Source organism: Mytilus galloprovincialis, chromosome 8 (genome assembly GCF_965363235.1).
Source record: "Mytilus galloprovincialis chromosome 8, xbMytGall1.hap1.1, whole genome shotgun sequence".
NCBI classification, from domain to species: Eukaryota; Metazoa; Mollusca; class Bivalvia; order Mytilida; family Mytilidae; genus Mytilus; species Mytilus galloprovincialis.
Window position 1 is genome coordinate 16765262 of NC_134845.1, and position 144179 is coordinate 16909440.

Genomic DNA, 144179 nt, shown 5'->3' on the forward strand with positions numbered 1-144179 from the left:
AATACTATAAATATTGCTATAACCAGTTTAAATATATTTAAATCTGCATGTGATGATCTATTTATAACAAATCACTTCCGTATCATAATAGGGTGTTATATACAGTCTGCACGCAATTGAAGTGAGTATTTCTTTAAATGACTATGTATTTGTGTTTGTGTTTGCATTGATTGATTCGAATATCATCCTCCATCAACAAAATGAATGATTTCTTTTGATGAATGTGCTCCAGTATAGTTACCGTTGTATCGGATAAACAGGTAAGGATAATCTGAAAATGATCAACCTCAGTTTGCAGATTTTATGATTTCAGATTAGGTATATCAAATATCAATGAAGAAAAATAATATTTGTTTTACTATTTTTAAGTATTATTACGAATTATTAAGAATTATCAAATTGTAGTTCTGTTTTATCATAAAGAGAAAATAGGTTTTACACGGTACAATATTTATTACATGTAGTTCAATTCTACAGTGTTCCAAATTTGCATGATAGTGAAGTATGATTAACCTTTTAATGCATGGTTTTACTAAAAGTTTAAATCAAGGGACGTTCAAAATATGCTACATATGGGAGATTATATATTAAACTTTTCTTTTTTCTATGTCAGTATTATGAATTATTTTCAATGATCGCATATACGTTAATGGAGATGATACATGATAACTTTTAAATATATATATATAAAGTTTCAACAGATCTTATTGAATCTAATAATAACGATACTAGACATTTTTCAGAGATTTAAAATTCTTATTCGATTGAGTGGTTTTGTTTGCTTAGCTGTTCTAAATTGAGAAAGATAAACATCAAAACGGATAGCGTATGATTGTCTATGTTATATAAAAAGAAACCAATATTCATTTGTTGTATGTACTCTCAAGGACACTTGTGGGTTTGAGTTTAAAACAATGATTATAAATTCATTTAAATAGCAAATAGTATTTAACTTTTTTACCTTGTTTAAAGATAAATATCTAGAATAGGTATTAGTCGAAAGTTACTATAGAAATAATATATTAAAAATTGTTTTATCCAATCATGCAGGACAAATCTCCAAGTCAGTAGCTGATGATACAAAAACATATCTCCCTGTAGTTTTACGTACCACCTGAAATGCGATTATATTATTGAATTGTCCTCGTAGTTCGGTATATTTGTTATTTTAATTTTTGTTAATTTACTTTTTTCTAAAGTATGTATATTTTCTAGCTATAATTTATCCCAAAAGTACATATATTAAGAGGCTCGTATATTTGAAAAAGAAAAAAAAAACAAAATAAAAATCACAGAAATAAGGAATTTTCCCAACCGCATTACAAACACAAAATAAAATACAAAGATACAATTAAATGACTTTCTTAAATCATACATTACACAGGATTTTTTTAATGACATTTGTACAAACACCTGAGGAATGAGGAATTATATAGGCAAACCTACAAATATACATAGTATTATTGTGTTTGTTTAGGTCTTTCCACTTTTCCGTGGAAAGACCTATTGGTTTTCTTCTGGTTATTTTTTTTTCTTCCGCCTAATTTTTTTCCTGCGCTGTTTTTTCTGTTTAGCAAGATGTTGCTAAGATATTTAGAATATGATATCAAACAGTTTATACGCTTTTGAAACTGACTCTGCTTAACCTAATACTTTCCAATATAAGAGTTATCTCCCAGAACACTATTTTGCTTGTGATCTCTTAGGCTTCGCAACCGTATAAGAAACCGACAAATTTATTTTTCCAAATTGCTCGTTATATCCTCAGGATGTTCTGTTTTATTTTGACCGAAGCCGTATATAGATTCCATATGAAAGTCCCCCCCTTTTTATTTTTGATATAAGTAATATGCAGTTCTAACTGGGAAACCATAAGTGATAGAGACCTAGGGTCTTTTGATTTGAGATCCTTGGTCCATAAAAATGAAAATAAGTTCAAGGTCAAAGGCCAGGTCAAGGTCATATTCTAAATTTTTGATTTTGGCTTATTTTCACTTATTTTCATAAACTATTTAACATATCTACAAATTATTTGTACTAATTAGTTAGTTGCGACATGTCGTAAATTATTAATTTGAGGTGAAAGGGTGCGTAGACAATAATTATAGCTTCAAACTTTACAATTCTCATGATGCATACATGCAATTTATCTTTGTAAATCATCCAATGCCCACAACCACCCATCTAGCCCCTCCCACCCCCACCCCTCCCCCTTTTGTTTTTTAGGAATCCCATTTCTATTTTATTATTTTAAAAATGCTAATTCTTCTCTATTTATGAATCAATTTCTTTTTGAAATACAAATCTATTGCTGCAAAATAAAATCTGCTCCAAAATATGTACATGTATTTCTGAAAATTAATCGATACACGTTTTGTTAAAGTACTATAGCACCAGCATTATTTTTATGTGCATGCAATGAATGAGTCGACCAGTGGTCATTGATTGGACAAAAGTTTACCTGCCAAATAAATAGAGAATATATATTTTCCGTTAGCAGGTATAAATCACGTGCAGTCTGCCTGACGTTCCAATCTGGATTGAGAAATTAAAATCTATGACGTAGAATTCCCTCCAAAGTTCGTAAATAGTAGTAAAATCCTACAATCAAATTTCTAAACATGCATTTAAATTAAATCTGTCGTGTGTTCCTGTAAATGTGTGTACGAAAAAAGCATGCATGATCGACATCAATGACCTGTAAATGAAAGAAAATTAAATCCGTTTGCACATTCTTTATACATAGGTGTGGTCAGGACCCCGTCTCTCTCTGCAAAGGATTAAAATAAAATCTTTCTGAGTATATCTGCTTGGTGCACGTGACGTCACAATCACTGCATCCGGTACTATCTTAAATGAAATAGGGGTTTTCCCTTTTTCGAAAAATAATAAAATGTGCACGTACGTATAAAACCATGCAGGTCAGGTCCGATTTCCTTTAAATACAAAATTTAATATAATGCACACACAAAAAGTAAATAAGACACGACACACATTCTGGGAAACCCTATAAAAAAACAACATTTTATATGAAGGAAGATGAAAGGATTTTTTTTGTAGGCCTGAATATATGAATATATCCTTGCATGTTCCTACAAATATCATAATTTCAATAGAGCTCAAATATTGCACGGACCCGTTTTCGCGTGCTCCTACAGCCTAGGTTCCAAGTGTTTAAACACGGCCATTAGGCTCTCAATTCCTTTTTCGCGTATTCCTAGAGTCAAGGTTTCACGTGTTTAAACACGGCCACTAGGCTCTCAGTGCCTTTTTCACGTGTTCCTAGAGGCTAGATCTCCAGTGTTTGAACACGAGCATTAGGCACTCAATGCCTCTTTCACGGGTTTTTAGAGGCTAGGTCTCCAGTGTTTAAACACGGGCACTAGGCTCTCAATGCCTTTTTTACGTGTTCCTAGTGGCTAGGTCTCCAGTGTTTAAACACGGGCACTAGGCTCTATGCCTTTTTCACGTGTTCCTAGAGGCTAGGTATCCGGTGTTTAAACACAGGCACTAGGCTCTCAATGCTTCTTTCATGTGTTCCTAGATGCTAGGTCTTCAGTGTTTAAACACAGGCAATAGGCTCTCAATGCCTTTTTCACGTGTTCCTAGTGGCTAGGTCTCCAGTGTTTAAACACGGGCATAAGGCTCTCGATGCCTCTTTCACGAGTTTCTAGAGGCTTGGTCTCACGTGTTTAAACACGACCACTAGGCTCTCAATGCCTCTTTCACGTGTTCCTAGAGGCTAGGTCTCCAGAGTTTAAACACGACCACTAGGCTCTCAATGCATTTTTTACGTGTTCCGTGTTTAAACACTGGCACTTGACTCTGAATTCCCTTTCGAGTTATCCATGTGTTTAACCAACAACCAACCAACCAACCAACCAACCAACCAACCAACCAACAAACCAATCAACCAATAAACAAACAAACTAAACCAACCAACCAACCATTACATGCATGTTGTGGTCACTTGTTTTTAATACCGGTCCAAGATCTTATTTGTTTCGTGTTTGCTTGTTTCAAGCTATCCTATCTCACGTGTGTAATAAGTCAATCAACCAACCAATCAATCAATCAATCAATCAGTTCATCCAACTATCTATCAATCAATCAATCAATCAATCATGTTTCTGAGGGGAAAGACCGTTTTTACAATTGTTTTTGAAACAATTGATTTATATTTATTTTTTTTTTCTTCTTCCGCCATTTTATTACTTGCATAAAAATGTTGTTTCGCAAAGTGTCGCTTAGTGTCGCTTATAAAATTGAACAGTTTGAAATTCACCCTGCGTAAACAAATAGTTTTCTTTGTAGGAGAACACTGTTTTCTTTGTGACTACATCTCCTCCGTAACCGTAAAAGAAAGCGACAAATTTATTTTATAAAAATGCTCGTTATATCCTTTGCATGATCATCAAGTTGTCTTATTTTGACCGAAGCGATACGAACACTCCATATGATAGTTATTTCCTCTTATGCATTAGATATAACCCTTGTCCCTTCCACAAAAAAAAATAGGTCAAAGTCAAAGGTCAAGGTCATATTCAAAATTTCTGATTTTGGCTCGTTTTCACTTATTTCCAAAAGCCGTATTAGATATCGACAAACTATTTTTACTGAAGTTTTAGTTGCGACATGTCGTAACATGTAAATTTTGATTGCAAGATTACATTGAAGGTAAACGTGATTTTCTCCCCTCTTGTATTTAAAAATTCGCGTATGGTGATATAACTCATTAACCAAATATAGTTAAGAACTATGGTCTTTGATTTTAGGTCCTTGGTTTATGACCTTGAAAATAATCTCAAGGTCATAGCTTAATTTGACATTCTAGATTTTGGCCTTTGCTTTTATCTCATATGTATACATGATAAAGCCATGAGACTTTTTGCAATAGGTTTCAATCCATTTAAACTTGGAAAAAAAAAACGGAAGTGACCTTGTTTAAACCGGAAGTAGCTATTTTTTGTACTTTATCAATATAAAAGTATTTAGAACCAGATATTTTTGGAATCAGTGTCAACTTAATATTCAAAAAGTTTCGGAAGCAACATTTTTAAAACCAGAAGTAACAAATTATCTCCCTTATTTAAAAAATATTTAATAGAAACGATATATTTTTGAATTCGGCGAACAATTAGTTATCATTTGACGATTGTAATGACATTTTAAACCTTATTTTACTACTTTCATATTAAAATACATGGTTTTGGGTGGAAAGACCTTCAGAGAAAAAATGGTTTTTAATTGTTCCTATTTTTATAATAAAAGCAAAAAGATCAGTTTTGATCCAAATGAATGATTTTCATATCAAAACCATTATTTTATTCAAATTCTCAAATTTGATTTCCCGCAACTTTTGTATTTCAAAAATTATCTGTTAACCCTGAAAGAATAAACAAAATGATACTTCAACTTCAAACTTAAACATGGTCTGCTTAAAACTTTGAACACCTTTTTGGATATTTAAATACTTGATTTTTAGCTTCTTTTTATTCTAGTTTCGCTGGTGAGTCTTTTATAGACGAAACGCCTGTCCGGCGCAAATATAAAATATCAATTGTGATATCTATGATGGGCTTAATCATATCTGATTTCAAATTAACTGCCGACATTAATCATCATTTTCCACAACATTAATTTTACTTTACAATTTTGTCCGATCCTTTTAATTATGCATTTATTTTGAAAATGAATGTTTTTCATTAGATAATTTAACAGTTTTGACTATTAATTATATCTTATGTTTATAATTACTTGTTGACTAGTATAGATTTTTCACTTTCTTTATGTTGTTATATTTTACATTTGAAGAAAATGGCAACACTCGGTCGTTCAAAAAAACATAGATATCAAAGAAACAGAAATAAATTAACTTATGCTGCACAATATTTGATGCAAGAGATTTTACAAGAATTGCTGCATATTAAGGAACCTTGCCATATGATAGCTGATCATTTAAAAAATGATGGGAGGCTTTGGAGTCGTTTAACAAAAAAAGAAAGGGACATCATTCTAAAGGCTACTACAGAAGGTTATTCAGATTTTGACGTATCTTTAATATATAAAGCACTGCGAAGTTTAAACATAATTCCTCATCCTACAAAGGGATGGGGGCATGAAACAGATCCAGAAAGTTCTGAAACAACTGTTGGGGATGATATTGAACGAATACGACGATATAGGAATGTTATTGCTCATCCTGGTGAAGGGAACTTTAAAATAACAGACGGTGAATTGACACAGTGGTTTTCTGCATTCAAAGATGTTGCCAAAAGAATGGAAATCTATCTTGGCAAATGTAATGGTGATTTCACTGACAAATTCGATAATCTCGAAACAGATGAATTAAATGATGATATAAAGGACTCTTTTCTGAAAACGATCAAATGTTTGACAGATGAGGTTGATCAATTACGACAGTACATTGAGAACGTTCATATAAGTGGTAAGTACGGTCTCTTTTATAATAATTAAAATAAATTGATATGAGACAAGACATCGCACGACCTTCGACAGTGAGTAAAATAGCATACGGCAATGTAAGCTATATGTCGTTGTCAGTTTATTTTAGATTTATGAGTTTGACTGTCCCTTTGGTATCTTTCGTCCCTCTCCTATACTAATTCCATAGTATACAAAATATGACAGAATCAAAAGAAGAAACTCAGACTGATTTATAGTGACTTGACTGTTAGTGTTGCTCTCGAACTATTGCAAATCTTTCAAAAACAAGAATGTGTCCATAGTACACGGATGCCCCACTCCCACTATCATTTTCTATGTTCAGTGGACCGTGAAATTGGGGTCAAAACTTTAATTTGGAATTAAAATTAGAAAGATCATATCATAGGGAACATGTGTACTAAGTTTCAAGTTGATGTAACTTTAACTTCATCAAAAACTACCTTGACCAAAAACTTTAACCTGAACTTTGCACTATCATTTTCTATGTTCAGTGGACCATGAAATTGGGGTCAAAACTATAATTTGGCATTAAAATTAGAAAGATCATATCATGGGAAACATGTGTATTAAGTTTCAAGTTGATTGGACTTCAGCTTCATCAAAAACTACCTCGACCAAAAACTTTAACCGGAAGGACGAACGGAGGCACAGACCAGAAAACATAATGCCCCTCTACTATCGTAGGTGGGGCATAAAAATGTGCAAACTAGGCTTTCAAATAGCTTTCCTATCGAAAAGTCTATATGAAAGCTCAGTTTGGACATTTTTATAGAATGTCAAAATTACAGCATTTCACCTTAAGCATGACAATGACTAAACAATATCTATACAAACTGTTAGACTGATTTTTCACATCATCCTTAAATTTGAATTAAAGTCTTAAAGGATTGTAAGTATGTTTTATTATATCACCTTGCACTTTCATGACTTGGCTATGGAAGCTTCTGAACAATCAAAATAATATTTTTTTTCAAACTACTATATACATGTATTCAATAAAAATTTCCGATAAAGTGTGTGGTTCAAGATCTTTGAAACTTTATATTTTTTAAAGTTTCAAAGTAAATATTTTGCCAACATTTAATGAACATAAAACGAGTCAAATTAATTTTAATCAAGGTGTGTGTTCTCACCTTAATATACAACAGATTCCTCTCTAAATAATTATATATAGGCGATCGCATTTAACAGTTTTTGGTTGCTTTTATATTTTGGCAGATTCGATGCTAGTTCAAATTGAGGAATGGGAAAAGATCAATAAACACTTTGTACCTACAGATCTTTGTGCAGAATTGCTGAATTCTTTACAAGAAAAAAAATGTAGCGACTGTTTACGGAATTTCTGGAATAGGTAAATCAGCAACAATACATCATGTGGCGCTACTTTTGCGGAAACAAAGTCAGTATGAAATCCTTCCATGTCACAGTCCTGAAGATATAATAAACAAATTTAAGAAGAATAAAAACCAAGTATTTGTGTTTGATGACGTGTGTGGCAGATATTCAGCAATACAAAATGAAATTAACTCCTGGATAAAGCATGAGCCCCTCTTAAAACGTATTACAAGAGAAGGGAACGTCAAAGTTATAACTTCGTGTCGCTTACAGGTTTTTAAGGAAGAACAGTTTCAGCGAATAAGGTTTCTTAAGGAATGTTCAATTGAATTCACAAACAATTTGATAACTCAAGACCAAAAACGGTCAATATCTAAACAATATCTTGATGATAGTTTAATACCTGCTATTGAAAATGTCATTAACAAATACGATTTCTTTCCTTTAATGTGTTCCTTGTATAACAATCATATAAAAAAAGATGTTGTTGAATTTTTTGAAAACCCTCTAGATATTTATATGTCTGAATTTGACAACATTAAACAAGAACCTCAGAAAGTGAAATATTTTACTATTGTTTTAACTGTTCTTTGTAATGGGGAACTACGTTTTCCTGTAAAAAAAGACAGTGAAACTCAATTAGTTCAGCATAAGATATATCTAGAGAAACTTTACGAAGAGTGTGGTATCTTAAGTGGAACGTCTAAAAGCGATATAATAAGGCAAATAGAATTATTTGAAGGCACATTCTTCAACATTGAACACTATAGCAACAAAGTTGGAAAAGAAATAGTGATTTATCGACCGATTCATGCTAAACTATTTGACTACATGTGTCATCACTGTGGGTTAAGACAAAATTTCCAAAATGTGATTATTAAATATGCTTGTAGTTCTTTATTAAGTCAACGTACTCGTCTAGAATCATTAACGGGATCAGAGGAAGCACCCATAGTGATCAGTACAGAAAATGAAGAGTTTTTTTTCGGTCGGATGATAGAGGACATTTTAGATGTCAATTCAGAAGATGTACTCAGAAGTCCTCAAATGAAATGTCCAGAGTACAGACAAAAGCTGATTCGATTTATTTCAGGAAAAGCGCATTTGATGCAAAAGGCATTTGAAGATGAGCACATTAGAAAAAAATTATTAAGTAGGATTTTCGCTTCAAATTATTCTGATCTTTTTGCATCCATACTATATACCATAATGGATATAGAGAGTTATTTAATTGATATTTTAGATCTGGCCTATAGTACTGACAAACAGTTCATATCAAGGCCCGCTGAAACAGTCTGCCTAATTAATACAGCATTTATTTCTGTACACGAACAGTGCTATACGCCTCTGGTATGTGCTTGTTTTAATGGCCACGCTGAAATTGTTAATTATCTTATATATTGCGGTGCTAGCGTAAACTGCAATGCTTCACATAAGAAGTGCTCTCCACTGATAGCGGCAGTGATGGGAAACAACTCCTACGTTGTCGACATAATTTTAAAGAATCGTGATGTGGACGTTAATAAAGCAGACAATAAAAAAGTAACCCCATTAATGGTGGCATGCAATATGGGAAATCACGAAGTGGTGTGTTCTCTTGTTATGAAAGGCGCTAAACTTGATGTTATTGATAAATGCGGACAAACAGCTCTAATGTTTGCAAGTAGGCATGGATATTCTGATATTGTGGAATTTCTTTGTGAACAAAATGCTAACATATACCTCAAAAGCAGAAAAAAATGGACAGCTTTAATGTTTGCATGTAAAGGAGGTCATAAACATATTGTAGGTACCTTAATTAATAAAGGCTCGGGTGATGTTAGAATAGGTAAACAAATAACATCGTCACTACATATCGCTGCAAAGGAACAATTTAATGATTTGTGTAGGTTTCTTATTAAAAAGGGGGCACGGGTTGACAATAAAGATAACTTTATAGTGTTAGCTATTCAAAACATAGAAACAGAAAACAAAATCTCTATTGACAGCTGTATGCAGTCAGAAGAAAACTCTGTGAATAACACTGAGGATATCGCTAAGCCTGAGAATAAAGATTTACGCAGAGAGGAGGAAATTGAACTCTCAGATTTAGTTACTACGTTGTAAATTGACAATTTTTCTGTTCTCTGGTTTATGTATAGTTATCTACAGGACAACCTGGATTATAAATAAAATTCTATAAATAAACCAACATTTTACACGGGTTGTCATTTATGAGCTGCTTTAAATAATAGCTATAGCCTTTTCACATCGATATTTATTGTCAAAATACAACCCAGAATAAAACAAACAAAAAATTGGTTTAACAGCTAAATATAGATATAACCTGTCGGTTAGTTAACAGTAGAGTTTAACAAAGATTTATTAGAAAACTATGGAAAAAAGTAAAATCATAAAAATACTGAACTACTAGGAAAATACAAAAATGAAAGTCCTTTATCAAAAGGCAAAATCAAATGATTAAACACAATAAACGAATGAACTGACATATTCCTGACTTGGTACAGGCATTTTCAAATGGTTTTATAGCGCTAGACCTCTCATTTGTATGACAGTTCATCAAATTTCATTATATTTAAAACGATGCGTGAACAAAACAGATATAATAGGAAAAATTGTCAAAATTTGGGTACAACATTCATCAGCGTGTCACAGTCTAAATCAGAACAAAAACAAACATATATTTAACAAAGAAGCATATAAAAGCATTATGTCAAATTTAACAATCACATTCATTACTTACTTGTTTAGTTTTTTTTTTAAATCAACACATAAATGATTGAAATATTTGAAGCCCTGTGGATGAATGGCTAGGTTCACACCAACTCTAGTGAAGAGTCGTCTTTTTGAATGTAAACGTCACACAGGAACAGAAATACAATAATGTTTTCGTTCAAAGTATTTTCAAAATTATTATAGAAAATAACATAATGGCATCATAATAGAACATAACATATATATCAAAGAGTCACAGTACAAAGCACACCAGAAATAATGAAAGATAACGCAAATACCACATTGACAGGATGAAGAAGTACCGAGTGACGTCAAATGGATAGCACCGAAGGTAGACCAAAAAGTAAAAATAAAATTAACATTAGAACAAAGACAAATAAAAGAACAATATAACACGTTATTAAGATGATAAACAACGTCAGTACGCATAATCTATACACCTATACCATCATGTATTTATTATTTGTGAAGTTGATACCGAATAGTTATCAACAAGGTCTTGGTACCTTCCGATTCACTTTTTAAGAAATAGGACGAGACGTTCTTTGACATACCCCTGGTTCATCAAAGTTCTTCTCAGACACTGATAACGTTTTACAAAGTCTTAATAGATGCTGCAAGCTCTTGAATACAGCAGGTATTAGTTCATTATATTGCACCTTTGATTCGTAGGTCAGGAAAATATTTTTAAGATTCGATTGAGCTGAAGACATGCAGTTATTTCTAAGATATAATCGTATGTGGGGAAACTTAATTTTTAGTCATGACAGTGACATTTTCAAAACTTGTAACGCTTTGGTATTGTTGCAGGATTTTGACGCTGTGTTGAAGATACCATTTATGACCTTGGAATGCTCTCTGATCGAACAGGCGTCTGGTGTATCTACTAAATTTAGTCCTGGGTATCTATGATGAGTTTATTTACAGCCACTGGGTCGATGCCACTGCTGGTGGAGATTTATTTCCCCGAGGGTATCACAAGCCCAGTAGTCAGCACTTTGTTGGGCTGACATGAATTATCATTGATATGGTTATATTCATAAATTAACTGTTCACAATATTTAGAATTTTTGAAATACTAAGGCTTTTCTACCTAAGGCATATATTACCTTAGCTGGATTTGGCAAAACTTTTAGGAATGTTGGTCCTCAATGCTCTTCAACTTCGTACTTTATTTGGCCTTTTTAACTTTTTTGGATTCGAGCGTTACTGATGTGTCTTTTGTAGGCGAAACGCGCGTATGTTGTATATACTAAATTTAGTCCTGGGTATCTATGATGAGTTTATCTATGTCTGCGTTGTTGTCTCTTTTAATGAATTAACGTGACCCCGAATCAATTCCGGTAACTTACCTATACCATTGTTTATTGAAGATTTTATTTCTAGTCCTTATATACTTCAAAAGAGGGGCTAAAGATACCAAAGGCACAGTCAAGCTCACTTTATTTTGTTAATGCACGATAAGGTTATCCATATATGTAGTATGTTTTGTTTTATGTATATTTATAAACATTAAATGATAGAGACATGATTTGATCTTTCTTTGGTACATTGTTCTGTGATAAATTTTAAAATTGTACAAATCTTTATTTTTGAAAGGATTTTCCCGAATGATCTGTTGTAATCAAACACATAGTCTACTAGATTTAATGACATTACACCTGATGTTCGAGATATTATTTAGGTCATATTCGACCAAGGCCGTACATCCTCATAAAGTATCCTAGCCTAATTTCATATTCAATTATAATTACTATTTATTTATAATCAATATATTTTTTTAAACTAAATCTATCGGTCATTATGTTGAGCATTTTCTTCTATTTCTAATATAAAAAAAAAATAATTGTACTTATATGTTTTCACATCAGGTCATTGACCAACCAAAACATTTAGTAATTATCTCAACGGTAAATTGTCTAAAATACAAGAAATGTTATGATGGTGATGCATTGTTAATTGTTTTTTGTGGTACTTTGCGAATTTGATTTCTGTTTTAGTATGTTAAAAAATCATGTACAAGAATTTGATTTGAATCGATACTAGAATTTGACCGAGAATGTTACTTGATAAAAAATCTTACATTACCATTTTGAACTCGTCGTGTCAATTTTGAGATTTGAAAAAAATAGATATATACTTTTTTTCTTTTCCGTTATCACATTAGGGACCATGCAGTTTATTTATTAAGTTATCCTTTTTATGTGTAGATATATTTTGGATGGGGCTGGGTTTGTATAATATCATCCTGATTCGCATTTTTTTTTAATACTACAAGGGAAACAATATCTTCTGAATAATCCGTTTACAAGTGTTGAACAAGATATTTTGTGTTTAAAGTTGTTTTGTCACGAAACATGAGAAAACAAATAAAATCTTTTAAAGTTTCAATGGAATGATAAGTTACTTACCAAGTGGCTTGCAATTTTCATACACCTTAGCAATTCATTTATTCTTTGATTCATGTATCGAAGGTTACATTTTTGATATAACTGAACAGGGATTACTTACGCCTATATCTAGAGGAATGAGTATTATTTTAAGCCATTTGCGAAGTTATACCAAATTTTTAGTTAATGCCTAAGAGACAACGATATGTAACTATCCACTACTTCACTTTACCATTTGACAATGATATTTAGTCATCATTAGTAGTATATAGATAAAGTAAGATGTGGTATGAGTGCCAATGAGACAACTCTCCATCTAAAAAACAATTCATAAAAGTAAACCATTATAGGTCAAGGTATGGTCTTCAACACAGAGCCTTGGCTCACACCGAATAGCGAGCAAGGGTCCAAAAAATTAGTAATGTAAAACCATTCAAACGGGAAAAGCAACGGTGTAATCTTTATTTTATTAAAACGAGAAACGAGAAACACGTATGAACTACATAAACAGACGACAACTACTGTAATCAGATTCCTGACTTAGGACAGGTGCAAACATTTGAAACGAGATTAAAAGTTTTAATGGTACCAAACTTTCTCCCTGTATAACATATTGTTAGCAATAAATTCCATTTAATTGTATGCATACAATATAAAAGAATAAAGGTGTCAGAAAACTCAGGCAATAAACTGACCACACTAGGGCTGTATTTTGTTCCATGACCAACAACATTACTGAAAAGGAGAACCCTTGCACTGAGTTTTAAAAACGGTATTGATTTAAAACCTAATAGACATGATGAAATTATGACCCAGTGTTCATTGTTACTTCCAATGGCAGCACAAAGATGCGTGTAAATCTTGAAACTTAAATTAACACGTGTACACACTTGGTCATTTATGGTACTCCCCTACCGACCTTTATCTAATACGATTCATAACTTCCATATGCCTCACTTATCTATACATACAAATCAAATTACTATCCTATTAACGATATCACAGCTTTAAAGTAGATACATATACTACAAAGAGTACATAAGTATGTAAACATAACAAGATTCATTAAATTGATCTTGTTATAAGATATACTAAACATGAGTGATATAAGTTTGTGTTTTGCAGGATTCATTTCCCGCCATGGCTAAAAAAGAACGAAACCAACTGACACATAATAATGTAAAAAACACAACAAAGAAACATAAAAACTAAGCCACACGAACCCCATCATAAACCGTGGGTGATCTCGGGTGCTCCAGAGGTGTAAGCAGATTCTGGTCCACATATTCCACCCTTCGTGTTGCTTATGTTAGTACAAACCTGGTAATAAGTCTATTTTTGTAGGTCACATTCGTGAAAAGGTGAAAATATTGTGGTTACGAAATTAGAAACATATCCGCTTTCATATATGAAACGGACATTTCAACCAACCTGTGATGGCGTGCGTAAAATATACGAAGGAATGATTACAACTTTGCTATTTGGAACTCTTTAATAGCTTCTTTGTTTTCAGCAACCATCTATTAAGTAAATCATGATAGGAAATACAAGCCCGGGAATATTTTACAAATTGGCAGATATATACCCCGTATGCAGGCTTTGATTGATACTACATAGAAATGGAAAGTTCACAATTGGGAAGCTGAAATCATCTCCTTTCCTGTAAAGTTTTTTGTTCAACCGACTCTAATTTTCAATTGCTAGATGTAGGTTCAGATATGAGTCAGACTTACCTGTATATGTTCTATCCTTTAATTAACGTTTGAGGGGATAGACGCGTTCGGCAATTGTCACCAGAATATAGCAGAAAGTAAAATTAAAGGATACTGCTTACTTCTTTTCAATCTTACTTAGAAGCTTCTGTATGAAGTCAGTCTCATATTTATAAAACAACAAGCCGACAAGAAGAGGGCACAGTTGGTTCCATCAGAATGCAGATTGTTTCTGAAAAAAAAACACGTCCTCGTATTGTAACAAATAAGTTGTCAAATCAAGAAACCAAGTATCTTGATAGTGTCAGTTTCAAAGAATATATTTTTTAATCAGATCAGCTTTTTAATTAGTAGGATTTATACCTCTCTGACACAGGGTACTGGTATCTATGTTGGCCATTCGTTTTCTTTTTTTCTGAATATGCAATTAGAAAGCTAATATAAGATCGTGAAGAACTGGCTTTCTAGCTATAAGTAACATCTATAAATTCTTTAACATTTCTTTTTAACAAGAGTTATACACCTTAGTATGGCTATAATAAACAAAACAATGATATTTGTTAAAATGGTCTACATAATGCCATAAATTCGATTATTTTTTATTTGATTAGATAAAGCTGAAAGGTCGCACACATTAATATTGTAAATAGTTCTCAAAGCCTGTAAATAGAAGCAAAGAAATAGACCGATTTAGTACTATAAATTAAATTACAATCCAATGTGGTGGTATTCAATGAACCTACCATATCTTCGCATTTGGTTGTTTTTAGAAAAAACAACGACGTTTTACTTCTATTATATGATATGCAGTTTTTTTTATTCATATTGAGTCGTTTCAGGGTGAAGTAAAAAAATATGAAAAATGATATAAAAGAGCAGATTGCATGATGCATAGAAAAATAATATTATCTTTTTTTTTTTAATTTCTATTCTTGGTATTATTTTATTAGTTTTGGTTGGTATAGATTACAAGCCATTCTAGATGAAAATGATAATAAATTGGTTTACATTTATTGTAATAGAATGGAAGTTATGAGTTTGTATTATATTTTTTTTTTACTTTTGTTATATATACATTTATCGTCTTGGATCCTTTTTTTTAAGGTTGCAGTAAATCACGATCTGTCGTATTTGGTTTGACATCTATGACATCAGTAAGAGTACCTAAAAGAGGGGCGATACATGTAGATACCAGAGAGACAATCCAACTCATAAATCAAAAATAAACTGACAACGACATAGATAAAATAAAAAGAAAAGAAAATAGATAAATATTAGTACACAAGAAACAACATAGAAAACTAAAAACTTAGCAACACGGACATTCCTCTCGCCACAAAAGAAAATTGGGGTAGGAGTGATCTCAGTACTTCGGAAAGACAATCCGATCGTGCTTCACATGTGACAACCGTTGTGTTGCTCATATTATGACAAAACCGGTAACTAGTCTTATAAGGTAGGTCATATTCATAGAAAAGGGAACGGGATTGTAGTTACGACATACGTAACTTATCCGATATCTTCTGTGAAACGAACTGTCAACCAACTCGCGATGGCGTCCGTAAAATTTACTTCAGATTCCCAAGCTGTTTACCTACCATTGTCAGAGAGTCTGTCTTTTAACTGTGAGAATTGTGTAGAGTACACCGACAACCAACTTCCGCAATTGATTTGCTGGGTTACAAACATTATACATTCGTGAAAAGGGAACGGGATTGTAGTTACGACTTAAGGCCGTACTGTGACCTATAGTTGTTGGTGTCTGTGTCATTTTGATATCTTGTGGACAGTTGTCTCATTAGCAATCATACCACATCTTCTTTTTAAGGAACATGTCCGATATCATCTGTTAAACAGATATTCCATAACGGTCAACCAACATGTGATGGCGTCCGTAAAAAAATATGAAGAGGTGATTTCAACTTTACTATTTGGAACTTTTCGTTTAATAGCTTCCTTGTGAGCATCAATCCTCTATCGAGGAAATCATCCTAGGAAGTACAAGCCCGGGAATATGTTATCAATTGGGAGTTATATACTCCAAATACAGGCGTTGCTGGAATGTTTCTACATAGAAATGGATAATTCACAATTGGGTAGCTGAAATCAGTTTTGTTTTCAACCGAACCTCATTGTCAATTTCTAGATATGAGGCAGACTTAATTGTATCGTTTGTATCAGTTATCTCTAGTTCGAGGGGATAGATGCGTTCAACATAGTAGCCAAATTTTGAATTATTTAGTGAGAGAAAATCATTCACACGTAAATAGCAAAAAGTAAAGTTAAAGGATATTGTTTACTTCTTATCATTTCTTTATAAGAAGTTCCTGTATGAAGTCAGCTTCATAATAATAAAGGAAAAAGTCGGCGAGAAGAGGGACACGATTGGTTCTAATGGGAATGTCGATAGTTTATAGAAAAATACGTCCTCCCAATGTAAGAACTATGTTTTCATTCAAGAAATCAAGCATCTTGATAATGTCAGTGTCAGAGAAGGTTTTGTTTGAATCGGAGTCATTCTTTACTAAGTAGGATTTATTCCTAACTAAGGCAAAATACTTGTTTCTACGTTGACCATTCTTTTTCTTGAAACAAAACAATACCAACACTTTTAACGCGTTAGTATACAAATTTTAAATAGTATCATGTTTTTGTAAAATCTGTACTGAGAAACCTCTAAATCAAAGTAAATAAACTTATATTAGAAAAAGAAGGTTTTCAATTATCTAAAATGGTGGTCGCACATGTTTTTGATAGAAAGTTTGTAAACATCTTCAAACGATTATAACACTTATGAACTTCAGTAGTCCTAATTTTTTTTATCTTCTAAAGGTAGGCTGAAACCTAAATATTTGAATGCCTTGGATGTAAAAATACATGATCCAAATAGATGTAAACTCTCCCCAGAAAAACTTAAGATTGCGCTAGCAGCAAACATCATCATTTGATAATTGTGTTTATAACTTGATAATATAAAGTAGGTATATAAAAGGTTTGATATCTTGGAATTTAGTAATAATTGCAATGTTATATCAGTTCGACATCCGAATATTGAAATAAACATCCTTTCTGTCTACAAAAAAAATAATGAATGCCACCTAAAAGAGGGACGAAAGATACCAAAGGAACAGTAAAACTCATAAATCGAAAATAAACTGACAACGCCATGACTAAAAAACAAAACAAACAAAAAACAGACAAACAATAATATACAAGACACAACATAAAAAACTAAAGAATAAACAACCCCAACCCCAATAGACATTCCACTTAAATGCTCGCTTAAATGTAGTTTGAAATTATGTCCTAGTACAATAATTTAATACAATATATGTTTTTGTTAATGATTCAAACTTCACTAAAATTGCAGAAATTGGCATAATTTAATTCTAGTCATCAACCTAAGTATAATTTATTGTACAATTACCGACATTTACAATGAACTGATTTTTGCCATTTAAAAATATAAACAAAATGTCTCGGATAAGCGTGTATATTTTCCGTTTAGGTAAGTCATTCCCAGTTTGAAACTTAAAAACAGTTTTAAACAGACATTTAAATTCAAAATAAACAACAACACCGCATGCGAGCAAAAACCTTTACATGAATAAGAGCAATGTGTAACGTTTCTTTATAAGACTATTTTCACCGTAAAGTATGTAACAAAAATGTTGTTACATAACTTCAATAGCATATTATAGACAAGGTATCAGATAAAGAAACTGATCCCAGATTTGTATTAGCTTGTCATCTTAAATTAAATTTTCGGTCTATGATTCAGTTATACATTTAATATAAGTATATCCATTTAATGAAATATAAACATGAACTGAGCCTATCATAATTCAGGAACCTGTAATTCAGTGGTTGTCTTCTGTTGCTGTATTTCATATTTTTTTTTGTTCATTTTACTGTATATAACTCAGTCCGTTAGTTCTCTCCTTATAATTATTTTACAGGTCATATCGGACATTGTATAGCACACAATATGGTATAAGTTTTATTCATTGTTAAAGGCTATGGGGACTTGAAGTTTACTTCCGAGTCCTTTGGTCTCTTTTAAAGAGTTGTCTCGTTGGCATTCAAACAACAGTTTCTTATTTTTATATTTGAATACAAATTCACGCAACGAGCTGAATTGGTATGGCTCCATCGCTAGGCGATAGAAGCGTTATAGGGTCCAACTTAGTTTCTGCTGCCGCAGCTCTAACGTAATGTTTTCTTACGAAAATGTTATGAACATGCAAAATGCTAAGAACCATAACTTCCTGACTGAGATCGGATTTTGCCAATGAGTCACTTATCGTTAAAGAGTTATGCCCATTTATAACTTAAATAATTGCAAATTTTTTCGTTTTTGAACTCTTGATTAAGTTGGCTTCATGCAAAATTTGTAAAATACAAAATCAATAGATAAGTTCCTAATAGACTAGCAGTGACATCGTATGTTCTCAAATGTATTTTCACGTATTTAAACAAAGCCTTGGCAGATGCATTCATATCCAAAGAAATGTTCTTCCCTAATTTTTATCCAAATAACCCTATCCACAGAAACACATTTTGAGAAACCAGGAAACATTATTGTTAGTCTTAATTGTGCGTGATTAAAAATTAAGAGTTCATTTCCCTTTTTCGGAAAATAAGTGTAATTTTTCTCACCGGAAAACATTTTTTCTCAACATTACTGTAAAATGCATTGCAATAAGTGTACTGGAAGGATATTGGTAAAAAATATACTGATTGATGATATTTCGTATTATTGATGTATATATATATATATATATATATATATATATATATATATATATATATATATATATATATATATATATATATATATATATAATGGCATCTATGGTACATGAGTACGCCTTAAAGTTATGGTAGTGTACTATAATAGTTGCTTAAACTTTTGAGTTGATTGAAAGTTTATTATTTAAAAGTTAAATAAAAGCTACCCATTAATAAATCATACAATACTTTAACTGTTTTATCGACAAACATGTTTAAATCGTGTGAAAGTTTATCTACCTTTGAAGTTAAATATTATTCCACCATTCGATTTTTTTATACATAAAAATGTCAAAAAATCATATCATATTGTTAATATGTTTCGTATTTCATTGATATGTCCCTTCCTAATTTATTTATGAAAGTTTGTGGCCACAAGTTAATTTTTTTTTTCTGTTTAGTATTTAATTCATAATAAGATCCATTTTGTTACATCTTGTGATCAATTTTATCTGGCAATCGCCAATGACAGTCAGCAGGGTTAAAGAACATCAGTTGTTCGACCTGTTAGTCAAATGCGTTTTGTTTAAATATACTTTTTCACTTTTTTGGTCTTTTGGAAAATGTTGTTTGTGCTGTTTTTAGACCCTTCTACAACGAAGAATCTAACATTGTTGGGTTGATGTTTAGACGAGTTGTATATATATATATATATATATATATATAACTCGTCTAAACATCAACATCAACCCAACAATGTTAGATCTGTAAATTTGCTTTCGCAAATTTTTGGTTCTTCCCTCGCCGGGATTCGAACCCATGCTACTGTGATATCGTGACACCAAATCGCCTGCACTGCAGCCGTCCCACTAGACCACACGACCACCTGGGCTCTAAAAAAAAAGAGCTTTCGCTGGCCGTGTGTTACCTTTCCTCGTCAGTTTTAATCTAGCGGCGTACTACAGTACATGATATATAAGGCATGTAGATGTTATATATATGTAGAGAAAACATAGAAACCTATTATTAAATAATAAAATTATCTTATATTGGAAGCAGAAGAGATTTTGCTGTCTAGTTTTTTTATTACCAGCACTACGATGCAATGGCATTGGATGATTAATGACATTTTATTGTTTCATTGTTATAAATTATGAAGATAAAAAAAAACAACAACAGTACATTTATTTTGTTTTTGGTTATCTCCTTAACAAACAGTCCTTAGACCATTGAATATGATTGTATTTTCTGATATGTGTGAGAGAAAAATCCTTGTAACGTGTACAATTATGCTATGCTTTCCGATAAATTCTGTTTCTTCCAGTTTATGATAGTAAGTTTCGAGAGTTATAACTATAATATAACACCTCAATCCAAAATAGGTTCAAAATGCCAAACTACCAAAGCCAACGGAACGACTAAAAACATCAGATATTTCTAGTGTTATCACTAGCAAAACCTCAAAAGTGAATGGCAGGTTTGTATAGTTAACATTTATCACTCAAATTGTGCGAGCATCCCAAACAGACCTAATTATTTAACATGACAATATGTATGATTTCACAGCAAAACATGTGTATTTATATATATTAGATGTACAACAAAATTAAATTGAAACATCCATACAAAAAGGCAAATGAATCTATCAAAGACGTCAATAAAAATGTTTTTGTAGTTAAAATAAGTTCAATGTAGTATTATACAGTAAAACACAATGACATATGCTATAAAGCAGAGAAATAAGTGTTTATATACGTGTATGCGTTATATAAAGTATATTGCTGAAGAATATGTACGAGACTAACAAAAATGATGGAGTAAACATCCTCAATATGTTTTTATATGAAATTAAATACAAGAGATTTGGACTGCAATTTAGTAATAATTGGTTGACATAGCATAATTCTACAGATTTCATTGACAAACTGAACTTGTTGAAAATAAGATGAAACTAGGTCTAAACTTATCATCTTTCTGTGATTTAGTGGTATTGATAATTTTTTTGGTTTATACAATATTTGTTAAAGACAGGTATTTGTAAGTTTTAAACCATATTTTTAAACGATGTAATTGAATCCTAGTACATTAGAATAGTATATGGCCACGTAATCAAGCTAGTGGCGATATATTACAAAAAAAAATCTGCTGAATATAGCATGATATTGCCTTTTTATAAATTAATTTCAATAACTTTAAAATTGATATATGATATTGCACTTTTACAAGTGACTTCTTTGATAAAAATGGCTATTTATATTTATATTTGAATAGTTCCTTTCAGATAATGTCTGTTTTAAATGCAAATGTATTTACAATTAAGATCGGTCTGAATATTGAACGCAGTAATTACAACTTTATTTAAAAGGGTTATTGAATAACTGAAAATACACGTGGTTTAAATGGAAATTCAAAACGTTTAAATTTTAGTGGAGTATTTTTTTTTTCTTCATATTATTATGAATAAGATTGGTTATCATTATTGTGATTAATATGTAGTTAAGGACAACAACGTACTATCCTTCAAATACACAGCCCCCAACTTGACGTCTCACTGTAACTGAACAAATTACGAATTCAACTAGACCAATGTTTACTCCTACTCCTAAATAACTTGTTTGGTAGGAAAAGAAACAAATAGTAGACGTTAAATGACAACAGGGAGAGGGGTTTATACCATCTGATCTGATGAAGCATCTATCATCACTGTCATCGACCCTGGTGGTATTAAAATCTTATTAAATCCAGGTCGAAAACAGTACGTCATACTCACGTTGCATCTATTTAAGATAATGCCCTCATAGCATAACAAATATACAAAACCGAACAATCAATTACAACCAATATCGAAGTTGAAAGTTCAAATAAACATTCCGACGAACGTCATCACAAATTGTAGAAAATTGAATAGAAAATATGTGTGATATATGACCACTGCTTTGTATTGGTTGTCACATTACCGAACGACACTTATTATCAGGACTGTACATGCACGAGGAACATGAAGGCTGTCACATCTTCAGCAGTTACTATTTACCCATCCAGAGAACTTATGTGTAACTTCTGTGGTTCGTTAGGCTCAGTTTGTAATTTGAATGATGTGTTTTGGTGACTTTTTTCTGAATGACATGACAACTGCGTCATTTTAATGCATACTATAAGAACACATATTGGTCGATGGTTTTGCATTTAAGCATAATAAACAGCAGATACGAGTTCAATACCTTTTTGTATTTCATCTTATGATTGTTTTGCTACATTTTGAATATTGTTCTGTGGTAGTTATTAACAAACACAATTAGACAAACGTTAATTATAAAAACTTCGATCAAATCAATGATCATTTATATTAACAAGTTATTATTCGGACTCAACAGTTTCTAGCCTGATACATGACTTTTTTGTTTAACGTTGCTAGATCCTCGCCTCATTAAAAACGTTAAACATATATATTATATGACTTATATTTAATTGTTGTAGAAGAAACGACAATTGATGATGGCAATAATTTAACTAAAGTGAAATAAATTTAATTATAACAATTTTTAAATAAAGGCAACAGTAGTATACCGCTGTTCAAACTCATAAATCCATGGACAAAAAACAAAATCGGGGTAACAAACTAAAACTGACGGAAACGCATAAATATAAGAGGAGAACAACGACACAACACTACAATGTAACTAACACACTAAATTATTTTTACCGTACGGCTATCAAAAATATTTGGAATATTAGAAAATTACCTTTATTTGAAAGGTTTAAAAATTGTTAACATTATTAAAAGGGACATAAGCTTTCAAAAATAAAGTCGTGATCACCAAATTTGTGACTTAAATTCTCATATTTGATTAATGCCATAGTGAAATGAATACACCAGTTAAGAAAAGTACAAAAGAAACAGTTAATCTGACGTTGTTAAACTTGTTTCGATATTCCGATTTTTAAAATGTTTGAAACAGAAAAAAAGTAATCTATTGTTTTGTCTAAATCGCGCTGGTTTCTCTATAGGCACACAAGTAGTTTTTAATGTTGAATGATACTTTTTTTACATAAATTCAGAGATGGACAAAGCTATACAGTACCTGAAATGTATTTGATACTGTCAACTCATACGGGAATATGTATCGACGAATTGGAGTTCGGGTAAACAATAATACAATAGCAGTACATTTATTATGCTTGTTGTATTATTAAAGATTTTCTTTATAGCCAAACTTAAACATCAAGATATATAAAACATATGAAACTTTTTTTTAAATTTGAACTTTCATATGACTTAAAGATAAACTTTACATGAATTATGCCGTTAGTCTTCTCATTTGAATTGCTTTACATTTATCTTTTGGGGCCTTTTATAGCTGACTACGCGGTATGGGCTTTGCTCATTGTTGAAGACCGTACGATGACTTATAGTTGCTAATGTGTGTGTCATTTGGCTTCATGTGGAGAGTTGTCTCATAAGCAATCATACCATATCTTCTTTTTCATATTGTTATCCATTCGTTTGATGTGTTATTAGAATTTTTATTTTGCATCCATAGTGTCTGTAGTATACGGATGATCTATGCGCCGTTTGAGCTTACAACATGAGCAGCACGACGGGTGCCACATATGGAGCAGAATCTGCTTACCCTTCCGGAGCATCTGAGATCACCCCAAGTTTTTGGTGGGGTTCGTGTTGCTTAGTCTTTAGTGTTCTATGTTGTGTCTTCTGTATTATTATTTGTCTGTTTGTCTTTTTATTTTTAGCCATGGCGTTGTCAGTTTATTTTTTATCTATGAGTTTGACTTTCCCTCTGGGATCTTTCGTCTCTTGAATATCATTTTTATATATTTCGTCTTTGTTACGAAAACAGACATATAACCAATTTTTCAGCCTTATGATATAAATAATACATTCAAGCAACATTAAAATCATGCAAGCAAAAGTATAATATTATATCCTAGCAGATACATTTTATAAATCAATGTATGCCAAATGGGGAAATTATGTCATTATACAAAAGTATTACATGCATACACATTGTTTATCAAATAGTATTTTTAAAGTATTTAAACCTAACCATATTGGCCTTAGCAATCCTAGTTAGAAACATAATTGAATTATGTTCAGATAAATATCGTGCAAAGTTGAATATGCTTTCAAGCATGAAACATTCCAAATATATCGATTTTCGTCGTTCAATATTATAGGAAAATATTCTTGTGGTAAACTTGTACATGTTCGTGATGGTGAATCATTATCCATTTTGCAACTAATAAACAGATTAAAAACAAACAATGAGCATTTTAAATATTCACAGAGGAGCCTAACATCGATACATGAATCGGAGTTACATGTACGTGTTATATTTCCTAATAAAACTATCTTTTTAATTCGAAATATTCAAACATATTTTCCATAACAATCTTATGTATATATCATGGCTAAGGTATTTTGGACAGAAATCAAGACAAAATATGTTTTGGCTTGTCCTATCGTAATAATGTCCATTATAAGTCGTATTTGGATCAAATTTATAAGAACTTTCGGTTTGCGATGATCTTCATGAGAACTGTTTTGACACAAGTGCCTCTGAGTCTGACAGAGACGAGACGTACGTATGGTGTAACAAATCATAAGCCTGATATGATTGATAGCTTACAATTAATTTTTTAATTGATTTACTACTAAGGAAAACATATCAACAAATCAAGTGATATGCAGAAAAGAGTTTTTTTAAATGCTTCAGCATATCGACGACACAAATGTCCAAATTTCGACAACAGCGTTTTTAGAAATAGAAAATATCTGTTCCTGTTTACAAGAAAAAAAATCAATATTCACAGACAGACAGTAAAGTTACAGTTACCATAAACTTGTAAACTAATCGGGGTAGGGTTGGGGAAGTAGATTTGGAAACATTCAATGTAACTAATGACGTACTAGAAGAATCTTGAAATTGGTGTTAAAATAGACTTCTCGCTGCATTGAAGACCCATTGGTGGACTTCAACTGCTATCTGCTCTTTGGTCGGGTTGTGGTCTCTTTGACACATTCCCCATTTCCATTCTCAATTTTATATTAATTTTTTAAACTAGCATTCATGATTATTTCAAATTTTCAACATGCATCAAGATAAAACTTAAAAAAAAAAAAAAAGAGTGTAACGCAACTCCAATGGGAATATATATCTTTAATAAACGTTCATGATTTTTCTTAATTTTCAATGTACAGCCAGATGAACTTTAAACAAGAATGTGTCCAAAGTACACGGATGCCCCACTCACACTATCATTTTTCATGTTCAATGGCCCGTAAAATTGGATAAAAAATTTAATTTGACATTAAAATTAGAAAGATCAAACCATAGGAAACATGTGTACCAAGTTTCAAATTGATTGAACTTCAACTTCTTCAAAAACTACCTTGACCAAAATGTTTGCGCGTGTGTTAAGTGCCTTAAAACAATATGCTAGTAGAAACAATGATCCAGGTTAGAACACGAGGAAATTTATTAAAAAAACATTATTTCAAAGCAAAGAAAATCGAAACACGCAGTACAACTGAACTGTAACAATTTATAGAACCTCTCTTTAGATTTAAATCTTTAATTGGAAATGCATTGCTAACAGTATTTAAATATATAGATCGTATCTAATCTGAATGGCGTGATAGCAAATTTTACAAACAACGTTTATATTTATTTGATTTTAAATAAAATCATTCACCAATCAAATCAAAGCTAAGATCTCTAGGTAGTTATATAATAAATTTACCGTTGTTTCTACGTTTATACTGTGGGGAAATTATCAACCTCTTTTGGCAGATACAATTCGACCAGACGATTTATTGATTTGTAAATGACTGTAATTCTATGTAAGTAACTATCATTATATAATCATTTTATATTAAACTGAAAATGGCGAAATAGTTGCATGTCTTTTATATAAGTTTGAATAATTCTGCAATGTTTTTACTTGGTATGATTATAAAAATATGATACATTCGGTTATGTTATCGTTAAGTTAAGCAAGTTGGTAGTAGTTTCCTTCATAATCATTCAATCATCAAACAATCCTTTAAACATTCATATATTATGAATTAAAATACGCGCGTCTGGCGTACTAAATTATAATTCTGGTACTTTTGATAACTATTCCAATTCTTTCTCGATATTGAGAGATGATGTGGAAGTTGAGTTTTGATGCAAACCTTCGGGCATGTGAACTTGTTTCGGACATATTAATTTGTTATTTAAGAGTGAGTTACCTGTTTTAGTGTGAGTGATTTTGCAGCTATGTTTTGAGTGAAATCTGCCTTATTTTCATAATTTTGTTAAGCTGTAAAAATTTTAATATGTAGGATGGTAGTCGGAGAGTCGTTCAGTAAGTATGTTCATTATTGTATTGTAACAAAATGAACAGTTCCATAACCATAAACTCAATTTAAGTGTATCTTTTACATGCCAACTATTGGACATGCCACTTCAATATATTTTTTCTAAAGTGTGGAATCTGCATTTAAATGTTTTCGTTATAACTACGTTACTTTTTCGTATTATTTGTTACATAATTTAGAGTGATTACAGTGTGTTCACGTATGTATATTTTGTCTCATTCATTTGTTCAGTTTCGATAATTTGGAGACTTAAACGGGTCACTTTGGTCTCGTAATGATACCACAAAGATATCTTTAACGTTATATTTGGCCTACAATAATTGACCAGAAGGAATGTATTTCCTTGTGCCAAAATGAGTATCATCATATACTGAGCCAAAAACATTAAGCAACACTTTTTTTTATTATTTTTTTTTCTTTCTGGAAAAAAATTATTTAAACATCATTGATATAATTCTTAGTTTTATCTGTAATTTAAAACAGTCGTACTTTTCCCCTAATGATTGATGTCGCACCATTTCAGCTTTGCACGTGTAATTGATGTTTTACCTTCTGTACCTATACTTTTAAAACGATATTGAAAATTTCTTTTTCACTCACGTTAAGAAACACACCATTGGTAAGAAAAACACATACACCTTTGAAAAAATTGCATGGGGCGTCAACCAGGCCTCCCCGAAAATGACCGTCTGAATGGCTGATGAATGATGGCTCTTGGAATGATGGTTAATGACATCGTGGCTCGATTTAATGTGCATAAGGCAACAGCTTAGAGACTAACAGATATTGAACAATTGCATATAGTTGCACAGAATAGGTCAATATCTCGTAGACCAAAAAAACTATTGTCAAGGGAGGAGCGCTATCTTCGCTTTACGTCAACACGTGACAAGTTTTTTGTCCGGCTACAAAAGTAGTGCATTGACTAAGGGCAGCTGCTGTTGTACCTGCCAATCCTTCATTGGTACACTTAGGGTATGGCTGAGAAATTGATTTTGAATAACACTCTACTCATTTCCGCATTTTGACCCTCCCGCGCTCCATACAAAGAAAATCCTCATGTATGTGAATGATAAACATTCATGTTGCTTCTGACATGTCATAATTTCACTTTGTTAGTATCAAAATTATATGTTGATATGATTTTGTATTAAAACAAAATTTCACATTTTTGTTGCTAAACTTTTTAGGCTGAGTATATATATCTTTATACATGGTTTTGAAATACATCTCGTAGCAAACTTAATGTTTCTGAAAAGCCTAAGCTTATGTTTCTACAAAAGATCTTAAGATAGAATATTTAGAATGTCTTTGCAATTTTGCATTAATTATAAAAAGTTTGAATCCCAGATGATAATGTTAAAACTGAAAGATACTGATGATTGGCAGTCTAGCGACTTGCGATCTCCAGAAATGTGTTACTGTAAACCAACTGATTGTCGCGAGCAAATTATTTTCGCAACTTTCGCGAGTAGAAATATATCGCGAATATAAATCGTGCCAAATATGTAAAACTTTGATTATTTCTTACATAACTACATCAAGTAAATTTGAGAATCGCTAAATTAAATCGCCGCGGATGGACTAAAAATGACTAAACGCGAAAGAAAGTATCTGAGAAAATAAGTTGGTTTACAGTAATTGGCAGCTGCACAATACGTTTTTGGTTTTAGAATTTAGGAGTCAGAAATGTGGCTTTTATTATCACAAACAAATGAAACAATCGTACTTGAAAAACTTTTCTTTATTCTAGATTCATAGTTCTAAAGATTGGCACTGCAATATAAATGAAATATTTTGAAATACCGCGGCTCTAGGAATCTAATTGACAATGTGTTAGCCTTACATACGTTATAATTCAGGGTTTTCTTTATATATAAAACATAAATTTACTTTCAAAATAAAGCAACAGAAAAAAACATAGTCCCTGCACCACGCTCTAACTTAAAAAAAATATTTTGATGTTAATATTTTCCTTTTATAGTTCATTTATTATTGTTTTACAGAAAAGCTTGATAACCTTTTTAAACCAAGTTTTAAAATTCCGATATTTGGGAGATGTTTATACAATAAAGAATGCGTTAGTACATTAAGTTGATAATGAAAAAGTTGTGTTATATTTAAAAAATATATAAAGCCATGCTATAAAGTTCGTAATATCTACTATATGGTTAACATAACGAAATGCAATAAGGGCCACAAGTAGTATATCGCTGTTCGAAATTCATAAATCGCTTGAGAAAAAAAAATTCGGGTTACGAACTAAAACTAAGGAAAACATCAAATATAAGAGGAGAACTACGACACAACAAAAACACAACATTAAAATGTAACACACACAAAACTAACAATAATATAATAATGGCCATTTTCCTGACTTGGTACAGGACATTTTAATAAAACAAAATGATGGGTTGAGTCTGGTTTTGTGGCGTGCCAAATCTCGCGATTTTATGGCAATTTTAAATATAACATTAAAATGACAACATTACATGACAGGACTACAATATAAATAGGTGGGAGATCATATAGGACAGAGATACACACGGATAATAGATAACAAAAGGTTTTAGGTTTTAAATTTGATACGCCAGATGTGCGTTTCGTCCACACAAGACTAACTAGTAACGCTCGGATGAAAAAAGTTAGAAAGCCAAAACAAGTACAAAGTCGAAGAACACTGAGAACCAAAAGTTGCGAAAAGTTGTATCTATACTGCTAGGGTTTTGTGCCTGGGATAAGAAATATCCTTATTATTTAGAATAATACATACTTTTGCAAACAGTACATTTTTGTTAAAATGACTATATAATAGATATACATGGTAAATCCGAAGTGGTGACTAACTACAGAGTAAAAACGGATACATAAAACAACATAAACCAGCACATAAAAATTCACAGCCGAGTTAGCAAAAACCTCAAAGTACAAAGTGACGTCACATTTGAATTGCTAAATATTTCCCAAAAATTAGATAGAATAGAATAGAATTCAAGATTAGATTTGTAATACTGATATAACATTTATCAATAACAATAAAAATTGCAATACTAATTATTTATAATAACATTATATAGAGTACATTTTATGTAATTTAAAAATATAATACTAAGACTTTGTCATTTAATTCAGATACAACAAGTATCTGATAAAATAACAAAAGACGTTTCTATTTGTATCAATGTTTCCATAGTTCATATTAAAAAAATCTGATTTCATCACAAAACTTTCAGGAACTTTTATGTGGTTACTACAACTTAACCATATCAGGTTATTGAATCACTTAACATAAATGTTGTTTAAATATAAAATAAAAAAAATTGTTGGGATATTCATATAAAAGATTGACTAGTTTTGAATCAATCAGGAAGTTAACAATTTAAAAGCCATTAGTCTGTTAATGTATAAAAAGTACAATTATTTAATTTATTTTATTCAGACACAAACGTGTACAAACAAATCGTAGATATATATCTGACTTATCATTTGATACCCCAGACGCGTGATTTGTCGACATGACCGGTCACACTGAGGCGTTCGATTGAAACCCAAATTAAAGACGCAATTAAAGGGCATTGCAACTTAATTAAAAATTAGACACCTGGGTTGAACCACCTTTGTTGTGTTTATCAACTCATAAACAGTATGTCAAAAATGTAACAAAAATACCGAACTCAATGGCGATGATGATGTAATTTCGAGATTGAGTATTTATTTACTTAGCAAAGTAAACAAAACAAATATATATGTAAATATACCTTTAAACTCTAAATTTTAAAAGTATTTTCTCTTGCATTGAAAATATTCTGAACACATTAACCTTGATTTATCTATGTAAACATAGGTTTAAGACTACAATAATAGAGCTTGATATTTGTCTTTTGAATACTTTAAAACATTGCCTTGTTAGAACACTCCAACCTTAAAAACGTTATCAAATATATTAACCAACATTTATTATTTCTTTTGTTGTTTATTCTATTTTTGGTGATCTACATTATTGTACTCGTTAATGATATTGACATTTGCTTAGAAAAGGCAACAGTAGTATACTGCTATACAAAATTCATAAATTGATAGAGAAAAAAACAAATCCAGGTTGCAAACTAAAACTGAGGGAAACGTATCAAATATAAGGGAACTACGACACATCAGAGACCAGAGACACAACACCGAAATGTAACACACACAGAAACGAACTATAATGTAACAATGGCAATTTTCCTGACTTGGTGCAGGGCATTGTATGAAAAATGGTGGGTTGAACCTTGTTTTGCGGCATGCCAAACCTCCCGTTTTAATGGCAATGTTAATTATAACATTAAAATGACAACATTACATGACAGGACTACAATACAAATAAATGAGAGAAAAATATAAGATAGAGAAACAAACGATTAATAGCCAACAAAAGGTAACAGAAATTTTGAAAAAAAAAACTTCCTTTAAGACCTAACAAATGACAGAAGTATAGGTTAGGTCTGTGGACATTTTCCCCGTTTAGATTTTGGGACTTTCCGTTTAGATTTTCCTCGGAGTTCGGTATTTGTGTTACATAACTTTATAGTTGTTGCAGCAGTGTACGAAACAACAAAACTGAAATATATCAATAATTTATTACAGGTTTATTTTTTATTCAGTTGAGTCGCTCAAACGTCTACAGTTGTAATTAATTTCAAGTTTTATAGTTTGTCGAAATATTTTAAAACCAGAAACAAAATAATTTGAAAAAAAGAACAGATTCGACAACTTTTTCTCATGCTTTACTTTAATCAGATCTTAAATATATCTGACGATATCGTAAGGATTAGGTTATATGTTCAAAAATAGGCTTATTACATGATTATTTATCAAGCATTCACTGAACGACTTAACTCTGTGAAGTTATCATTACAGATCGTAAATAAGTTTTCATTTCTTTTTCTTTTCTTCATTTTGACATTAAGAGTTTGTAATAGCGACGTTTTGATTTACGAAGGCATTTATTCCTAAAGTTTTTTTTTTAATATTTAATTTCGTTTTAAATCAAATAAAGTTATGATTCATCTCCTGATCACGGGTTTGAAGGATGCAAAGCATATTATTTTGAAATACATTTGTACTTTAAAAATTAAATGACATCTACAAAATATCTATTATATATAAAAGTTTGATAAATTGATTTAATGTAACGATGCAAGAACTATAAAAATTAAGAAATCTAAAACCATTACTGTAAATCTACATATTAATGTATGCAGTACAAATGAAATCAAATTCAAATGTAATACTTCTTAGAAAAATAGAAGCAAAGGAAATGTATTTGCCTACTTTAAAAAAAACTTCGATACAACTCTTAAACATAAACCATTCCTGGGGGGTTATTACTGTCTATAAACTGTAATAAATTAGAAGTTAGTTTTACTTTATAGGAATAAATGTATAGTTTTGGATCAGGTAAAATATTTTCAAATCGACCATGAAAATATATTTGACGAGCTCTCCGGCACTTTAATATCAATGAATATTAAATACTCTATATTCTGGTGCATTCTATATTAAACGACTGATCCTGTTAAATTCATAGACATCTTTTTAGACTGATGCACGTACACTTGTATTTTCATCGCAAACATAGTTTTTTTTAATTATTTAAAACGAAATATTTAAAAACAAATAAAAATAAAATACATGAACGAGGACAGCCTACTGATGGTTTATACAATACTTTGATAAAATTCTGACCATTTTCTTCTACTTCGATGTACACATGGTTTGTGTTTGTTCATTCTACATTGGATGTATAGGGAATGGTTAATATCTTACAAAACTTATTATGTGTGTCCCCGTCCCAAGTCAGCAGCCTCTGGCCTTTTTTAGTCTTGTATAATTTTAAATTTTATTTCATTTTTTTGTTATGGAGTTGAGTATGACCTCAATTATTACTGGACTAGGACATATTTTTCTATAAGGGTCAGCTAAATCACGCCATCGGGTGCGCAATTTTCTCGCTGTGTTGAATACCTATTGGAAGCCGTCGGTTGTTTTTGCTTTTTGGTCCAGTTATTGTCTCTTTAACACATTTCCCATTTCCATTCTCAATGTTACTTTGCATATATATATGTTAAATTTATTATTATTGGCGAAGCCTATGAAAATTTGTTTTTAATGCAAACGTTTATTAACAATGTCAACGGTTAAGAAAGTTATCAATACTTATGATGTATATTAACTGTTAAAGTTCTAGTTTGATACGATTTGATTTTATAATTTTAACAAATAAAATATTGGCACTGGTATTGTTCTGTTCTCGAATGAAACTCATAGAACTGTAAACACCCATGTGAATTGGCAACAATTTTTCTATCTGGCCCCTGATTAGATTGATTGGCCCTTCTTCTATTTGAATTTGGATATTTCGTCAAGACAATGTTGAGTAGCTTTCTACTATAAAATTATTCTTTGGTGTATATGATCAATTTCAATGTTATTTTCTTGTGTGATTAGGTACACAACTATTGGCATTATTAATTCAAGATAGGTGTTTTAAACTTATGGTTTACCCAGGTAAATAAGGTATACTGTATAGTTGTATATGCATTTTCAAATATGTTCGATTTAGACATTTATTCATCATTTCCATAAGTTTATTTGATGTGTTTCAAATTTTGTTTTAACCGTTTAAAAAGGGAATTTCTGTTTTGAAGTGAAGTGCGGTATTTTTGTTACTTTACAATTCATAAGTAACTTTTTAAGTTATACAAAACACCGTTGTATTTTAGTTTTTTTAAAAGGGCACTTGCTACGAGATATATAATAAAATAGGATTTTCGTTTTGTGCAATCATTCATGAAAGTGAAATAATGAAATAATAATTCACTTGCAAGTGAATAATTCAACTTCATTGAGTCCGTATTCATGTGAAATTAAGTGAGCCTGAGATGGATGACGCATGAATCGTGCTTGTTCGGTTATTCAAAAGGAAAAGAATGTTAACATTCAAAGTGAAACAAAGGTAAATCATTTGATTGACTGATTCGATTCTCCAAAAAAATCATTCTTGTACAGGTACAAACGATGATAAACATACATTTTTAAAGCCGATTTCATTGAGCGTGTAGGCAAATGTAATATCTTTGGTTAGCTTGCTTGCTTGCTGAACCGTGAAGTCATCATTTGGTAAGGTATACTACCCTCTTTTCGACGTAGCCTTGTCCTAAAAACAGATAAATTGATTATTTGTCGGACTAGTCTACTCCTAAAACAGTGTAGTTTACCTAACCTAATAATGATTTCACGTTTCAGCTAACAACCAAGCTAACCAAAGATATAAGCTTTCCCTACACACTCAATGAAATCGGCTGTAATCTATAATTTGAAATTAAACAGACCTAGAAAAATACAAGTACACGAGTTTCGCTTTCTATTTAAATCTATATTTATGTTTATATTGCGTAAATCGCTTATATGACCACCGGAGGTCCTTCGGAGGGTAATAAGATAGAATTAAGACCAAAATACACACACAAAAGCTACAAATTATTGAGCCTATGCCTTTTAATTTGTTTATTTTAGACTTTTTTAAATTTGGAAAAATGGTTAACATGGTTATAAATCAAATATTGAAATATGAGTCAAATCGGTGATCATGAATTTGACAGCTAGTGCCCCTTTAATATGGTTAAATCTATCTGTTTAATTGATATAAAAAAAAACACCACATGTTCTAGTACCAGTTTCTCATGATGAAACACTGGTAATTGCTAATTAAGCAAGAATATTTCTGAATTTGTTAACAAAACAATATTTTTACCAGATAACATTACATGACAATGAATGTTCATAAAGTGTTATTTTGAATAAAATGTATTTACTGAATTTCTATACCCGAATAGGCCATTTGAGATTAGAAAAGAACATCCGCAATATCTATATACGTACATATCTTTTTTTTTAAATGTAAATTATAAGCTAAACGAAAACAATAGAAGAAGCCTATACTTAATCTGTCCGTTTTGCTGTTTTAGATTATAGCTTATAAATGATATTTACAAGTTACAGATACAACCTTTTGTTTTAAAGAAAATAGATTGTAAGTAAACGTCAATGAGATGGGATAGTAATCACAAATATATCCGTATACAAAGTTTCGTCTTGAGTAGTTGTAATCAAAGGATAAGTTACACTATTTTGAAATATTATATTTCGTCACCTTCAGAATGTCATTCCTGGTTTTGATAAAATCAATTTGAATTTTGCAGGTTATAAAAAGAAGAAATATGAAAACGATGAGTTAAGGAAGAGAAATAATATAGAATACACATATCGGAAGACAAAGCGATCTGCACACAGGTATTAAATGTTGTTTTAATGACTTTTTAGCAAACTATTTAATTGATGACGCGTTTGGCTCATACACTTACTGAATGTTACATCTGTAATTGTCAATATCTGACGCCATCTAATTGCAAGCTTAGTCAAAGTGAGTCCAAGGCAAAATTTAATCATTACATTTTCGTTTTTGAATAGTTTTATCACAATGAATGATGATACATATAGATTCTACCATTGCATCGAGTGTGATACGATATTTATCCACTCGAGACTCTTGAATTTTCGAATTATAAAATGTCGAGAAGTGATTAATATCGTATTACTCAAGATTTGGTGGTGGAATATGTTTCTCTAATGCATTTTAAACCAAAGCCAGTCAAACTAATTCCTTTTTTAAAAATGATATGCCAAAAGATGTGTTCTTAAATTTTCTATGTGGAATGGTCGCCTTGTTTATGCCGTCACAATAAGAAATATAAGAAATACAGAGGAAAGCCAGAAAATTCGACGTCATAATAGAATTGTAACGAATGAAGAACTGAGATCAAACGAACCACGCGTTGAAAAGATAAAAATGATCAACAGGTTGGAAAAAGGATAAATCATGTAAGAATTAGAGAAATATGAGTATACAAATTTTGATCTAAGTGAATTTATAGAAATATATAAGACCCAAAATGTATAGTGTCCTTCGACACCCGCAAAAAAAACCCGACTTTAGATTTGCACATACATATCGGGTTAATATCAAAACATTTATAAGCCTGGTATCTTTGGCGTGTTCCAACTAGATCTTTTTTTTTGTTGATTTTAGGACAGGTGATTAGACAATTTGAAGAAAATGGCTTCAAACAAAAGTAAAAACTTGAATAATACTGCAAAACTAACATATGCTGCACAACACCTGATGCCAGAGGTTTTACAAGAACTATTGCGCATTAAAGAACCCTGTCACGTGATAGTGGGTCATGTGAGAAACAATAGGAAGCTTTGGAGTAGTTTAAGCAAATCTGAAAGAGCCTTTATTTTAAAAGCACCTACAGAAGATTATACACATTTTGACACACCTTTAATTTATAAAATATTGAGAAGTTTAAACACAGTGGACCATCCTACCAAGGGTTGGGGACACCAGGAAGATCCAGAAAATTCTGAAACATCTGTTGGGGATGATGTTGAACGGATACTCAGGTATACGAATGAGATCGCTCATACAATTGTATGGAACTGTAAAGTCACAGACAGCGAATTGACCAAATGGTTGTCTGCATTCAAAGATGTTGCTAAAAGAATGGAAGTCTATCTCGGCACAAGTAATGGTCATTTCACACACAAATTGGAGAACCTGGAAATGCTGGCTTTGAATGATGATATGAAGGACGCTATTTTGAGTACCGTCAGATGTTTGAAAGAGGACGTTGGTAAATTAAAGCAGGACATTGGCAACAGTAATATCAATGGTAATTAATGTCAGTTTCAGTTTTGAATTAGACAATATTTGTTCAAATCTAATTTATATACTTTTGATTAGGAATATACAAATAATTGAGGGAATCACATAAACTTCAAGCATCTCTTTGAACACTCTGAGACATTTTCTGACGTGTAAATGCCAGAAGGACTTAATAATTAATATATTCTTTGATAAGTTTTAAGGAATAAATGTGCATGGAAGGGTGAAAGGCAGTGACATTACAATTATGTCTAGGTTTTAAGTAAGGAGATGATAACAATGGACAAATTATAAAATCATAAGTGGAACAAAGATATATAATGATGTTATTAAAGTTATCATTATGACTAATAGAAAACCGACGAGTTGCCAAAAAAATCCACAAAGAATACAAGCTTGCTGTCGAGAAGCACAAACTCTTATAAACCCATTATTGGTCGTAAATATAAAAACGAAGATATGGTGTGCTTGCAATGAGACAACTATTCACATGAGACAAAATGGCACATATTTTACAACTATCGGTCTATATATAGATCACCGTACGGCCTTCAACAATGAACAAAGCCCATAATTATACCTTGGTTTATATTATTTTTTTTCAGATGCAATTGCAGTTCAAATTGAGGAATGGAAAAAGATCGACGAAAAGTTTGTACCAACAGGTCTTTGTGCAAAATTGGTTCATAACTTAAAAGAAAACAATGTAACAACTGTTTACGGAATTTCCGGAATTGGAAAATCAGCAACAATACGTCATGTAGCTTTATTATTACGGGAACAAAGCCAATATGAAATCATTCCATGTCATAGTCCTGAAGACATTGAGCGGAATTTTAGGAAAAATGAAAACCAAGCTTTTGTCTTTGACGATGTGTGTGGCAGATATTCAGCCATACAAAATGAAGTTAATTCGTGGTTGAAGTATGAACCCGTCTTAAAGAGTATTATTAGGGAAGGGAACACCAAAATTATTGCCTCGTGTCGCACGCAGGTTTTTAAGGAAGAGCAGTTTCAGCGAATAGGTTTTCTTACGGAATGTTCAATTGAATTTACGAACAGTTTATTAACCAAAAACCAGAAACGGTCAATAGCTGAAAAGTACCTGGATTTAAATTTGATACTCGCGATTGAAAACGTCATCAACACAAACGATTTCCTTCCTTTAATGTGTTCCTTGTATAGAAATCATACAGAAAAAGATGTTGTTGAGTTTTTTGAAAACCCGTTTGATATCTACATGTCTGAATTTGATAACATGAAAGAAGAACCAAACAAACTGAAATATTTTGCAATTCTTCTAATTGTTCTTTGTAATGGGGAATTGTGTTTTCCCGTTAAAGAAAACAATATAAGCCATTTCTATCAGTGTTTTCCAGTTAAAGGAAACAATGGTAACAATGCAGCACGACATGATATAAATATACAGAATCTTCTAGAAGATTTCGGCATCTCTGGTGGAGCACCCAAAACCGATATCTTAATGCAGCTGGATTCATTGGTAGGAACTTTTTTAAAGACAGAATATTACCACAACAATGTCGGAAAAGAGATGGTGATTTATCGACCGATGCATGCCAAACTGTTTGACTATATGTGTTATCATTGTGGGTTACAACAAAATTTCCAAAATTTGATTATTAAATATGCTTGTCGTTCGTTATTAAATCAGCAAACCTGCATAGATTCACCAGCGAAATCAAAGGAAAGACCAATAGTAATCAGTACAGAAAACGAAGAAGAGTTTTTTTGTCGGATGATCAGAGACATCTTAGAGGTAAAATCAGACGAAGTATTCAGAAGTCCTCAGATGCAATCTCCAGAGTACAGACAAAAACTGATTCGATTTCTCAACTGTAATGCTGATTTATTGAAAGCGTCATTTAACGATATCAAAATCGGAAGAAAAGTTTTGCGTGGGATTCTCGCGTCGAATTATTCAGATGTAATTGCAGTTGTCATAAATATAGCAGGTTCTTTAGTTTCGGTTGCGGATCGGGCATACTGTACTAACAAGTCTGTCATCGGAATGCTTAGAAAAACATCCCGAAACGTAAATATAGCTTCCATTAAGATTCACAAACATCACTATACACCTCTTGTATGCGCTTGTTTCCATGGTCACATTGAAATCGTAAAATTACTTTTATCAGAAGGAACAAGTGTTAACTGCAATGTGTCTCATCGAAAATTGACTCCGCTTTTAGCAGCTATCATTGGAAACAACACCGATATCGTTGAAAAACTTTTGGAAAATGATGAACTCGACGTTAATATGTCTGATAGCAATAACGTTAGTCCATTAATGGTGGCCTGCAAAACTGGTAATTTTCCTGAAGTGTGTTCCCTTGTAGAGAGAGGCGCTGTGTTGGATGCCATTGACAAATGTGGTCAAACAGCCCTTATGTTTGCTAGTAGACAGGGATATTGTGATATAGTACAATTTCTTTGCGAACGTGGTGCTTACATTAACTCACAAAGTAGAAAACGGTGGACAGCTCTCATGTTTGCATGTAAGGGAGGGCATACACATATTGTTGGCTATTTAATTAAAATGGGTTCTTCTGTGACAGACATTAGTGTACATGTCACACCACAACTTACTACTGCAACAAAACAGCACAGTATTGAATTATTCAAGTGTCTCTTGGAAAAAGAGGCAGTTCTTGACCTGAACGATCTCGATGAAGTCTCCGTTAAAGAACGCTTTGAAAGAGAGAACACTACGACCACTGTCGCGTCCTTAGATTTAGAAGTACAGCTCTTTAATGATGTAGAGGATACCGAGAATTTCGAAACTGTAGGCTTACGTCTGGAGGAAGAAATTGATTTAAACGTTGATACTTATCCGTAATTCGATTGTAGAACAAACTGCTGCTCTTCAAAAATGAAGGATCAGTTGACAGTGTGTTTGTAAAAAAGTGAAAGTCAACAGATCTTTGCTTGTAAATAAAACAAAATGCTTTATTTTTAATATTCCATTTACAAATATACTGTATACAATTTGGCTGTCATCAAGCATGTTTGAGAACATAACTTTCGAAGGTTAAAATCTATAATATAAAAAAGAAAATGTGGTACGATTGTCAATAAGACAATCTTCCACAAGAGACCAAAAGAACCGAACTGTACTTTTGAATTATTAAGAAGGCGGAAGACACCAAAGGGACATGCAAAGCAATAAGTCATTACAATGCAATGTAAAATTAATACATCTTTAAACTATCGACAGTTTGGATTCTTCTCACAATTTCGAAAAATTTATGGATTAAATTAGCATCGAGATTAGGTCGAAGAATCCAGACGGTGCTCATATGTCATTGAGTTTAACTTCATGATCTCCTTCTGGGATTGAAAGCACATTGCCTGCAGATTTCATCCAAACATGTATACTGCCACCAAAATACCTAAAAATCAATCCTTTGTTTGTTTGTTTTTCTTTTCTCTTATTCTGCTTCTAGAGTTTTGTTTATTTTGACTACTAATAGTTTTATTTGTTATATTAGGTGCTGACATAACATAATTTTATATGTTTTTATGGTAGGCTGTATGCTTATTGTGTATATGACAAGTGTGTAATGTGTGTTAACTATTGAATGTCTTGTGTTGTCATCTGTGTCTGCACGCGCTGTATTCTTATATGCATGTCTATCTTTTTTTTTCGGTTTAAGAGCTTGCTTTAAGCTTATGTTTTATTGTCATTAAACTTGGCGACTTAAAATATAATAAATTTATTTAGCTACTTTGATTATACTGACTATGGAAATGTCTCATATTTTATTATTCAAAATGTTAAGCTACTTGGAAATTTAAGTTGTAATTATAATTTTGGGTGGTTGATATGACATTGGAATGATTAAAATTTAAATGAAATAATTTTTTTCTTATTTAGTGTTTCAAAACAATTAAAAGGCAATTAAATTTATAGTATAGAAAGGTATATTTAATAACAATTACTATATTACATGAATTATTGTAAATTATTAAAATAATTGTCAAAATATATGTTTTATTTTGCTATTGGTCTTCAATTTGTATTAATGAGAAAGATGTATTTAATCTAACATTGTGATCAAACATTTTCTTAAATATCAAAGATTTAAAATTGAGAATGGAAATGGGGAATGTGTCAAAGAGACAACAACCCGATCATAGAAAAGACAACAATAGAAGGTCACCAACAGGTCTTGAATGTAGCAAGAAATTCCCGCACCCGGAGGCGTCCTTCAGCTGGCCCCTAAACAAATATATACTAGTTCAGTGATATCGAACGCCATACTAAACTCCAAATTGTACAGAAGAAACAAAAAATTGAAAATAATACAAGACTAACAAAGGCCAGAGGCTCCTGACTTGGGACAGGCACAAAAATGCAGCGGGGTTAAACATGTTTATGAAATCTCAACCCTCCTCCCATACCTCTAGCCAATGTAGAAAATTTCTTCTTGTTCATTTTTTAGTTTCCCATAAGTGTTCCTTGTTTTGTCTACCAGTTTACAGCGAGTTATACAGGGAGTCAGACTCCTTCATTGTGACAGGTGTCTATAATACAATAAAATTATTGCTGTTGCAACACATCGCGACAAAAATTCACCTTTAATTAAATATAAAAAAGAAAATGTGGTGTAATTGCCAATGAGAACACTCTCCAAAAGAGATCAAATGACACAGAAATTAACAACTATAGGTCACCGTACAGCCTTCAACAATGATTAAAGCCGATACCGTATAGACAGCCTTAAAAGGTCCCGAAATGACAACTGTAAAACAATTCAAACGAGAAAATATCGGTCTAATTTATGGAAAAAAAATTAACGAAAGACAAATATTAGCCTTTTCAATATTTTCCTTGGACGTCCAAATATATAACACATCAACAAACGATAACCATTGAATTATAGACTCCTGACTTGAGATACATGCAGAATATGGCGGGGTTGAGGTTCATCAACCAAGTACAGCAAACGAGAGGGAATAAATAAGTAAATGGTACGAACGTAAAATAAAATCGTATATGTTACCATTTTTAACACCCTTCAACATAATTTAAGAATAGATATAAAAAAAAAATTTGGTATGAGTGCCAGTTAGACAACTCTCCGTCCAAGTCACAATTTTTAAAAGTAAACCATTATAGGTTAAAGAAAGGCCTTCAACATGGAGCCTAGTCCGAGATTACTCTGACGTCCAACGGCTGTTTTGCCAGACAAGCTGGGGCCGTGGGACGTCAGAGCTCGTCCCATATCAAAAAGTGGATATTTGCCCACCCAAAATAGATGCGCTGCTTCGTCGCTTCTGGTGCCGACTGGCGGCCTTGGAATTATATAAATCGGGCAACAATCTGTTCATTTTTCATTTATCTCTTCATTTATGTAAGTTTCACCTACCTGCCAATCTTTTTTTCTCGCATTTAGACAGATTTCACAATGACCCATCGATTCAGACATTTTTCGTTTATTTTCAAATGGACTTCAAGTCCCACGACCCTAGCTTGTCTGGCAAAACAGCCGTTGGACGTCAGAGTAATCTCGGACTACATGGAACCTTGAATCACACCGAGCAGCAAGATAAAAAGGTTCCTATAACTAACTAGTTGTCATTCAAACGGGAAAATCAAATGTCTAATCTATATAAAAACGAAAAACACATATCAACCACTAGGTACATCAACAAACGACAACCACTGAACAACACAGGACAGGTGCAAATTAACAAGTGCATTGTTTTTATTTTTTAAAAAACCAAACAGATAAAACAAACGACCAGCAGGTGTAACACTGAATAAGGTTCTCCATTACAAAATAAAAAAAAACAGAGCAGTAAAATAACTTTTGCAAAAACTTGTATAAAACATCAGACGCAAAGACGTGGGTAATACAAAACAGACATATAACAAACACAGAGCAAAACAGAGATATTTTAAGAATTGTAAGTTAAACCAGAAAAGGGGCAATAATAAACACAGCACGTGTGGATATTTAAGATATAAAAAAGTTGCACCATAAATGCATTTTGGCGTTTAAAGACAATATAAAGTCATAACTATGCAGAAGAATAGTTTTGTTTCTTTTACTAAAGCTTAGGATTGGTATGATTGCCAATTAGACAATTATCTACAATAGCCCAAATGACAAATGAGAAAATTATCCACCACTTATTTGCGAAACGTTCTTTCCGTGGGAAGATTTTCCTCATTATTCTTAACCAAAAGCGTTGTTTTATAAAATGGTGCCAGTAATCATCGAACCCTTTCCCGTTAGACTATAAGGAGACATACAACAATCACCAGTAAAATAATTGATACAAAAATTAAAAAAAAAGAATATGGTTTATGTGCACGCAGCCTGTATCACTAATATCTTTATCGTTTACACACGTTGCCAAACAAGTTTACGAACAAAAACTGAAATACAGTAACCAAAAAACATGTACAGAGCAGCCAAACCCGTCTGAGAAGTTAAACATAAGAGAGCTGATAATAAACGGACCAGTTTTGAACGTTTTTTCTCCGTTTTAATTTTTCTGAATGACAGTTTTGTATGGCAAGCCGTTTGGCTATTTATTCTTACTTCAAGATATCTCATAAACTTTATAAGATATATTATATACATTTGTAGTTTATAAGATAGCTATATAAGATATCTCATACAGTTCATAAGATATCTTATAAAGTGTATAAGATATATCATATAATTTATCAGATATCTTATATAATTGTCTTTATAAGATATCTCATAAACTATATCAGATATCTTATAAACTATATATCATGTCTTATAAACTATATACATTTCTTGTAAGATACCTTATAAATTATATAAGATATCTTATAAACTTTAGAAGATATCTTATAAACTTTAGAAGATATCTTTTAAAGTATATAAGATATCTTATAAATCTTAGGAGATATTTTATATAACATTAACGATATCTTATATAATATATAAGATATCTCATAAAAATGAAATTATATCAGATATCTTATATATTATAGGAGATATCTTATATATTATAGGAGGTATCTTATTTAGTTTATAAGATATCTCCTAAAATTTATAAGATATCTCCTAAAGTTTATAAGATATCTTATATAGTTTATCAGATATCTTATATAGTTTATCAGATATCCTATATAATTGTCTTTATAAGATATCTCATAAACTATATAAAATATCTTATAAATTATATGAGATATCTTATAACCTATATAAGATATCTTATAAATTATATAAGATATCTTATAAATTATATAAGATATCTTATATGAAAATTGTTTATAAGATATCTCATATACTTTATAAGATATCTTATAAATTTTAGAAGATATCTTATAATGTATATAAGATATATATCATATAAACTTTATGAGATATCTTATATAACATTAAAGATATCTTATATAATATAGGATATATCTTATAAAAATGAAATTATATAAGATATCTTATATATTAAAGGAGATATCTTAGATATTATATAAGATATCTTATATACTATAGGAGATATCTTGAAATTCGGATAAATAGTGAAACGGCTTGCCATAATTTTGACATGCAAAAATGAAAGTTACTGACTAATTCATTTGTGAAGTTGTGCAAGGTAAAAATACATAGTAGTCATAATGTAAAATACCATGGTCATGTTCTTTATAATGAACTATTTTAAGGTTTTTAATGACATTTTTTATAAGCTCACTACATTCTGAGTATGCAGTATGAGAAACGGAAAGTCTGCAAAAGAAGCGAACATTTGACTTACAAATAGTATTTGTATTTCGTCGCCTTTTTAAAAGGACAGAATATCTTTGGGCAATCAATTCATCAGTTCAAGAAAAAACGTGTAACACTGTTCCGAAACGAAATACATTGTATTTACTGTACACGTTTTGTTCTGGGTCTTTCTGAATAGGTATGAAATATTTGTCACTTTACGTTAAGCAAGTACCAATCAATCTATCTGGTTCAGGGTGTTTTGGTTGTTGTAGTGTTATTTTAATATTGTATCGTTAGTTTAAAGTCAATGTCAAATATGTTTTTAGTCAGACGTTTTTAGTCCTATTTTGAATTCTACATAGTGTATACAAAATGATCAGAATAAAATGGTTTGGTCACAGAAGCCAGATATAACGAATTATTTCAAGGGTTTTTCGCTGAATGAATAATATAAAATAATCAATGTGATAATTTTGCAATAAACAGGTGTACATTCTGCCTTTGATTTTGTATATATTTATATTCAAGTTCAATTCATGTCAGGGAAGTTTATAACGGTTATATAACTTGATGAAGTCATACATTTCACGTGATGACATTGAATAAATTATCGCAGTATACAAAAGAAGAGCAACTATATAGATTCATGCTTCGCTGAATTAAATATGAAATTTTAGTCTTTATATTTGTTTCCATCACTACCAACACGGTAAGTTATCCTTTGCTTGCATAATTGTCACATTAGCTATTAGGGAAGTTGTTATAATTGTGTTCAATTGAGAATCAAGTCTCTGAGAGGTCTTATTCTAAAAAATAAAAAAAATAAAACATAAAAATAAACCGGGTAACGGAGAATCAAAACAAGGTCTATTTAAGTTTAAAAGTTTCTTTTAAAAGAAGTAGGACAAGTAAGTCATTTTTAAAAACAAAAATATTAAAATTATTGCTGCAGAGAGCTTTTCTTCGCACTACCTTCCACAACACATCCGAATCGTGTCAATGTGCTGAACACTGAAATGACCAGCCCAAAACGTAATAAAGATATATAGAATCTGAATACCAAAATGATCTTGGATTTTATAGTCAGAGAAGACGCCTTTTCATCTATGTTTGTAAGAGACTAAGTGCTTATTTTATCGTTATCGTCATATTGCAAACGGAGACGGACAACCCAGTCAACAGACTAACAGTGGGCCAACGTTGGCAAATTGTCGGCCCGTTGGTCGACCGTTGGTGTTGGCTGCACAACATTGGCCCAACGTTGGCAAATTGTCGGTCCGTTGGTCGCAAGATTATGTTGGCTGCACAACAGAGGCCCAACGTTGGCAAATTGTCGGTACGTTGGTCGCACATTGGTGATGGCTGCACAACATTGGCCCAACGTTGGTATGTTGTTGTAAATTCATAATATTATCTCATGCTGGTTATAAATAATCGGGAAAATGTTGGCATTATGTTAGGAGCGACATAGGGTGGATATGAAATTTTGTTAATAAAAATTGATTATGAAATATTTTACACTTTATTTCTCTTGGGAGGCAGATAATTTCGATTGCTGCAGGCTTTATGAAAAGTTTATGGTATACCGTTATATATAAGTGTTTATCAACTGAAATTACATTTACAATTCTATGTTGGGCCAATGCTGGGCCAACGTTGATCATATATTATAATCTTTATATAAGCCAGGTAAAATTTATACTGGAATATCATTTATGTCATTACTGTAATAAAAAAAAAGTATACCGTAAACATAGATTGCCTGGTTAAAAGTTTAAATTTTTTGCAATCATTTTTTATAATAACTTTATTCATTAAACTTTGTGAAACATAATAATTTAGCAATTATATGCAGAGTGATATTTGATACAGCCAGTCTGTTAATCAAGCACATTCTGATAAGGTTGACCATATGTTCGACCAATTTCAAAGATAGTTGCTATGGTTATTAAGTTTATAAGAAATCTGAATGTAATGGGATGGTCACTTTTGTGGTTATTTCCTGTTGTGTATGTGTAACAAAGCAGTAAAACGAAGAAAACAATAGAGAAAATCATATCATCTGAGGTTGAAAGAGAAAGAAAGTAACATGTAAGTTGTAACTTTAAAAAAATCTGATATATATATACGATTAAGAATGACAAACACAATATGAATTTTGTAATTTGAGGGCTAGAAGTTTGTACGATACGCGGGAATTATTTGCTAGATTTTAAACCATTTCAATCCTATTAATCATCATGAAATATTTGCCACTGAACATTAGTATCTTCAAACAAATTGTAAATTACCAATATTTTAATAGTGTTTTTTCTAAAATCTATTACGATAACATTTATGACCATTACTGAAGTTAATAGAAAAAATCTGTCTTATGATGGATGTACCTTAATTTTTTTCAGTAATATTTCAGAAATGTGGCATAATGATTTCTACTTCGAATTCATTGAAATATAAATGAATTTGTTAGTTTTATTGTATGTCTAAACCGCATACAAACATATACGATATATTTGTGAAACCTGATCATATACACACTTGCATGTGTAACAGTGTTTTAGATATCAAATAGAGTATTTATTTCTTAATCTTATTAAAAAATCTTATCTAAATTCATTGCAAGAATATGTTGAAATTTGTATATAATTATACGGACTCGGCTGAATTTAGTTTTTTGTCCTCGGTAAAACTTTTGCAAAACAAAACCGATATTTGAATAATTTGTAGGAGTAAATATCAGTCACAAAAAGCTGACGTTTGAAATATAAAAAATATGGGGGGGGGGGGGGGGGCGTTAAAAGATACTATACACCACGGATATTTATAAAAGAAAAAGACTATATATTATTGTCTGAATTACTTGAAATATCTTTTCTTTTTAATATACAATTTTACATTCTAATATAAATTTTTAGGTCAGGTGTTGGAGTACTACAGTACTAAATCAGAGTGCAAAAGGGGGAAAAAGAGAACTAGACATAATAAAAATTATTGACAACATCCTAGCTAGCCTGAAAATACATAGGAATTGAGATGGGGAACAATGCATTCTATCATTTGATAGCCCAGAATGAATAACTTTAAGAAAGTAAGTTAACATAATAGCCATCCTTTATATGCTACATCGGATTCAAATTTCACAGATATATATATGCATAACATGTTTAATACTACCGTTAATGCTAGTGTATTTAGATTTGACTTTGTATAATTTCAACAAGTATTTCTGACCATTAGACAAATTACCAATATTAAAAAAAGAAAAAAAGATTGGTTATTTTTAAGATTTTATTTTGTATTAAATAGTGTTTAATATATTTAGAATATATACATTAATTTATATAACATATCTAGTAGGGAGATTACGCACGCATGCATTAGGCAAATACACAGTTCAAATATACTTATTACTTTATTACAGAGTCGGTTAGAAACAATCGTAGCTCACTGCTGTCAAAGAGAATTCAGATAAGGAGCTAGAGGATGCAGCTATAGATTGGCTGCGGTTTAGCCTTGACAGAGAAGGTGGCAGGAAACAGAGAAGGGAAAGAAGGAATAACATAAATAATAATGACACTGTTGAAATTCAAATTGATTAGGACCATACTCGTGGTGACGACCAATGATATCAAATTTAAAATAAATAAAAATTCATCTTCTGAATTATTTAATTTTCAATCTGGATCTGGAACCAATACAACTAAAATTACATCTTATAAAAAATATTTGTATGGGCGACTTACCATAAGCCAGACGTCATTTGTGCAGTTAAAGAAATAAATGAAATTGATATGAAAAAAGAAGATGTGGTATGATTGCTAATGAGACAACTCTTTACAGGAGACCAAATGACACAAAGTTTATCTGGTCGATCCACCAAACATTGTCAAAGAAATATCTTAGTGTCACCAAAATAAATGAAATTAAAGAGGCAAAATTCATGAAAAATACAAGGACATTAACAACAATAAGTAATACACAAATACAAAATTGCTACCTTAAACCTTGGCAGTTTGGAACACAAAAAAAGATCAAATATCATGTGCTCCGGTATATTTATCATATCCAGCTCCTCATGCAGCATCCATTGTGATTTGGTTGATGCAATGGACCAACGTATTGCCAACATAAAAATGAGAAATATCTACCTTGGACCAACATAGTGCCAACACAGAAATAAGACATATTTACGTTGGACCAACGTAGTGTCAACATAAGAAAAGATATTTCTACGTTGGACCTACGTTGTGCCAACATGGAGTTTCGTTTTTCATACAATGGGCCAACGTTGGCTCTATGTATTGCATATAACCGTACAACGTTGGGCCAACGTTGGCTCTATGTATTGCATATAACCGTACTACGTTGGGCCAACATGAAGCCATCATGTTGGGCCAACGTAGGCCCACTTTGCACTTATACGTTGGGCCAACGTTAAAATACAACGATGGGCCAATGCAATGATATACGTTGCGCCAATGTTGGGCCAACATACTCATGTTGTCTGGGAAATTACCATGAATCGTCATGTGGGAAACCCCTTGCCATTCAAATCCCTCCTACAATATATGGGTGACAGTTGCTTTAAATGGCAGGTTGTTTTAATCTGTACCTGTACATGTATCTTTTTTCTTATGTTAAATGATTGTGCATGAAAAACGAGCTTTAATTTGTTTATCATTGTTTACTTTACGTTCAGCAGGCAAACATTTCATCATCAAGATGCCGGCCATAATTAATCGATTGACCGTATTTGTTGCACGTCCAGTGACAACTATTTCATCTGTGTATTCCGTTAAACAAATACGAAAACATCTAATATAGATCGGCAGGCAACAATTATTAAAAAAAATGTTTACTAGATGTTTACACAAACCAACAGATTTGCTGTCCCTTAGTTTTTACTGGACGTGGCAGTGTATGATTACTTATACATCTCACTCAGCCAAACGACAGCCTATTGTATGATTAGTCTTAAACTAGCACAGAGAAACTGGAACCGTTTTTTCAAAACACCAGCGTATTCGATGGAGAATATTTTTTGAAGTCTACATGACGCCTCTCGACTTCCCAGCTTTTCGAATTATCTATTCTGTTCGACACTTGTTCGTCCCTTCCTGTCAAAGGGTTTCTGGATCAGTCCTATTTTAGTAACAGGCTTGTTTTATAATTCCTGGTTACTTCGATGAAATGTGTGCTAATTGCCGATGTTTTGTATATAAGAAGTGAACTAAATGTACTACAGTAACTTTAAAGTAAACAGTTCACATTTACTTCGTTTGATTGCAAGCGAACCCCCTATATCATAAATGAATTTTATGTAAAGAAGTTTTCTATTAGTAAGGAGAAATAATTAACAAAAGTAGTTTTAGTAAAGCATTTGACTATCTTACTGAATAAGGTCAACTCTGCAATTTTTGACAGTCATTATGTACCTGCAATACGTGGACCAGTGTGTTACACACCCATTTAAGTATTGCCTCTTTAACTACTTTTATTTTTTTATAAGACGAACTGAAAAATTATCAAATTGATTGATTTGTAATGATTGCTCTACGCGGCATCAGTAAAACATATTGAAGAAAAATATCTTTATTAATGGCAAACGAACATTTATATTCTATAATACATATTCCCTCAGGTGCTACCATTGACATGTCAGTGTGAAGAATAACATACATGTCAACATTCATTGTTTGTGCATTTATATAACCAAAACTATATATAGCTAGTATCCATACTTTATATAATAACAGCTGTTCAAACCAAGGTAAATATCTCACACTACAATTCGTATAATTGACTTAACAAATACAACGTATCATAATTGTTTTATTTGTTTTATAAAATAATGTTTCTGGTTGAATGTTTTTAAGTTGAGTCGATCATAATTGCACGATGGTATTTTGTTACATGTGTAAATATTAAACGTGATGTAAAGTCGCTTCCTCGTGACATTCTTAAATGTACATGATTGACCTCAAATGGTTTACCGTTTTACAAATTGTGACTTGGATGGAGAGTTGTCTATTTGGCACTTTAATATACCACATCTTATATCTGTGTGTTGACTGTTCATACTTTTTCACTTTCTGACATTGTACACTGTACCAGGCAAAGGCATTACAAATGAGTAACCAAGATTGTTACATGACTTTGTGATGACACACGATTTTATTAGCATCTGAAGTAGGAAGCAGACAATAATGCAAACACCTTTCCTCGTAAAGTGATACATTGTTCATGTAACTTTTAAATTAAATTTTTTTTTTTGGGGGGGGGGGTGTCGAATGGGGGTTGTAAGGGACCCTGTGTATGTTATGCAACTTGCCCTTATTATTGAAACCGGTAATACTTAACTTGCCTTTGAAGTTACTCTAGTGTGTTACATCATGTCAAATTGAAGGTTTTTCTTTGTCTATATGCTTGAACTACCTACTTGGTCAGTTAAACCATCTAATGGTATTTCTTATATTAATGTTTGGTCCAAAAGCAAATTCCTAATAAGGAGATAACTGTATTGTATTTTAAGCTCTGATGACATCAATTGGTGATTAAGTGGTCCCAAATTAAGTTTTATTTACTGGCGACACGTTAGCACAGCCTGTAAATAGGTATTTGCGACCATCAAATCACCAATTGATGCCGTCTGAGCTGAAATACAATATTGCTATACCCTTTTTAATGAAACTGACAAAAACAATATCAAATCATACATTTAAAATCAGTAATACATCGTCTGTGCTTACACATATGTTTTCATAGCACCAAATCTACATTTTTGGTATCTAAAATAGAACCTTTTAATTATTTTCTTTAACATAACTACCTTTCATACACCTTCATCAAAATGTCCTATCCTCTCTGGTCTGCCTTTTAAAAACAAAAAACCCAAATCCTAACACTAAATGTTAACCATACATTTGTATTACCATAAGAAAGCAAGAAAGATTTATCAATCTTTTGTTTATGCTTCATATGTTAACTTTTAAGGCTTTCTTAATACCAATTCACAGGTGTTTTTCTTTTGTTGTTTATTTTGCAAAGAGTTAAGCATATTTTTTCCTTTGAGTTCTATTGATGAGGCATCTATCTAAAAGTAGGCAAAAAAGCTCCTTAGAATAAAATTGTGCAAGGATATTTTCAGGCAAATATTTGCCTTAAATATGACTGTTTAAACACCCATAACTCTTGTAATACAAACAAGAAAGTATTCAAAATTGAAATTGTGCCTACATTCACAAAGTCATACAGTGTAAACTTTGCAGTAACCTGAATCCTAACAACTAAAGCTAGTGCATGACATGTAAAAATTTGCCTTTTATCAATCTGATGGTTAAAGTCCAATAACTCTTGAATGAAAAATTTGGATTTTATTTAATTGACCAGTATCTTACTTTCACTTTTTCCAACAAATACATAAAGTATCCAGAAAATCAATCCAAGCATACTCAGGTTATGGTACAACAAGTGAAAAATTTAACTTTAATCTGATAGTTATAGTCCTAGAACACTGCAACAACAAACCAGAATTTTGTCATAATCAAAAGGGAGTTTTTCTAAACCAATGCCAACAATAGAGTAAAGTTTTCAATCAAACAAAGCATATTGGAGTTAGTTTATGATTTGTGAAAAGTTGCCTTTTATATCAAGGTTTAATTCACTTAACATGAAATTTCATGAGTTTGTTAAAGCAAGTTTTGTTCTTGTTCAAAGTGTTGACAGACAAATTTCAAATTACAATACACCATAAAATGCAGTATTTTGTATTTTGCCAAAATATATATACCAGATAATTGGGTAAAGTGTGTCTTGTTATTCTTTTCCTGAAACTGAGTTTTGTCATATTGAATACATGAATAGCACAATTTGTAGCATTATAAATTCTTTCTCAAAATTAGCAACTGTGTGTATCCTTTCATTTAATATTTTCATTTATATATTTTTGAGTTAAGTATGACATCCATTTTCAATGAACTAGTACAAATTTTTGTTTAGGGACCAGCTGTAGCCAGGTGCGTCATTGAGTTGTGGGATTATCTCAATGTGTTGAAGACCCATTGGTGGTCTTCCGCTGTTTTCTGCTCTTTGGTTGGGTTGTTGTCTCTTTGACACATTCCCCATTTTCATTCTCAATTTTATAAGCAATGAAAATATAGGTTATCTTTTTGAATTACATTTGAAAGGCTGCATTTTACAAATTTGTTGGCAAAATGAAAATATTTTGAATTTTTTTACAATTTTATTGTTTTTTACATTTCACTGCAAAATAAGTAAAAACAAAATATAAACAAAACAGTAATAACAAGACAGGTCATAATATTGTTTGTTCCAATAGACAAACTCTATAGTTGATGACAATGGTTGATGGAAACCATGATCATATCTGAATGTTTGATCAGAAAGTATAGCATGATAAATCTTTAAATTGTGATACTTTTATAGGTTAAACAATTTCCTATTATTTTTCTTTATTAATCATTAGTTTTATTTTTTAGTGACAATTGACTTAACTGAAAAGCCCAAATAATATATTTCATTGGTCATGGGAACTTACCTTTGAAAAATTACTGCATTAATAAAAAGAATCTAAATAATTCATTTAATCTCACGTCCATTTAAACCATAATTCAGTTATAACAATATCTAGACTTAAAAACTATACTTTGACATATACTGGAAAAACAGGGATACTGAGTTTTAGTTTTACAACATATGTTTTACTGATATGTTGATGCGTTAAAATTTGTATGTATGATATAAGTGCATGAAGTACAGTATGAAGACAAGAGATTTAAAACTTGTGAACTTATACAAAAAAAAAACATATGTAATAAGTGATTTTATTGTGAATCACAAGCTAGTCTTATGATTATAGTTTTATAATATCAAATATAACAGCCCTGTTGAGACAGTTCTGAAGAAACAGTTAGCATAATCATAAAAGACATAAACAACACTAAATGAATCTAAGATATTTCCATTAATAAAAATAATTTTTGTTACCTTATATGATATTACAGCATATTGCTTTAGTAAAGTTTATAATATATTTTATTTTTAAATATACAATTGCAAATGTTCTTCATTTTGCAAACACTTGTGTTCACTTTCAGTTTTGTCAACATCCGAATTTGTTGGTAAAACTTATATGACATACAAATGTGTACTTAAGGCATTCATAAATTTTATCAATTAATTTCTATTTTAAAACTTGTAAAAAGCATGAAAAAGAAGCAAAAATATTTCCCCAAACCCTGACATATATAAATTATAAAACTTAATAAAAAACAAACCAACACTAGAATTAAAATGTGACAATATAAATAATGTGTTTGCATGCTTTTAACTGTACCTTAAATTTTGAGTTGGTAAACATTATATCTGAGACAAATTGCTATCAATTAGCTTTTTATTTTTGAAATAATTAATGAAAATTACACCATGAATCTTAATTCACAGAAAAGTTAACTATCTTTTGAAAATTATTTGGTCAAGGATTGTTTGATACATTTGTAAAAATGCATTTATAAAAATAATGTTCTACTCACATTGGACAAAATAAAAACATAATAAAAAAGTTTTGAAAATAATATAAACAAATCCAAAAGCATTTAACATTGAACTGCTTCAAATTTATTTTCTAATATCTTAGTGGAAAATATCATTCATTTCTAAAACTACATGTATCAAAAAGGTATGAATTAAAGTACATATAACAGATAATGCAATGTATAAAATCTATCAAAACATTAACATCCCTTTGTCGCACACTATATTTCATCTTCATATAATGCTTAAAATATAAATACAAAGAGTTTATAAAAACAACAGGCCATTTTATATAGCAAGTCATTACTACTTCTACAGCCATTTTGGTCAGTTACATGAAACACTTTGTAGATTTGGCATGGTGGAAGTCTTCTGTATGAAGGAACAAAAGTGATGAATTTGAGCAGGTTCATTTAGACTGTTATCTTCTAAGTCTAACAATCTATCTAGATCATCTTCATCTGCTCCAATGCTAAATGATACTCTGTCATGACCTTCTGATCTATGGGGACTCCCATATAGGGGATTCCATGCTACAGGGAGCAAGGGAGGTAATTCTCCATCATTGGAAGTTATTTCCCCTTTAGAAACACTACTTATCATTGATGATATATGGTCCTGATGAACTGATTTATTTAACAATGATAATCGATCCTGGAAATTGAATGGCACTTGGACACTGGCTAATGAAAATGAATTTAGATGATGTCGGACGTAATCTGTGAGTGATGGTGATGAAATAGATACATTCAGTTTGATAAACTTTTTCTCTTCCTCTTCTTGGGTTTCAGTCTCTTCATCATTGAGATATATTACAGGTCTTTTGTTTTCATCCTTTTCTATATTAGATACTGAAAATAAAACAAATACAACCATCTTACAAAGGTAATCAAACAACAATCATGAATATATAGAAGGGAAACAACATGATATCTCAACCTTTTTTATTACCTCATTCTTCCAAGATTAGATTAACAAACATGTGTTAACAAAAATTAAAAAAAACCAAAAACATAACATATTCACATGGTTCTTAATCTTTGCTCTCTTTGTCAAATTTATCTAGATATTAAATTATACACAGTTTCCCATATGGTTGACAACTTGTCATAGCTTATTAAAACAGCAATGATGACGAAAGATTTTTTTTCATCTTAGTTTATATCATTGCTTTTACATATCAAATTTGAGCATACCTTTCTGTCAAAAATATTATAAATTCTAATCATTCCTGGAGTTGTTAACCAGGCACTTTTGCAGTGTGTTCTATCCTACATCAGTTATCCTTTGCTTCTTTTCTCACGTAAAATTCAATATACAATTTGTTTCTTCAATTTTTAGCCTTTTTCTTTTCAACTTTATTACCCACATAAGCAGCCCCTCCTTCCCAACCCGTACAATAAAGATCATAACATACATCTGCAGCCCTTACCCCAAACCCTCCCGCAAGTAAAGTGTAATATCTTACAATGTAGATCCTTTCTGACTGTATCAGCTTGGATCTGATCTAGATGTGCTTTAGCTTGTTCATTCCCTCTGTCAGCAGCTTTTTTGAACAGTTCTATAGCACTAGCTTTATCTTCAGGTAATCCTGTAATGTAATATATAACTAAACTATATACATGTGCCAAATAATGATGATTTTTGAAATATTAATATCATTCTTTCTTTCCAAAAGAATAAATATATTAATTCTGTTTCTTACATATACTAGCCACCATTTAACTCAGAGAAAATGATAAGATTTCAATATGAAATGAGAAATTGAGACCAAAAAACAGCATATGCATCAACAAAAAAGATTGATTGATTGTTGGTTGCTTAACGTCCTCAACAAAAAATATATTCAAGAGATAATTCATGGAAGCCATGGCCCAGGCCATGTGTAAATTTACAACAAATTTATGGCTTCCATGAATTATTTCGATTCTAATAGGACAAATAAGTTTATTCAAATACTGAAGTGAGGATGGGTATGCCGTGTGTGCACAACTAGTTGCAATATAATAATTCTTTTTATAATGCATCCGAAAAAGAATAAAACTTCTTTTGTCTTTTGTTTTATTACAATTTCTAATACAATAAAATTGCGTTTGCAAATAGGTTCAAATACATGTGTATTTACGTGGGAGGTATATTGTAACATCCATTATTATGTATATTTCTGAGTCTGCGCTAAGTATAGATATATCAAGAATTTTCACACGGTGTTGTTTACAAAGCGAAAGAAGCACGTCATATTAGAATTGAAAATTATGTTTGTAAACAAATAAACTAAATGACTTGAATATTTAGAACTTACCCCCTACAGCTAGTTCATAGAAGACTCCCAGGCTATATAGAGCACCATCATGACCACTTGAAGCAGCTTGAGAATACAGTTCTGCACTTTTACACTCATTCACCTCTACTCCCCAGCCATTCTCGTAACATACACCTAAGAAATACTGGGCTTCAGGGTCCTAAAGAAAATATACAACATATCAAATAACATGTACATGACATACTCAAAGGAAATAATGGCCTTGAGATTTGTGCAGAGAATATACAAAAATATTACATCATATGCAAAACATACGCCTAAGAAAATCCTGGGTTTTGGGACCTCATTAGTTTCAAAACTGATCTTATGACCGAAGCTGATCCTAAGTCATGAACAATTCAGTATACCTAAAATCAACATTAGTGATAAGATTTTTTGTGAAAAGATTATGATATGTCATACATTACATAGAGATTAATACATGGCCTTTTCCATATCAGCCTGGGTATCATCCCGAGACCCCCATATCAGCCCGACTGAGTCGAGGTGCTGATATGGGTCGAGGGATGATACCCATGCTGATATGGAAAAGGCCATGTATTAATCGCTTTATCGTATACTTCCAAAAATAGTTTTATGTAAGGCAAATAAACAAATGCAATAACTAAAACAGTCAAAATCTTTATAAAGCAGTTATATTATGAATAAAATATACTATAATTGTCCAACAACAGCATCACTCCCTTATATATATTTATGGTAACATTTCCTATAGAGGCATTTTGAAACATTGAAAATTTGAAAGAGTTTTATGATCATTATTACTCCATGTCTGTTGTACTATAAAATGATTCATAATTGTAAATGGCATTTGTTAACAAGTACTAAACTATCCCCACAAAAGTTCCCGTAAATTTTGACGTCGTCATAAAAAATATCAGACGTCACAATGGAAAAGTAAACAACCGATACCGGAAACACCAGAAGTAACTTGCACAAAAGGCACTATTATGGGTTTTGTGCCAAGATGCACCTGATATGGGTTATCAGCCCGGGTGGGAAATTATGGCTTGTGTACTTCTGCTCATTACATATATATATATGCAAAAGCTATCATATCAATGCTAAGTATATGATAAATTATAATGACACCTTACTTTCCCACCTGTCTATTTTACTGGTTAAACTTGAAAGGTGCAAAGGGAGATAATACTAATAACATTAGAAGTAGGCATACTATCTGCCAGGGGAAATTTTTGAAAGGAGATCAGGATATAGTTTTGATATCTGAATTATTCCCCTAAAATCTCATTATAGACAATCATTAGGGAGGATAACTAACTACAGTCTATATACTACCTTTAGGGAAGAGAGGCATATGAATGGTTTTAATCTGAAAGAAAGAGACACACACAAAACAGGTCTCTCCATTTAGTATCATAGATGACAAGACTAATTAATCATGACTTGATCAAAATAATGAGCAATTATCTCCTCAGACTTAAACTAATGAAAATGAGAGTGTAGTACTGAATGTAAATCATGTTTATCGTCAGGCATTGTGTCATCATAGGAGTATTACTTAGTTATAAAAGATCCTGAGCTATACTATATTCCTGCTAATCACCAAGTACCAGATGCTCTATGAGTAGCATATGGCATGCAGTTACAACATATTAGAAACCTTTGAAGCATCTTTTCACCTTAGTAAATATAATAGGTGACATCAACAAGTAAAAAGCACTTTTCTGTGAGGAAACATCACATCTGTCCAAATAATGACATAATAATTTGTGGTTTGATTTTCAAAAATGAAAACAACGAAAATTGACCCCCAGTTTATAGTTTATATTGGCACAGAAGTATAAACTTTTATTTACATGACAAAGACTGGAAAAAGAGGGGAATGATTCAGGGACAATGGGACAGCCAAATTTATATCATCATTGATCATTATCATCATATAGCTTACATTCTGATCTGCAGCAGCTTTAAACAATGAAACAGCCTTTTCTAAGTCCTGGGTTTCTTCTTCTGTATAATACACACCAAGATATGTTTGTGCCTGTATAAAGACTTTTTTTAGTTCTAGAGTAGTCACATTTTAAGCAAATTCAAATTACAATCTTATGAACAAATTTGCAAAACCATATCCTTTTATATACTTATCGTCACGTTTGGGTTTCTACCCTCTATTTTTTACACATGCATACATGGAAATATGTTTGCTTTCCAATTTTCCATTACAACATTACTTTTTTTTTTAACTTTAATATCATCTTCTTTATTATTCAAGAAATTTAACCCAGTTACTAACCTGACCAAGACCAAAATCAGCAGCCTTCTCTAAAAGTTGTATAGCTAAGTTAACATTCTTTTCTATACAACCTTCACCCTTCAGGTACAACAATGCTAGGTTGTAAAGGGCCTGTTGATGTCCATCTTCTGCAGCTAACTTGTAATACTTCTCTGCCTACAAAACAAATACAAAATAAGACCAAGTAGAAATTGCTAAAACGAATAAATAACTGTAGCACTAAAATAAATCTTCCCCACATATAAATAATTCCTATCTCATTTTACTCTGACAGCCTTAAATATCCCATGATCCTAGAGTGTATAGGGGCTATATATGCTAAAACAAGCTTCACATTTAGCTATTGTTCTGTGATGTCTACTTTTCTAAAGCCTTTTATCATATAAAAATAATTAAATTTCTGTTTATTTGAACACTGTCATTAAACATGTCTTTTTCAAATGAACCTATTTTTACTATTGATTAAAAATTCATTGTAGTTTGACTATTTAAACATGCAATCTGGCATTTATCTGTTTATATTTTCAAATACAATAATATAGGCAATGATTCCTACTTTTCTGAGATTCTGCTTTACTCCTTTCCCTGTTTCATAACATAGCCCTATATTGAACTGTGCTTTGGTATAACCTAGATGTGAGGCATCTATCCATTTACTGGCAGCCTTTTTCATCTGACTTTTAGTAGCTTCTTGAAGACCTTGGATGTTCTTTCCTATCCCTGCATACTTTTTACACATGTCTTCAAATTCATTCATAACTTTGTACAAAGGATCTGTGGTCTCATCTTCATCATGTTCAGGGGAAACATTACTGACAGTTGTAACCTTAAAACATATAAATAACAACTTAAATCAAGTAACAAACACAAAGATTTGTTCTTCGCACAAATGACTTTAATTTAACTACGTACCATGACATTTTCTTTTGGGTACACATTCTTTATTTTAGTGATATTCTTTAATCAGCTCTTTAGTAGTTATAAGCCAACATTATAAATTAATCATTATATTCATTGATGTATAGGTATGCATTTTTTTAGTTCTAAACATTTCCATGTGGTATTAATATTTATCTGTGTTTAAAAAATATAATTTCAGTATCAATTCTGATTTCAATTTAAATCAAACAAGGGAGTATCCGATATATATACATACATCTTTCACTTCCTCTTGTCTCTGGCTATCAAAAGTGATGATAGAGTTACCAATCAAAGGTCTGCTGGATACACTAACATCAGAATCAACTATAGAATGTGATGTTATTCTATGTGGCCGAACTTTGTCTGGTATCGCCAGAGCCACCTGCCATAACATACATCCTTTCTGTCCATCAGGTGGCTTTCTTGGTCTATGTTTCTCTGGTTTCTTAATTGGACATTTTGATAAATGGATTCCAAGAACTACAGCTGCACCCTGTTGTAAACACAGAAAAATAATAAGAGTTCAATATATATATTTAGGACACAGAATGAAGGAATCAAATAACTTTTTGGGAAAATGAAGTTTTGATTTTGCCTAAAATGTTTGAAGGAAGAATACAACAGTTTTAACCTAGAAATGATATCGATTCCATAGTTTTCCATTTAAATTAGCTGATTCCATAAAGGAATATGCCCTTATAATGCTTAAACCACAACATAAGCACCTTATCTACATTTACCAGATCATAAAAGTAAGGTTGAAGGGGATACATAAAGTGTTTAATAGTATTTGGTATTTCAGTATTGTAACAAATTAAGCTTTATTATTACACTACAGAGGCAGATTTTCAGAAGTTGACAAAAATAAAAGATGTAATTGCATGTCTGGCATACACAATATTAAGCCTGGAATCCACGATAAGTGTATTCACATATCAACAAGAAAAAAGACATGGATTTATCCGTCATTTCTTTGGAAATGAAGTAAATGTATACTAACCCATCCAAGAGCTTCCAATGCATTGTGATTTCCATTAAAGAATGAATGGAAATCCTTGTTATAATTTTTGTACCATTTATCTTGGTCTGGTCCATGTTTGTGTTTGTCTTCTCCTTTATATCTGGAATGGTTGAATAAACAAAATTCTAATGCAATTTGGATGTAACAATTGTTCTCATTGGCTAAAAGTTGCCGTCAAATCCACAGTTGACCAGGCGTAACTAAGGAGGAACCCGCCATTTTGAATTGATGAATCAACAAATGTTCGATTACTACTATATAAGCAAAAATAAAACAACACCTACCTCGAATTCGCCGTTTTAATGTAATTTTATCTAAATTTGAAGCGTACAGGTAACGTAATAACCTCCAGTTTGTAAGTTTTCATTTGTATGACATCATGTTTAGCCATGACGTCTTTGTGCCAAAATCATTCATGAAGTTTCGCAGATTTTTTTTTATTTCACAAATTTAGACATTTTTTCAAGTTTAATTGCATTTTTTTTTTGTAATGCATTAGAATCGGAATAACAGTACTGTAGTTGAAGAGTTGCCACCGTCAATTTCCGCTATGCGTTGCCAGTAAAACTGCATTTGTGACCGTCAAATCTACAATTGACGGTGGCAACTCTTCAACTACAGTACTGTTATTCCTTAAGTATTATTATCTATTTCTACTTTATTTTTCATCACTAAACCCTTTTCATCTACATTAATGGAAATATAAATAAAGTTACAATTAAAATTGACAGAGAATTCATTGCAAACACTAATTTACTGTATGGTCCTGAGACAAATTATAATTTCAAAATTTCATCCTTTGCAAATTTTTTAAACTTGGAAGTTTTAGATGTCATTGTTGATGTAGATATGTATTTTACATGTGTTTGCTTTGCCTTTCTTTTGTTTTGTTCATACTGTTGATTTTCTGGGTTTGAATGTTTTACATGGCTTTTACAGCTTGCTATGTGTTTTGAGATTTACTGATTGTTCATTGAACTGTGACCTACAGCTACTACTCTTAATGTCATTTGGTCTCTGCTGGAGAGTTACAAGTCTAGTTTGCAATCATACCCCATTCTTTTCTATATAGAGTGTAAATATTTGATTTTCGAAACTATACATTATGTTCAAGGTATACCTGAATGTACATATCCTTAAATGATCCTTGACAAATATACATTTCTTCTTTCTCAAATCTTTACACTGCTGCTCAAATTCAGCTTCATCTTCTCTGCAAACTCCTGTTGCCGATGCTCTCGGCCCGTGGAAATGCTGGCGTATTGCTAAATAAATAAACAAAATATTAAAAACCTCCATCTTTTGATTTTCAATTTAATTATAATGAAGACGTGCTAAAAATTCAGGTTCAAGTACACATTAATTAGGAGCAATTTTTATTTCAAATTGATTTTGGTCAAGTTATGAAAATAAGTTCACCTCAGCTACATCATGTACATTTTTTTATGTGCCTGTTTATCAAAATATAACTTTTTCCACATTGTAATTATTTTTTTTTACCCTGTTCATAAGGCTGACAGGCAGAGCTCTAGATAAGAATTCACAAATTGGGGTTTTTACCCACCATTTTCTTATATAATTGGGTGATAAAGTTTTTTAATTGCATTATTAATTCCAATTCACCCTTCAAGTTAATACCAAATTGGGTTTTTCACCACCAAGCTCCTTATATGTACATGATGTATCAGGCTTTTTCATCAACACAATATTGAATAATTAGGCAATATCAACCCCAGATTTTTTTCCACCTTAAATATGTCATGTTGTATGTTTCTTTCTTTGTTTAGCTGTTTTATTTGGTTTAGGGTTAGGGTTATTTGGTTTATTCACTGAGGAGCAATTGTAGGTTTAATTTGTGTCCCTTTTCAAACCTTCTGCCAGTTTTGTATTTTCTCACCAGTCAGGGGACTTACTTAAATAAGTGATTTTCTAAATCACTGATTTAAGTAACATTATTTCCATAAAGGTTGGAAATTAGAGTTGTCTTTCTTTAATAATCACCTATTTAAGTAGTACAAATTAATCACTAGAAGAAGTGATTTAATTTTACTGTAGCTTTAAATATAGAATACTAATGATCCAGGGACTAATTATGTTTCTAAACTTATCAGAACCAACATCTGTGTTGTCTAGGATGACCAGGTCATTTCAGGTGATGACCTTGTACCGAATCTAGGATAATGACATAAAAATCACTTGTTTAAGTATCAGACCTCAATTTCCTTCCCAAAAATCACTTCTTTAAGTATCATTCTTTTAATAATCCTTACTAATTTCAACACCCCCGAACAGTGAGATTTTTATCGCGAACAGTAGAATTTTATTACATAATCTGAAAGATGAAATCTTGAACTTCACAGGAAAAATACTCCCACTGCTGGGAAAAATCTTTTAAGAAAGTATCAGTTCATTATGTAAAGCCATTATTATAGCATTTTTTCAACTAAAATAGAATTTTCAGCTAAATGATAGCATCAAAGGCAGAAACCTTTCTACTTAAAAGAAGCAAAAAGTTTTGTTTTTTTTAATTTTACTAATTAAAAGATATTATTTAAACCTATGTGTTTAAAATTTGGAAAAAAATACAAAATTCCAATTTGTGACAAAACCACGATTTTGCTACTCAAATAAGTGATTTAAAAATCACCTATTTCAGTAAGTCCCCTGACTGCTCACAAAAACGGATATGTGTATTCACAGGCACTCGTCTTATACCATAATAAATTCTGAGACCAGTGCCTGTGTATTATATTCATTAATAAATCTTAAAATGAAAAAAAAAAAAGTATATAAACTCTAATTATACTTGAATGTTTTTGTTTTATTCAATTTACATAAATCTGGGTTTTGTTGTCTTTTATTAAAACTTTTGGTTTCTGATGCTTTATCATGTCACAATTGATTTGGCCATTTCACTTTTTCCAACTAATTTCGTTTTTGACGAAACCCCTTGTTTATTAGCAATGTTCTCGTTAAGGTACACACACACGCCAGTGCGTTCGATGGACGCTTCCTAAAAACACTGGCTGAGTCTTGTTATCATCATAACTTTCCCTCAGCTTTTCAAAACATGCTTCTATTCAATATATTTACCGGACATTCACTTTCGTTTTAATTCAATGTATGTTATGATAAATCCCGAGCAATGCGAAAAAAATATGACTACATGACACACGCTAATTGGATAAACGCAAAGAAGATCGAAATGTTTTCAAAAACACGTGTTCCTATTGAGCAAGGGAAAACTCTAACAGGGACCCATTTTAGCTGCTTGATACAGGGATCTATTTTTAGAAAGAAAGGAAATTTCCAATTACAAATATTATAAAAATAGATTTACGCGACGACTGTAAACAGATAAGGGTAAATAACTCAAACGGTAGCCAATAAAAGGGTTGAGAACTCATGATTTTGGCATATAATTGGGTTTTCCATTGAATTAATTGGGTTATTGAACCCTGCAATGGGCAATTGCACTGGGTTTTTTATTATTTGTATTGCGTCTTCACGCAAATACGCAGCTTATCTGGAGCTCTGGACAGGTCTTTCTGAAATCTATATTATCATAATATAAATTTCAGCCCTCCTAGATTTTCTGTTTGCTTAAAAGAATAACCACTGAAATAAAGAACATTAAAAGAACGATTCTTTGAGATTTTAACAGACATGACAGATGAACCTACAAAATTTAAATCAGTAGTTCAAGATTCCTTAATCATTGTTAATCATTTTTAATGAACAATAGAGGTTAGGCTTAAGTTAAAATATTGATTGTTTGCCTTTTACCGACCGACCCTATAAATTCGTTGCGCCTGAAAATCTTTTATTTGTATTTACCAGCAAGATTTTATTTTAATTTATTTTTTCGTTCCTACCAAAAATCTTATATTTGTATTTCCCGCTCAAAAAAATTTTATCCGGAATTCTCGGGTTTTATCTTTAACGTATGAGGTCCAGTCCGTTTGGTATCACCTGAGCGTTTGACATTAACACTTGCATTTGAAGTTTCAAAGCATTTGTTTGAAATCGATGTTCAGCATGTGAACGCTTACTGAAATCACATACGCTACTCTGTACCTTTATAAGAGCAGGGTTCATTTACAAATAAGTTGATTTGATACAAAATTATCAACGTGTGTACAAACTAATTTGTAAACGGACGTTTTATTCTATGTAGGGATGGCCTTTTGTGATCCGCAGATCAGGATGATTATGTTAACGATGCCGCTATATTATTTATACCTGATATGAAGTGACAAAACCCTGTAAAGTGGAGAATATCTGGCAGTAAAATCGCCAAGTTGTCCATACAGATCATTTATAAAGGCAATGTAAAATACGTGACATTTTTCAGAGTTTTAAGTCTTGTAGCATTTTAATTGGAAACAAAGACACACACGATGATTTTAACACTCTAGGGACTTTTTCTACTAGTAATGTATGTCTGCCCGGACATAGATCTAATCAGTACAAAGTTATCTTTTACAGAAAATCTTAGGTAAACATACAAGGTATGTAGTACAGAATATAAGTGCAAGTTCAAACTCTTCAAAGTTCCAGGCATATAAACGTTGAAGATATGCGGCACAGCACTATATTTTGATATTTTGAAAACAAAATAGTACTGTGCATATGAATTAGCTTCACATTCTACGTGATATTTTTTTTAAAACTAATAGTCCCTGAAAACTTATTTGCAAAAACAAAACGGACACAAATGACATTATGCAGAGTTTGTATCTATAAAATAAAATATTATACCTACCTGCCTACCCATGACAAATAATATACCGAGCCAAGTTATTTTTTGGGGAAAAAAAATAAAATATTTTACCTACCTACCTACCCTGATCAAAACATAGGGTCGGAAAAGGGCAAACAAACAATATTTTAATTTAGGCCTTATCATTATTAAAGCAATAAACAATCATGAAACATACAAGATTTAAATAAAACTAAAGGTGAGAACCATAATTTACTAAATGTAGGTCAATTTAATTTTGGACACAGACCAACATGTCCAACATTGTCTAAGTTACTGACTTTTCAAAACTTTAACTTTTGGCCAAAGAAAGTTTTATAAATTCTAAATGATTAGAATTGAACCGTCTCCAATAAAATGTAATCCATTGTTAAAAGTTATTATCTTTATGAACCCTATCCCTATTCAATTATCCAACCTCTGTTATTTTGAAATAGTTTATGTTTTGATGTCCTACATTTTCACCACACACTTGTTACTGTTGTTATCTCCCTTTCCACATCAAATATTGTTGCATTATCAACCACATGGTATCATTAGAAATAAATACTTTCAATATTACAACTGTGTAACATAAATTGAAAGTCCTGAATGGTTCAGATATCAAATATATGTATAATTTAACAAAAAGGTCACCTTCATCAAAACAAAAACAAATACTGTGACCTCATTCTTTAATCTTCCTTGTAACTAAAGGACAATCCATTGTCACGTTATAATATACCTATTTCAAGAACAATTAATGCATTAACTTTCAAAAAAACACTCAATTACCTCTTGGCAATCCGTTAAGCCACCTCCACATAACTTTTTACATTTCGAACCTAAGAATTGTTCCTTCTTCTTCAGTTCCTTGCTTTCTTCCGAATGTTTTATTGCGTCACATGACCAACCTTGAAAAAGTAAATGAAAAGATCCGAGAGATCCATAAACATGAAATTTTGTTCTATTTTTGGATCTAGGGAAACGTGGAAAGTGAAAGCAGTTGACCGGTAAAAATACACTGTCAGGTATAGCTTCGGATCAGTCGCTTTTAAGGTCTTGGAGAAGTATTTTTGTAATGTTCGAACAGCCCAATACAATCAGAAAAAGTTATATAATGTTTTATTTATTCCATGAATCCATGAAAAATTGCCTTTCTGGAAAATCGCCTCACTTTTTTACCAACTCGCCCCATACCTAATCGCCCCACTTTTACCAACTCGCCCCACACCTAATTGTTCTACTTTCGTACTTACTCGCCCCACTCTCTAAATCACCTCACTCTTGTTTACCAACTCGTCCCATTTATGAAAAAGGGTAAAATCCCATTAAAAAATTTGTAAGGGTTCCGCGGAACCCAGTGTCTCGCATACTTTTGCTGTTAATCGCAGACTCAACAAAATGAGGAAAAACATCAATAAAAATTTCCCTCTCGATACTGTCTTTTGATTGAAAGAAGCTTCCAAGTTTGGTAAAAAATCCAGGATAGTTTATGAATCTAATAAATGTTGTATAAACTTTAACTGCAGACTGTATGTAATGTTAACTGGAAGAAAAACTAAGTCCATTGATAAGTAAAATACGGAAAAAGTGAATTTTTTTTTTACAAAATTTACTTCTGAATAATTTCTTATGATCAGAAACAAGCTTCTGTCTAAGTTTGGTAGAAATCCAGGATAGTTTAAGAACATTATAAAACTTTTAAAAACTTAAACCACAGAGTGAATGTTTTGTTTCTGGCAAAAAAACTAAGTCCATTTATAAGTAAAATACGAAAAAGTGGAAATTTATTTTTACAAAATTTTCTTCTTGATACTATCTTATGATTATAAACAAGCTTCTGTCCAAGTTTGGTACAAATCAAGGATAGTTTATGAAAGTAATTAAAATTTTAAAAACTTTAACCACAGAGACTCAGAGTGAATGTAATGTTTCCTCGCAGAAAAACTAAGTCCATTTATAAGTAAATTACGGAAAAGTGGAAATTTATTTTTACAAAATATTCTTCTTGATACTATCTTATGATCATAAACAAGCTTCTGTCCAAGTTTGGTACAAATCAAGGATAGTTTATGAAAGTTATTAAAATTTTTAAAACTTTAACCACAGAGTGAATGTAATGTTTCCTCGCAGAAAAACAAAGTCCATTTATAAGTAAAATACGGAAAAAATGGAATTTTATTTTTACAAAATTTACTTCTGGATACTTTCTTATGATCATAAACAAGCTTCTGTCCAAGTTTGGTAGAAATTCAGTATAGTTCGAGAAAGTTATTAAAATTTCAAAAACTTTAACCACAGAGTGAATATTTGTGGAAGCCGCCGCCGCCGACGACGGAATGTAGGATCGCTTAGTCTCGCTTTTTCGACTAAAGTCGAAGGCTCGACAAAAATGATTGGATAACTTGGAGGTGTGCTTTAGCTGGCCCCTAAACAAAAATATATACTAGTTCAGTGATAATAAACATGATGGACATCATTCTAAACTCCAAAATTTTTTTAAAAAAATGTATAGAAGAAACTAAAAATTAAAAATCAAACAAGACTGACAAAAGCCAGAAGCTCCTTACTTGGTAAATGAGGGTCAACACAGTTTTCTGCTTTTTTGGGTCAGGTTGTTATCTCTTTGACCCTGTTTCTATTCTCTTCTCTTTTCCTGAAAAAGTGATCAACAGTTGAATATTTTTTTCAAATTCACCATTCTTTTAACATTATGTAATTTAAGTTATGAGACATTGAGAAATTAAGAGTGTGTGCTTTTTTCATGTCTTTGTTTACTTTATCCAATTTGTAAACTTTTTAAATAATTTTATTTATAAACGATTAAAAACAAAGTTGGCTAAACTTATTGCTAGGGTATATATATCATATGTCAAAGGCTGCAATAAACAGATTTTTTTTGATTAAAGAACAGAATTTCAATAAAAAATCACTTATAAAATTAGACACAAAAACAATTGAAATCCTGTTGATTATGTTGATAGAGCTGTCAAATGGCTGTTAAAACTTGGATTAATGCCACGTACCTTAATGATTTTCTTTAACAATTACATTGTATATACATTTTGGAGTTAAATTAAAGTGAATGAGATAACATTTATTTGTTCATTAACTGGATTTTTGTGACAAAAATGTCGGTTATTGATTTGGGGATGTACGGCGGGCGGGTGGGCGGCAATCAAATGTTGTCCGTGCATTAACTCATGAACCATTCAACCAAAGCTTTTAAAATTTTAATATGTTGTTACTGACAACTAAATGAAGGTCAAGTTCAATAATGGCGATTTTGACTTTTACCGTTCAGGAGTTATGGTTCTTGAAAGATTGAAAAATGGATTTTCCAGTCGTGTCCATTCATTTACGCATGAACTATTCTACCAAAGCTTCCCAAGTTTAATATGTTGTTACTGATGACAAAATGGAGGTCAAGTTCAATAATGACGATTTGGACTCTTACCGTTCAGGAGTTTATTATGGTTCTTGAAAGATTGAAAAAATGGAGTTTCCAGTCGTGTCTGTGCATTTACGCATGAACTGTTCTACCAAAGCTTTCCAAATTTTAATATGTTGTTACTGATGACAAAATGGAGGTCAAGTTCAATAATGTCGATTTTGACTTTTACCGTTCAGGAGTTATGGTTCTTGAACGATTGAAAAATGGAGTTTCCTGTTTGTCCGTGCATTTACACATGAACTGTTCTACCAAAGCCCTAAATTTTAATATGTTGTTACTGATGACAAAATGGAGGTCAAGTTCAATAATGATGATTTTGACTTTTACTGTTCAGGAGTTATAGTTCTTGAAAGATTGAAAAATGGTGTTTCCAGTTGTGTCCGAGCATTTTCTCATGAACCATTCAACCAAAGCTTTTGAAATTTTTATATGTTGTTACTGAAGACAAAATAGAGGTCAAGATCAGTAATGACGATTTTTACTTTTACCGTTCAGGAGTTATGGTTCTTGAAAGATCGTAAGATGGTGTTTCCATTCACGTTGTTGCATTTACTCATGAATCATTCAATCTAAGCTTTTCAAATTTTAATATGTTGATAGTGATGACAAAAATGAAAATGGAGGTCAAATTTGATATTGACGATTTTCACTTTCACCATTCATCAGTAATGGTTCTAGTGATATTGCCAGGACACAAAGTAAATGTTAATAAATCCGGTTTGCTGTCGTTGTGACAGCCTCTTGTTTTTTTCTGCCATGGTGCTGTCAGTTTATTTTACACTTATGAGTTTGAATGTTCTTCTGGTATCTATTGCCTCTCCTTTGTAGTTAACATTTTTAAAATACAAACTTTTATTAATCAAATCAGTAATTTTGCATCATGTATTTGTAAACCTGATGATATCACAATTGTCAATTTACTTTTTTTACTGGAATGAATGATTTTTTCTTTAAAAGAAAACAATAATATACTCTAAGAGGTTCAAGACTGAATTAGATTTCAAAGGCATTTGCTATCAAAAGTTTATTTTAAACATACATCATTTATACATGTCAAATGTAGTTCAATGAGAATTGCTGCTTTAAAAGGACACCATGTCACTGGAAAAGAAAAAGAATACTTACTGGTATACATTCTTTGGATAGATCATTAGACATGTTAGAAAAGATGTTGATCAATATATCATGTATGTAGTTTTACTAACTTTCAAATATTTGAAATGATTGGCTAATAAATCAACACATAAAATATATTAATTATCTTTTTTTTTAACTTGTAGGCTTCTAAATGGCAGACAAATTATTCAACTGTAGATTTGCCAGAGAATTTGCAAATGTAAACCTTATCTGTTTTCCATGGGCAGGAGGTGGCTCCAATTTTTATGCACTCTGGGGAAAAGATTTGCCAGATTTTATTGAAGGTAATTTAGATATTAAGAAATATAGGTATTTCATCAACATGATCTTTCTGTTTATGCTCCAAGAGCAATATGTACAGGAAATAAGTTTGTTAACCAGCAGTCAAAGTCCCTAGTATATATTAGTCCAATGACAGAATCAAAAGCTCAAACACATCAAATGAATGGTATTAGCATCACATAAAGAAAAATATGAACCATAATTTTACATGCTGTAATTTGTAGCATGCAGACTGAAAAAAAACAGGAAAGAAGATCTAGAAAAAACAAAAAAATCCTTAAAATTCTTTATGAATATCTCAGAAGTTTTATTTACTTTATTTATCACCTGTATGTTAAACTGATAATTGTGTTTTGTTTTCAGTTCATGCCATTACATTGCCAGGAAGAGAGAGTAGATTTAAGGAGCCATGTTTGAAAGAACTTAATCCCTTAGTAGATGATCTTGTGGAGAAGATATATAATAAATTTTCTAAGAAAAAGTTTGCATTTTTTGGACACAGGTATATTTGATTTAGCAATTCTTTCATTTTTATCATGTTATTAAAGAAAATTGAGTTTAAGAATAGAAATAAACCAGTAAGTGATGAAATGCATTGTTCTTTATCAAATCAATTTCATATGGACTTTTAGTTTACAACAATCAATCAATCATCTTTTGAGAATAGATTATGTTCATACAACTTTGCTGTGATTTGATTTCATTATATGCAAATTTGTACAATTGCAACCAGGTTTACATATTGATGAGTTTCTATTCATGTAATGTTATTTTAATCCTTTAAGCCATTCAATTAAATTGGTCCTTAAATTATTATTAGTTGATATATACAGTCATGACAGTATTCATAATAAAAAAAAAGTTTTTATTGATTTTATAAAACATTGTAGTTTGGGATCATTACTGAGTTTTGAGGTTGCTAGAAAATTGAAGAATAAATACAACATAGAACCATTGAAAATGTTTATATCTGGTGCATCACCATCACATGTAAGTACATAGAACTATTGAATTTAATGTTTGTATCCAGAGCATCACATTACATATAAGTACATAGAGCCATTGAGCTATTGTAAAAAGACCATGATTTTTTTGGTTCAATCATTTTTTAGCTTTTATCCTCCAATTGGGTGTCCTACTATACAGATACAGCCCTACAGATATCGCTATATGTACAAAAAAATGTATCTGTATACTATACAGATATCGCTTTAAAGCTCCGCCCACTGCCGGACTGAGTACTGTTTGAACCTGTGTGACCTCAGAATGTGTATTCCAGTTGCATTCCAATGACGATGACAATTGTCGATTTCAAAACTTGAATGTGTATGATTGTGTTACAAAATCAACCATGTCAATTTCAGCATGCATGTTTAGTGAATATCAAGTCTGAAGCGTAGGACAACTCGTACACTTCTGTTTCAAATTTGACAATGTTTTGTTATTTGTTTTTACTGTTGAAATTAGTTGTTATGTTAAAAGACATAATTATTCACCTTGAGCGATGTATTATTGTTCACCATTCAATATTCTTTTTTCAGAACCTGTTTTCAGCGTAATGTGTGATTTTGATATTACTACGCGGGCCTCAAGGGATTACAAATCGAAAATAAATGCTAAATATGTTAGTTTTTGTGTCTTTCAAAACACAAACAATATACAGAACTAATTGCAGGATAAAGACAATAACTATTTAGTGTCTTTAGATATCAGCTATATTTGTACTCGGCTCGAAACAGGTATAGTAGCTCGCTAAAAGCTCGCATACACCTTGTTTCCTAGCCTCGTACAAATACAGCTGATATTTAAAGACACTAAACAGTTATTGTCTATTTATGTGTGATAATATATATATATATAGATGAGCCTACATGTACATGTTAACATGCAAATGTGGTTATTTATATAAATAAAAGAGTTAAGCTGCCCTCCTTTAGAAGAAAAAAAAACTACTTTGTCACATTTTATGTACATCATATTTTAGATATTTTAACAAAATAATTTGGCCATTTTTTCACCATAGGTAAGTTAGCATATTGTAATATATTTTTAACAAAATCTTGAAAACAGTTAACTTTATCATTGACCTTGATATTTAGATAATCCTGAAAATGATAAATGGCTGTTATTGAAAAAAATAAAATTTGGAGTATTTTTCTAGCTTGAACATGGTTGCCTCTATTTTCAGTCATCCTATAGGAAACAAGATCCAAAGTTTGGCAAAATGACAGATGCTGAATTCAAAATATTTTTGGAAAAACTAGGTATGACTCTTATATATGCTACTTTATGTTTAATGGTATGGCAAATATTTAGTAAATAGCACATACTTTATCCAACCATCTTCAACTAGTCCATAATTTCCTACTTGCTCTTATTTTATTAAGGATAACCCTTTTAAAGAAATTAGGAAAAAGAAAAAAACAAATTTTTATTTTAAACAATGTACTGTAATGATTAGTTCAGAAAAAAGCGTTTACCCATGTCATACTATCATTGCTATTTTACGTACTGTAAATTCGCAGAAATTTTTGTTTGCATTTATTATTACGATTTTGTAATTTTAGATGAAATGCGATTTTAATTTATGCCATATATTGAAAAAAATCCTGTTTAGATTCATAACCCTGGCACATTTTTGCAAAAATAAAAACATCACAATAATTTCTAAATTTACAGTATTTGAGTGATATCATCTTTTTTATAAAGTTGCTTTTTGCTTGTATAAATTTGTTTGATAGTAGATAAAGATTTTTTTGGAATACGATTGCTTTCAAGCAATCTGTGGACTTATACCATTGACTCAGGGCCATGCCCTCATGTCAATTGTTTTATTCTAAACATTAAGGAAGATCTCAGATTCTTATGATTGTCTTGCTTTAAAAGGTAAAAACAAACAAAAGGATTGAACTTAAACAACTTTCCTATAATGTTCTTCTCATAATCTTCATATTTGACATTTCCCTTGACTTATATGCGTGTTTTTAACAACATGGAAAATCAGAATTAAGCAGTATTTATATTTAGTGTTTTTATAAATTTAGAAACACGTCAGAGGGAATTCCCCAGTTTTGATAAAATGTGAGAGTTCTCTGAATTCCGATAAATCTATTTAGTAAGTAAGTTAGTAAGTAATGACTTTATTTAAAGAGAGTTACTCAATTAGCTTTCGCTAATCTACCTTGAGGCCCTCACAAAGAATAAACAGTACAAATATTACAAAGCTTACAGTTTCTAACATATTATGTTAATGCACTATTCATACTAACTATAAACTGTCTGTAGAACAAGAGAAAAATAAATTCATATATATATACATAACATACAAATTTTTAGAATATTTGGACAAGTTGTTATAAATCATTTATAGTCAAGAAATCAACACATTTTTGTTTAAAAGTGTCCAGGTTTTCACAACATTTTATTTCATTTGGTAGTTTATTCCAAAGTATAGATGAGCTATATGCAAAAGATTTCTTCATTGAATTTGTGTTCGGTCGTACAACAGCTAAATTATTATTTGCAGATGACCTTAGATTTCTACTATGTAGGTTAACAATTGGACAACAGAGTTCCTTTAAGTAATCAGGTGCTTTATCGTTTAGAATTTTATGAACAAGAAGAAGTTTATGATATGAAATTCTTGATTTGAAATTCAACCACTTTAGCTCTTTAAATAAATTTATACTAGGTGTTAGTATTCTGTCATATAAGAACTGAAGTGGAGTTTTTCTTATTTGTCACCGTTATGAAACTGATATTTGGTATTGTACTTCCATAAAGAAATAGAGAACCATCTAGGTTGTTTAATTAACATTTAATATACGTTCTTGTCCAGGGTTTGTTTAGGTTATTATGTGCATGCGTATAGTTTTCTTGACTTCAAGGGGTATCAGATTGAATGGTTGCACTGGATTCTCCACTCCATTGATTAATTTGAAACTCATGGGATCCTTTCTATGTCTGTCTGCTATTGAGGGTTATTGTTGTTGCATAATTTAAAATCATATGCATCATTTAAATTAAAATAAATGTAGTCCACATCGTAAAGGTGTAACTACAACACCCCTTCAGCCGAAATGGAGTCTTCCATATTATCGTTTCGAGTTATCTCCCTCCTGGAAGTAACTGCTGTCAATTCTGAATCAAAATACGATAAACGACACGTCAAGAAAAATGAACTTGCTCTGTCGATTAACGTAGTATTATATTAAAACGATCGCAATTTAAACCGAGGAATGTGTACGGAAAGGAATCATGCCCACTGACCTAAAGGAAATTAAATATTTAAAGAGTTAGGAATGGGGTTCCTCCTAGAATTAAAGTACTAGGAAAATAGGTGATACAATACGAAGTGAAATACCTTCTCTCACTCTGAGTCTCAGTGACTGCTGTGGTAAGTAAACTTGGAATTGATAGTACAAAAATAAAACACAATAAGTACATTGTTCATACACTTGTATCCGGGATTGTAACCATTCAGATTATGTAAATTACATTTTACACATGTTACATGTGCAGTTGAATTAGTTTTGAAAATAATACTATCCAGCTATACATGTATTGTGTCAATGAAAACAATGGCAATCATATCCCTCAGAGCAACCTGCTCTTAGATTTTTTTTTGATTTTTGATTTTTTTTATTTCAAACAAATAAAACATATACATGACATACATACAATATTATAGATGTGAGATATAATTGCATCATTATAAATACTTCATAATTCGAAATATTTTAAATTTTCTATAGAACAGATCAAAAGAAAAATGTTAAAAAATATATAAAAACAAGAAGTAATTGTAACAGGATGCTGTTACGAAGTCTCCCAAACAAAGCTCCCATATTAATTTGACTTGTTTAATTGTCCCATTCAAGAATATATATGGTTTAGGGGTGGGGATCTTGACCGTTTACAAGTTTTCAGACAAGAGGGGGTGGGGTGACCCCCTAGGGACTTCCCTTTTATTTCATTTCATTTATTTTATTGTCCCCTACAAGAATATATATGGTTTAGGGGTGGGGATCTGGACCGTTTACAAGATAATAGCACATTCTCAAATTGAATGGGGTGGGGGTGACCCCCAGGGACTTCCCTTTAATTTCATTTGATTTGTTTTATTGTCCCCTACAAGAATATATATGGTTTAGGGGTGGGGATCTGGACCGTTTACAAGATAATAGCACATTCTCAAATTGAACGGGGTGGGGGCGACCCCCAGGGACTTCTCCTTTAATTCATTAAATTTGTTTTATCGTCCCATTCAAGAATATACATGGTTTAGGGGTGGGGATTTAGACCCTTTACAAGATAATAGCATATTCTCAAATTTAAGGGGGTGGGGATGACCCCCTAGAGATTCCCCCTTTATTTCACGTGATTTGTTTTATTGTCACTTGATCATTTCTGAAGACTGTGTGTGTTTATCACTTAAAGTTTTAAAGTTATATTCATTTGAAAATTTTCTAAAATAAAATCCCATAGGGTTCTATAGTAAACCCCTCCCTTTTTTTAGCCCCCCAAAATACCCCTTAATAGACCCCAATGCACAAACGAACGATTGATGGCTCACCTAGACATGTTAGTCTAACATTTTATGAAATCCTAAGTAAATCTGACAAGTGGTTTTGGAGAAACACTGTGGACAAGTTCATTTTTTAAAGTGGCGGAAAAAGAAAAAGAAAAAGAAGAACTAGATTTGTAATTGCTAGCAATAACGGATGGCACCCTCGTCCCCCCATTGCCAGGCGAGCGGCAGCCATTTTGAAAATTTCAATGTCAAAGAGTGAATCTACACATGCAAGTCATCATTTTTGTAAAATTTCATTAAGTTTGGAGCATTTTGAAATTTTGGACAATTTTGCTGTTTCCATGGTTACGACAGCCATTTTGGAAATTCCAACTTCAAAATGCAACTCCGCACATGTCAGTCACTATTCCTGTAAAGTTTCATCCAGTTTGCAGCATTTTGATTTTTTTGGGAAATTTTGAACATTTGTCCTGCAACCATGGTTACAGTAGATAATTCCAAAATTCTAAAAGCAGACATCTCATTGCCACATGTCATGTTATATATCAATGCAGTTTCATTTACTTTGTTGCAATACTCTCTGAGAAAATGCAGATTTTATGCATTTTTCCATAGGGTCAATGCAAAACTTAGCCCCAGTTTCCATGACAACGGCGGCCATTTTGGATTATCAAAATATTGTTTTGACGTCTTAGCGTACCAGGTAACATTTTTATAAAGTTTCATCCAGCTGAGTGTTATAACGAAAGAGTTAGAATTTTTGATATTTTAGCTGTTTCCATGGTAACGGCAGCCATTTTGAAAATTTCAAAGTCAAATTGGAAATCAGCACATGTCAGTTACCATTCCTGTGGAGTTTCTTCCAGTTTGGAACACTTTGATTTTTTTCGCATTTTTGCTGTTTCCATGGAAACGGCGGCCATCTTTTACCATTCCATACCAAGGTGCACAACTTTACATGAGGGTCCTCATTATTGTAAAGTTCCATCAACTTTGGTCAATAGGATTCCGAGAAACACGAAGGACAAAATGTGTGGAAGAAGAATAAGAAAAACTAGATTTGTAATTGCTAGCAATAACGGATGGCACCCTCGTCCCCCCATTGCCAGGCGAGCGGCAGCCATTTTGAAAATTTCAAAGTCAAAGAGTGCATCTACACATGCAAGTCATCATTTTTGTAAAATTTCATAAAGTTTGGAGCATTTGGAAATTTTGGACATTTTTGCTGTTTCCATGGTTACGGCAGCCATTTTGGAAATTCCAACTTCAAAATGCAACTCCGCACATGTCAGTTACTATTCCTGTAAAGTTTCATCCAGTTTGCAGCATTTTGATTTTTTTGGAAATTTTGAACATTTGTGCTGCAACCATGGTTACAGTAGATAATTCCAAAATTCTAAAAGCGTACATCTCTTTGCCACATGTCATGTTATATATCAATACAGTTTCATTTACTTTGGTGCACCACTCTCTGAAAAAATGCTGATTTTATGCATTTTTCCATAGGGTCAATGCAAAACTTGGCCCCAGTTTCCATGACAACGGCGGCCATCTTGAACTATCCAAATATTGTCTTGACATCTTGGCATACTGGAGAACATTTTCATAAAGTTTCATCCAGTTGGATGTTATAACGAAAGAGTTAGAATTTTTGATATTTTAGCTGTTTCCATGGTAACGGCAGCCATTTTGAAAATTCCAAAGTCAAACTGGAAATCAGCACATGCCAGTTAACATTCCTGTGGAGTTTCTTCCAGTTTGGAACACTTTGATTTTTTTCGCATTTGTGCTGTTTCCATGGAAACGGCGGCCATCTTTTACCATTCCATAGCAAGGTGCACAACTTCAAATGGGGGTCCTCATTATGTTATAGTTCCAACAATATTGGATCACTCAATTCTTAGAAACACGATGGACAAAATGTGTGGAAGAATAATAAAAATAATAAGAAAAAAAAGAAACGTAGAATAACAATATGTCACCCCAACTCCGTTGAGGGTCCCATAACTAGATTTGTAATTGCTAGCAATAACGGATGGCACCCTCGTCCCCCTATTGCCAGGCGAGCGGCAGCCATTTTGAAAATTTCAAAGTCAAAGAACGCTTTTAGACATTTTTATCAACATTGTTGTAAAATTTCATCTCGTTTGGAGCATTTTGAATTTTTTGAAATTTTTGCTGTTTCCATGGTAACAGTTACTATTTCCAAAATTCCAAAGACAGGTGCCACTTTGGGACATGCCACGTAATATATCAATAAAGTTTTAATAGATTTGATCTTATATTCCTTTAGAAAATACAGCTTTAATGTATTTTCCCATAGGGCCAATGTTAAACTTTCGCCTTGTTTCCATGACAATGGCGGCCATTTTGGAATTTCTAAATATTGTCGGTATATCAGGGCACACCAAGGAACATTTCCATAAAGTTTCATCCAGTTGGGTCTAACAATGAAAGATTTGGAATTTTGATTTTTTTTAACATTTTTACCGTTTCCATGGAAACGGTGGCCATCTTGGACCATTCCATAGGAAGATGCACAACTTCACATGGGGGTCCTTATTATGGTAGAGTTCCATCATCATTGACCCATTAGATTTCGAGAACTAGCGTGGACAAAAAGTGTGGAAGAAGATTAATAAAAACAAGTAATCCTGTGTTAGGATGCTAACACAAAAGTCACCAAAACGGACCCCACATCATTGTTCTGCGGTATCATTGATGCCAAATAATGTGTGTGTAAAGTTTAATTCAATATGAAGAATTAAATTATTTTTTTTACATTTTTGCTGTTTCCATGGCAACGGCGGCCATTTTGAAAATTTCAAACTCAAAATTAAAGTCTACACAAGTTAGGCAACATTTGTTATAACTTTCATTAAATTTGAAGCATTTTGATTTTTTTAATATTTTTGCTGTTTCCATGGCAACGGCGGCCATTTTGAAAATTTCAAACTCAAAATTAAAGTCTACACAAGTTAGGCAACATTTGTTATAAGTTTCATTAAATTTGAAGCATTTTGATTTTTTTAATATTTTTGCTATTTCCATGGTAACGGCGGCCATTTTGAAAATTCCAAACTCAAAAGTCAATTCTACACAAGTTAGTCAACATTAGTTATAAGTTTCATTAAATTTGAAGCATTTTGAAGTTTTTCATATTTTTGCTGTTTCCATGGTTACGGCGGCCATTTTGAATATTCCAAAGTCTAACCCCTACTGCAATTTATTCCCTCCATAATTATATCCATCATATGCCATTAAATGTGTCTAGAATAAATTTAACTTTGATGTTCTGGAATGTTCCATGAAAATTCACCCCCCCTAAAATTATACCAGGAGACCCCCTACTGAAATAAAAAAAAGTTCCATGTTGAAGCAGACATGTGTCTCTAAATATTCATAAAAGAAAATATAATACCATCTACTCTACTTACAGCAGAAAATTGATGAAATGCAAAAAAAAATTGACCCCACCCATCTTTGAGCCCCCCTAATTATGCCAAGATGACACCCTGGTATCATGGACATTGGGTTCTGCAACCCCCATGATGCAGACCTATACCCAGAATAAATATAAATTTTCCATCCTGTACTGCTTCCCAAAAAATGGTAGGACAGTTTAAGGGGTCAGAAAGAGAAGAATAAGAATAATAATAATAAGAAACGATACAAAAACAATAAGTCGCCAAAAACTCCGTTTTGGTGACTTAACTAGAATTGCCATTGCAAGCAATAGCGGATGTCACCCTTCCCCCAATTGCCACTAAGCGGCAGCCATTTAAAAATTGTTTAACAATGAATGCACATATATGCATGGCAATACATCTTTCTGTAAATTTTCAGTACATTCAGGGCATTTTTAAAAATTTACATTTCTGCTGTTTCCATGGCAACGGCAGCCATTTTGAAAATTTCAAAGTCAAAAGTCTCATCTTTACTTGTCAGGTAACAATAATATCAAGTTTCATTAAGTTCAAAGCATTTTGAGAATTTTGACATTTTTACAGTTTCCATGGCAACGGTAGCCATTTTGGAAATTCCAACTTCAAAAGTCTCATGCAGACTTGATAGTCTACAATCATATGAAGTTTCATCAATTTTGAAGCATTTTGAAATTTTTGAAATTTTTGACATTTGTGAAGGTTCCTATGGCAACAGAGACCATTCCCAAAATTTAATGGCATATACCACATTGGTACATGGGAGGGACCATACCATCAAAGTTTCGATCCATTTGACCTACCATATTAAGAAAGTTATTGCCACTTTAAGGTTTTTCGACTGTTTTGCATTGTTTCCATGGTAACGGCAGACATTTTCGAAATTCCAACGCCCAATTCCACATCTTACAATGTTGCTCATCGTTACTGTGAAGTTTTATAAAATTTGGAGCATTTCCATATTTTGGAATTTTTTGGTGTAGTATCCATGGCAACATAGCAGTTCCAATGATTGCCAAAATCATCCCAAAGCAGTATATAGTGGGCACCTACATTGTATTAAAATCTAAAGATTTTAAGGTTAAGCATTCTCAAACAATTCACCTAACTCCAAAATTATATTTTTTCACCATTTTTCCGTTTCCATGGTGATGGCAGCCATTTTTTAGTTCCAAAGTTGCACTGCAACTGGTAAGTCAGGGTTCCTTGTTATAGTGCACTATCATTCAGATTGGTTACTTTGGCTCTGAGAAAACTGCCGGACAAAATTAGGTGGAAGAAAAATAATAATAATAGAGGAAAAGCAATATGTCACCCGACATTGTCGATCGGGTGACATAACTAGATTTGCCATTGCAAGCAATAGCGGATGGCACCCTTCCCCCATTGCCAGGCGAGCGGCAGCCATTTTGAAAATTCCAAAATCATAGAGTGCATCTACTCATGCCAATTGTCAATTTTGTAAAGTTTCATTAAGTTTGGAGAACTTTGAAATTTTTGAAATTTTTGCTGTTCCCATGGTAACGGTGGCCATTTTGAATATTCCAAAGTCAAACCCCCGCTGCAATTTTCCCCCTCCATTATCATATATACCATCATATACCATTTAATGTCTCTAGAATACATTTAACATTGATGTTCTGGAATGTTCTGTGAAAATTCAAAGTTTTGACCTTTTTGCATTGTTTCCATGGTATCTACAGATATTTTGGAAATTCCAACGCCAAATTCCACATCTTCCAATGTTGCTCATCCTTACTGTGAAGTTTCATAAAGTTTGGAGCATTTTGATATTTTTGAAATTTTTGGTGTAGTTTCCATGGCAACATAGTAGTTCCAATGAGTGCCAAAACCATCCAACACCTGTATATGGCCGGCACCTACATTGTATCAAAATATAATGTTTCTGAGTTTAAGCATATCAAAACAGTTCACCAAAACAAAAAACAGGATTTTTTCACATTTGTTTCGTTTCCATGGCAACGGCAGCCATCTTGATGGTGCCATACCCCACTGCACTATAGAATGTGGTGGTCTACATTATGGTATAGTTCCATCAATATTGTTCAAGCCAATTCCGAGAAATAGAATGGACAAAAAAGTGTGGAAGAATAAAAATAATAATAATAACTAGATTTGCCATTGCAAGCAATAGCGGATGGCACCCTTCCCCCATTGCCAGGTGAGCGGCAGCCATTTTGAAAATTCCAAAGTCAAAGAGCTCATCTACAGATGTCTATTAACATTCTTGTAAAGTTTCATCAATTTTGGAGCATTTTAAAATTTTTGAAGTTTTTGCTATTTCCATGGTAACGGGTACCATTTCCAAAATTCCAAAGACAGGTGCCACTTTGGGACATGCCATGTTATATATCCATGAAGTTGTAGAAGGTTTGATCTGATATTGTTGCAGGAAATGCAGGTTGAATGTGTTTTCCCATAGGGCCAATGTTAAACTTTCGCCCTGTTTCCATGACAATGGCGGCCATTTTGGAATTTCCTAATATTGTCACAACATCTAGACATACCAAGGAACATTACCATAAAGTTTCATCCAGCTAGGTCTTATAATGAAAGATTTAGAATTTGCATTTTTTTTCACATTTTATCAGTTTCCATGGCAACAGCAGCCATCTTGATGATGCCATACCCTGTTTGCAAAACTTCATATGCTGGGTAACATTATAGTATAGTTCCATGACCATTCGATCATACAGTGCCAAGATATGGCCTGGACAAAAAGCGTGGAAGAAAAATAAAAATAATAATAATAAGAAAAAAAGAAACGTAGAATAACAATACGTCACCCCAACTCCGTTGAGGGTGCCATAACTAGAATTGCCATTGCAAGCAATAGCGGATGTCACCCTGGTTCCCCAATTGCCACTAAACGACAGCCATTTCGAAATGTTCCATCAGTAAATGTAGATATATCCATAACAAAAGATCTTTCTTTCAGTTTTCATAGCTTTATGTACGTTTTTCTGTTCTTAACAATTGTGCCGTTTCCATGGCAACGGCGGCCATTTTGGAAATTCCCAACTCAAAAGTCAAGTCTTCATTAGTTAGGCAACATTTGTTTTAAGTTTCATTAAATTTGAAGCATTTTGGAGTTTTTCATATTTTTGCTGTTTCCATGGTAACGGCTGCCATTTTGAAAATTCCAAAGTCTAACTTCTTCTGCAAATTGATCTCTCCATAATTATATACCATCATATACCATTTAATGTCTCTAGAATAAATTTAACACTTATGTTCTGGAATGTTCCATGAAAAATTCACCGCCTTCAAATTATGTCTAGAGACCCCCCAGTTGAAAAAAAAATGTACCATGTTGCAGTGTGCATGAGTCTCTTAATATCATAGAAGTTTCATATTAATTGGAACACATTTCTATTTTTCACATTTTTGCTGTTTCCATGGCAATGGCAGCCATTTTCTTAATTCCAAGGTAAGGTGCAAAACTGCACATGGTGATTAACATTATGTTATAGGTCCATCAACATTGGTCCATTCAATTCTGAGAACTAAGCCGGACAAAAAGTGTGGAATAAAAATAATAAGAAACAAGTAATCCTGTGTTAGGATGCTAACACAAAAGTCACCAAAACGGACCCCAAATCATTGTTCTGTGGTATCTATGATGCCACATTACCTATGTGTAAAGTTTCATTTAATTGAATAGATTTTGATATTTTTCTCATTTTTGCCGTTTCCATGGTTACGGCGGCCATTTTGGAAATTTTAAAGTCAAAAGTAATGTCTATATATGGTACGCATCATTTGTTTCAAGTTTCATCAAGTTTGAAGCAATTTGAAATTTTTGGACATTTTTGCCGTTTCCATGGCAACGGCGGCCATTTTGAAAATTCCAAACTCAAAAGTTTTGTCTACATAAGTTAGGCAACATTTGTTATAAGTTTCAATAATTTTTAAGCATTTTGAAGTTTTTCATATTTTTGCTGTTTCCATGGTAACGGCGGCCATTTTGAATATTCCCAAGTCCAACCCCCACTGTAATTTGTTCCCTTCATAATTATATACAATGAAGTACCATTTAATGTCTGTAGAATAAATTTAACATTGATGTTCTGGAATGTTCTATGAAAATTCACCCCCCTAAAATTATGCCAAGGAGACCCCCTACTGAAATAAAATTAGTTCCAAGTTGAAGCAGACATGTGTCTCTAAATATTCATAAAAGAAATTATAATACCATCTACTCTAGTTACAGCAGAAAATTTAGGAAATGTAAAAAAAAAATGACTCCACCCATCTTTGAGCCCCCCTAATTATGCCAAGATGACACCCTGGTATCATGGACATTGGGTTCTGCAACCCCCATGATGCAGACCTATACCCAGAATAAATATAAAGTGTTCATCCTCTACTGCTTCCTAAAAAATGGTAGGACAGTTTAAGTGGTCAGAAAGAGAAGAATAAGAATAATAATAATAAGAAACGATACAAAAACAATAAGTCGCCAAAAACTCCGTTTTGGTGACTTAACTAGATTTGCGATTGCAAGCAATAGCGGATGGCACCCTTCCCCTATTGCCAGGTGAGCGGCAGCCATTTTGAAAGTTCCGATGTCAAAGACTGCATTTACAGATGTCTATTCACATTGTCGTAAAGTTTCATCAATTTTGGAGCATTTTGAAATTTTTGAAATTTTTGAAATTTCCATGGTAACGGCGGCCATTTTGGAAATTCCAAACTCAAAAGTCAAGTCTACATAAGCTAAGCAACATTTGTTATAAGTTTCAATAAATTTGAAGCATTTTGAAGTTTTTCGTATTTTTGCTGTTTCCATGGTAACGGCGGCCATTTTGAAAATTCCAAAGTCAACCTGCTGCTGCAATTTGTTCTCACCATAATTATATACCATCATTTAACATAAAATGTCTCTAGAATAAATTTAACATTGATGTTCTGGAATGTTCTATGTTAAACATTTCTCCTGTTTCCATGGCAATGGCAGCCATTACGAAATTTCTAAGTATTGTTGGTACCTCGGGGCCCCACCACCAACATTTGCACAAAGTTTCATAAGGTTGGCTCTTATAACGAAAGAGTTAGAATTTTGATTTTCTTTTACATTTTTTTAGTTTCCATGGTAACCGCGGCCATCTTGCACATTCCAAAGTCAGGTGCACAACTTCACATGGTGGACAACATTATAGCATAGTTTCATCAAGATTGGTCCATCCATTTCTGAGAACTGTCTTGGACAAAAAGTGTGGAAGAATAAAAATAATAAAAACTAGATTTGCGATTGCAAGCAATAGCGGATGGCACCCTTCCCCAATTGCCAGGTGAGCGGTAGCCATGGTAACGGCGGCCATTCTGGAAATTCCAAACTCAAAAGTCAAGTCTACATTAGCTGAGCAACATTTGTTATAAGTTTCAATAAATTTGAAGCATTTTGAAGTTTTTGTATTTTTGCTGTTTCCATGGTAACGGCGGCCATTTTGGAAATTCCAAACTCAAAAGTCAAGTCTACATTAGCTGAGCAACATTTGTTGTAAGTTTCAGTAAATTTGAGGCATTTTGAAGTTTTTTGTATTTTTGCTGTTTCCATGGTAACGGCGGCCATTTTGAATATTCCAAAGTCAAACCCCCGCTGCAATTTTTGCCCTCCATAATCATATACCATTTAATGTCTCTAGAATAAATTTAACATTGAAGTTCTGGAATGTGTTGTGAAAATTCAAAGTTTTGACCTTTTTGCATTGTTTCCATGGTAACAACAGATATTTTGGAAATTCCAACGCCAAATTCCACATCTTCCAATGTTGCTCATCGTTACTGTGAAGTTTCATGAAGTTTGGAGCATTTTGATATTTTTGAAATTTTTGGTGTAGTTTCCATGGCAACATAGTAGTTCCAATGAGTGCCAAAATCATCCAACACCTGTATATGGCCGGCACCTACATTGTATCAAAATATAATGTTTCTGAGTTTAAGCATATCAAAACAGTTCACCAAAACAAAAAACAGGATTTTTTCACATTTGTTTCGTTTCCATGGTAACGGCAGCCATCTTGATGATGCCATACCCCACTGCACTATAGAATGTGGTGGTCAACATTATGGTATAGGCCCATCAATATTGTTCAAGCCAATTCTGAGAAATAGTATGGACAAAAAAGTGTGGAAGAATAAATATAATAATAACTAGATTTGTAATTGCTAGCAATAACGGATGGCACCCTCGTCCCCCCATTGCCAGGCGAGCGGCAGCCATTTTGGAAATTCCAAAGTCAAAGAGTGCATCTACACTTGCAAATTATCATTTTTGCAAAATTTCATTGAGTTTGGAGCATTTTGAAATTTTTGACAATTTTGCTGTTTCCATGGTTACGGCGGCCATTTTGGAAATTCCAACTTCAAAATGCAACTCCGCACATGCCAGTCACTATTCTTGTAAAGTTTCATCCAGTTTGCAGTACTTAATTTTTTTTGGAAATTTTGAACATTTGTGCTGCAACCATGGTTACAGTAGATAATTCCAAAATTCTAAAAGCGTACATCTCATTGCCACATGTCATGTTATATATCAATACAGTTTCATTTACTTTGGTGCACTATTCTCTGAGAAAATGCTGATTTTATGCATTTTTCCATAGGGTCAATGCAAAACTTGGCCCCTGTTTCCACGACAACGGCGGCCATTTTGAACTATCCAAATATTGTCTTGACACCTTGGCATACTGGAGAACATTTTCATAAAGTTTCATCCAGTTGGATCTTATAACGAAAGAGTTCGAATTTTTTATATTTTAGCTGTTTCCATGGTAACGGCAGCCTTTTTGAAAATTCCAAAGTCAAACTGGAAATCAGCACATGCCAGTTAACATTCCTGTGGAGTTTCTTCCAGTTTGGAACACTTTGATTTTTTTCGCATTTGTGCTGTTTCCATGGAAACGGCGGCCATCTTTTACCATTCCATAGCAAGGTGCACAACTTCAAATGGGGTTCCTCATTATAGTTGAGTTCCATAAACATTGGTCCGTTCAATTCTGAGAACTCGCGCGGACAAAATGTGTGGAAGAAAAATAAAAATAACTAGAATTGCCATTGCAAGCAATAGCGGATGTCACCCTGGTCCACCAATTGCCACTAAACAGCAGCCATGGTAACGGCAGCCATTTTGGAAATTCCAAAGTTGAATGCCGCATCTATATTTACAAGTTAACATTTCTGTAACGTTTCATACATTTTTGAAGAATTTTTAAGCTATTTTTGAACAGTTTCCATGGCAACATTTGAAAATTCCAGTCATGCTGCTGCTTCATATTGTGCTCCCCATAATATTATACCATCATATAACATTTAAGGGCTGTATAATTAATTTAACCCTAATGTTCTGGAATGTTCCATGAAATTTTTCATATTTTTGCTGTTTCCATGGCAATGGCAGCCATGTTTTTAATTCCAAAGTCAGGTGCACAACTAGACATGGTGATCAACATTATGCTATAGTTCCATCAACATTGGTCCATTCAGTTCCGAGAACTAAGCTGGACAAAAAGTGTGGAATAAGAATAATAAAAAAGAATCGAACAATAACAATATGTCACCCGACCTCCGTCAGGGTGACATAACAAGTAATCCTGTGTTAGGATGCTAACACAAAAGTCACCAAAACGGACCCCACATCATTGTTCTGCGGTATCATTGATGCCAAATAATGTGTGTGTAAAGTTTAATTCAATATGAAGAATTTTATTGATTTTGGACATTTTTGCTGTTTCCATGGCAACGGCGGCCATTTTGAAAATTTCAAACTCAAAATTAAAGTCTACACAAGTTAGGCAACATTTGTTATAAGTTTCATTAAATTTGAAGCATTTTGATTTTTTTCATATTTTTGCTGTTTCCATGGTTACGGCGGCCATTTTGAAAATTTAAAACTCAAAAGTCAATTCTACACAAGATAGTCAACATTAGTTATAAGTTTCATAAAATTTGAAGCATTTTGAAGTTTTTCATATTTTTGCTGTTTCCATGGTAACGGCGGCCATTTTGAATATTCCAAAGACAAAGTGCTGCTGCAAATTGTTCTCTCCATAATTATATACCACCATTTACCATTAAATGTGTCTAGAATATATTTAACTTTGATGTTCTGGAATGTTCCATGAAAATTCACCCCCCTAAAATTATGCCAGGAGACCCCCTACTGAAATAAAAAAAGTCCCATGTTGAAGCAGACATGTGTCTCTTAATATTCATAGAAGTAATCATTATTCCATCTACTCTACATACAGTAGAAAATTTAAGAAATGTAAAAAAAAATTGACCCCACCCATCTTTGAGCCCCCCTAATTATGCCAAGATGACACCCTGGTATCACGGACATTGGGTTCTGCAACCCCCATGATGCAGACCCATACCCAGAAAAAATATAAAGTTTCCATCCCCTACTGCTTCCAAAAAAATGGTAGGACAGTTTAAGGGGTCAGAAAGAGAAGAATAAGAATAATAATAATAAGAAACGATACAAAAACAATAAGTCCCCAAAACTCCGTTTTGGTGACTTAACAAGTAATCCTGTGTTAGGATGCTAACACAAAAGTCACCAAAACGGACCCCAAATCATTGTTCTACGGTTTCCATGATGTCAAATAAGCTGTGTGAAAAGTTTCATTAAATTGAAAGGATTTTGATATTTTTCCCGTTTTTGCCGTTTCCATGGTTACGGCGTCCATTTTGGAAATTTTAAAGCCAAAAGTAATGTCTACATATGGTAGGCAATATTTGTTTTAAGTTTGATCAATTTTGAAGCATTTTGAAATTTTTGGACATTTTTGCTGTTTCCATGGCAACGGCGGCCATTTTGAAAATTCCAAACTCAAAAGTTTAGTCTACATAAGTTAAGCAACATTTGTTATAAGTTTCATTAATTTTTGAAGCATTTTCAAGTTTTTCATATTTTTGCTGTTTCCATGGTTACGGCGGCCATTTTGAATATTCCAAAGTCCAACCCCCACTGTAATGTGTTCCCTCCATAATTATATACAATCATATACTATTTAATGTCTCTAGAATAAATTTAACATTGATGTTCTGGAATGTTCTATGAAAATTCACCCCCCTAAAATTATGCCAAGGAGACCCCCTACTGAAATAAAATAAGTTCCATATTGAAGCAGACATGTGTCTCTAAATATACATAAAAGAAATTATAGTTCCATCTACTCTATATACAGCAGAAAATTTAGGAAATGTAAAAAAAAAAATGACCCCACCCATCTTTGAGCCCCCCTGATTATGCCAAGATGACACCCTGGTATCACGGACATTGGGTTCTGCAACCCCCATGATGCAGACCTATACCCAGAATAAATATAAAGTTTTCATCCTCTAATGCTTTAAAGAAAATGGTAGGACAGTTTAAGGGGTCAGAAAGAGAAGAATAAGAATAATAACTAGATTTGCCATTGCAAGCAATAGCGGATGGCACCCTTTCCCCATTGCCAGGCCAGCGACAGCCATTTAGAAACTTTTTGCTGTTTCCATGGCAACGGCGACCATTTTGAAAATTCGAAACTCAAAAGTTAAGTCTACATAAGCTAGGCAAAATTTGTTATAAGTTTCATCAAATTTAAAGCATTTTGAAGTTTTTCATAATTTTGCTGTTTCCAGGGCAACGGCGGCCATTTTGAAAATTCGAAACTCAAAAGTTAAGTCTACATAAGCTAGGCAAGATTTGTTATAAGTTTTATTAAATTTGAAGCATTTTGAAGTTTTTCATAATTTTGCTGTTCCCACGGTAACGGCGGCCATTTTGAATATTCCAAAGTCAAACCCCTGCTGCAATGTTTTCCCTCCATAATCATATATAGCATCATATACCATTTAATGTCTCTAGAATAAATTTAACATTGATGTTCTGGAATGTTCTGTGAAAATTCAAAGTTTTGACCTTTTTGCATTGTTTCCATGGTAACAACAGATATTTTGGAAATTCCAACGCCAAATTCCACATCTTCCAATGTTGCTCATCGTTACTGTGAAGTTTCATGAAGTTTGGAGCATTTTAATATTTTTGAAATTTTTGGTGTTGTTTCCATGGCAGCATAGTAATTCCAATGAGTGCCAAAATCATCCAACACCTGTATATGGCCGGCACCTACATTGTATCAAAATATAATGTTTCTGTGTTTCAGCATATCAAAACAGTTCACCAAAACAAAAAACAGGATTTTTTCACATTTCTTTCGTTTCTATGGCAACGGCAGCCATCTTGATGGTGCCATACCCCACTGCACTATATAATGTGGTGGTCTACATTATGGTATAGTTCAATCAATATTGTTAAAGCCAATTCTGAGAAATAGTATGGACAAAAAAGTGTGGAAGAATAAATATAATAATAAGACAAAAAGAATCGAACAATAACAATATGTCACCCCAACTCCGTTGAGGGTGCCATAACTAGATTTGTAATTGCTAGCAATAACGGATGGCACCCTTGTCCCCCCATTGCCAGGCGAGCGGCAGCCATTTTGAAAATTCCAAAGTCAAAGAGTGCATCTACACATGCAAGTCATCATTTTTGTAAAATTTCATTAAGTTTGGAGCATTTTGAAATTTTGGACAATTTTGCTGTTTCCATGGTCACGGCGGCCATTTTTGGAAATTCCAACTTCAAAATGCAACTCCGCACATGTCAGCCACTATTTCTGTAAAGTTTCATCTAGTTTGCAGCACTTTATTTTTTTTGGAAATTTTAAACATTTGTGCTGCAACCATGGTTACAGTAGATAATTCCAAAATTCTAAAAGCGTACATCTCATTGCCACATGTCATTTTATATATCAATACAGTTTCATTTACTTTTCTGCACTATTCTCTGAGAAAATGCTGATTTTATGCATTTTTCCATGCAAAACTTGGCCCTAGTTTCAATGACAACGGCGGCCATTTTGAACTATCCAAATATTGTTTTGACATCTTGGCATACTGGGTCACATTTTCATAAAGTTTCATCCAGCTGGATGTTATAATGAAAGAGTTAGAATTTTTGATATTTGAGCTGTTTCCATGGTAACGGCAGCCATTTTGGAAATTCCAAAGTCAAACTGCAAATCATCTCATGCCAGTTACCATTCCTGTGGAGTTTCTTCCAATTTGGAACACTTTGAATATTTTCGGATTTTTGCAGTTTCCATGGAAACGGCAGCCATCTTGACCATTCCAAAGTCAGGTGCACAACTTCATATGCTGCTCCACATTATGGTATAGTTCCATAAACATTGGTCCATACAATTCCGAGAAACTGTGTGGACAAAAAGTGTTAAAGAAGAATAATAAAAACTAGATTTGTAATTGCTAGCAATAACGGATGGCACCCTTCCCCCAGTGCCAGGTGAGCGGCAGCCATTTTGAAAATTCCAAAGTCAAAGACCGCATCTACAGATGTTTATAAACATTGTTGTAAAGTTTCTTAAATTTTGGAGCATTTTGAAATTTTTGAAATTTTTGGTATTTCCATGGTAACGGGTACCATTTCCAAAATTCCAAAGACAGGTGCCACATTGGTACATGTCATGTTACATATCTATAAAGTTTCATTGGGATTGATGCTATATTCTTCAAGAAATTGCAGCTTTAATGTGTTTTTCCATAGGGTCAATGTTAAACTTTCGCCCTGTTTCCATGACAATGGCGGCCATTTTGGAACCTCTTGATATTGCATGCACATCTAGGCATATCAGGTAACACTTCCACAAAGTTTCATCCACTTGGGTCTTATAATGAAGAATTTAGAATTTTGAAAATTTTTCACATTTTTGCAGTTTCCATGGAAACGGCAGCCATCTTGAACCATTCCATGGTGCCTGCAACTCTTGACCTAAGGGTCCTCAATATAATAGAGTTCCATCAACTTTGGTCCTTTGGATTTCGAGAAATCTCCTGGACAAAATGTGTGGAAGAAAAATAATAAAAATAATAATAATAAAAAAAAAAAAGAAACGTAGAATAACAATACGTCACCCCAACTCCGTTGAGGGTGCCATAATAATAAGAAACGATACAAAAACAATAAGTCCCCAAAAACTCCGTTTTGGTGACTTAATAAGAAAAAAAAGAAACGATGAATAACAATATGTCACCCCAACTCCGTTGAGGGTGCCATAATAAGCAGAAAAAAAGAATCGAACAATAACAATATGTCACCCCAACTCCGTTGAGGGTGCCATGATAATAAGAAAAAAAAGAAACGTAGAATAACAATACGTCACCCCAACTCCGTTGAGGGTGCCATAATAAGAAAAAAAAGAAACGTAGAATAACAATATGTCACCCCAACTCCGTTGAGGGTGCCATAATAACTAGATTTGTAATTGCTAGCAATAACGGATGGCACCCTTCCCCCATTGCCAGGGTAACGGCAGCCATTTTGAAAATTCCCCAGTAAAAGAGTACATCTACACTTTCAAATTAACATTTTTTAAAGTTTCATAAATTTTGGAGCATTTTGAAATTTTTGACATTTTTGCAGTTTCCATGGTAACGGCGGCCATTTTGATAATTCCAAAGTCAAACTGTAAATCAGCACATGCCAGTTACCATTCCTGTGAGGTTTCTTCCACTTTGGAACACTTTGATTTTTTTCGCATTTTTGCTGTTTCCATGGTAACGGTGGCCATCTTGACCATTCCAAAGTCAGAGGGACAACTTCGCATGGTGGTCAACATTATACCATAGTTCCATCAACTTTGGTCCATTCTATTCTGAGAACGGCTCCGGACAAAAATAGTGGAAGAAAAATAATAATAAAAAAAAGAAAAAAAAGAAACGTAGAATAACAATATGTCACCCCAACTCCGTTGAGGGTGCCATAATAAAAATAATAAGAACTGAGCAAAAACAATAAGTCTCCAAACTTTGTTTGGGAGACTTAATAAAAAGAATAAAGAATTGGCTTTAAAAATTTGCTTGCCATTTTGTCTTGTTGACCAATCATGAATACTTTTTGTAAATTTGATTAATCAGTTTCCTTTTTATAAGCATGATAAGTATAAATGTAAAGAGATATGGTAAACTTGCCAATGATACAACTATCTGTCAAAGACCAAAGGTCTATTTCTACAACATAAGCAAATATACTTTTTTATTATATTGGTTGAAATGAATTACATTGAACATGTTGATTTCCTAGTGAATAAAAGCAATAATTTCACATGCACATTCATTACTTAAATATGTTGATAGCAATTGGTCACCTGTTGAATATATTTCTCTCTATTTGAATTCTTCGATGAGTATAAATAATTTGTAAAATGAAAAGCCTTAAACATGTTAAATGACTCACTGTGATGGTATGGCACAGGAATCAGCATTAAGTCAATCTGTAAACATTTTATTGGCAGTAAGGAAGAATAAACCAGTTTTGATAGTATAACCAGACAATTACATATATAATGTGATATTTATTTGATTTTAGGAGGGACACCAAAAGAAATATTAGACAATGATGAGATAATGGAGTTATATTTACCTGCACTGAAAGCAGATTATGGCTTGTTAGACCAGTTTGAGTAAGTTTAATATAATTATTTGTCTGTAACTCCCTGGTGTATCACTAGTCTATAACAGTATTATTTAGATTTTCTAGTTTTTTAATTACAAAATTGTAATGAAAATTCAAATTTCGCGAATAGGTTCCCAAACTCCCTACACCACAATTATTCTTGATGTATAATCATGATAATGCTTAATAAGTTTACGGCATTTTCATTGTACGATTATCTAAATTAATGGCTTGAAACAAATAAAAGATTTAAAAGCAAAATGTTTTTGTTAATTCTTTCAATTGCATTAAAGTTTTATAGAAAAAAAATATACTAGATTTTAAGAAATACTTCCATAGTGCAACAAGTTGTCGTTGCATAATATTCATTTACGCACAATGAATGTAAACTTGTGTGTTGTATTTAGGACATCAATCTTTAAAGATTCTAAAATAAATTGATTGCAGTGGGAAGACGATACACATCTCAGTGATCAACAGTGCGTGGTTGAACTTTGAACTTCAAGTTGACTTGGCTTAAAAATAGTGACATCAATTTTGTCCATGAGATTTTTATTTGGCGGGAAATAATATCACCTAACAGTAAACTCAGATGACCTTTCTGGATGCCCGTGGGAAAATTCATTCAGGGTTTAAATTTGATTTGTAATAATTGACATTTGTGTGCGTTAAGATTGAGTCCCTAGAAGGTCCTTTTACAATTGATTAACCGGAATCTAAAATATAATCTTTTTCCGAATAAACGAAAAAGCCTTCATATACTATTTCATTTTTATGTTTTATCAGTCAAAACAGGACGTAAACCTGGACACTCTTTATACGTCCATGGTCAACAATATACATTTAATTTAATGGTAGATGAAAACACGATGCATGTGGTTCAGTTGGGCATTGCAAGGAGGTATAACTAACATATATATACATTTCTTGTGAGTTGGTAGAGATCCTCTGTGAAAATGTGTAGATTGTTAAAATCCTGTCCACATATTTTTTCACTTATTTTTTCTTGTAGAACATGATATAATTCATTGTAATATTCAATAGTAATTGTTGAAATTCTACATTTTCTTTTTTATTTTGCAAAGGACTTTTAACGAGCAGTAAAATACAGATTGCGCTCATCCAATTTTATTTTAAATAATTAAAGATCAATAACAGAGAACAACACATAATTTTTTTCCCATATAATTAATTAAGTTGTGATATTGCTTACTGAGTAGGTCATAAAAGATTCTAATTGTGGTAAAATCGCCTTTGTTGAAAAAACACAAAGTAAGACCTGACTGGTCTATAATAGAAATACAAAATAAGTTTTTTTTTCGTATTTATTCGTTTATACGTTTTATTTCAAATGACAATGACATGAGGCAAAAACATACAAGAATAATTATCTTATTCTGAATGATAATGTTGCATCTTTATCTGTCAAAGAAAGGAAAACATTTGTTAAAATTTTAATACCGTGTCAGTGTTCTCCCCAGGATTTTTGGATAGCACCAGGGTAACGCGTGTCGAAATGATTTGTACAATATGTGGTGTCGCGTTGCATCGCTTATTTTTTCTTCTTGTTAGTTTTTGTACCATTACCTTTTTGTCTTTTGTTTTGTTTACTGTGTTATGTAGACTTTGGGTAAAAAAATACTGATAAAAAAAAGAAGTAAATCAAACAGTTTGTATACTTTAATATCTTTAAAGAATAAATAACAGAAAGCACTTTAAGTCTTTAAACTATTGACTTTTTATACTTTGATCAAGCCAATTTTGTCCTGATACTTGTAGTTACACTACACATTCCCCATTTTTGTTAGATTACACCATAACAATTAACTTTAAACAAGATTAAATTTTAATGCAGAACCTTTATAGGCTTTAATATAGACATGATTCTTTTAGACATCAATAAAATTATTATTAGAATCATTATTGTGTTATTTCATGATAGACATGAAAAGTATACTTCTATTATCTATGTGGACACTTGTGAAAGGTTATCATGTCTAGCTGAGTTCCAATCATTGTAAATTTATTTTAAAAAAATTGAACTTCTTTTAATACTATAACAAATGGAAGTATTAAACAACCTTGTTTTAAATACAGACCTAGCTGAAGTCAAAATGTAATTAGGGGATACACTACTTATTTATTACAATAGGTCTGTGCTTTAATTAAAGTATGATTGTCAAAAATAATTTGCAATATATTTTTGTTGGTATGTTCAAAGAAAGTTTTATCCTTGAGGTAACATCCTTATATAATTTTGCATTCAATTTGTACTTTATTTCTATTTTAAGTGATGGATAATATTTTAGGAGCACATTTTTGTAATAAGCTAAATCAGGGGAAGTAACTCAATTACTTAAAATACGCAAATCATTTATGACCAAAGGTTTGAGTAATAGAGTTAATAGACACATGTTTGCTTGTCCCTCAAAAGTCTCATAAGTCTGTGATCATTAAGTTATGATCTCTTAATTAATTAAAACACAAGAATCATGTACATCGATTAAATCCAATCATCAAGGTTAACCTCAAAAGGTAAATCGATCACGTGGTGTAAACAATCTTCGGTGTCAGAACTGGATTGAACTGGTTTGAACTGGTCAATTTTCATCTGAAATTTAAACCCCATTTACCGATTTATGATTTTTTTTTACTGGAAATTTAAGCACCACGGTGAAAAATTATACATCGCGGCAAGAACGATACCACCACGGTAGAAAATTATACATCGCGGGCCCGCGGTCCTTTAAGGTCCTGGGGAGAACACTGCGTGTTTTTAAAAGCACACAGATGCAATCAAGATCGATTGAATGTACATAGGTAATAAATCTGGCTAATCCGATTATGTTGTCACATGTCGTTAATTTTTAGTACATCCAAAGGGCAATAAACCAATTAACAGCCACGCAGTGTTGGGAGAGAATTTCTGGAGGAAATTAGGAGTATAATTCGTGATTTGCGGTGTGACTCCGATACACCCCGAAATCGTTGGTTAGAGTTTGTGATTATAAACTCTCTGTGTGTACTGTAAGTGCTGCTTTTTGATCAAGTCAGCATTTACGAAGTTAATTGAATACTGTTTGTTTGCCATGCTTGCTCATTAGTTTTTGAAACATTTTGTTCTGCAAGAAGTATACAAATATATATGTATATATTTTCCATATTATAAGGTTTTTGATTTTGTGCTGTCTTCATCGGAATTATGGGTTGTTAACTTAAGGAGGCTCGAGAGTACAAAAATTTCAGAAAAATTTAAAACATTTTTTTTTCATTATAAATTTTATTTACTACACTATTAATTGTTACCTTATAATATGGTACAAAAATCAATCAAAAAAATCAATTTGTTTTGGTCCCAGATGAATTTTAAATGTTTTCTCAAAAAAGCTCCAAATTATATCCCTTTGGTGCAAAAATGCCATTTTTTAGACATTAAAATTGAAATATCTTTTTTAAATCATAGGTTCCCTGTATTTTCTTTTATTATTTCCAAATAAGCTGTACTTAAACTAAACAAGTGTAAAATTTAGGCGATTTCTGTAATTTAGTTCTTTTTTTCTCTCGATATTACATATATTTCTCCTATTACATTAGTTCAACTGAAAAAAACAAAAAAAGATGCTTCTTTCAAAGGCAGATTGTGAGCTGAAATGAACGGTGACCCCACTTTTTTATTTTATTTTTCTATTAAGTATATGATAAAGTTAATTTATAGAAAAAATAGCAAATTCTATATTTAAAAAAAAAATTGGATTTATACCTGCGAGTAGCTTTAAGTTTTGTGTTATGTTATCAAGCAAATATTGCGCACAGACATAAATGAAGAACCAAAGGTTTGTTCAAGAAACAGTAAATTTATAAGAAAACAAATAACTACTTTCCCTGAATCTCAGTTGTTCAAATATTGTGGGTTGGTTATTAATGTTGTTTTATATAGTTCTAAAGAAAAATACTATACTGGAATTGTTTTATTTTCCAGTTTTCAACCTGAGCCTGGTAAAGCAGTAGTGTCCTGTCCCATACAAATGTATGACGGAGATCGTGATAAAAAACATGATGATGATGGTAAGTGAAAAAAGTAAATAATATAAATGTAGCTTTAAAAAAGATGAAAATGTAGATACAGTTTTTGCTTCTGAATCCCTTTTCTAAATTTCCAATAATGTAATTATAAATAAGAAGATGTGGTATGAGTATTAATGAGACAACTCTCATTCCAAGTCACAATGTTTAAAAAGAAAACAATTATAGGTCAAAGTACAGCCTTCAACATGGAGCCTTACTCATACCAATCATCAAGCTATAAAGGACCTGATTAATTGCCTCTTACTTACCACTTCTTTAGCACCAAATCTTGCTACATACATGTATGTTGTATCATTTCCGTTGAAAATTATGTGAAAAAATAGGATTTAAACAGCCAGTCACATGAATTGCAATATAAGGTTCCATCAACTGTTATCCTGTCTGAAACTCTTCTTCCTACAAAAATCAATTCTTCTGGTGGCAGTAACCAGCAATATCTAGTGTTCGTATTTACAAATTGTTTAAATTGGTCATCAATATTGTGTTTTTTTGTGTGTCCCATAAACGTATACACATTATCTTCTTTATTTCTGAAAATTAAAAATTTAATTTCTCTAACTTTTTTTCTTATTTTCAGCATGGAAAGAGTTAACCAGTGGGACTTTTAGTTTACAGTTTTTACCTGGAGGACATTTCTTTCTAAAAGAGAAGAGTAACATTGATTATTTACTGGATTCTATATCTAAAAATCTTGCCTAGAGATATTTCATGTATTTCTATGTTTAACATGGCTCTGGCTTAGAAAGTCTTGTAGACAAAGTCTATTCATTATCATGCCTAAATATTACTACACATATCTATAGCAGGATAAATAAGATTTTTGTCTGTTCACATATCATAATCATAATAAGTAGATTGTGATGAAATTTAATTATGCCAACCAGCTAAAAGTTTTGTATGTAATAGTTTGGATATGGCTCCATACATTTTTTTTTAAATTGTTATTTCCCTTTGAAAAACATGACTCCTTATTTTGAATCTCATGAAAGGGAAGCACTTAATCAATAAAAATGTGTTCCATTTTTTTGGTTAATAACCATGATAACAATCAGGCCTGGGGCCATTACATTGAAATGTAATGCATTATATTACAATTACTTTGTGATTCTTCCATTACAATTACAATTACAATTACATTTTTTCTCACATGTAATGCATTACATTACAATCACTTTGCCTGTGTAATGCATTACATTACACATTACTTTTCCAATATAAAAACACAAAGCATTTCAAAAACAGAGGTATATGTACATATGTATACAGTGTTAGGGACATATACTTCAAATACTTAATATGTCCATTGCACTTTATCATCATAAGTGGTTTAAATGTGATGCCATTAAGAGAACAGCGATCAAGTCTGTACACCTTTCCGGCAATACTTAAAAGCCTTTCTACAGGAGCTTATGTGTGGGAAATGGCTAAATAATTGATAGCTGTATTAACCAAAGAAGAAAGGCACACTGAATTTGACTTCCATTATTCCAGTGCATTGATTGAAATTTCTTCACATGGCTCAGACAAGTAGATGTCAACATCATGTACTGCACCTTACCTGTATACCCTTTGATTGAGTAGAAGGAGGCATGAAACTGAAAAAGTCACTTTTAAGTTTCTTAGGTGGTGGTAAAAAATAAATAAATTATCATATAATTTTGTTTCTAACATTGATCACTTAATCATTAAGACATCATTTTTTCAAGGGGATATAATAAATGTGTCATTAAAGGATTATCTTGTGAAATGCCTAAGGGTTCTGTGAGGACAAACATAAGTTGAGAAGATTTGATTGCAATAAAAACATTGTGATATTAATTAGGTGAAATAACAACACAGACAGGACCCAAACCACAGTTTGGTTTAAAAATGTTGTTTGATATATTCAATATTTCATTGAAATAAATGTAAGGTGTATAGAATTATGAAATTTTCATCTTCATATTTTTTTCATTGATCTATATAGTTTTGTTTGATAACTTTTTTTATAAGATTTTTCAAAGACCACCTAACACCAAAATATTCCCATATCATATTAAACAAATATCAGAAACCAAGATCAAAGACTTGATATTGTTTACCATTTTATATTTCTTACCTTATTTAATACAGTAATTAACTGTGACAAAAATTTTATTCCATACTTTCTTTTGTTTTTGTTAATATTTTATTTTTATTATACAATATTCTTCAATTTTATCTATTTACCAATTTGTAATGAAAAGTAATGTACTGTAATGGAGGCATTACATCAATTTTTAACTAAAGTAATCATTACATTACATGTAATTGTAATGCAGAAAATGTGCATTACAAATTACTTTGCATTACATCCAAAAAAAGTAATATTACAATGCATTACAATTACAAATTACCATTACCCCAGGCCTGATAACAATTTGATTGTTCTGTAAAAATTGAAATCTTTTGACAATTTATTTTTGTACATTACAGAGTGCCTTATCTTTGTCAGTTTTACTACATTGTAAGGCCATACACTTTTATCACCACCATCTTGTGAATTTGAATTAAACAGCTAATCAGTGTTAAATGAAACTTCAAGAATTTGTGAAGTAATATCAACTACAATTTCCATGCTGTTACATTATAGTCTGTTAAAATGTGATCTGTTATTTTGTTCATTCTATGCAATACAGTTGCACTCAGTTATTTATTTAAAAAGCTTTTCTATTTCAATTTTTAGAACTAATATATTTTTATTTATCAGCATATACACAGTTGTTTAATGCTTTTGCTTCACCTACTTTGTGAAATTTGACTGAAAATAACACAATATATATCTGGAAAATTTATATAAAGGCCAATGTCAAGAAAATCCTATCAGCTTTTAATTCTTTTGCTTTAAGAATATTGATCTATTGTTTCCAATACAAAAAAATCAAAACAGAACCATTATCAATAACTTTCATCATTGAAAGTCATAACAAAGTCATCCTTCAGTATACTTTTTCTTAGCAGCATACACCAATAGATGGGGAGAATTTATTAACAGACTTTTTTGCTTCACCTACTAGTACCTTGAAATAAATGAAATGTGTCTGGCAAGTGCTATAAAAGAAAATTGTAAAATACAAATTACTGTATATTTTGCCTTCTTCAGGTTTGATAAAGTATTTTATTTTATAAAGTTGTTAGTTGCTGCCTGCAAAGTAATTAAAACAAACCCCTATTAGCCATGATTATTATTCTTTCCCACTAATTAATTTGAAAAAAAATATTAGTTAAGTATAAATACCACATCATTTTATAAAAAGTAAGTTTCATTTTTTATTTTTTTGTGGAGCAAGATGTGGCTTTTTCATGACTCAATGTATTTTCACATGTATTCACATCACTATTGCATACTTATGTGCCATGATATTGATTAGCAAACTTATTATACACATACACCTAGTTTGAATAGATCTATGCAATGAAAACAAAAGATTTATATAAATTATATTTTTATAATAACTGTAGACTGCCATTTATATGCATTTATTGACCATTCCAAATATACCTTGAGGTTGTTAAACATTGTTGAAATTAAATTATACATATAAAGTGTGCTATATTTCTTTTATTTTTATTAATTGTATAAATCTAGTTGTCTTTGTTTATTATTTTTGAATATTGGCACATTTTGTCATCCAGGGCAATTTTATTACTTTCTTTTCTGTATGAGTTGTGCTTATTGACCCTTATTGTTGAAGACTTTACAGTGACTGGCTGATTTTCACATCCTTGTCCTTTGATAATTATTGTTTTTACTGCAATTGTATGAGTCCAATTGTTTGAAACTGATCAAACTATTGTAACAGACTTGTTACGTTACTCATATCAAGTTTCCTCTTATTTTAATTTGTCATTGTCACATGGGAAACTGAATACTAAAATTAAATTCAAAATAGGCAAACGTTCATTCTTTATTGTTGGCAAGTCCTTTTCCGTACCGTGATATATTCAAGGAGATATACATGTAGTATGATTATAAAAGAGACAACTATCCATTAAAGACTTATTCAAAGGACGAAGGTGTATGTTGAAACAACTACTGTTCCCTGTCAATTTAGAATGTATGCATTTCTTTGAATGGCCGTTTTTCGATTGCCTCCTTTCCACCATTAATTTTCTTATATGTAATGTATTATAACCAGCTCATTCTTTAGTGGATCCTACACTGGATTTATACATACAATTGAAAATAGAAAAGGGAATATGTCAAAAAGACAACAACCTGACTAAAGAGCTGAAAACAACCCAAAGCCACCAATCATGGACATGCATGTTTAGAATACATTTCCAATTTACAGCCGTCTGAATTTTATTACAAAAATATGAAATAGGGACACATAGTTGATACAGGAGTCACGTTGTTGATCCGTCTGTCAGACCGCATGTTCCCCTCTTAACAATACATTTATAATGCTAAATCAAACATGTGTTTGTGCTATTAAGTTAGATTTAGACCCAACTAGTGTTTCGTTTGATAGAAGTTATTACAAACAGTAATTTAATCTCAGAGATTTCATATATGTATCCGTGATATTCTTAAATTTAGTCAAATGTGAACCCAAATAGTCGCCATATTTTCTAAGGACATTCAAATGACGCTTTTTGTGTGCTTGTAAAGAAGGGGGTGGGTTTTTCCGAAATATTCTTGTTTATTGGTTAACATAGTTTTATATGTATAAAGACGTTATGACCTCTTACTATGGCTACCAACAGCCAACAGGTTAATGTCTAGTTAACTTTAACATCAGTTACTGTCCTAAACTCCATGAATTGTATTCGAAGGATAAGAACGCTATCCAAATGATGCTACCGACTATAAAATGTATTAACATATAGATTGTTTTGAATGTAAAAGAAAGATCTGTGAATAAAATAATCAACAATACAAAAGAAAGAAAAGAAATAATGATAATATACAGTTTTACTATTTAGAGGTGGATCAAATATTTATTATTGGCTTTAAAGTACTAAGTCTTGTATTCTACTTTTTATTTTTTGTTAATAGTGAACAAAAGTGACAACATGTTGCACAGAGAAACAAGTGATCAGTATGCTGGAGTTTCTTATCAACAACATATTTGAATTTGGATATAGACTTTTTTTTTAAAAATGTTGGCATTCCTATGGCAACGAACTGTGCGCCTCTCCTTGCTGACCTTTTTTTTCATATGAATCGGAATTGTCAAAAACAAGAAAATCACTGAAGGCGGATTATCTAATTTCGCGTTTAGATATATTGATGCTATTCTTTCCATTAACACTCCGAACTTTTCTGATTGGTTCCATAAATATATCCCCATGAACTAGAAATTAAAGGAACAACAGACCCGGCTTCCTCCGCATCCTTTTTAGACTTATACCTCGAATTTGACATACACAGTCAACTCATTACCAGAATCTATGACAATCGAAACGATTTTAATATTGAAATTATCAATTCCCCTACCTTAGTAGCAATATACCAACTTCACCTGCATATGGGATATACATTTCCCAACTTATTCGGTATTTAAGAGCTTGCAGCTCCTACTCAGACTTTGTAAAACGTTACCAGTTTCTGATCAGAAAGTTGATGAACCAGGGGTATGTCAAAGAACGTCTCATTCTTTTTCTAAAAAGTTCATCGGAAGGTACAATTTCAAGACCTTGTTGGTAAATATTCCGTATCAACTTAACAAATAATACAGGATGGTCTTGGTGTAAAAATTCTGCGTACTGACGTTGTTTATAATCTTAATAATATAGGGTTATTGCATGAATATTGGGGGATATTGTCCCGAGTAGAATTTTATATTGCACGAGCTTGCGAAAATATATGTTCTACGAGGGACAATGTCCCACAATATTCATGCAATAACCCTTTTATTGTATAGCAATTTAATATTTGAAAGTAAAAATTGGTTTAAACTAAGATTTTGTCGTTGATGAAGTCATGAAATTTGAAGATTTATTACACTTATGCAATATTAGAATTTATTGCACGCTAACTTTTGGTTACTTTCTGTGGCAAATATTATATTGCTATGCAATACTATGTGGTAGTGTCCTTTTACTTGTCTTTATTAATATTACTTTTGCTGTTTGGTCTGTTTTTGTTGATACCCATTTGACAAGGCTCGATACTTATGCATCCCATCAATGTGCTGTTTTTATTATCTCATTTTTGCTAGTGTACTCTGTTCGTGTGACTTTTTATGTTTCTTTGATACATATGACTTAGCTCTGTACTTTAAATATCCCGCCATTATGTTATTGTTCTATTATAGTTTTTGCATACTTTGAACGACAAAATTATTTTATAAATTTACCTGTATGACTTTTACATTCTGACGTCAAAAAATAAGTAAGCAATGAATGTGGTTGTTAAATTTGATGTATGTTTTTTTCAGGCTTCCTAGTTAAATTTATGTTTGCTTTTGTTCTGATTGAGATTGTGACACGGTAGTGACTGCTGTAACCATATTTTGACACTTTTATTATTATATCTGTATTGTCCACGCATCGTTGTCAATATAATGGATTTTGATGCGACTGTCATACAAGTGATAGGTTGAGCGATATTAAACAATGTTCCATTCACCATTTACAACAGATGCCTGTACTAAGTCAGGAATATGACAGTTGTTGTCCATTCGTTTTATGTGTTTTATCTTCTGATTGTGCCATTTGATTAGGGACTTTCCGTTTTGAATTTTCCTCGGAGTTCAGTATTTTTGTGATTTTACTTTTAAAATGAGCTCTAATTTATTGAAGTTTTGCCCTGAATCTAAAATTTAATCAGATTGTAATGAAATGATTATTACACAATAGAGTTATTTCTCTTTTATTGAATTTAAAATCAAATTCAAAATACATTCTAGGAAGTTAGTCGATATGCAATATTTAATGTAACGAAAAAATCTTTTCCTGACTTTGTATTGCACAGATATAGTTTGTCTTCGTTTCTATGAACTGTTTCATAATTAATTCTACAGACTTTTCACAAGACTTCAAAATAACGTTGTCATAATGGATAACAAAATCAAGATTACATTTTATGAACAAAGGAATTAATGTTTATCTTTAGTGATTAAGTTGATTGCACGTTGACTTTGTTTTTTTTTATTTTTGAAAAAAGAACATTCTGTGTGTACTTTACACCAGTACGTACACATGCCATTGCTCACTAAATCCTTTCCTAAGAAGATGATTTTTTATTGACATTTTATAAGTCATTTAGTCCTAAAAATTCTTTACAATTCTACTGAGTTTCTACTGTTATATCGTTATACGACCATAAAATTCAAAGTAAAAAAATGTATTTGTAATTAAACCAACTGAGACTTGATGTACAGCGAGCAAATAAGAAATGGACTGATACGTAAAAGTTACATGATTTGCCAGGAGAAACCAAAAACAAATTCACACCAAAACACAATAACTTTATATGATTAAGTTTCTAATGAAGTTTAATTAGATTGTAATTAGAAGTGGATATACATATGCAGTGTTAAGATACCACGAAAACAGTATCATTCCAAAGTGATTCCCACTCATTTAATCAGTCAAACGAAACAATGAAATAGGCGTAGCATAAGTTCACAATGGGAGTAAAGTGATTTTTTTTGAATTTTCACAAATCTCTGCCAGGCAGTTAAGGAGCAGATGCGGATACAAAATTAGGACAGGGGTACGACAAAATGGACAAACACACACTACCTAACCTAATCGTCTAATTTGTTTACGAATTTGTAGAAACTAATTTGAGCATATGCATGTTTGTATGACATCTATCACTTCAACTTGTGAACAATAGTTCATATATTTTTCCTTTTCCTTATTAGAGAAATTAAACGTAAGCCGACACGCACTGAATGTTTAGCTTTTCATTGGAATGGTCTTAATAAGTGTCCCCATTCATTCTACATATTAATCATGATATTGTAATGATAATGGATATCTTGTATTACAAAAATACTTTCACTAACTTGTAATTATTGTCGCAGACGCAACAAACATAAAAAAATGCTTTTTAACTTTATGTCAACTTTTGCACATGAGTATCTACACATGTTTAGTAACTATATGTTTATGGACTTATTTGAATGTGACCAAAGAAATAATCATCCGGAAATCTCAATAACAATTATAACTTCTTACAATGCAATATTCTTTTCATCTGTTTCACCCTTTTAAATACAAATCGAAAATACCTTTAAGTTTTAAAGATCCGGAAATTTGAGCATTAACAAGGACTTTTTCCCCAAAAATTCTAAGAAGGAACGTTATCGTGTAATCTTTAACTAGAAGACGTATTTAAGCGTGTATATTCTCCTAACAATTTGCTAGAGCAAAGAGCAAAGAGCAAAGAGCAATAGTCTGTATCTGAAGAAAAGAAATTGTTGTGATAAAGTGCGTAATCATATTGAAAATTGACCTTTAATACAGGTACTGATTGAATTACGAAATGTAAAAATCGTTTGGTAAACGATACGATAAATTATTATCTAGAGAAATGCGATTACTTCCATGTGTTGACTATAATGAATGTGAGGATGAATAGACAATTTCAATTTTTCAAGTTTAGAGGATTTACAGTCGTTAAATGCATTTTAAAAAAGGAAAGAAGAATGTCAGTTACTAGTATATATATCCAGCTCTGGGTTTTTTCTGAAGCCTTTTTTGCTTTATGTATCATAACTGATGTCCATTTCTAAAAGTTTCAATTTTTAAGAATCCTTTTGATTTGCTGCATAACCCAATTTGGTGTTATAAAAAGAGGTTACAATATACTGACACCAACACGAAGAAAGATGGTGAAGAAAAACATGAACATTTTCAATCACATTGTTCATTCACTTATCAATCTGGATATGCCTGTAACAATTCAGGAATATGATATTTGTTTTTCATTCGATATGTTGGTTTTTGAAGTAAAACTTTTGAACGTTAACATGTTTGAATAACCCCGGAATTCGTTATGTTAGTCATATGTTGTTTCCTATATGTACAAGAAAATTATCTCACGATTGTGCAATCAAATATACTATATATAAGTAAAAAGAACTAGGTGACCCAAAATTGATACCCAGAGGTTACTTATTGCTTTATGATACAGAAACCATTAAGCGATAGGTAACCCAGCATTAATAGGAAGAGGTTTCTGCACTGCCTCATCATACAGAAACTCATCAACGATATATCGTTGGCCTAAATTAGTAACAGAGAGGTTTCGGCATTGATGAGTAAGGGCAACAGTAGTATACCGCAGTTCAAAAGTCATATTGAGGCCATACACTCATTAACGATAGTTAGCACGGATTAATTACTCAGAGGCTACTATTATGCTTTCAACAATGCAAGTGCAAACGAAGCTAGATTTGATTTGATAAATATTTACACCACTGGTCGATGCCACTCTGGTGGACGTTCCGTCCCCTAGGGTATCTCCAGCCCATAAGTCAGCACTTCGGTATTGACATAAATATCAATTATGTGGTAATTTGTTTTTATAGATTAATTATTCGAAATACTAAGGATTCTTATCCCAGGCACAGATTACCTTAGCTGTATTTGGCACAACTTTTTGGAAATTCGGGTCCTCAATGCTCTTTAACTTTATACTTGTTTGCCATTCTAACGTTTTTGATCTGAGCGTCACTGATGAGTCTTATGAAGACGAAACGCGCGTCCGCCGTAAACAAATATAACCCTGGTAACTTTGATAACTATTGATATTCCTGATTCTTTTAATGCAACTGAATGGATCAAGCGATACTGGACACTAATAGTAAATGAACGTAGAGGCAAGATCCTTGACATAGAAAGGAATAGAAAAACGATGTTGCATATTAAAAGGAAACAGTCAACTTTTTTTATTGACTGACTAGTAACAGAAAAAAAAATATATAGCAAATAGTTGGTATACGGAAACATTCTTTATTGTGGACGATAATCCTTTACCTTCGAGGACACTTTAAGTATACAAGACGGAAACATCTTCAGAGCCAAGTTTGTTCTAATGGTTCCAATTCCCGTATGGTATGACAAATACTAGTACTAGAAAAGTCAAATGATATTCGATTTGTTCGTGTGTTATTTCCACTCCCAGTATTCTCTATATTCGAATTATTCATTGTATGAATCGAATTTGGTTGTTCCAAAATGCTCCCGTTCGGTGATTCAGAGATAGATTGGCACGTTGCAGATAAAGATAATTGTCGATTTTGGAGATCTTGGAGTGATTGGCACGTAGCTGAAAGTTCTGAAAACTGATAATTAGGCGCAAAAGTATTTGAATTGGAATTAATGTCCGTTTCAGTTCCATCATTTGCAGCGTTGTTCATATCATTTCTAGATTCATCGTTATTCAAATAGTGACTAGCTGTTGAAAAAGAGGAGATCCCTCGTGACATAGAATTCCAATTTTCAGAACTGAAATATAAATGTTAATTAAGATAAAAATCATTTGCAATCAAAACAAAACATGCATTGCTTACTGTTTTGTATTGTAAGAAATCATAGTATTTAGGCATTGCATCTTATGCTTATCCTGTTATTTACCATCGGGGTGGGTGGGGAATTATGAATAAATCACAGCCCGAAAAACCAAGACCAATAGCAGACAAACAGATCTAGCATTTAGGCTCAGATACCGTATGTAGTGTTTACTTATTGGAACTTCATTAACCTTTTCACCTATTTTTTTCCATGTGCATAATTGTTGTCGTTGGGTTACTGTCTTATTGGCATGTATCCAACACCTTTTATTACGCATAGTCGTTAAAGATGGGGAAAAGTTTCTTAGCTCTTTTTATGCATATCTACTCGTAAAAAAAAGTTTCTTAGGTTGATTGCGTTGGGTCGTATAAAACTTGGTTAATTCACCATTTTCTGCACAAGAAAATGAATGTACCAAGTTAAGAATATAACAGTTGATATCCATTCGTTTGATGTGTTTTTGATTTTGCCATTTAACTAGGGACTTTCTTCCTGTTCCTGATTATACCTTCAAAGACATTTCAATAAAGGAAAAATGCAGTAATAGAATTAATCATAAAAGGATTTAAAAGTATTAAAACAGAAACGTCTATTTTGTTTTTTAACCTTGCCTCATGCTTGGTTGACAGATACAAGTCGGGAGCTCTATTGGCAGCTTTCTTTTTCCCAATTGTCAATGATACTTGTACTAAAAGGAATATTGGTGTTCATGGTAGATTGTTGTTTTCAAATGCTAAACTTGTTCATAATTTGCATATACTCAATACAATTAAGTGCTTGATAAAGTCTGCCGATTGTTGAAGAGCTTGTAATGACAATTAAGTATCCTAGTGTATATGTAGGACGTGAGTAGTCGTCTAATAAACACATAAACACTGAGTGAATTATGTGTTTTATTTATCTATCTTTCGGGGTCCATTAAGTTTAAAGGAGAAGCATAAAGTTTTAAAAAAATAGCATCTATTGTTTTCAATTTTTGTAAGATACTTACATATTTTTGGCATTGCAGCATGGTAAATACTTTCTGAAGTCATCACTGATCTCAATATATATGTAAAAGCCTACAGCATAAAACGAAAACTGGAATAAATAAAGAACTGCTTTTGCAAGATCTAACTGTGCCTGCATTTTTATAGACTTCTTGTCAGGTAAATATGAGTCTACAACGAATAAAACTGAGACTGGTAATGTTGTTATTAAAAAATACAGGCTAGTAAAAAATAACATTTGCGTTATTCTTTTACTCTTTCGGTTCAAACGACGTCTGCTTTGGTTATTGAAAATAGATAATCTACGAAAAGCCATGGATTGTATAACTCTTTTCCCAATAAATAAGTTCATAACAAACATTATAAGGAATGGTATGACCGAAAGCATGGCTAAGTCAATCAAAACAAAAACTTTTTCCTCAAATGTAAAATATTCGATTGACGTATTGTTGCATTCATATTTGTTGTTTATCATAACAAGACCATTGGTAAAAAAAAATTGTAGATCAAGTGCTAAACATATCGCAAAAGATAAACTGTACAGAGTTTTTAAGGCTCTGGAAAAATATTTGGCTCGGTAGCGGAAAGGGAATTTTGTTTTGAGGAATCGTATTGTTGTTATGCATACAAGAGTCCAAGAAGACATATGCATAGAAAAATAAATCAAGAATAATTGTGACAAACATCCAGGCGTGCTTATATCCCGAATGTCAAAGTCAAAAGTTGCCAATATCCAATATCTTGTCAGACCAACAATGAGAACAACTGTATTGATTGTGGCTAAAATGAATAGGAATATATAAGTCAAATTCTTGCAAACTTTCATTTTCCACAGTACTAACAATATTCCTATATTTCCAATCAAACCGAACACGAGTAGAATCGGGGAAACAATTATCCACAACCATTTTGCTACCTCTTCTATAGCTTCTGCTTCGGCACTTGAAGTATCACTTGAATTAGTTGTCAAGTTGAATTGATTAGTTGTTACTTCGTAACTATTAGAGTGGTTGAATGAAGACCGATTTGCCTGTGCTTCAAATGCCATATAATTTTACTCGTGAAAGTACTATCTTGTTTACAGCTATTATTATTGTTCTGTTGCTCCTTTTCTTATTAGTGTGCAACATTTGATGTCTGAAAGCATGATTTGATGAAAAACTATTTCCAAATTTCTATATCTTATTTTTTTTCCGCCATTTTGTAGGTTTATTTTTTCATTTCCCTATAATATTTTTCTTGTTGAATAATAATTATCCTCTAAGATATTAATGTTTATCTCCATACATGTATGCATTCCATTTTGTATCTTTAAAACTCATCAACAAAGAAATATAATTCTTCATATGCCTTTTTTACTATTTACAGAAAACTGCGAATAGAAAATGTCTGTGTTAACTTCCTATTAATCTTCCAAAATTTACTCCTTTTCACACATTTCAACAATGAATATGTCAACAAGTGTCAGAAGTTGTTAATCTACGGACAATTTAGTCACTTTTGAATGAAACGCTCAACTGATAACTAAAGGCTATCCATTATTTTCTTCTGCCATTTTTAACATGTAATTTTTAACGATTAGTAACATAGTTTGTCCATTCATGTGTACTCTTTAAATATTTCTTTTTATTCAATTGTAAGATATTAATACCCAACACGGTATCATACAATCTTGGCTGTCTGTTTATACAATGCACAAATACTCAAATTTTTACAAGGATATTTAAATCTACTTATATACAATAGTTTGCTGTCTGTGTATGTTTTAAATGCGCATGCATATTTATTGTTTAAATTAATGGGAGAGAATTACTATAATTATAATTAACTCTAAGATTATTTATAAATAAAGAAATAACGTTTACATTTTATAATATAAGAGCATTTAAAAAAAATAGAGAGCTGCAGCCAACATTACTTAAACGGTGAATAAAAATGTATAGTTTTAGGATCGTCATTCCGTCAATGGTTGATATTTCAGTTACTTTGCTGCATCAACATGTATTAGAATGTAGTTAATATGATAACGGATGTGTAACGTCGAAGCAAAATTTATAGTACTCTACAATGGGAGTAAATGTTTTTCTCGTCTTTAACTGTCAATATTTCCTTGTGATTTCAATCTAGATTCCACAGAAAAATTGACAAGGTAAAAAACGTTAATGTATCAAAAGCGGATATTTAAACGAACGATACTTCCTTGATTTACGTGTATTGTGATATATTTGAATTATTGTAATCGTATTGGCACATGCATTCACTTAGTAACTGGATTTTCAATAAGATCGAATTCAAGGTAATATCGACACAATGTTGATATTTTAAATGTAATTAAATATTTTGGTATCATTTGTAATATTATAGTAAGTTGTCGTATCGACGTTACAATATTTGTATAAAAACTATTGAATTTGCAGAAATTTTCGATAGATTAGAATTTTTAAATTACGTCGGAAAGGAAATACAATAGTATATAAAAAAGTGTAAACATGAAACACCAAATAAAGAAAATTAAATGAAGTCAATTACAATGTATGCTTTTCTCGACTGATTGTGTATTAATTTGCCCCTTTCCCATCTTTTTAAATGCATCAGATGTAAGTCATGCTTTATTGAATCCTTATATACATGAATGTTTAGAATTCATTTTCAATTATACTGGACTCGCTAATGTTACTAGAAGTACGAATAAGGACCCTTAAGGATGACACAGGAGTGAGTAATATTGTCCGTCCGTCGATCTGTCATGTTACATTTTCAAAGCAGTTCACTGCAAATGCAAACTAAAGGCTTTATATGATACTAGCTAGATGTAGGTACCATTGGTGATTCGATTAGTTAAATTCTGTTATGCAATGATCATAATGTAAAAGAGTTGTTTCTCTTTCATTACATTCCAAATAAAGATTACGCAATATTTGCAAAGTTAAACAATATTCATTGGTAGTGATTATATAAACCAAAGAGAAATAGACTATAAACACTGATTTTTTTATTTATTTTTACCCAAAGAAACGAATACCTTATAATTGTTTTTGGCAAAACCTTTCGGATTTTTTTAGACAAAATCCGTGTCTGGCGTCAATCTTTTTATACCTGGTTTCTTTAATAGGTTTACTTGTATACGCCTATGGAATAATTTCCTGTCTTTAGCATTAAAAAAAAGTATTAAAAAAACTGTTGTATTTGTAATTAAACCAAATGGAGACTCTAGATGAAATAAACGCAAAGTTTAAAAAATGAAACCCGGCAATCTTTATCTAAGTGAAACTACAAAATAATTCTGACAAAAGTACAATGATATTATAAAGTAAATATTTGGATTAAGTTTCATTAGTTGAGGTATTTAGAAAGAGAGCAGATAGAATTATATGTCATATTTAGAGAGAGGCGAAAGATACCAAAGGGACATTCAACTATAATCAATTGTTATAACGAAGTCAATGTTATTCGATAGTTACCCAACCGAATCATGCAGACAATGGCCAGGATGTGCATACGTACATCATCAGAGTATAATTTGTGGAAAATCTATCAACATGTTTTTCAGCTGCCGGATACATATGGAACATGGTACGAATGGTGTGACATGCAGATTCTGTATTTATCATGCCTTAGAAAGCTATAACAAAGTAATTTGTTATTTATAAAAAGGAAACATTTCAACTTGTAAACATGTTTACAAAAATAGTTACTTTCAATCATTTGTAAAAATAAATGTAAGGCGACACACGCTTTATGCATGTTTAACTTTGATATGGTCGTAAATAAATGTACTGCATTCTATCTAAATGTTAGGTTGTAACGTCTCTGCATACCGTTTATTCAAAGTACGTTCACTAAATTGGTATTATGTTTTGTAACCGTGAATCTAAAAAACATAATTTGAATATAAAGGATGTTCGCTCCCCTTGTTTTTGATTTTTTGCAAGATATTCGGAATCCTTTGGTTTTATATGTAGTGCCATTAAAATAAAATTCTGCTAACTTCTTCTTTTCCTTTCATAATTTTATTACATATATAAATATAGATATATATAAACAAGTCTAAATTGAAAACTCCGTTCAAACCTATAATTGCGTTGGATAAAAACCGCAATTTTTATACGTGTGCATGTAAAAAAAATTTCGTTGTAGAAGGGTTTAAATACAGCAAAAGCAAATATTTTCCTAAAGACCAAAAAAGTGAAAAAGTATATTTAAACAAAACGCATTTGACTAACAGGTCGAACAACTGATGTTCTTAAACCCTACTTACTGCCATTGGCGATTGCCAAATAAATTGATTACAAAATGTAACAAAATGGATCTTAATATTAATTTAATACGTAATAAAAAACAATAAAATTGCTGCAAAAACGTTATACCACAAACATGACGTGCAAAAAATTTTAACACCAGATCCGGAAAACGTCAATTAACGTCTCTTCAGTGGTGTAAGGGATCGAAACGGTATTTAGAAGGCCATATACTTTATTTCTATTTAGGATATACCCTTGAATTTAAAGTGTCTAAAATGGTTGAACGGATCATATAAACCGGAGGGAAAATATGATACAAGCCGAAACAATAAAATAGAAGCAAGTTTTAATTGAAAACTCCGTTCAAACCTATGATTGCGTTGGATAAAAACCGCAATTTATACGTGTGCATGAAAAACAAATTTCGTTGTAGACGGGTCTAAATACAACACAAACAACATTTTCTAAAATACCTCAAAAAATGAAAAAGTATATTTTAACAAAACGCATTTGAACAACTGATGTTCTTAAACCCTGCTGACTGCCATTGGCGATTGCCAAATAAATTGCTCACAAGATGTTACAAAATGGATCTCACTATTAATTTAATAATAAACAGAAAACAATAAACTTGCGGCAAAAATGTTATACCACAAACATGACGTGCAAAACATTTGTACACCAGATCCGGAAAACGACAATAAATGTCTTTTCAGTGATGTTAGGGATCGAAACGGTATTTGGAAGGCCATATAATGTATCTCTATTTAGGATAGACTGTTGAATTTAGAGAGTAAAAAAAAAAAGGATGAACGGATCATATAAACCGGAGGCAAAATATGATACAAGCAAAAACGATAAAATATAAACAAGTCTAAATTGAAAACTCCGTTTAAAACCTATGATAGCATTGGATAAAAACCGCAATTGTTATACGTGTGCATATAAAACAAATTTCGCTGTAGAAGGGTCTAAATACAGCACAAACAACATTTTCTAAAAGACCAAACAAGTGCTGGTTCTTTAAAAATGATAGCGAGCAAGGAACAAAATTAAAACCACTAAAGTTATCTGTATCTAGAGCGGTAATCGTATTTCTACTTCAGAAAATGCTTGGTTTTTAAAACTATTTATCAGACAACAAAGAGTAAGACTCTGGGTCTGAATATACAATGTTATACAATGTATTGCGTAAATATATAAAAAAATGACCGTTAATAAATAGTTGATTGAATTACAAAATCTGGACATGATATTAAGTAAATGATGAGACAAATAATGGTTTGAGGAAATAAGGATTATTTATAATTTAAATATAGCTAATGCATTTGATAATAAAAAATCAATCTTATATTTTCAAGACTTTACGATTTACTTTGATGAAATTCATTTGAAAATGAGAAATAAATGCCTTAGTACTAGCTATGTTATTTGCGGTCTAATTGTTCTATAGTATGTAACCTTTTTTCTTTTTGTAATTTTTAAAGTTCTGTTTTCTGTTTCGAATTGTTTATATGCATAATTTTTATTGCATTCAAACAAAACTCAAAATTCAATTAAAAAAATGGACTATTTATTAAAACCATTATACTGTTAGGAATACAGTAAACTGTTTTCCGATACATTAACATTTGTTAATCCACGTTCTAATCTGGAACAAACTATATATACAAAGAAAATTACTCGTGTGATATTTCAAACAGATAACTGAAAAAAGTAGATTAAAAGAAATACCATATAGAAAACGATAATGACAAAGAAAAAAAAATAACCAAAAATGAATATTCAGAGGTTACATCAGTGCTTAAATGATAAAGAAACCAATCGTGATACATGTTTGTGTCCCAAATCATGTACATAGACGCTTCCGCACTGCTTAATAAGCAATACATCTATCAACAGTTAACACACAATTAGTATTCAGAGGTCACCTTCTTGACTCCAACAATTAAAGGGTTGGAAATTTAGCCCATAATTGGTATTCCTCATTCTTTTCAAGTTTGTTTAAATTCAATGACTTGGATCTAGGAATTCAGGAAATTAAGCAATATCAGCAATGACCATGGTGTATATTGAAACAACACATCAAGTTAGATTGTTTTGTGAATTCAATCAATCATCTTATATTTCCAGTCTAGTAACAGAACAAAATACTTGCAAACAATGTATAAAAATAGATTTAGAAAACAAAACCCACTTAATTTGACAAAAGAAGATAGAAACACAGTTTAATGTTAAACGTCTCTGATCTTTCTTTTTCCACGGAACACATTTTTCTAATCTGACTGACCACACTCATATTTTGCATTTCACGTTTCCTCTGATGATTCTGTTTTACTATTTTCGAGTTGGTCGGCAAATACAAGAGTCAAAGTTCAAATGATATTCCAATTGCTTGCATGCTATTTTCTCTTCGAGGATTATGTTGTCCATTGACTTGTTGAATGCAATTAATTCTAACGTTCCATAAAGCGAATTCCCTAACTAAACGATCGATTGGGTCGTTGTAGAAAATTCGGAATGTTGATTTAGAATATCTGGAAGTGTTTGGCACGTAGCGGAAAGCTCAGAAATATGTCCATTAGGTAGACTAGTATTTGAATTTGAATTATTGTCCAGCTCAATCCTATCAATTCTGACATCTGTTGATTCATCGTTACTGAGATATTGACTAGTTGTTGAAAAAGTTGCTCTTCGTGAAAAAGAGGTCTGACTGTTTGATCTGAAATATACATTTATTGAATCAAAATTAAAGCGTAGCTAGGCAAATTAAATTAGACACACATTGCATTTGTAAATGTGAATTATTTCAATACATAATAATAGGTAATGCACCATACCAGCCTGACATCCAAAATGTCTCAATCTATTCTTTATTGCATGCATTTATGAACTGTGATCTAGCTATATATAGTTAAAAAGAGATTTATCATAATTGCGAACGCTATTGAGAGAAAAATTGAAAAAAAACTGCTATCGGGTACTTATTTTTACTGGATTGTAAATGTGTCTGATTCCGTTGCCTTTACCATGTTTACTTTGAAGAAATTTGTATAATTTATCTTATCGAGAATTTAAAAGAAAAAATATACACAATAAATCTTTCTGTGTAGGTTTGAATGATTGTGTAAATACATATTTATAATAAGATTTATATATAAAAACACATTGTTACGCCACCCTTCTAGTCTATATGATTTTCTCTCTTTTTTCTCTATGTGTCTTTTCGATTAAGATTGTTATGGGTTGGTTTCTTATTGACATATACACTACATCTCTTTTCATTCATATCTACTAAATCGTAAGTTTATGGTAGATCGTCGATTGTATAACGACTTATTAACCGTCTAATTGATCTACAACCACATGTTTATACCGAGTTCTATTTATTTATTTTGTTAGGTTCACGAAAAGGTGTTAACATTAAGTTTTCAAAATTAGTCCGTTGTTTTAAAAGTACATCTATTTTATGCAACTTTTGAATTACACATTTTGAAGAAACTTACCTATGTTTGTCATTGCAGCATGGAAAAATCCCTCTGATGCTTGCCCTTAATTCAATATATATATAAAAGCCTATAGCATAAAATGAAAACTGGAATAAATATAAAACTGCTTTCACGAGATCTAGATTTGCCTGCATTTGTACTGTTTTATTATCAGGTAGATATGAGTCTACAACGAACAAAACTGAGACTGGCAATGTTGTTATTATAAAATATAGGCTAGTAAAAAATAACGTTTGCGTTATTCTTTTACTTTGACGGTTTACACGACGTCTGCTTTGGTTGTTGGAAATAGATGTCCTACGAAAAGCAATGGATTTTAGAACTCTTTTGCCAATAAATATGTTCATAACGAACATTATGAGGAAGGGTATGACTGACAGCATGGCTAAGTCAATTAAAACATAAACTTTTTCCTCAAATTCATAATAATCGGTAGACGTATTGCTGCATATATATTCGTTATCTTCTAGAATAAGACCATTTGTAAAGAAAAAGTGTAAATCCAGTGCTACACAAATCACAAGGGTAACAATGTACAAAGCAGCCAACATTTTTGAAAACGTTTTAGCTCGGCAACGGAGAGAGAATTTTATTTGGAGAAATCTTATCGTTGTTATGCACACAAGAGTCCAGGAAGACATATGCATAGAAAAATAGATCAGAAATAGCTGTGACACACATCCTGACGTGCTGATATCCCGAATGTCGATGTCGAAAGTTGCCAATATCCAATACCTTGTTAGACCAACCATGAGAACAACTGTGTTTACAGTGGCTAAAATGAATAAAAATATATAGGTCAAATTCTTGCAAACTTGTATTTTCCACAGGACTAATAATATTCCTATATTTCCAATCAAACCGAACACGAGTAGAATCGGGGAAAGAATTATCCATAACCATTTTGCTGCCTCTTTTATAGTTTGGACATCGGTACTGGAAAAGTCACCTGAGTTGGTTGACAAGTTGAATTGGATAGTTGTTATGTCGTAACTGTTAGAGTAGTTTAATGACAACTGGGTTGCATTATCGTCAACTTCCATACAGATTACAATCGTGAAAGTTCTTTTTTAACACGTATATTGTAGTATGTAAAACGTTGTGTTGCTTCTTATCTTATTACGTTTCAAAATTATATGTCTGAAATTACGATTTGATGAAAATTAATTCCTGAATATTTGCTATGTCATGGTTTTCCAGCCATTTTGTACTACTTATTTCATTTAACTAGAAAATTTTCCTTGTTGAATTAACACCATCCTTGTAGATTTCCCTTTTTATTTCCAAAACATGTACAAGTTCCATGTTATTTTTACCCATTTACAACGAAAGACAATTCCTCGCACGACTTAAATCTTATGACTTAAAACTACGAATAGAATACGTCTGTGTTAACTTGCTATTAATCTTCCAAAATAAACTCCTTTTCACACATTCTAACAATGAATATGTCAACAAGTGTCAAAAGTTGTTAATCTTCGGACAATTTGTAAATAGAGAATAAAATGCTCAACTGATAACTAACAGGTGTCCATTATTTTTTCCACCATTTTGAACTTGTAATTTCCTAAACAATTAGTCACATATTATGTTCATTCATGTGTACTCTTTAAATAGTTTTTTTTATTCAATTGTAAGATATCATTACCCAACACGGTATCATATAATCGGGGCTGTCTGTTTACACAATGCACAAATACTCGAATTGTATCATTACATTTAAACCTACCGATATTACAAAAGTTTGTTGTGTATGTATGTTATAAATATGTTTTATACCTATTGTTGAAATTAAAGCAAATAAAATTAATTTGGTTGCTATATTATACTCTTATATGACGTAAGAATAACACGGAAGGATATTTTTACACTACGCCTTATAAGAAACCAAACATTATTTACTTGTTAAAAATAAATTGACACACAACAAAAGTACCAGGATGGGAAGATAATTAATGATTGTACTGAACCTCTTACCATTTTTTTAAAAACGAATTGATAACGTAATCGTCACCACCCCATAATATATTTAATAGTAATAATGTATTGTAAAAAGGTTTGTTGTAGATGAATGGGAAAACAGGAAAAAGGTTTTCATTAATCAATGCCATATGTCTATATGTATTATACATGTTTTAAGAAAATCTGTATTGCTGTGGATATTTGTTTGTTGATTGGTTTAATATATTCTGTATCAAACATCAGTAAACAAATGTAATCATAACATACAAGGCTGAGCTTAGTGCCGATTGTATGGATTATAGATGATTTATCTGTATGCCCTCTTCCGGGTTCATATAATTACGTCATAGTTTTTAATTAAATAAACGTGCCTAATATGCATGTGAATGTCCATTTTTACAGAAAAAATGCCAACATACAATAGAGTAATGTTCATCTGGTTGTTAAGGCTAAGTCTAGAAATGTATATGACCATCTTTTTTATGTTTCAATTGGTCATACAGTCGTTAAACACGATGAAGTTTTCAAATATTGGTATGCGTTTTCTTTTCTTTAAAAACATCTATATTACATTGTATATGTGGTCTATGGATGTACTTTAATGCTATATCTATGAAGAGCTCGACTAAACATATTCTGTCTGTACTTTGAAGCTTGATATTGTCAATTCAAATGTATTTTCTTGGGTCAACATTAAATGTTTACACATTTGTTATTGACAATTGTATTTCCTATCTGAAGTAATTATAACAATCTTTTTCTTCTATGGATCAACCAGACGGCGAATTGAATAGTTTTTAAATATAAATAGTTTTATGTCGATTTACCAGCTGACTATATAACACGGGATTTCGTAATATCTATTTACATTTCAACCCATTGTGTCGATTCTACCATGAATGCAATCTTTTTGAAAATCAAACTAATTGTATTTCAAATGAATGCATGTTACAATACAATAACAATAATTTCTTGATTATCACAATACACATAGATCAAGGAGGTCTTCCTTGTTTAGAAGTGCATATTTTGATAAGGTATGCTCTGACAATTTCAATAAACCCTTTTTACGTTCATTTTGTTAGTTTTACAAATGGAAGTATTTATTTTGGAAACCAGGAGTAATATTTTCCATGTGAAAATTATACCAAGTAGATGAATATTATCTAAATATAAGAAACATTGGAATATTTGTTCAGGAGTAACTTTTAAAACTTAAAAATGAAAGCCTGCGTCTAGGTTAAAAAATTAACTTGATATTAATTAACAATAAAAACGGAATTTATCTGACAAATCTACAATGATTGTACAAGGAGATATGTAACGAAATTTTTATTGTGTCTAGTAACTAAATATTTCATTGTTGTCTAGTAACAAAATTTTTACTTTATTTTAAAAATGTCTCCATTTGATATCGCCTATCAAATTATACTGCAGCATAATTAAAATGACATACAATCACATTTTATCAAATAATAGTTTTATAGTTTTTCACAATGATTTATAATAATACTGAATTACTCACTGCAATATTGATATGCAATAATAAAGATTTCGTTACAATGTAATGTTTGAAAATTAATTAAGTTTAGAAAAAAAAAAATCGGATTCAAATTATAATTTTGGAAAGTTATTCATTAATTTCTCCTTTTATTTATGTTATTATACAATCATGATTATTTTATTAGATTTTACTTTATTTGGATTGTCCTTGTTGAGTTTTTTTTGGCTTTTCGCATAGCTGAAATTCTGATGATTGGTATTATTCTGATGCGGTTGTTGAAAAAGAGTTTTTGTTTGATGTATTTTAGCTTTAGATTTTGCCATTTGATAAAGGACTTTCCGTGTTGAATTTTCATTTAGGTTCGATTTTTTTGGTTATTTTACGTTTTATAATTTATTGAGATTAATATCGATTCGATTAATAGAAGTTTTTAACTGTAAACTGGCGTATTAAATTCTAACCTGGTACCTTTTGTTAGCTATTACTCGTGTGTTTCTCTGTCCTATATGTTCTCCCATTTATTTGTATTATAAAAAAGAAGATGTGGTATGATTGCCAATGAGACAACTGTCCACAAGAGACCAAAATGACACAGACATTAACAACTATAGGTCACCGTACGGCCTTCAACAATGAGCAAAGCCCATACCCCATAGTCAGTTATAAAAGGCCCCGATAAGACAATGTAAAACAATTCAAACGAGAAAACTAACGGCCTTATTTATATATAAAAAAAATGAACGAAAAACAAATAGGCAGCACATAAACAAACGACAACCACTGAATTCCAGGCTCCTGACTTTGGACAGGCACATACCTAAATAATGTGGCGGGGTTAAAAATGTTAGCGGGATTCCAACCCTCCCCTAACCTGGGCAGTGGTATAACAGTACAACATAAGAACGAACTATAAAAATCAGTTGAAAAAGGCTTAACTCATCAGATGGACAAACTTAGTAGACGTGGCCGGGTACTTATACATCCCGACACAAAAACAGATCTGTGAGTACTCGCAGTTATCTGACAGCTATCTCAAAACCACTAACAACTAATAAAAAATCATGCATCTAAGACTAAACTACCGATCCGTACACATCCAACATCCAATGGAGTTAGTGTAAAGACGTCATAAACAGCCAGATAAAAACATGACCTTGTGCGATGCCAAGTTACAGGTATCGACAGATTGTAGATCCATGATTATGTATATGTATATAACATACTAGTAATATTTTATTATTGTAGTCCTGTCATGTAATGTTGTCATTTCAATGTAATATTTAACATTGCCATAAAAGCATAAGGTTTGGCATTCCACAAAATCAAGTTCAACCCACCATTTTAGGAAAACGTTCATCGTTATATTATAGTTCGTTTCTGTGCGTTACATTTTAATGATGTGTTTCTGTTGTGTCGTAGTTCTTCTCTAATATCTGATGTGTTTTCTTAAGTTTAAGTTTGTAAACCGGATTTTTTTTTCGTAATCGTGTTATGAATTTCAAACAGCGGGGTATACTACTGTTGCCTTTCTTAAACATGACCTGAATTTTTCATTTGTTCCTTTTTATATGTTGAGATTGTGTGTCTAAAATTGAGGCAGTTGAAGTTGTGTCGATAGCTTCATTAATCTCTAGAATATAGAAATGAAACCCAATCAGCAATGATTGGATGAAAACAATTTCGTGAATATACCTGTATATATAAACTAATTAATATAACTTCGAGTATTTTACTAATGCCAAAGGCAACTTATTTGAAATTAATAAAAGGTCTGCTTAGAGAGGTATATAACTTGGTTGTAGGAAAGCCGACAGCCTGATGGACAATTTCTACATTCATCTTTTAGAAATAGAAACTTCTGCATAGCTTTTATGGGAAAAACATAGCGGGTTAATTATTTTAAATTAGTTTTGAAGACGAAACGCGCGTCTGGCGCAAATATGGAAGTTCAATCCTTGTATCTTTGATGAGTTTATGTACCAATTTTTTCACATGATATGGTGGTTTAAATGTCGAAAGTTTTAATAAAATTTACTTCAAAGAAATATATATATATATATATATATATATATTTTGATAAATAAAAAGTCCTTGGTACAGAAAATATAATTTAAAAGTAAAAAACACAAAAAATCACATCATAAATCGAACATTGTTTCTGTTAGCGCTTTCACCGCATCTCCAGCGGTTCATCAGACAGAATTGTTATCGTTAATAGTAACGACTTGTGACGTTACGTTATAGTAACGACTTGTGACGTTACGTTATAGTAACGTCATGCGGTAGTTGTATATATCTTACGGAATTTTATTAACGGACCGAATTTCACTTCCTATTTAGTGTGGGCTTATAAAGTTCAATAAAATATTGTTCCTTGGCTTCACGCGGAATTTTATCTTCGGTCCACATCTTAAACGTAACGTCACAAGTCGTTACTATAACGTAACGTCACAAGTCGTTACTATTAACGATAACAATTCTGTCTGATGAACCGCTGGAGATGCGGTGAAAGCGCTAACAGAAACAATGTTCGATTTATGATGTGATTTTTTGTGTTTTTTACTTTTAAATTATATATATATATATATATATATATATATATATATATATATATATATATATATATATATATATATATATATATATATATATATATATATATATATATATATATATATATATATAAAAGTACATCTTGTTGAACTGATATTGAGAGTAATTATATATAGACCCAATATATCGGTCTTGAGGTTTTGGAATACATTAATAGTCTATATATAAATATATTTATAAATGTATAAGCATAAACAATATATCAGTCATTGTCAATCATGCCAAATCTATTATAAACAAATCATGACTTGACGGGAATATATCCTTGTTCAAATTATCGAAAACAAATGATGTTATATTATATATCATAAAATAATGAGAAATGGAAATCAAATTGTATCTGAAATAATCAAATAATCTCATGTTGTCGAGTTACAAACAGTCTCTTTAATCAAATGCAATATGTCTTCATTTGATATTTGCCGTCAAAATATACAGCAACATGCTCAAAATGATATATATTATACACATTCTATCAAATGACAAGATTAGGGTGTTATATAATACTTAATATGTTAATTATACTTTATAACTGAATATACAATGTTAGAGAGCAATACGTATAGTTCAATCACATTAACAAATTGCACATTTTGAATTTATGAATGGTTTTAAACTTTAATACACTTTAAGATTAAAATCTGCTTCTCACATTAAGATAATAATGAATACGTTAATATATTTGCATGTGATTTCCTTCTATATCAAAAGTTTATACAAACGCAAACTTGTGTATACAATATACGCATATAAAAATTGATTTTACATAGTCACATCTATGTATATAGTATACAGTTTATTTAAAAAAAAGGCCATTTGTCAATTGTTTTGTTGAAATTGATTTTAAGGTTAGATTTTTATTGTTGTGTTGTCAAAAAATAAGCCTGATAGATAGATAGATAATGAAGATTACTATTAATTATTGATTGACAGTTTTAATTGTCACAATTCGCATCTGGTGCAGTGAAATTTGTACTGCAATTGAAACATTTCAAGGATTTTTCATTTGTCTTTTCCGATATTGAAATTCTGATATGGTGAATGTTGATTAATCTCTGTGTGTCAATTTAAACACATGCGCACATCAAAATGAACATTTGTTGAATTTATATATATCTTAATATCTTTAATATATCTGTTATTTGTGATTTCACCTTTCCCTTATGGTCCTTTTTGTCATATATATAAATTAGCTCCTCATATAATGAGACCTCATCTAAACACTCCATGACTTTCAAATTTTGTTGTGGTTTAAGTGACACTGATGGATGTATACTTAATAAAACTAGATGTATCAAAGCTACACGAATGGCCGAGTCTCAAATAGTTAAAAAAAATCTGCAATTTCAAAAAACTCATGTGGACACAAACATGATGGTAGTCTCACATATCAAAACTCAGCTCAAAATCTGGAGGCGTATAGAAAAAAAGTCAGCATAACTAATTTTCAACATTTTTCAAAGATGTAAACCTTTCAGTTTGGCAAAAGTTAGCGGAGCGAAACGAACTTAAACTTGGTGTGTAATTCATCATGGTTAACTCACATACCACAAATCAGCTTACTATCTGAAAGTATTTAGAAAAAAAGTCCATATAACTGATTTCCGAAAATTTATTAAAGTCCAACGCCCGAAATTACAGCAAAAATTAGCCGAGCGGAACAAAACTTTAACTTGATCTGTAACTCATCATTGGTAACTCACATACCAAAAATCAACCCAATATCTGAAAGCGTTCAGAAAAAAGTCCGTATAACTGTGATTTTCAGTAACTTATCAAAGTCCATAGCTTGTAATTTCGACAAAAAATAGCGGAGCAGAACAAAACATTAACTTGATCTGTCACTCATCATTGGTAACTCACATACCACAAAAATCATGCAGCCCAGTATCTGAAAGCGCCTAGAATAAAAGTCCAGTCCGTATAACTGTGCTTTTCAACAATTTATCAAAGTCCAAAGCCCGTATTTTCGGTAAAAATTAGCGAAGCGGAACGAAACTTAAACTTGATCTGTAACTCATCATGAATAACTTACATACCAAAAAAAAAAACCAGCCAAATATCTGAATGCGTTTAGACAAAAACTCCGTATAATTGTTTTTTGCGGAATGACGGAATGACGTAATGAAATTAACGGTACCAATTTTGTTGCACCAGATGCGCATTTCGACAATACATGTCTCTTCAGTGATGCTCGTGGCCAAAATATTTGAAATCCAAAGCTTATATAAAAGATGAAGAGCTATAATCCAAAAGGTCCAAAAAGTATAGCCAAATGCGTGAAAGGAATCAGAGCTTTGCATGAGGGAGATACATTCCTTAATTTATAATAATTTCCACCATTTTGTAACAGCAAATTTTAATAACAGAAAAAATCCGTATTTTCATGCCAGAACAGAAGTACTGGCTACTGGGCTGGTGATACCCTCGGGGACTAATAGTCCACCAGCAGAGGCATCGACCCAGTGGAAGTAATAAAATTAACGGTACCAATTTTGTTGCACCAAATGCGCATTTCGACAATACATGTCTCTTCAGTGATGCTCGTGGCCAAAATATTTGAAATCCAAAGCTTTTATAAAAGATCAAGAGCTATAATCCAAAAGGTCCAAAAAGTATAGCCAAATGCGTGAAAGGAATCAGAGCATTACTGAATGACGGACAAGGGTAAACCATATGGCACCGACAACTTCGTTATTTTCATAATTGTATCTTTGTTGACAAGAATGTCCGTCAGACACAAACCTATATACGATTTATTTCATCTTGAAATCTTGCGTTCACAGAAAAAGTTCTCCCTAAATATTCTACTTTTAAAGGATTTCATTTTATTCTTTCTGATAATAAAACGATATTGATACTGTCTTATACATAACTGTCTGACTGAAAAATAATTGAATGGTAAGATATAAGCTATGTTTGATAAAAGCCAATGCTCCGTCTTGAATACAGTACTATGACCTACAACGGTTTACTATTTAAAGTTTTGATATGGATGGGCTGTTACCTGATTGGCGTGCATTGGCACTCATATAACATCTCCTTAAATCTACATGTATATACATGTTATCGTACTCGGAACATAATAATAAAACAAATACATAAGACCAATAACATGTTTAAGAAGTGTTTTAAAACATTTTGAATATTTTTTAAAAATATAAATCAAAGTATTCTACCAATAAAATGAATTAGGAATATTCAGATAATTACTTGTTACGGCTACGTATAAGGTTATTCGTTTGCGCTTGAATTTAGAGTTGGAAGGCCAAATAACACAAAGTGGAAGCGCTCTATTGGACACATATTAGAAACATATTTGTTCAATATGAAGAAGGTCATATGTGCCTGTAAAATGGACGAGTCGTAACTTTTTCATAATCATATGATCAGAAATTTATTGACCCTTTTTATATTATAGTAAAACATAAGGGGTCCTGTTTAGTCATTTGATTCGTAATGCTTAAAACACATAGAATCAAATTAAGTCCTTTTGTAAATTTTTATGACAGTACTTTTTTACAACTAAAAAACGAATAATTTTGCATCTCGTTAAGAATAATCGTCAACACTACAAACGATTGCATATTGTTTCATATAATTGCATCTTTCTAATTGTTTGACATGAATTAGAATATAGAACAGGCCACTCATGAACAAGAAAAATGTAAAATGATACTTGAAACACAGCTGTTTGCCAAGTAATCAAATAAAATTCATCATGAAAATAATGAATGCTAATCAATTTCAGATTTTTTTTTACAAAAGCTAATAAATTCATAATTGTTATACATATACATGTCCGAGTGCTAGTAATTATGAATATTTCAGACAATTTAATAAATGATAATACTAGTACTTATGCAAATGGTTTTGTGCTAGATCAAATATCATCATGGCTATGGATAATCTGTTCACCAGTAATTTTTCTTCTAGGATTATTTGGAAACAGTTTGACAATTTATATATTAATTTGTATGGAGTTTTGGACGAATGCAACATTTTCTTTTCTTTTGATACTATCACTTTCCGATACCACAGTTCTTTGTGTTGGATTAATACGGAAATGGATCCTAGAAATGATTGAAACTGACGTTAGAACACTGAGTAATATTGGATGTAAGATTAATTTGTTTATGGTCTACTTCTTTATGCATTTATCTTCATGGACTTTAGTTTGTGTAACAGCAGAACGTTTTGTGAAAGTCCGATTTCCGTTACAGTTTGTATCGACGAGTATATCATTGAAAATTGTGTTTTGTTATATCTTTACAGTCGTCATGTGTATTTGCGCTGACAGTCACTTTTTCTGGACTAATCGTTTGATCATAACTGAAAACGGAACAGCATTATGCAATAGTACATCCGATAAATATTTTATTTTCGAGGAAAAATATTATACCTTTATAGATTTAGCCTTGCTATCTTTAATTCCGTTTATAGTTATGTTAACAATGAATATATCAATGATGACAACTTTACAGAAATCAGCAAGATTTCGTGCAAAGTCGATGGCTGGTTGTAGAAGTAGATACAATAACAACGAAAATAACCATATTCTTACAAAAATGCTGATCGTTACGAACGTTTACTTTCTGTGTTCAACATTACCGATTTCGATTATTTTTGTCGTTGATTCATATGTTCAGAATACTTCTTCGGATTATAGTCATTCACAGCTAAATCTAGCGACGACCGTTCTATATTTATTCCAATACTCCAACTATACAATAAATTTCTACATATATATAACAATAAACAAACACTTTCGTCGCTGGCTGCCTAATAGAATAATGTGTAAACTATGTATTCCAAGCAGGTATTTATGACTTGTATTTGGTAGGATTTCTTATATTGGACAATAATGTCTCTAATTAAGCATGTACTTAGGTCAGGTTTAGGTACTTTGCCAGAAGTTCTAGATCTGACATGTTGTTATTTTCCTACGGTACATGCTGAAGATGTTGCCCACCACACCTTTTGTTTTTGAATAAGACTTCAAATATTCATATAAGATTATTCACCAAAATTCAAGCAGATCCTGTATTTCTTTTTTTTCAATTTTGAGGCCCAAATAATATGCAAATATCAGGTTAAAGTCCGATTCAGACTTGTCCCGCCATTTACAAAAATAAAAAAATACTGGAAAAGGAGTCCGTAAACTTTCAATATTTAAGCTAATGATTTTTCTTCACTTTTGCCCTATTAACTAAAAAGTATCAATTATAAATTCTATTTTATTTTAATTTCCACTGAGGACAGTCTTAAATAAAAAAAAATAACAGGATTTGTAATTGCCAGTAATTCCGGATGGCATCCTTCTCCAAATTACCAGGATAACGACAGCCATTTTGGAAATTCAAAAGTCAAAGGGTCATCTACACATGCAAATTATCATTTTCATAAAGTTTTTAAAAGTTTGAAGCAGTTTTAAATTTTGAATATTTTTGCTGTCTCCGTGGTAACAGCGGCCATGTTGAAACTGCCAACCTTAAATGCAAATTTTCATATGCTGGGTAACATTATTGTATAGTTCCATCAAATTGGGTCCATTCAATTCTGAGATCCAGAGTGCACAAAAAAGTGTGGAATAAAAATAATAAAAAGATTTAAAAGAAACGTGGAATAACAATACGTCACCCCAATTCCGTTGAAGGTGCCATACTAACCAAATATGTAAAATGTAAATGTATTTAGAGATCAATTGGCACACTATGTGGTTAAAGAACACATTTTTAAAGTAAGGTACCGGAGCACAGACGACAAACTGTGGTATAACAATACTGCAGTATAAACAATTATATTTCAGCACTGTAATCAAGAAGAAATGTGGTTTGAGCATTAAAATTACATTTCGTTCGTCACTGTAAGTTACACTAAGTTTTCTGTTATCTTTTGTGTAACATTGTTCTTTCGTTCACCTTTGTGGTAATCAGTATTTTGCATTACAAAAAATGCAACTAGTTATCCAAAGTTAAATGTAATTAAATCAATATGTAATTTGTTATTTGAAATATAAAATAAAGTTGACGAACGGGAACGTTCCTGATTGACAGGATGGAGACCATTACATGACTGAAATCTATTAACATCCTCATGGTTTGGTCTCTTGTGATAAGTTGTCTTATTTGCATGCATGTCACATTTAAAGACATCTGCAATTGCAGATAGCTTCAAATGTTACATTTGTTTTGTTCATTTATCAACAATACAAAAAGAAAAACAAACACAAATATGTCACGAAACAATAATAAATGCTCAAACATCCCAATTACCTGATGAAAAAATATATTTGCACCAAAAGCAGGTGAATTATTGTATCATAACTGTCAACTGATTTTAACATAAATATTATTTAAAGGACCTCAAATGTACGTGTCTTGACATTTTACATATTATGCCTCTTGTTTTGTTCACACATCGGTGTCAATAAAATAGAACTTTGTACGACTGTCATACATATAAGAGGTTTAGCTAGCTTTAATTCACCGTTTTCTAAATAAGAAAATGTCCTGTAAGTCAGGAATGTGACAGTTGCTGTCAATTCGTTTTCGTTTGGTTTATTTGAGCTTTTAATTTTGCTATTTGAGTACAAACTTTCCGTTTTGAATTTTCCTCTGATTTTTTATTTATTGTTTTATGTTTTTACACCTCAATGCAGTATTTTGTTATTAAAATATATCTAAAGTTTAGATGAATTATGTTTGTTTTTTTTAAATCTAATACGTCTTCTATGTTAAGGAGGAAGGATCATTAATCAAATTGGAATATTGCAATAGTTTCATCGTCAAAACTTTAATCAAAGTCATTATATTGTTTTCATAGTTAGGCTTATTTAGCAGAATTTTAATTTAGCAATGTTTATAACCAACCTATTTTTAAAAGTGTATTCCTATATGAAAAAGAAGATATGGTATAATTGTCTATGAGACAACTCTCCACAAGAGACCAAATGACACAGAAATTGACAACTATATGCCACCGTACGACCATGAACAATGAGCAAAACCTATACCGCATAGTAAGCTATAAAAGGCCCCGAATGACAAATGTTAAACAATCAAAACGAGAAAACAAGTGACCTAATTTATGTTAAAAAAAAACAAAAGAAAAAACAAATATGTAACACATCAACAAACGACAACCACTGAACAACAGGCTCCTGACTTTGGACTCAGGTATACTCATCTGAGAATCATACCGTCTAAAACAAATTGTGGTGCGGGATTATTTTCAAGATATTGTATTTATCATCGAAGAAATCTTTAGGTTTAACAATCAACAGTAATAAGTATCTGCCAAAATTCGTATTTTTAGAAAGATTTGATTTTATTTTACTATCCTTGTAAATGCAAATTAAGTGAACGGTTATAAGTTTTAAGCATTGACCAACATTAACATAATAACGGAAAACCCAATAACAGCAATAAAAAGTATAATTTACCAGGAATTTATTTAAATCAAGATTTTGCTGATAAGCATTTTTCAATTTGGTTGTGATCTATAAACTACCACCAAGCATCAAGTAAAATCACATAATTAATGCACGATTCATTAATCGTTGGTTATTGAAATTGAAAAACAATTTGTTAACTAATTCTGTCCTGTATCTTTTGATGACAATGAAAAGTAAACATTTTTCATCGTGTGCGATTATGATGATCATACTGGACTGTGTCCCTTGATAGAACTATTCCAAGAACTGTCTATTGAAAGAAACGAAAACTAATATTAAAACTTCCTAATTGCTTTATTGCCAATAGAAACTATTAAATGATTCGCCACAGAACAATTACCAATTCAAATGATAGAGAATATGTAATTATAAGAAGAATTGATATTTATTGCAATTCTGCGAATCGAATATCCGTATTTAACACCATTTTTTTTTAATAATCTTGAGTTATTGACTTGGTATCAGTGTGATTCAGATCACTTTATCTTTGTTTTTAATTAGCGAAGTACGGATTTGAATAGATTGTATTTAGTAAAGCATATTGACTGAAAATTGTAGAACTTTAACCGGTTATACAATTAACAGCCAAAGTCATAACATAGGTATCAACATTTATAGAAAATAACTTTATTTAAAATATACTTTAACAAAACTGATTTATGAACACTTTCTGAAAAAAAACCAAGTCTTATTTCAACGTAGTTTGACAGAAATAAATAAATAAAAAAATAAAAATGGTGGAAAATTCTACTACTAATGCAACAAGTGAAATAATGTTTTTAGATGAAATTTCTTCATGGCTGTGGAAAGTAGTTGCGCCTATAATTTTTACCTTTGGAATAATTGGAAACATTCTTATAGTTTTTATTCTTATCAAAATGGAATTCTGGAAGAAACTCACATATACTTTAATACTAGTCTTAGCTATTTCCGATATGATGGTACTAGCAAGCGGATTATGTCGACGATTAATTTTAGAAATATTTGAGTTTGACATTAGAACAGTATCCAATATAGGGTGCAAGTTTTCGTTATTCTTGGTATACTTTTCTATGCATATTTCATCTTGGACTTTAGTCTGCATTTCAACAGAGAGATGTATCCGAGTTAAATTTCCTTTAAAATTCATTGCAGGGAACATATCTACAAAGCTCATTTTATCATACGTCATCATTTGTGTTCTATTTTTTCTACTCGATTCTCATTTTTTTTGGACAAATAGTTTAGTTATTTCAGGCAATAGTAAACATTGCAATAACACGTCCGAAAATTATTTCCAGTTTGAAGAACGATACTTTTCAATAGTAGACATGCTAGTATTGTCTGTGATTCCATGTGTTTTGATATTTCCAATGAATATATCTTTCTGGATAGTTCTACGAAAGTCCCGAAAATTTCGCTTAGACAATATGCCAAGAAACACGAAAATTGTTCGCCTTGGAAAAAACAAATTTGATGAACGTAGCAAAACTTTAACAACAATGATGTTCTTCACCAGTATATATTTTCTAGGAGCAACCTTGCCGATATCTGTTTTGTTTATTGTGGACTCATACATTCGACAAGACTTACCAACCATATTTATGGTCTCTAAATTGAACTTTGCAACGTCTTTGTTTTACTTATTACAGTATACAAACTATTCTGTTAATTTCTTCATCTATATAACTATAAACAGACAATTTAAAAAGTTGCTTCCATTTCATTCTTTACAAAGGTAAGTTAAGTTTCTATTTGGTATCTGCATGATGGGTTTATAGATTATCATTTTTGTATGTTGATCAATGAGTTTGAATGTCCTTCAGGTATCTTTTTCCCCTTGTTGTTTTTATATTGTCCTCCTGTTGGTTACATATGAAAAGTATTCTTTGACAGCTATAATTCTTTTGTAATGGGAATATTTTAAAATGATGAAATATAGGTCAATAAAATCAATAAAAATATCAAATCTTACGTAGCATTGAACCCTAAAGATTTAAAAGAATAAACTGCAGCCTAAAAATCCACACTAAGCAATAAAGAAGTTAAACCAGATTATAGTTGGATGCATTTGTAAAAATTGGTTCCAATTTGTGATCATCATACATGTATATGTTATGAGTAACGGTGCGGTTAATATTTGAAAGGCAAAATTGGTAAAAAAAATATAAACACTCGAACAGAGTATTGATGGTGATATACTATACTTGCAAAATAATGAGTGATTGAACTTTTTAAACGATTTATTTAGTTTTATTTTAGACAAAAACACACTTAGATATGTGCAATGGTTCCTGGCAATTAAAACAACCAAATTATGTCGATGTTAGTACAATGTAATTGAATATATACAACATGTAATTTATTTTAAGGCTAGATATAACATAAATAAATAGTTTTGAAAATACCAATGCAGAAACATACACACAGCCATACACACAGCCAAACACAGACATATACCCCCTCCCACACACGCATGAAACACACACAAAGTTAAACATACGGTAGTAAAAAATGAGTACTAACAAGGACCATGGTAGATCTGAAATGTACACCAAATATTTGAATGTACAACGACCTTACGGTATAAGTGTGTCTTTTAAAAAAAATCTATTTTTGTGTCATCTTGAAAAAAGTTTAGGATTAATAAAAGTCTGGTAAGTTGCTTGCCATAAACATATCTTAGTACCAAAAAAAAATGTGTCAAACACTCGAACAAAAATAGCAATGTAAATACGTTTAAATAACCTGCACAGACATTTGAAACTTATTTTGAATTGAACACGATAATTGGTTTTGAAATATTATATGTTCATAATGGTATTTGAATGTTTCGCAAACAATTATAAAAATAAAACTATGTGTTAACTATGTTGTTTACAGATCGCGTTAGATATTCATTGTTTAGGCTTAATTATATGCTCGATTATTTTTACTAAATGAATTGTTGCAGTTGTCATGATCGAAGCAATGTTTAATACATTTTTCCTAACATCTATTGTAGAAAGAAACGACACAGAAATGTGACAGTTACCTTAATTTCGTTAACTGATTCATCTGATTCGATGAGGGCAGAACCTGTTAATATTAGACACGACATAGTCTATGAAAGAAAACCGTGAGTGCAAGTAGAGCACACTGCATTCGAAGATAAAGATTAATCATATTTGTAGATGTATTACCGACATTTCTGTATGAATTTGAAATTCACACGTACAGCTTACGCCATAATTCATATGTAAAAATCGATCAAAGTATCGTTAGCATGTAACACAAAATGTTCTTTTAATTCTTTTATGTTGCGATTTATCGTATTTACTATTTAAACTATTTGAAAATCTTTTAATTGATTGTTCTCTACATTTTGTATATTAACTAAGATACTATTCCTGTTTTTAATATTGATTTTGAACTAAGTATAACGTTTTGCATATATGTATGACATATTTGTATAGATATATTATGTTTCAATTTGTTGAAAGTTTTTATTTTATTTCTATCATCCCGAAGTCAAACCAACGCTATGCAATGTTAAATAATCGTTATACATTTTAATAAGTTATTTTGCAGATATAAAAGCATTAACACGTATGATTGTGTTTTTGTGTATTGAATCATTTTTATCGTACTAATGCTGTTTAACATGTTTTTTTAGCTTACAGCATGAGGCTCAAGTTCTATGTGTATCAAATATAAGATATCTAGGCATAATATTAAATACAGTATACTGATGATGTAAATTTTAGTATTATACAATTAAACATAATGCATAATATAAATGAACATGAATATTTATTAATTACTAGTATATGATTCATTAATGTTTGTGTCTGGCTATAAATAAAAAAAAAACAAAAAAAAAAAAGACCTACATGGTAACATTTTGTTGTTTTTATGTGTGTTTACCTTCTAACAGGAACTTTTAATTGGAATTTACTAATTCGTCTATAATTTGAAGGATTAAATTTTCAAACTAACATGTTTCCTATCTATCTTTTGGTATTCTTTGGGAGACTAGCATACTACACTGTACGTACTCATCCGAGAAAACAAGTTCGTTTAAAAAAAAGACTCATTAAGAAAACAAACTCGTTTAGAAAAAAAATAATTCTATCTGTGACAAAAATTTGAGGTTAAGACACTGAAATAAAAAAAAAATGTCGATCTTTGATATTATAATTGATTATTAAATTCACTGATCTAAAGAAAAAAAAATAAAATGATTTATCGGGGCCTGAATTCATGTGATTTTATCACTGCTTAACCCTTTATACTAAATCAAAATAAAGAGCTTAACCGTTGTAAAATCAGAACAAATTCAATCCACTATAAATGATGTCCATTATAATAGGACAAATAAAGCAATTATTTTGTTTTGAAACGCTCTAGGTGAAGGAAAATGTTTGCTGTTCCCGTAATTATGTAAAATAGCATGTTCAAATTCAATTCAAATCTTTATGTATAGTCGGCTTGTTATATAACAAATAAACATAAGGTTCCAGAGCTTTTATAACTGACTATATACAGTAATTAACCATACCAAAAAAAAGATTTTTTATTATATTTTTCATCTACGAGAGCAATTTGCTGCGTTATTATTAATTATTGCTTTGACTTCTGTAACAAAGATGGAGGCTAAAGACGGAAAATCCAAGAGATGTATGACAAAGTAATTAATCTAAACGGGATACATCTTGGCCATATGCTAGTTAATTAAAAAAGCTATATTAATACGTCAAGGTGACATGACCATACATAAAGCGCGTTAAATATTGAAAATGCTTTGAATGGTATTAACGACAAGTAGTCGCTTTAAAAATCGACGGATATGACATTTTAACTCATTCCTTAGAACCATTTGTTTAAACTGTAAAAAGTTTCAGAAGGTCAAAGCTGATATCCTGCAATAAGGATACCCCTTTTTTAAATCGTAGCTTGGGTAACTTGGCATACATGGCGTTATTATTTTTATGGATATCAAAAGATGAACGTAATAGACAAAACAGAAGGATTGGTTACTTAAGCCGCTCTTATGTCCCCGCCAAAAATTAAAAAAAGACGATGATACCGAACTGTCAATATCTATATACATGCATGTGGAAAATATAATACCCTTATCGCAAAAATGGTGGTTCTTGGTGTAAATGTACAAGAGGAGTACAGTTTTAAATATAATGCAGCAATCTGTTGAAAATTCATGCTAACCAAACATATCTATTATCTCTGTTAGTGTTTGTTTGATGTACCTTTTTTCACCCGAATCAGAGTGGATTATATATAGAATGCTTTGTCCCTTATTGACTAGATATTTGTATGAACACTGTACATTTTTTTATTACTTGTTATATATTATTTCTATTGCTTGTAGCAAAAATAATAGTTAGTTTTAAACCAAATTTACATCAATCAATCTCTGTAGTAGTTGTAACACACTTATTTGTTATCTTCTTTTTGATTGTTGGAAAATGGAGGGAAGATGTTAGTTATTGAAACAAGTTTTAATTCATTGAAAGATATGCATAAAATGTCATTATCCAGAAATGGGAAAAACCTTATAAGATCGATAGACTAATTACAAATTAGTGATTTCACATTGTGCATTACAACTTGAAATAAATGTCACTATTATGCCTCAAAGCCAACAAAAGTTATAAAAAATGAGATAGGAAAAACCAGAGCATAACTTAAATCGTCGAACAATTTCTATGCCCCACCTACGATAGTAGAGGGGCATTATGTTTTCTGGTCTGTGGATCCGTTCGTCCGCCTGTCCCGCTTCAGGTTAAAGTTTTTGACAAGGGACTTTCCGTTTTGAATTTTCCGCGGAATTTTTTTTAATTTTCTTTTTTTTTTATTTCATTGAATTCGTTTATGAACGATCAACACAGTTTTTGTCACACTTCTTCTAATTCATGTTAAAAATAATGTCAATTATTATTGTGAAGGCGATGATAACAATTCTTAAAAACAAGATCATTACAGCTCTGTATCAGAGATGGGTCCGATTACTTTCAATGTAATTGATTAAATTACAATTACTTTGTCATTTGTACGATTAAATTAAATTAATGATTACATCATTTCTGAAAGTATCTGATTAAATTAATGATTACATTGGCAAAGTAATCATGATTACATCTGATTACAATGAATTTAAAAACAAAACATTTTGAATGATGTGGATGAATAAACGTTTAATATAACTAAAGCATTTTTGAGAACGTATTTTATTTGGTTCAATTATAAAATGATAACATCAAATTAAACGTCATCTATTTAAATAAACACCAAATTTCACTACATATATATATACATTACACTTTATCACCAATGATCTCTAAATTATTTTGAATTAAATTTAATATAGATATATCATAATCAAGAGTTTTTTTGTTTGTCTTCTGACCTCTTTCATAATTTATATGTATTCCAAGTTACAGTTATATGGATGAAATAAAGTTACATTTGTACCAGTTAAAACTATGTTAAATTTTAATAGAAATGTTTAATCAAATTGTAAACAATATGTATTAAAGTACTAAAAACCATTGCATTTTACACGTCCAGTCCAAATACAAAAAAAAGTTTAAACAACATATTTGTCCAACTTTTAATTTAGTTTGTGCTAATTAGATAAACTTTCATGTCTGATTTATCTTTTATCATATATATTTCCCTACAGCTATACTCAATTGGTAATTGCAATAAAAACAAACCTTAATTAGTCTCCTACCTGTCAATTCAAAGTTGACAAAAATCAAACACAAAAATTAACAAAAGATTATAATTCAGGGTTAAAGAAAAGTATTACTTGAATATATAACAGTTATTATCAAATATTAATATGAAGATCATTATAAAACGATGAATATACATGTATGTACAATATCTTTTACCAAGATAAAAGGTATATAATTGTATTATATGTCTCTGCTTAGGCTAATGATGACTTTTCAATACTGTAACAGTTTATTTTTTACTGAAGTAGACAAGCTTAAAGTAACCAAACCATTTTTTTATGTTAAAAATTTATCAAATATGGACAAAGAGGTTCATTTAATGACCAAAAACACAATTTTAGATTTTTTTCATTGTAATCAGAATGTAATCAAAAAGTAATCATGATTACAGGGTATTTTGAAAAGTAATTGATTAAATTAAATTACATGTAATCAGAATTTTGGCTGATTAATGATTACACTGATTACTTGAAAAATTGTAATCAATTACAGCTGATTAACGATTACAATTACAATTACCCCAAGTCTGCTCTGTATGTATCTGTTGTATGATATTTGTTGGGGTTCATGCGAAAAATTCTTATTTGTTCTCCTTTTTTACCCTTTGTGTTTAATCTTTCCACGCATTTCATAAGACAGTATTACTTCCAACTCATTAATTCGAAAACATGAATGTATTAGTAAATGCACAGGCTTCATCAAGTTTTGTAATAGTAGGATCATCCACATCAACAATCAGCAGGTAGATATATATATAAAACCAGATTCAATTCAGTATTTGTTACTTAAAATGCCTCGTACAAACTTCAGAATATGGCAGTTGTTATCAAATGGTTCTTTACTATGCATGTTAGCGTTTGTTATAGTTGAGCTTCAGTGTTCCTATGTTCTACTGTTTTATCCTTATAGTTGTTGTGTTTCTAACCGGTTTCAGTTTGTAACTCGTTTTTGTTTTCTCTCAATCGATTATGACTTTTGAACAGCGGTATACTACTGTTGGCTTTACTTATGGAAGCAATTATATTTCATCTACCTAGGGGTCTTGTTTTCAAAAAATATTTGTGACATAGATGAAACCTTCATGGATGCGTCACATTAACCTTACATTCAATCGGAGGTCAACCTGAAATACGTCTCTTGTCAAGTATCTCCAGAGACTGACACAAAACACGGTTTTGTATGAATACAAAAAGAAGTACACATATTGGAGTATGGCAAAATTATATCTTCAGGAACACTTCAAATAATGGCCATGTTGTCAAGTACTCCGATTATTAAAAAGAAGGACGGCGGCAGTTACATCCACAACTTGTGTCGTCTAGAAATTTAAAAGAGTCTTGATCTATCTCAAAGATGTAATGTTATGTTTACTGATACACTTCTCCCCCCCCACCATCTCTATTTTTATAAAAATCGAAAATATGCTGCTTTTTTTTAAAATAGTAATACTTTATTTATTGTAAACGTGATGAAGAGAATACTATTTGTATCGTTAAGTTAATTTAAGACCCACATTGTCTAACAAAATGTAAAAAGCACAATACTTATTATCAAAGAAAACAGAAAAAGAATATTTATATCTAAGTACTTTAAGGGGCATAAGTTACGAAATCGGCGTTCACCTCGTTTGTTAATTAGAAGGCGCCTAGTACAAAATACACACGAAAATGTTTTAGACTTCTTATACGTTACATAATTTGTTTACACTACCATATTGATAACCTTAATCAATTAGTAAATCCAAACAGTAAATCTGTTTCAGTATTATCTGATGTTTCGAATTCAATAAAATTCCACCATAAAAATATTACAAAACTTGACATCAATAACTGGCGTCATAATGGGCCTACACATGTAGATGACTATAAACGCCTTTATATGATTACAGTATAGATTTATTTAATCATTTCTTTTTTGTCTTTAGATTAAATTCTCATAAATATGCCAATAAACTGACAAAGGAGTGACTATTTTACCTTTTGCCTTGAAAAATAAGAAAAAAATGACTAACTTTAAAACTTATCTTAAAATATTTCATTTACAATTCAAAATATGTATTGACTAAAAGTCAGATTTTTCGATTTTAATGACTTTATTGAACAGCAACAATAGTCTTTATCTTATTTGTAACAATGATTGATGCAGTTTGTCCCTTTCATTCTAAAAATTATATTTCTCAATTTTTTTTCTCATTTAAATTGATTAGAAATATATCTTTCTCATTCATAGCCTTTATTCCCTTTTCCATACTTCAGATTCGTTTTTAGTTTTATAAGCTCTTCAATGTTTGAAATAGGTTTTTGGTTTTTAAATATTTTGTTTTTGAGCATCAATTAAGAAATTTAAATGGACAAAATGTGTATATGGTGCAGTGAAATCAATTTATGGTTTTACAAAAAAAAATTTTGACGTAAGCAGGTGGTTTAAATTTAGAAAAATAAATATTGAAATGTTTTTCGATGTTTAATTACAACTTTTAAAAGCATAAAACAAACTTTTATGATATAAAATTCCATTAAAGTTTTAAAGAATGAATTTGTCTTTTTGTTAATCTTTCGACCATGTTTGTACATTAATGCATTGTTTTCCTTTTATTACCTGGATCAATCACATCATAGTTTATTTCTTCCAGAATTACATTTATGCATTTCACAAGAATTGTATATGTGGTATTTACTTTGGTCATTGTTGAAGGCCGTACGGTGACCTATAGTTGTTAATTTCTGTGTCAGTTTGGTCTCTTGTGGAGAGTTGTCTCATTTGCAATCATACCACTTTTTTTATATTATGTTAAGGGAGTTGGCTTCTCAGTTTCAAAATAATTAACTTTTCAAAACACTGGCATATATTAATAGGGAATTAATAAAGGAATCAAAAGAGCAAAAAAAAAAAGATATTGGTCACCATGCTTGTTTTCGAGATATTAGCCATTGAAATTTTGGCGGGAAAATGTTCTCTCTTGATTTTTCATAGCTTTATCATTGACAAGTTTAAGTCCTCAAAAACTATTAAAAGATAATTAAAAGTTTATAAGACTTTAACAGACAGTTTACATTATACATGTAAAAGAAATTTAAAAAGAAAAATGGGGGTCACCGGGCAAAATTTGTTAAGGCATTCAAATGGATAAAACAAGAGAATTCCGAAAATCTGACTAAAATTCCAAAACATGACAAGCGAGCTTCCTTAATTGATTCGGTTAGTTTATATATCTGACCTCTATTGATATTTGCAGTATTCACATTTCGTACATTGTTCCAATCCTACGATATTCTCTGATTTCTCCTTCACTATATGCCTTTAAAAAAAAATAATACTGTTCCGTTAGAGAAATCAGAACTTCTGGTGTTTATATTGTTAACAGCGTACTGGAAACAACCAACAAGATCAATAATATATTTTGTTCTCATTTGGATAAGTGCAACCTTTTTATATATTTATTGCATTAATCTATATATTTATTGCATTAATCTATATATTTTTATTCATATACAAAAAAATGATTTTGTCAAAAACATTGTAAGCATCAAAAACAAAATTTCGTATGGCTTTATGTGAATAATTACATTAGATGTATGTTTCATTATAATACGTTATTCCGATTGGCAACCCTGCAATCTCGCATTATTCCTTAATCAACTTCATTAAACAATAAAATTTACCATTCATGGTGACACTATAAAGTGCACATGTAAATCAAATAAAAACTCGATAAAAATCATAGCTAAAAAATGTAATTATAAGTATTGTATGCTTCTTTGTGTAACTTCATAGGGTTGTACAAGCGTTGACCGTGCGCACATCTTTAGAATGAAGCACTGTCGCGCTTCATACAAAATGTACTTCAGTTAACGATTTACAACCCAATGAAGTTACAAAAAGAAGCATTCAATTCTTAAATAACAGTTGAATTGCCATCTTATTTTATTCTTTATTATTTCTTATTGAGTTTTTGAAAAAAGAACATCTTTTGTTAGATCAAAAACACGTCTGACTCAGTAAAAATTAAAAGTGCACAAGAAAAGGAACAGTTACGTCTTGTTTTCATCTATTATTTTCATCTACAGAAGACATAATTTACAAAAATAATAACTTCTCTTTCTTTATTCAGATAACAAAATTGATAGTTAGAAAAAAATGATTTATGTTAGGAGCAAATACATAATACTGGCGTATCAATCGTCCGAAGATAAACATTTTGTCAGGACCAAATTGATTGACAGAAAGACATGTTGGATAAATTGAACTTTTTTATTTGATACTCATCTTTTTGAATACACAGGCAAAATTTGCTCACATGAATTTCACATGAATCTCACATGAAATTCACATGAAAACTTTCACGTGAAATATACCTCAATTGAGCTTATACATGAAACTCATGTGAAAATGTTCATGTGAATTTCACGTGAATTGAGATTCATATGAATCTGATGTGAAATTTTTCACATGAATTTCACGTGAAATTTACAACAAAAAAATTTGATATTTTTCACGATTTTAATTAAATTTGAAAATTTAGATGTTATTCAAAATACTCTATTTTAAAAATCATGTGAATTTCACATGAGAATTTTTACGTGATTTTTATGTGAAATTCACATGAGATTCGCATTAGATTCACATGAAACTCACAAAAACTGATTTCACGTGAGTTTCACGTATAAGCTCGTTTGAGGTGAAATTCAAGTAAATTTCACGTGAGATTCACATGAATTTAAATTCACGTGAAATTGATGTGAGTGAAATTTGCCTGTGTATAAAAACACACAGCGCGTTAATCTGTGGAGTTAAGCTTTTTTCAACTGATTTTCATAATTTGTTATTTTGTTGTTATGTTACACTACTGTAACCTGGTTAAGGGTATGGTTTGGTGCCAGCAAACATATTAAACCACTTTATATACTTTGTATTCCTGTCCTAATTTGAGAGCTTGTAGTTCGAATGTTACCATTGTTTTATGTCTGTCATATTTTGTTTTTGTTAATTGTTTTGCATAACACAAGCCGATAGTTTTCTCAATTGAATTGTATAATATTTTTTTAAGTCGGGGCATAACTAGCTGACTAGTCTTTGTTTAAACGTTAATTATCATTTAAAAATATTTTCACTACTATATATTATGACTTTACTGTTATCAAAATAATAGTCTGGAAACCGTCTTATCTATACAGTTTATTTTGAGAGGCCTGTTGGAAAAGAACATGTTCAATTACAAGTATCACATGTGTAGCAGGATCTGCTAACCCTTCCTGAGCACTTGAGATCACCCAAATTTTTGTGGTGTTCTTGTTTCTCAGTATTAAGTCTAGTATGTTTTGTTTTGTGGCTTATTGTTTGTCTTTGTTTTTTTTAGACATGGCGCTGTCAGTATATTTTCGACTGATGAGTTTAAATGTCCCACTGGTGTATTTTACCATTCTTCATGTGTATGTGTGATTTCCTTCAATACTAAGAGCATATAAGATAAAACACAACGATTAAATAATGTGATTTTATTAACACAACAAAGCAACATATATAGTTGGATTATTTTACCAATGAATATCAGGTATGACTATTCATATCTTAGGAAGAAATTCATCAAAAATGCAATTTGCACTTAGTATTTGTATTCAACATGAATAATACAATTGTGTCAATTCTAACACACAGTGTTACCAATAAAGTTTTCAATATAAATATCAAAACAAAACTTAAAACAGTTATATGTTGTTTAGGCTGAATTAGCAAAAAACAATATTGTTAAATAGGATCAAATCCAGAAGACTGCGATACTGTAGGTAGTTTCTTTTCGCCTTCAGTCAGTGATGTAACAACAGAGACTTGTGTTGTACTCACAAATCGACTGCCTCTTCTTGTCGGCCTGGAAAGTAAAATGGAAATGTTAAATCCTCCCGAACAAGTTAGAAACTAATAAACGTATTTCAGTCCGAAATAATTGAGCATTAGAAGCATAGCTAATTGAATTGTTTCATTATATACTGCATAGAGTTTTTCTTATTGTTGAAAGCCGTACTGTTGCCTTTTATTGCTTATATCCCTTTGTTTTGAATTTTGGTGGAAGTTGTTTCTTTGGCAATCAATCATACCTCATCTCCTTATTTTCATATAATGCGTTTTTATGGCTTGGGAGTACTTTGTATTTATTTGTTTTTTTGCTTTTGTTGTAAGCATATATATGCTAATACGAGTATTTGTAACTGATGCGTACAGTGTGTGCTGTATTGGAATTCTTGATTAAAAAAATTAACCTAATGTCCATGTTTATTTGGTGACGCTTTGATTTTGACCGAAAAGGTCGAAGGATAAAAAACAGTAAATCCTGCCACTTATGATGTTGCTGTCCAGAGTCAAATATGATGAAATAATTATGTTGCATTAAAGATAAGTGTTGGTTTTATTGTGTTGGATTACTGTCTTATTTCGCATTTCACATGTCTGCTTTAATTTATAATTGCATCTACTACGTATACAGCGGAGTTACATCGGAAAAGGTAATTAAATTTCATCAAAATACCAAATGTGTCCCCCTATAGTTCGGGTGTATGTATTGAATGCCAGGCATTGTGGAAAGGTATGGAATACAAATCCAAGGATTTGTATAGTAAGAAGGAACATTAATCTACAATAATAAGTTGTTCCCAAAATTTAATAGAATATTACAATAACAAAATCAATCAGTCAAGAAAAGTATTCATGATAATTACATAATATTTACATGGAGATCATCGTTTTTTGCTATTCATTTTGCAATACGTGTATTACTTACGGTTTGTTGACGACACAGCAACATATCTCCAGGAAAGCTCTTTTAAATGCCGTGTTTGTCATCATATACAGGAAAAAATTTACAACATAATTTGAGAACATGAACAGATATGTCATCGCCCAGGCGACATCCATCTTTGCAAGTGTCAGATCATCCGCATCTGGAGCTAGATATGACTCTGTTATGAAATATACAGACACGGGAACTGTCGCTACTAGAAAATATAAACTCGTAAAGAGAATCATATTGGTTAACGCTCTGCTGAATTTTCCGAGTTCTTTCCTAGTTGACTCATCAGATACCGAAATTTTTCGTAATTCTTTAGATTCCATCAAAACCATGTTAATGAAAATGTTCATTATTACCATTGCAACGAAAGGGAAGACTGAAAGTACAAATAGATCCACATAGGTATAGATGAATTCCTCAAACCAGAAATATGCTGTGGTGGTTGCCTCACAAGAGAGTTCTCCTTCTAGATCCACCAGTCCTTGGGTTTCAAACCAGAAGACATTAAGACCAGTCAAAAGTAAGAATATACATATTACCAAAAAGATGGTCTTCTTTATTGAAACAATCGTGTGGTATCGAAATGGGAATCTTGTTTTTAGAAATCTTTCAAACGTAATACAAACCAGTATCATCGATGAAAACTGCATAGACGTGTATATGACGAATACATTAACCTTGCATCCGATATTTGTTACAGATCTGAGATCGATGTTAAACACTTCCATTGTCCAGTATCTCGTGGGGCCAACACATAGTACCGTGATGTCAGCCAATGCAAGCACAAATAGAAGTATATATGTAGGTTTCTTCCAGAATTTCAATTTTGCGAGCACTGCTACAATAGATATGTTGCCAAATAGTCCAATTACTAGTAGTACCGGGGACAAAATTATCCACAAGTAGCTTGTTGTTTCCTGTAGAAGGATAATAGTGTCGACATTATTATCAGATGCATTTCGACGCATTGAATTAGAAACATTATGATTTCCAAGTTCGGGTGCCTGAGTGGAATTCGAAAAAACTGTTGTGTTCATTTTCCTAAGTTTTGAAGTGATTTTGTTTCTGTAGTACCTAGTTACTGCAAATCAAGAAATTATGATTGATGCATATAACCACCACATATCTTTGAGACGGAATACAATGGAGAGTCTTTTATACCTTTAGTTTTATTACTTTAATGGATTAGATTTGGGAATATTTGATGTTCCTTCTTAATAGAAAATAATTGCTTTGTATTTTGTTAATGAACAACCTTTATGCTTTGATATAATTGCCGATTAATCAGAAAATGTATTAGATAATGGAACATCTAAGGATAGCTAGTTCAGCTAAAAATTTAGGATGTACATGAAAAGTCAACTTAAATGTCAATCACGGG

The 144179-nt window shown here is 31.5% G+C and overlaps 2 protein-coding genes and 4 long non-coding RNA genes across 8 annotated transcripts; 3 read left to right on the plus strand and 3 right to left on the minus strand.

Moving 5' to 3' along the window:
- Positions 1 to 26107: 26107 nt before the first annotated feature.
- Positions 26108 to 39485, plus strand: LOC143085198 (uncharacterized). The gene is made up of 4 exons (XR_012981264.1): positions 26108 to 26231; positions 34994 to 35084; positions 35881 to 36526; positions 37125 to 39485. It is a non-coding gene; the product is annotated as an uncharacterized LOC143085198 (long non-coding RNA).
- A 6487-nt stretch (positions 39486 to 45972) lies between these two features.
- Positions 45973 to 47894, plus strand: LOC143043148 (uncharacterized). The gene is made up of 3 exons (XR_012968221.1): positions 45973 to 46322; positions 47147 to 47319; positions 47653 to 47894. It is a non-coding gene; the product is annotated as an uncharacterized LOC143043148 (long non-coding RNA).
- A 2024-nt stretch (positions 47895 to 49918) lies between these two features.
- On the plus strand, positions 49919 to 97374 carry LOC143085200 (S-acyl fatty acid synthase thioesterase, medium chain-like). 3 transcript variants are annotated; one of them, XM_076261432.1, is made up of 8 exons: positions 49919 to 50001; positions 69784 to 69924; positions 70286 to 70424; positions 70813 to 70912; positions 72111 to 72186; positions 92358 to 92451; positions 96424 to 96509; positions 97108 to 97374. In XM_076261432.1, exons 2-8 carry the CDS (start codon positions 69792 to 69794, stop codon positions 97227 to 97229), a joined length of 750 nt encoding a protein of 249 aa, XP_076117547.1. In that variant the 5' UTR covers positions 49919 to 50001; positions 69784 to 69791; the 3' UTR covers positions 97230 to 97374. The 3 variants fall into 3 exon arrangements, with proteins under 3 accessions (XP_076117547.1, XP_076117546.1, XP_076117548.1); XM_076261431.1 differs by lacking the exon at positions 49919 to 50001 and adding an exon at positions 65997 to 66059; XM_076261433.1 differs by lacking the exon at positions 49919 to 50001 and adding an exon at positions 66031 to 66077.
- LOC143085199 (uncharacterized) lies at positions 53941 to 65962 on the minus strand. The gene is made up of 10 exons (XM_076261430.1): positions 65842 to 65962; positions 61426 to 61570; positions 60285 to 60405; positions 59520 to 59777; positions 58920 to 59189; positions 58364 to 58519; positions 58019 to 58111; positions 56086 to 56245; positions 55252 to 55374; positions 53941 to 54634 (listed from the first exon to the last, which is right to left on the minus strand). Exons 1-10 carry the CDS (start codon positions 65870 to 65872, stop codon positions 54111 to 54113), a joined length of 1881 nt encoding a protein of 626 aa, XP_076117545.1. The 5' UTR covers positions 65873 to 65962; the 3' UTR covers positions 53941 to 54110.
- Positions 97375 to 106375: 9001 nt separating the features above from the next.
- LOC143085202 (uncharacterized) lies at positions 106376 to 110074 on the minus strand. The gene is made up of 2 exons (XR_012981265.1): positions 108016 to 110074; positions 106376 to 106958 (listed from the first exon to the last, which is right to left on the minus strand). It is a non-coding gene; the product is annotated as an uncharacterized LOC143085202 (long non-coding RNA).
- A 3736-nt stretch (positions 110075 to 113810) lies between these two features.
- On the minus strand, positions 113811 to 117516 carry LOC143085203 (uncharacterized). The gene is made up of 2 exons (XR_012981266.1): positions 115761 to 117516; positions 113811 to 114976 (listed from the first exon to the last, which is right to left on the minus strand). It is a non-coding gene; the product is annotated as an uncharacterized LOC143085203 (long non-coding RNA).
- Between the last annotated feature and the right edge of the window lie 26663 nt (positions 117517 to 144179).

Bases quoted from the DNA above. Each gene is read 5' to 3' on its own strand.
- LOC143085199 (XM_076261430.1), bottom strand. From the start codon at position 65,872: ATGTGGAGGTGGCTTAACGGATTGCCAAGAG. The intron at 60,406-61,425 runs GTATACCTTGAA...CAACCATTCCAG, and splicing joins TTAAGGATATGTACATTCAG to ATATAAAGGAGAAGACAAAC. The intron at 54,635-55,251 runs GTAAGATATTAC...TTTTATTTTCAG, and splicing joins AGTCAGAAAGGATCTACATT to TATCTAATATAGAAAAGGAT.
- LOC143085200 (XM_076261432.1), top strand. From the start codon at position 69,792: ATGGCAGACAAATTATTCAACTGTAGATTTGCCAGAGAATTTGCAAAT. The intron at 69,925-70,285 runs GTAATTTAGATA...TTTTGTTTTCAG, and splicing joins TTTGCCAGATTTTATTGAAG to TTCATGCCATTACATTGCCA. The intron at 72,187-92,357 runs GTATGACTCTTA...ATTTGATTTTAG, and splicing joins AATATTTTTGGAAAAACTAG to GAGGGACACCAAAAGAAATA.